Source organism: Bactrocera dorsalis, chromosome 4, assembly GCF_023373825.1.
Source record: "Bactrocera dorsalis isolate Fly_Bdor chromosome 4, ASM2337382v1, whole genome shotgun sequence".
Classification (NCBI taxonomy): domain Eukaryota; kingdom Metazoa; phylum Arthropoda; class Insecta; order Diptera; family Tephritidae; genus Bactrocera; species Bactrocera dorsalis.
In genome coordinates, this window is record NC_064306.1 from 8,067,248 (window position 1) to 8,211,426 (window position 144,179).

General features: G+C 35.6%; 2 protein-coding genes across 3 annotated transcripts; one reads left to right on the top strand and one right to left on the bottom strand.

Moving 5' to 3' along the window:
* The first annotated feature begins 21,332 nt into the window (after nt 1-21,332).
* Nucleotides 21,333-51,876, top strand: LOC105232202 (uncharacterized). Of its 2 annotated transcripts, none has more exons than XM_049454955.1 (7): nt 21,333-21,982; nt 35,786-36,093; nt 38,972-39,989; nt 42,216-43,023; nt 46,103-46,503; nt 47,403-48,466; nt 50,886-51,876. In XM_049454955.1, the coding sequence occupies exons 3-6, from the start codon at nt 39,302-39,304 to the stop codon at nt 48,218-48,220; spliced, it is 2,715 nt and encodes a 904-aa protein (XP_049310912.1). In that variant the 5' UTR covers nt 21,333-21,982; nt 35,786-36,093; nt 38,972-39,301; the 3' UTR covers nt 48,221-48,466; nt 50,886-51,876. The 2 variants fall into 2 exon arrangements, with proteins under 2 accessions (XP_049310912.1, XP_049310911.1); XM_049454954.1 differs by having other exon boundaries at nt 50,778-51,875.
* Nucleotides 51,877-59,802: 7,926 nt separating this feature from the next.
* LOC105232203 (protein terminus) lies at nt 59,803-61,090 on the bottom strand. The gene has a single exon (XM_011213832.4). It carries the CDS (start codon nt 60,996-60,998, stop codon nt 59,892-59,894), a length of 1,107 nt encoding a protein of 368 aa, XP_011212134.2. The 5' UTR covers nt 60,999-61,090; the 3' UTR covers nt 59,803-59,891.
* Nucleotides 61,091-144,179: the final 83,089 nt, after the last annotated feature.

The window sequence follows — 144,179 nt, forward strand, 5'->3', positions numbered from 1 at the left end:
ATGCAATTCTGTTCTTGTCTGCTGACTCAGACAATTCTGTTTCTGTTTCTGGATTGGAATCTAATCGGTCTTTTGTTTTTTAAAGTTAAAGGCCAAGATTGCTGGTATAATTTACAATTTTAATCATAATGTTATGTCATCACATAACTAGTCTTGCTCCTCAATACTTCGTAATTTCAATGGTTTTTCTAGTTCTATCAATCAATTTCTGTTTTTCCCAAATTTAATTTCCCGAAATTTCACGCTTTTAATTACTACTTAAAAAAAACTTATTTGTTGTGGTTTTGTGCCTGTAATTAATATTAAATTCATGCAAATTGAAGCCATTCCGCTGCCATGGCAGCAGAAATGCTAATTGTGTGCAATTAAAAGGGCAAGCGAATTAAAAAAGCTAGAGAAATAAAAAATCACCACAACAAAAACAGAAACAGATTGCTATCAAATTGTTGTTATAAACTGCTTGGCAGCACTTCAATGATTATTGCCAACACGCTAGCGCGAAGGGCGGACATTTAGACTACGCGCTTGCCTGTCTACTTGCCGTTAGTTGCAAGTGAAGTGCATTTGTCTGCCAAACATCAGGCAATTTTTGGAGAGCCCGCCAGTATTATACTGGTACATCAGAACTATGAAACGAATGCTGAAGTGCGCTGGCTTTGACTTCCAGGATATGCGCTGGTCAAATGGCCGGTGGCGCGTCTCGTTTTGAACTTGATTTAATTACGCGGAATGCATTTAGTATTTGCTGGCATGCATAATGCGTTTAAGTAATGATTTTTAAAGTGAAAATTATATGAAATTGCAGTGAAATTAACGCTTTCGGAATTTAGTTACGGCCGGAGTGTTGGAGGGGTATCAAAAAAGGCAACTTAGATTTTTTATTATATCCTGAACAGGGTATGTTAAGTTATGTAGTCACGAAGTTTGTAGCAGCTAGAAGGAAATGTCGGAGATTCTTAAAGTACATATGTATCTATAATGATCAGCGTGACAGGCTGAGCCAAGCCTATCAATATTTACGCGAACTGGTCTTTCAGTTTTTGAGATATCGAGCTGAAATTTTGTCTATGTCTATTTCTCCTCAATAAGCTGTTCATTTGTCAGAATCACTGATATCGGACCACTGCAGGCTATATCTGTCATACAAATTGATCTATCAAATTAAAGTTTCTGTATGGAAAACTTTTTTATTATTGAAGATATTTTCACGAAATTCGGAGTAGACTATTGTTAAAGACAGCGCTGTATTCTCTGAATAAATTGTTTAGATCGGACCTCTATTGCATATAGCTGCCATACAAACTGATCGCTCAAAATCAAGTCTTTATATGGAAAAGTGATTTATTTGAAAAGATATCTTCATGAAATCCGGCGTGGATTAATGTTCAATGGTACAATCTCTTAACAAACAGTTCAGATCGGACCACCACAGCATACAGTAGCTCTACAAACTGACCGATCAAAATCAAGGCAAGTTTCTTCTCATATGATTTTATATTATAAGAAACTACCCTGAGAAGAATATTTTACCTGCTTACTTAGCTTTCTTTCGTTTTTAGTTTAGTTTGACATCCGTTGTTGTTGAAATAGAAACATGCCAATTTCCTAGAACACTTATTCTTCTAGTAACCCTATCCAGTGGATCCTATCACTCCTAGAAAGCTATACAACATTTTTCATAATAAAGTTGCACTATTTTTCTCCAAACTTATTGCCATAATAATTACTCATGCTTGGTTACTACAACTGTAAATTCAGCATTAAACGAATGAAATTCAATTTGTCTCCAAAAAACCTCAAAATCTTCTACCTCAAAAGTTTCATTTCTTCCCAACCTTGTCCTTAACCACAGCCTGCAAATCATGCTCTTCACCTTGCTCTTCCGTCCAACATATCAGCACAACTTTTGCTGTGGCTCGTCTAATACTCAGACGACCTTTTGTTACGTACACACTTTGTTAGTCAACAAGTTAATCATACGCCCTGCTGACCAAAGCGACCAATGCAAATACATAATACTGAATGAGTAGAACGCATACAAATGCATACGAAATATATGGAGTGCGCTTGCGTACAAGCAATTAAAGCACAAAATCGAGTGCAAATGCAAAAACAACAAAAATACATTTTTGCATACACATATATACATATGTACATATGAAACCGAAAATTTGACGGTTAGTCGGAAAGAAATGATGAAACCTGAAAATATGAGCGCAAAACGAAAGATGCGAGCATGTAAAAATGCTACATATGTATAAGTGTGCATACAAAATGAAAAATAAGCACATATTTATGTATGTAATTGCTCAAAAAGATTATTTGACTGGCGGCAATGCCTTTTTTCGATTTAAATAAAATAAATAATTTGTACGTAGTTTTGTTGTAGAAGAGTAACTAAAGTAAATAAATAAAGCCAGAGATTAACAAAAATAAAAAATAAAGATAATAAGGAAAACTAAGTTCGGCTGGCACGGAACATCAAGTAATCACATATACTTATATACACTTATAAGGAATAGAGTCGAATGAAAGCACGGATATTTTTTTTGTGTGGTATGTGAGGCTTAATGGACGGTTTGAACAGATTTTGTCCATATTCGGTACCATTTTACTTATTTTTATTTTCAACACAGTCACTTAATTTTTTAAGCTATCTTAAATTTTAACTGATATACAGCTAAACGAAGTTATTTATATATATATTTTGATATGCGATATAAGTCGACAATACGAGATTTGACAATTAAGTAATGAGACTGATTTTATTGCCGCGCTTGTGGTTAACTTGTGACCTTGAAATTCCATTTATCTTTTTCCGGCATCCTTCCCCTCTCCATTGATATATGTACCATCGCTCTAGCTTGTTCAGTTCGTCTGTTGCGTCGAGTTGAGTAGACGTATACCGAATTTGAGGAGTTTTGTCATCTATTATACTCTATACCTTATTTATAGGTCAATATTTGAGATATATTAGGGATAAATATGTACCGATTTCGTCCATATTCGGTACAATTTTATCATATGTTAGTTTATTAATAATAATCATATGTTATTGTATCGAATATGAAGGAAATCGGTATATATTTTTCCCTAATATATCTCAAATATTGTCCTAGTATATATAAGGTATAGAGTTGAACGAAAGGACAAAACTCCTCAAATACGGTATGTGGGGATTTGGGCAGGCGTGGACGGTTTCTACTAATTTTCGGTACCGTTCCATAGTAACTCCTTTTTAACATGCTCACATAATTTGAATAAGATATCTAAAATCTTGAGAAATACTATATGTATGGTCTAAAGATGCTGGACCTGAGGTATTTGCTATTGCGAAAGCAGTGGATCCGGCCTCTAATTCACCTACACGTAATTTCAGAGTCACATCTAAGTAGCCGACCAAGCAGTAGTCAGGGTAATAACCCCGTATCGCACTCGCATATCGGCCAGCAGTGTCTTGGGAAGCAGCGTTCAAGCCACAAAGGCATCGAGGACAGTGAAATAGTGGACGAAATTGTGAAGAACGGTGTACAACTAACATACGAAAATGTGATAAACATTGGGAAACCATGTAGACATGTATTGTCTATACGACGATCTCGACAGAAGCATGATGAAGAAAATCAAAACCATGATCATGATTGGAATAATAACTGGTCATAATCATGGAATAATGTCTGGTCGCAACACAAGCCCGCAGGATGGGGCTGATAGATCGAGAAGACTGCATGAAATGTCTAGAGTAGGGCACCAGGGAAGTATTGGAATATCTCTTGTGCACTTGCCCCCCATTGGTAAGACTACGACTACGTTGTGAGCATCTGGGGTCCCCACGGTATGATATGGTACACTGGAGAAGGTATCGATAGTGAGGTCGCAGAGTCTATTAAAATTCGCGTCAAGCCCAGCCATCCTAACGGATGACTACTCCTCTTGGACCTAACAACTAAACTCAATCTGGTATCGCAAAGCGCCAAAACTGGTCTAAGCGTGGCTTATTGGCCTACCAGATTAACCAAACCTAATCTAACATATATGACGGAAATAATATACTAACTCATTTCTGGAATACTTTGTAACCGCATCTAGGTATGAAATTTGGTTCAGACTGACAGGCTTATTTATATCGTCTCATCATTTTGAGCAGTTTGATATACAGAACTCTATATCTAGCTGATTAAATAAAGTTGAAAAAGCAACAAACTTATTTTACGCTATGCAACATGTTGCATGGGTATAAAAAAAAATTATAATTAAATAAAAAATCCAACCACCCATATTTGTGCTTGCTTTCGGTAATTAAAGCATTCTACCCCACCACCAAGCCGTGGCAGTCAAAGAGCAAAAAAAAAAAAACCAAATCAAAGCGACAATGAGAAGCAAAATTTTGCATAGAAAAATAAAACAATAAGCGTAACAATCACAATTATACCCAAAGGATTTTAGTCTGCCAGCGAAGACATATAAAGCCGAGGGGACGAAGCGGCGGGCATGTGGCTTGCGGTTGCCAATTAAAATACGCAAGTATAACGGTAAAATATTACAAAATACAATAGCGTTGAGCGCCGAAGTGGCAGACGCATACAATAACAAAAACAAACACACATACGCCAGTTGCTGCCTTCGAGCGTGTGGCATTTGAAAGACAATGATGAGCTTATGAGCGAGAACGCATTGGATTTGTGGCATTCGTAGCTGCAACTGAAATTATTTTCGGTTTACGTATAGAGACAAAAACAATAATAATGCTAATAACAACAAGAACAATTGCAACAACAACAACAAGAACATTAACAACAAGAATAACAACAATAACTTTTAGTATAATAATGGCAGCACTGGCTTTGCTTGCAACAGCATATTTGCTGCGCTTCGGCTCTGGTCGAGCGGCAAGCCGGTGGTGACCCGCCACAAAGGCACTGAAGCATTCGGTAAGTTTGCATGCACTGAAAATTAACATTAAAGCTATAATAAGCTTTTGTCATTTTCTAACTTCGTTATGTGTATATTCTCCTGGCCATAATGCCAACAAATTACCACACAAACACATTCACACAAATGCGTATTTATAAATATCTAAGAGTGCTGTCAGTGGTTGAAGCATTTCTATGACTTTTGCTAGCATTGCTATAAAATTTAATTAGTGTAATTTAATTAGTTTGCTGTACAAGTAGAATTTGCGGTGGCTGGCGGTCACTTTGATTAAGCAGTGAATTAGCAAAAGTGTGAATTGATTACTTGCATTTCGAGATAATTAGTTGTAAGATATGAAGTGCGCACAAAATATAATAAATCTTTATTATTAATAATTAAAATATAATAATAATAAAATATTAGTAAGAAGAATGAAGCCATGTATAGAGGTTAACGCAAGCGAGGAAAGTTCTTTGAGCGCCATTCACTTGGGAGTGGCCAGAAACGATTATGTATTTATGGCTCAAGCAGCTTAAGACTTCCGGTCTTAGCACAAGTATTCTCTAGGTAGCCAAAAACATACGTTTGAAGGTGAGCTAAAATCAGAAGGCGAATCATACCTTCCCAGAGTTGTGCGCTGGGTTTGTCACCCGCCTCCTAAAAAATAGACCCCGAGGAAAAGAAGACAACAGCCTCAGGTGAGAAAGCCCCCCTTTTGATGACGACTACAGTAAAAGTATTAAGAATTATGATTTAAGGATATCCACCTGGAATGTCCGGTCCCTTAATTGAATAGGTATCGCTGCCCAGCTAGTTGATGGCATCGTAAGAGTAAAGGCTGACATTACCGCTGTTCAAGAAGTGCGTTGAACGGGACAAAGACTGAGGCGAGTAGGCCCTTGTGGATATTACTATAGAGGCCATATAAAGAAGCGCAAACTCGGTATGAAATTCGTTGTAGGAGAGACACTCCGTTGTCGAGAACTGGTATTCACTCCGGAGGATGAACGTCTCGCCACAATAAGCATCAAAGTGAAGTGCTGCAACACATCGCTGATTTGTGCCCACGCTTGATGGAAGAGAAGGACGATGTGACCTTAGCTGTCTTCTATGAGCGCTTGAAGCCCACAGCCTTCATGATAAAACATCCCAAAATGGCTTGAGGTTAATCAATTTCGTCAATTCATCAAGCAACCTGGCTGTCTGCCGTTCGAAAAGCTATCAACCAAGCTGATCGACAGGGGAAATGCTCTAAAACTCTACGAAAAGATGCGGCGACTAACAGCACGTTTCAAGACCGGAGCATATTCTTGTAGAACTCCGAAAAGGATCTAGTGACTGATGCCCAAAGCAAACTGAAATTATGGAGGGAACACTTCTCCAACCTGTAGATTGGCAGTGAAAGCATAACACCATGAGATGGTGAACCCAATTGAAATTTAAGCGTGCTCTGCCCAATCCGCAAGCTTCCTCAACATCGCATTTAAGGTTCAGCGATCACATTGTGTGAATGAGTAAGGCCTATCGTCAACAAGATGATTGGACCTAATCAGTGTGACTTCGGGTCGGAAAAAGCAACAACCAGACATTCATAATGCGTTAAATCTTTGAAAAGACCTGTGAAAAGAGGATCGAGACACACCACATTTTCGTCGATTTTAGCGCAGCTTTCAGTAGCACGAAAAGAGCTGCCTTTATGTCGCTATGTCTGAATTTGGTAGGACCGTAAAATTTATATCATTTTATAAACTGACGTTCAGCAATACCAAACGCTACGTCAGGATCGGCAAACATTAATAGTAGAATGTAATCAACTTGGATAAAAGCAAACAAAAAATCATTGACCCATAAAATGTAATCAAAAGGGCCATTGATGCCAATATGTAAGCAGAGTTTGTTGTCTTGTCTAAATGTAAATGTTGTTTACTTGGCTAAAGGTAAACAAATGAGTAATTGAACCCTATAAAATATAAACAAAGAGACCATTGACGCTGAAATGTAAACAAAAGCTGTTGTCTTGGCTAAGTGTGAACAAAGGTTGTTGAATTGGCTAAATGTAAGCAAACGGGTCATTGAACCCCATCAAATGAAAACAACGGGGTAAACGAAAGAATCATTGTCCTCCTTAAAAATGGGTCTTGATTTGGCTAAATATAAACAAGGGTAGTTGACTTGGCTAAAAATAAAGAAAAGGGTCAATGATCCCATTAAAAGTGAACAAAAAATATTAACAAAAAGATGAATCTCAAACGATGTTATCGGCGGTGAGTTCGGCATCTCTTATCCACTTTTTTTTGAAGAAGATGCAAGTTGCTTTTCCCGAGAACGGCGGCTGAAGAATATATGCAAATTCTAGTCTTCGTTGATTTTAGGCAGAATTAAAATAATATTGTTAGGTTTTGTCGTTTAATTCATCAAAACACTGGTATCTGCTTTAATTTGTGGTTAGTTTTAGTAACTTGCTACCGGTTCTAAGTATTAGCTATTAAAGGAGTGTAACGTTTCCATGGGCAATAGTTCATGTCGCTTTTTGTGAAGATATCTTTTCAATTCAAAACATGTCCATTCAAGACCTTGCACCCATTAAGTATGAAAGGTGATGACTAGTTCGTAGCAGAGTCTACAAAAATTTTCCGGGTATACTTCATCTCTCAGAAATGCTGAATACAAAATGAATAGTTCAGTCCATATAAAAATATTATACACGAACTTATCCCGAATTTGCCTACATAATGTTCTGCATGTCATATATTCTCCAGGTAAATGATCTTAAAAAAATGTATTTTGCTAGATTGGTTCAACTGATGAATATATTAAAAAAGTGAAGGATATGGTGCTAAAAAATCTTCAGGTAAGTGTTAGGGGCAAGGCAAGAGAGCTCGACATCTCTCGCGACTCTGTTCGAGTGGTTTTTGTGGATGTTTTGGGTATGAAAGGCGCTTTTGCTTGACTCGTTCCGTTAAAGCTGAATTTTTTAAAAACAGTATGATTGTGACAGAAAGCCAAAAACACGATAAATACCATTCTTTAACCATCGGATTCACCCGCTTTGGCTCTGTGAGATTTTTTCTTGTTCCGCAAACTGAAATTGCCGCTCCGTGAAACCCGTTTTCATTTGATTGAAGATATGAAACAAAATTCGCTGAAGAAACCGAAGGCCAACCCAAAAAGTGCATATGAAGTGTCTTGAGGTCGGGAAAAATCGTTGGCATAAGGTTATTACATCTGGTGGGGATTACTGATGACTTTGCCGGCGGCAAAATAAATATTGACGAATAATTAAATATTTTGCGTTCTATTTACAATTTCCGGGTAGTTTTTTACTCACAATCTCGATGTGAAACATATTTGGTTTGACTCAAGCGCCATCTATCAAGATTTTATCATATCGACAACACTATCTCGTTTCACCTTCAAATAAAAGGTTGTCATATTCGAAGGAAGTTGGTTGAAAAAAATAAACATTAATGTCTTTACTCCCCTTTTATGACCTTAATGCACCATATTTATTAACTATCAAGTCGAGTTCAGCCTTACACTTTTCAGAGCCGACTAAACAACCTTTCACTCTCGTTTTTTATGGGAGCAATGTATAGAAAAAAATATATATACAATGTACATTCGTACATGGGAACAACCCACAGGGTATCCCTGGTTGACATTTGTAGCCATTACAACTACAGCAATTTAATATATGCCATACAAATTGCTAGAAAATATTTCCGAATCAACACAAATCCCCTTTGGTGGCACAGCAGCAACGAAAATGTGGAGTACAAATGCAAAAAATGAGAAATAAAACAATAGCAAACACATAAAATGAAAACAAAAGGTTAACAACAGTAAGAATGCAAAACGCAATGTAATAAACAAGCGTGGTGTGTGCGGGAGGAGGTAAGAGAAGGCATTTAAATGGCACGACTGCGGCATGACGGGCGCGGCGCGCAGTTCGCGGCCCACCGCCAGCGCATTAAATGTTTGTGCGGCGAATTTGAATAGAAATGACATTTGTAAAACCGTTTTCAAATTGTCACAACGCTTAGTAGAGCGGGGCACATGTAAGCCTTAGCGCCATTGTGTGAGTGTATGTGTGTGGGAGTGAAATATACAGTATATGTATGTGTATCATACGAGTATACATAACAAGTTTACGCTGCAGCATACACACACACATGTGCACTTAACCGAGAGCGACATTTGACCCGCATACTTTTGCCGCAACCTACAGCGCTGCTTCCGTCGTCTGCACGCCGCGGCAAGTTAATGTCCTGCTGATTTTATGGCAGCGCAGAGTGACTCGGTAATCAGCGAAAGGGGCAAATCAGCATTCGGCTGAGCTGCTGCTGCTGCGTAGTTTAACGGCTTGCTGGCTCAGCCATGCTCGCTGGCGGCGCGGCGAATTGAATAAAGCAATAAAGTTAATTTAGTTACATACTTGCCGCACACGGGTTATGGGAAATAGCAGGCAAAAAATGAAAAAACACGAAAAACTTTTGTCAGTCGCTTAAAATTTGTTTGAAACAAAACTTTTTGTCCAACAGCAACCACCCGCCACTTTGGTGCGGTCTAGTTTAGTTACTCGTTTGTTGTTTTGTGGTGCTGTGCACGTTGTTGTTGTTGTTGTTGTTGTTGTTGTACTCAACGTTTTAGTTGTGTTCGATGTTGTTGTTGTATTCCGGATTTTTTGTTGTTGTTATTGTAGTTTTTATTAAATTTTGGTTGTTCTTGTTGTTGTATTTAACATTTCTGTTTATTTTTTTTCTGTTGTTGTTGTAGGTTTTGTTTTTGTTGTTGTTGTAGTTGTAGTTAGCTTCTTTGTTGGTGTTGTTGTTGCTACTACTACTGCTATTGTTGTTGTGGTATAAATTGTTTTTATTTGTTGTTGTTGTAGTTGGATGTTATGTTGCTGCTGTTGCCTTTTCTACTCTTGTTGTTGTTGTATCCTTTTTTATTTCAGTTGTTGTTGTTGTATGATTTTTTTATTTTAGTTGCTATTGTTGCATTAAACATTTCTATAGTATTTTGATTTTTGTTGTACTTGAAATTATTTTTGTAGTCCAAGTTGTTGTTGTTGTTGTTATTATTTGTCTTGTTCGCTCGCTTGCAACGCATTTTGCGGTTTAAGCCTTTATTAGGCATCCACCAGCTGATTGCCCACAAAGCAGGCAGCGTGTTAAGCAATAGTTAAATGACTAGCTGTTGTTGTATTATGTGTGGTGTGATATTTAAGTTAAACACCAAAGTTGCTCGCAAAGTCTTTTGACATAATACACTAGAGTGTGATTAAAAATTTAAGGCTTAAGAAGCAGTCGCAGTAGCGGCAGCAGCAGCACGAGCTCGTTAAGTTTCCTCGTGTAGGTGGCAATTGATTGCTGTGCATATTAAGTGGGATTTTGGGTCTTAAGGAAATGAATATTAAAATTGAATGCATTAAATTATTAGTTGAGAGAACGCTTAAGCATACAAGTTGAGATAAGAACAACATAACTCATATGTTTAGCTGTATTTGTAGGTTTTCGCCGCGCCCCAAAAACCAAAGTTATGTGACTCACAATGAACTGGAATGAAAAGGCACTACCACCTCTAAAAATATTGAAAAGTGGGTATGGCCATGCTTTCTGGTAGGATTTGTAACACATTGCTGTTGGAATATTGGAGTTAACATAGAAAAACTTAGTGGAACCGTGGCAACGAAAATGGTTTAATTCATACCATTAGATTGAGCTTTGACAGAGTACATTAAGAACCATGCCCACCATCTTTATAATGGCATTGTTCAAAACTACTTAAATCAAACCATCCGCTGAGACAACTCCATGTTTATGATGAGGGTGATATATGATATATATGAGCAAGAAATAGTAAGGCTTTAACCATAATCTACGTCATCCTCCTCAAACTAATCCCCAATGGCCCCAATACATTTGTGCCAATGTCTTTCCAATCCTCGAAACAGTTGTTAAAATCAATTTCCGGAACATCACTCAATGCAGGGAATTACGTTTAATGTCATCAATAGATTCAAACCAGTTTTCCCGAAGCGGTTGTTTGAGTTTCCTGAATAGCCTGAACCCACACGAAACTAAGTCAGGCGAATATGCTGATGGGGGCACGAAATTGGTTGAAAAATTGGCGTAAAACTCACGAAGAATCAATGCCGTATGTGACGGTGCATTATAGTGTTGCAAAGACCAAGAGTTGTCGGCCTCTTTTTACGAATAGCTTCACGCAAATGACGCATAACATTCCATATCACTCAAAAGTATTTTTTGTTGACAGTTTGGCCTGTCGGAATTAATTCTGAGTGCACCACACTCCGAAAGTTGAAGAAAACTGTTAACATAACTTTGATTTTTGACTTGCTTTGACGAGGTTTTATCGGCTTCGGGTCACTTTTGCCACGATAATCGGTCGATTGGTCGTCAGTTTCCGGATCGTCAGCATACATATATCCAAGACTCATCACCAGTAATAATTCATGACATCTTGGTAGCCGTAAAGAATTGCTTCACTGACGTTAATGCGATGCTGTTTTCGAAAGTTAGTAATTTGGGAAGAGAGAAGAGGAGAGGAGTGTGCAGTAGGTACGTGAGTATTTTCCAATGATCTGATACAATATATAGCAATATACACAGATAACCAGGCGGCTCTTCTGGCCTTGTCATCGCTCATGACAAATTGTAGCATAATCCTCAATTGCAAGAAAGCACTAAGCTCACTAAAAGACAAGCTCCACCTAGACTTGATCTGGGTTGCCGGCCACAGGAACATTTTCGGCAACGAAAAAGCAGACGAGTTGGCAAAGGCAGGAGCTTTCCTAAACGAATCCAAGGCAGAGCTAATACCAGGATCGATCAGTAGAGAGATCAATATACAATTTCAACAAGTTGCAAATGGAACAGATGGAAAAATATAACAAATAGCAATATAACTAACAGTTATGGCCAACATATGACAAGAAAATAACTAACGACTTATTAAATAGCTCCAGGAAAAGTATCTACTGAGTAACTGCTACCATAACAGGGCACTGGCCATTTGGAGAACATGCGTACAAAATGGGTATGCCGTACAACAACATCTGCCGAGGCGGCGAAATAGTAGGGAATAAGGAAACAATTTTTCACTTTCTTTATGAATGCCCCGCCCTATAACAGATCCGACACAGAACACTTGGAAAATATCAAGCACCAAACCTTGAATGGCTACCTACAAAACGCATATCGGACATTAGTAACTTCATCGAAAACTCAAAACAGTTTGAAAGAGAAGGTGAAACGTGATAGCAATATGGGAAAAGTGAAATGTGATAGCAATATGGGGAAAGATTTCTGGTTTAAGGGGTAAGTACTTAACTAAGCATTCGCTGAATTTAAACACTGAAGAGGCTTCCCATGCTCCATTGTATCGACAAAAAATTCTTCTCTGATGTGTTTAGCGTGCAATACTCGTCCATAATTTTCTGCAAAAATTATATGAATCCACCAATGCCGTTATTAGCGAAGGCTGAGTTTTTGAGTTCCTCTGTCGGAATCAATGTTCCAAGTGCCAGAAAGATGATGCAACAAACCAAACAGGGTCAGAAACTTTAATTTTTATTGTAATACGGACTTTTCGTGAATGTTTTGTATCAACAAAGTGACCTGTGACCTACCTGGACTTTTTTGGGGGACACTTAAGGCCTTGACTGATACATTAGCTACGTTGGAAGTGTACATTCAGCAAGCTGTTAACGAGATAAGTCCAAAAGTGATTATAAATTGTACTGACAAGGTTCATAATCATAATCTACGGGGACCATATGACAGATATTCAGCTTCCAGATAAAATACCATACAATTTATGAACTAATGAAGCCAATATCGTTCATTTAATTTCTTTATAATATTTTTTGTTTCAAGATTTACTGCACTAAAAACCGATCTAAAGCTCATAATCCTAAAATCCATTTTTGTTGTCAAAGCTTTTCTTTTTGGGTTCCGCCCGAGACTTATGAATAACTATATGAATATAGAAAATTTCCTGGCTTATCTCCAGTCAAATTTTGAAACTTCTTTACACACACACATCTATCATGTATGCATGTATATAGTTTAAAGTATCGCTTGTCAGAATTTTTCGAACATTCTTGTTTGTTTGGCAACAACAGCTGGTCAAGAACAAAAAAGGGCAAAAGCTGACAGTTGGTTGCAGATAAAAACAAACTCGAAAGTGTGTTGGGGATGAGCTTAAGAGAACGGGAGAGCTTAAGCGGTGTCGGACCTGGGAGAACAGCATATTAAAGTGGGTATAAATATTAAGGCAGTGTGGGATATACTTAAAACGATAGGTTTGAGCTGTGAAAGCTTGTCAAAAATGAGTGAGTAGGGAAGCAGATGTGCAACTGTCGGAGTAGAGCAAGGCAAGTGCAATTTGTTGTTTCAGCACTGTGTGCGATGCAGATGAGTACAAAGAGCCGAACGCAGGAAATCAATTGCCAGTGTTTGCAGTGGCTGTGTTTAAAATTCTCCAAGGAGAATTGTCAAATTTTTAGTGTAAACACCAACTGACAACCGAAGAGAAACAACACACCATACATATTTATGCACTAAAAAGTGCTGGCTTAACGAAGTGTGGGCAGTTTGAGCTGGTCAAGCTGCAAATACATAAAAACAAAAGACCTACGTCTAACTGGACATTAAACTGTACTAAATGTCATAAAAAGAGTTTATGGCACTTAAAGCTAGAAAAGCTAAGTAACAAGTATTTGTTTTACGCAGACTAACGAAGTGGCAAAATACCCAGTAGGAAAATTCTAAGTATATATGGTATCATACATACATATATAGGCTTGTTTTAGAAGAGGATAAGTTTAGAGCAGTTCCGTAAAATTAAAGCCTTCAAATTTATTTCAGAAGATTGCTGTCCAATGAGTTTCAGATGACGTGATAAAATACCCAGTAGGAAAATTCTAAGTATATATGGTATCAAATATAGGCTCGTTTTAGAAGCAGATGAGTTTAGAGTAGTTCCCTCAAATGGATGACAGTTGTCAACTGAATGTCGGAACATTTATTTCGGAAGATTGCTGTTAGATGAGTTTCAGTTGGCAACTGCCACATAAAGAACGCATGTCTGGCTGTCAGTTAGAAGCTGTCAAATAGATGTCAGACCGAACAAAATAATTTCAGATGATTGCCGACATATGGGTGTCAAAATCTAATTGTCTAATAGATCTGTGATGACAACTGTCAAATGAAGGTCGAATGTTAAATAGTTGTAAAATGGCAGCTATCAGTTGGAAGGTAAATGGCAACTACCTAATGGAGTTGTGATGCCAGTTGACATATGGATTTTGGGTAACAGATGTCAAACGTGTTAGGTGACACGTGATTGTCAGTTAAAACTTGTCAAATGCATGTTAGATGGCAAATGCTAAATTAATCTCAGATAGCAGCTAATAAATCGGTCCACTGAGAAACGTCAAATAGATGTTGGTTGACAGCTGACAAACAGATGACGTCACAGATGTCTAACTTGTCAGATGTCATATGGCTGTCTGGTTACATTGGCAAGTTGCAAACAGCTAGATGCATGAATTAGATAGATGAATTGTCAAAATAATCTGAGATAGCAATTGTTGGCTGAAAACTGTAAAATAGGTGTTGATTGTCAAACAGATGACAGCTGTCAGCTGGCAGGAGTGATACTAATGCCAGATAGAAGCGGTCAAATGAACTTTGGTTGGAACTTTTCCATTAAAGGTTAGATGACAAAACTGTGAAATTAATCTCAGATAGCAGCTGTTAAATCGATCGGCTGACAACTGCCAAATAGATGTTGGCTGACAGTTGTCAAACAGATGTCAAATAGACGTTAAAGAGATGACAGCTGTCAAATCCATGTATCTAATTAATCTCAGATAGTAGCTGTTAAATCGATCGGCTAACAACTGCCAAATAGATGTTGGATAGATGTTGGTTAACAGTTGTCAAAGAGATGTCAAATAGACGTCAAACAGATGATAGCTGTAAAATCCATGTATAGATGTTAGGAGTGATACTAATGCAGGTTGGAAGCGGTCAAATGGACATTGGTTGGCACTTTTCGGTTAAAGATGACAAACCTGTCAAATTTATGTCAGTAGCAGCTGTTAAATGGGTAGGACGCTGGTTTTGAATAGATTTCAGAGAACTAGATGTTGTTTTCAGCAGCAACCAATTAGCATTTAAACAAATTCTCTACTGGGAAAATACATAGTATAAACTTTATTTCGTATATATAATCTGAAAAACAAAGCCACCGAAGTGCATACACACCATATGCCATATTTCATGGTTAATATGAAACCATTTGCGGTCATTTGCGGAAACTCCAGTTGTTGCTAAAGAAATGAAAATGTTCAAACCGGGTAAATGAGAACAAAAGTGAGTGGGAGCAAGTTTTCGCAGAAGTTGCTTGCCAAATAATTTAAATGAAAAGCCAAGAGCTTGTTAAATTGCATAATAGCAACTAAAATTTAAGTGTGCATAAATCAAATAATATAAAATATATATATATGTATGTATATAAATATGATAAAATAAAAGGGGTTTGACCGCAAAAAGCAACAGAAGTAAGCTTAAGCTGTTGAGGCAAATTTGTGGTTAGCAGCGGCAAAGAAATGGTACAATAAAGGGTTTTAAGTACGGTACAAAGTTAAATGTTGGTGCTACAAAGTTGTTGTTGTGCGCTGAAGAGTTTTTTTTGTACAAATATGATATACTAATGCGAAGAAGCCAGACAATTTTGCAGTTAGTAGTTGTTGATGATTTAATTGCGAATATATTGTCTGCTAACGCTTTAAAAGAGCGCATATTTCTAGTTTTATGCCAACTAGACAGTAAAATTCCAAATTAATTTAGTTATATATTTTATTTCACAGTTTTCGTTGCACCCACCAAAGTTTCTACTCAATTATTTAGCTGCTTAACAACTTTTCACATTTTTGCGCCTGCATGTAGGCAATATTTTCTTATTTATGCGCTTATATGTAGTCTATTTTTTTAAGCATACACCTAAATGTAGGCAACAGTTTATGTTAAACTTAAATTATCTCACAAATATTCGTGCAAGTTAACGCCTAAAGCGGCTGTTGTGGTTTTGTTAAACATATTTGGAGCTAGCTTTTAATTTGACGCACTTTTTAATACTATTTTGAGCTGTTAACTTTTTTCGGGTCGCCGAAAAAAGGTTTGGCCTTAACGCCCGAAAGCATGCACGCACATATGCGCACACAATTTTTGTTAGTGTACTGTTATTTTTTTAATTACAGTTTTTCATTGCTTTTGTTTTACGCTCGATACGCAAATATTTTTGATTATGTGCGTACGCATATTTTTAATTAACACTGTTTTGACCTCAGTTACAGCTTAATTGCCTTTTAAATATGTTTTTTTGTGTACAAATGCATGTGTGGGTGGCATGCTTTTTGGTTTTAGGCTTGCAGGCAAAATGAGGCAGATATGCGGAAGCGGAAAAAATTTGTTCTCTTTGTAAAATGGTGTAAATTGGTTTAAATTGCGGTTTAATTTTAACACAATTCTTCACTTTGGGCTATTTTGTGTGTTGCTAGCAGGCACAATTAGTTTCGGGTTGGAGAATTTTTTGTTTTGTATTAGTAGCAAGCTATTCGACTTTCGTAAAAATTTATGGATTTTTATTTTTGCATCAAATGTAGATATATGGAGGGCTTTGTGACCATTAATTGGTACCTCTATGACTTTTCTATACCAGAGCTGTGGTATATAGCTTCGATGCTGTAGTTTTTATACTAAAACAGACTCCTAAAAATGTGAAAAGTATGGCCATAGCTCTGCTTCTACAAGCAAGTCTAGCAGACATTTATATAGACTTTAGAAAAAGTTTCCAAGAGAGAAGCAACCCGCACATAAGAAAATTCTTGCTTGAAATTTTAAACCTTCAAGGTTTTAGACTGCTTATGTAGCTAGTCCAAGTTGTGGTTGGTTCAGTGTTGATGACCTTTTTTGCTGAAGACAATGCTTGTGCTCTTATGGTGAGTGCTTCAATGGACAAAATGAAGTCGTTTAAATAACTGAAACTCAGATCCAATGGAGGCTTAGATGCGCCGGTGTTGACGACCATTTTTTCTGAAGACACACCTTGTTCCTTAAGGTGAGTGCTTCAATGGACGAAATGAAGTCGTTTAAAGAATTGAAACTCAGGTCCAATGGAGACTTAGATGCGCCGAGTCATAGTTGGTTATTGAAAAATACTTCGAAGACTATTATTCAGTCCTCTGCTGAAATACAAAGCTACCAATGAAATTTAAGGAGGGCTCATAGTAGAACCCAGACTCAGTTTTCAGCTATGCTTTCCCCAAAATTATCAAAATTTTTCCTATCCGGCTTCAAAATTTGAACTAGTCTGACATGTCGCCTAAAATTATGCAACAAAACTGGGTTCTGTTTATCACCATTGGAAAACCTCGCTTCGCTCTCAGATTATTATCGGAGCCATTTTATACCTTGATCTTTCTAATTTTGCTTCTTATTTATCGCACAATTCTATATCGCCTAAAGGTAGGCAACATAAAACAAATCTTTATATTAATGGCATATAGCCTGAAAGTATGCAGAATAAACATTAACCAACCGCCTGACAATATACAACTACTAACTCGATTTTAAACTCCTTTTCGTGCAGTACTCGATTATAGAGAGAAAGAGTAGATAGTACAGTAATGAGCATAATTTCGAGTAATTGAAATGCTTGTTTTTGATTTTCGCTTACAAATCTAGTATAGGTGTGGGTGTAAACGCAGATTACCTGCTAGTCTGTAGAGTCTACACTGAATTTTGCGCTAAGCCAATGCCAAATACTGAATGGTGAACCTAAATTGCTGGCTGGCGACAGGTGTGGACTTTCCAAGCTTAGCGGGAATGGCTTAAGGTGGCTAACAAATAACCGCTAAAACGCGCTCAACATAAACTGCGCGCCAAACAACTGACGAGAGCTGAAATTTCGGCATTTTCGGCGAGCGAAACTATTCACTGGTTGGCCATATGGGTTTTTGTTGGATTGCGTGGCGCAAATGATTTGCCAAATGTGCGCAAATGAACGCGTAACGCACGCATTGAACTTGGTATGCATACACCAACACACATGTATGCCCACACACACCTACGCGCTACCGTTGATAAGTCGCTGCTGGATTTTAGGCGTTGTGGTAAATCGCAAACATTTTAATTTACATTTACGCAACGCAAAAAGCTCAACGCTGCTCTGCATTCATAGCGACAGCGCGCACAGGCGTCAACAGCAACCAAAATAGTTGAAGCAACAACATGAAAATAAAACTAAAAAATGTTGTTGTCATGTCATTTGGCTTTCGAAATGAGCCTCATCACATTGCTGGCGCAAAATTGCTGTCGTTGTTGTTTTTGCTTTTTATTGCAGTTGTTGTTGCGTTTGTTTGGGTTTCGCCGCTACCTTTTTGCCGCAATTTAGCAGTGGCTACGCGCTCATGCCGCTCTAAGTATGTGTGCACAACTCACTTAAGTGAAATTGAATTTGAAATGTACGCTCTTTGGAGCACCAACAGTGCGTATACGCAACCTAAGTGCCATGTAATTTTATAAAATTTGGCAAATGCGCGCGTGAATGTGTACGCGCGCGTTTTTGGCGGCTTCACAACTATCGTACATAATATGCGGTGTACTCGTAATGAGATTGCTGGCGTTCTATGTGCGAAATTCAGATTTAGTTTGTTTGTTTCTGTTTTTGCTTTTTAATTTTTAAAGTGACCTCGTCGTTGATAAGGATTATTCGGTTCATTTGAGTTTTAAAAATGAAAGCGGAAAATTAATAAAAGTAGTAAATCAAACAAAAAGCAAGAAAAAACTTTAACTTCGATTACACTGAAGCTATACCCTTCACAGGTCCGTTCCTTATACCAAACAAGTGTTTAAAAATAAATGTTTCTTGTTTTGGATCTATCAGTTTGTATGGCAGCCATATGTTATAGTTGTCCGGTCTGAACAATTTTTTCGTAGATTATATTATTACCTTAAATAGTAATCCATGTTAAATTTCGTGAAGATACCACGTCAAATGAGAAAGTTTTCCATACAAGCATTTTATTCCGTTCATTCAGTTTGTATGGCAGCTATATGCTATAGTGAGCCGATCTGAACAATTTCTTCGGAGATTACATTGTTGCCTTAGAAAATAATCTATACCAAATTTCGTGAATATATCTTGTCAAATGCAAAAGTTTTCCATACAAGCCCTGAATTCCGATCGTTCGGTTTGTATGGCAGCTATATGCTATAGTGAGCCGATCTGAACAATTTCTTCCGATATTACATTGTTGCCTTAGAAATTAATCTATACCGAATTTAGTGAATACATCTTGTCAAATGCAAAAGTTTTCCATACAAGAACTTTTTTCCGATCGTTTGGTTTGTATGGCAGCTATATGCTATAGCGAGCCGATCTGAACAATTTCTTCCGATATTACATTATTTCTATAAGCAACAACTCATACCAAATTTCGTGAACATATCTTGTCAAATGCGAAAGTTTTCCATACAAGCATTTAATTCCGATCATACAGTTTGTATGATAGCTATATGCTATAGTTAATTTCTTCGGAGATTACATTGTTGCCTTAGAAAATAATCTATACCAAATTTCGTGAATATATCTTGTCAAATGCGAAAGTTTTCCATACAAGCCCTTGATTCCGATCGTTCGGTTTGTATGGCAGCTATATGCTATAGTAAGCCGATCTGAACAATTTCTTCGTATATTACATTATTATCTTAGAAAATAACCTGTGCCAACTTTTGTGAAGATACATTGTCAAATGTGAAAGTTTTCCATACAAGAACTTGATTCCGATCGTTCAGTTTGTATGGCAGCTATATGTTATAGTGGTCCGATATCGGCAGTTCCGACAAATGAGCAGCTTCTTGAAGAGAAAATGATGTTTGCAAAATTTCAAAACGATATCTTAAAAACTGAGGGACTAGTTCGTATATATACAAATGGACAGACAGATAGACGGACAAAATAGGTGTGAAAGACAAAAAGTGCCACAGGTCAGTGCCAGACTGAAATAGACTTTGGTGAAATGTGGTATTGCTAGTTTAGTGCTTTGAAATAGCAGTTGAATGCAGAGAAAATATACAAAACCGAAATCCAGCTCCTACTGATTAAGGCTATAGTGGCAGATATCTTCATAGATTACTACACTAGTGGCAACTTCACAGGAAACGTGCGAATTTCGAGATTATATAAAATTATTGACGAAATATTTGCAGACCTTCAGGATTCAAACGCTACACGGTTTGCTTAGTACAGTTTTGTGCTTCAGTAGTGAACTCACAACCTAAAAGTATGTTAAAAATTTACGTAGAACTCATTTGGAAGCAATAATATATTTCTGAAAGCCCAAAAAAATTATTTCAAATGTCACAAAAGTGAAAAGAAATAGAGGTGTATGCAAATTGCCAACTCAATTATATTCACCAGAGCGGGGAACGGCCTTAGTATAACATAAAGGGGTAGTTCATGGTTGAGGTAGATGCCAAGAAAGGTGAGAAATATAGAAATCAACAGTTAGAAGTATGTTAAAGTTGTAAGGCTGTAAGTGCAGAGACAAAATGAATTTGATGCACTATAGAGTCACGTTAAAACACGAGAGAAAATGTTAGAGAGAAAAAAAGAGAGATACTAACATGATACCGATTACAGCAATTGATGCAAAATACAAGCCTAAAAGTATGTTAAATCTAAAAAATGTTTATGTAACTAGGCAAAATGAATATAAAAGAGCGGATATGTAGAACAGAGTTATGTTAGAAGACGAGCAAGCTAAAAAAAGATTAGGTTAACAAGTTGATTATGAAATTCTTTTACAGAAAAAATCCGAAAAGTATGTTAACATAGTAAAATTTATATGTTAACGAGTCAAAATTAATATAAAAGAGCAAAATTTCACATTACAGCTAGCTGCAAAGAGAGCAAGCAAGTGAACGCTGATGCTTGGATATAAGAAACAGTGCACAGTGCTGCCCACATATTGGGAGTAAGAGCAACTCATGTTACATTACAGCACGAGAGTGCCTCCACTAAAGTTGAGGTGGCATAACAGAAGCCTTGCTGCCATTTGAACTCACCACACAACACTGGCGACGCCACTTAATTTCTTTCTTGAACAAAGGTAAGCGCTTAGCTGTTATTGCCAGCTCGTTAGCGGCGAGCGTAATAATCGTTAACAGCGCAACGGAAAAAATTCAGCCGTTAACATAAGCATTATTGCTAAGCTAACGGTATAGGTAGGTATATGTGTCAAACGCTACAATTTCATACACCACAAGCTGCTGCCGTAACTCACCACAGATACAGTAGTGTAGCCAATATTTGCTTTGGCCAAGCAGCCATCAGTTCGGGTCGGTCATTTAACGGTGCAAGTACGGCGCAGACCAATGGCGCCACGGTAGTGAAAGCGTATTGACGCGAAAGTGGTGGAGTAGAGTTTATATTATAAATTAATGACAGAACAGAGTGACGAACAAATATAGAAACAACAACAACAAGAAATGAGAATAATGGAAAAAGTGAGAAATATATAAACAAAAATAACGGTGAAATTTCAACAAGAATTATTTTGCACAGCTACATAAGCACATTAACATTGCGCTGCTCACGTGTATGTTTGCGTAATTAAAAATTTATGTTTCGGCGCCTTGAAATATGCTACAAACACACACATATTTGTTTTGGCAGTAGCTGGCTTTAAGGCGTGCTTTGTTTGTGTTGGTGCATGTAACTGTTTCGAAACAATTTTTTTTGCCGCTGTGTGCTCCAGCGCAACGTTGTCCCATTGCAGCAGACACCGTGGTACGTCATTGCGGCCTGCCGTTATCATTTGCTGCCGCAGCACGCTTCCCACGGGTGACGTTTGCATTTTTATTTTTAAATCTTTCGTTTTGCCTTTGTTTGCGAAAGTGCTACAGCTGGCACGGTTGCGTAAATCGGCGCTCGCCTGCATGACAATGCGAATTTTTAAGCAGCAGAAATGGTGAGTGTGAATTTTTTTTGTTGTAGAGAGTTTTAAATATTTAAAATATTTTCGAGAATTATGAATGCTTTAAATTTGTTCGAGATTGAGTTTTTTTTTATAAAATGTGTGGCACATACATATATTTGGTAATAATAAAATGTTAAAATGAAATAGTTTTAGTTAAAAAAAATTAGATAAGTTTGAAAAAATATATTTAATAATATTTGGAAAATATATAAAAATTAAATTATTTTTTTCTTTAAAAAATGCATATATTTTAATGTAAATTACAACGAATTGCAGAGTAAAAAATTATAGATACAAAACCTAAATGAAATTAAAAATTGTAATAAATATAGCAAAAAAAAATAATAAAAAAATAAATACAAATAATGCATTGTTTCTAATAATATGTGTGTTACAGATATTTTGATATTAATAAAGATATATAAAATTAAATTTTTTTGTTTGTTTTATTTTGTATTTTCTAAAATATAAAATTGTCGGATAGTAAACTAATGAAATAAAATAATAAAATTAATAAAACTAAAAAAAAAAATAAATATATATAAATTGAAGAAAATAAAAAAAAATTATATATATACTGCATTTTGGGTATGTGACTTCGCTAAAATATTGCTGATACATTATGAAATGCTCCTAATTGTAGGCAACACTTTTTTTATGCATTTTTTTCTAGTGGGTCTCCGCTTCAAGCCGCTATCTCCGCACGTTGTAGCAGTTGCCCTTTATGAACCCCGTGGTTATCTATGCGAGCAGGGAGGCCACGCAAGGGTTGACACAAGTCCTTATGGGAGCTTGTGTTCAGTGCCAGGTCCGGGCATGAATCTGGAGCTCATCGCAACCGAACCTGTACAGCCAAAGAATTATGGCGACGTGCATTGTACGAACTTGAAGACCTGCCAAGGTTTTAACGAGATAGAGGTTAAAACAGTATTAGCCTGCCAGCCATTTCGCTAAGATGTCACTCTTACTTACTGAGGTGAGAGAATACTGCCCTCACCAGCCCTTTGTCAGACTAGTCCATTATTGGTTTCCAGTATTCCATAATCAGAACCTTACTGGTCTCGATTCTGATGGGCGCTTGCCCAGGGTTTTCGCTGGCATGCACTGTTGGTGCTGCTCACTGTGTGGTTCCCTCGTCGCTTTGTTGTCTCCCTCTCGTTAGTAGGTTCTCCCTCGGTGCAACTCCGACGGGGTTGTGGAAGCTTATTTAAAGGCGGCGTCTGCTTACCTCTTCGCCGGAGTTTCATTGGGCACATGAGTCATTTTGAGCGAAGCCTCTCTCTTGCAGGTTATGGTCAGGGGTTGCGTATTACTATTCGCTACTAACCTACTTAGGATAGGCCATCCACTATCCGCCAGCTGTGACCCCGGTAGTAGCCTGAGCTCAGCCCTACCTATTTTGTTCTTTGTCTTTATTATTATTAGTCGTTTTACTTTAAAGGTTTAAAATTTAAATATCGCAAGCTGGCTAATAAAGGGTCTGAAGAGTATAAATGTCTATTTTTTCTAAAGTAAAATTGTCAAATATAAATTACATGAAAATTCGTAGTAAATAAAATAAATTAAAATAATAAAATTAATAAAACTAATAAAATAAAATAATAAAAATATAAATTCAAGGAATAAAAAATATATATATATAAATAAAAAATTTCAAATGCAAATTTGTATAAAAAAACAATAATTGCGAAGATTGAAAAAATGTTAAGTACAATTGTCATTAAAAATATATTTATCATTTAATAATATTTGTGTTATATAATATATGAGGCCTTATGTTCCACCTAGGAACTACGGGAAAATATATATACATATGTACATATAATATACCTTTATAATATTTTTCTTATATAATATAACAGTATCAACAGAAATAAAATGAAAAAAATCTTAACTTTGGTTGCACGGTAGCTATACAACCCTACACAAATACAAAAAATTCACAAGAACTTTATTATGAGCGGTCAGTTTGCTTTAGTGCTCCATTCCATTTTTTCGGAGTTAGCATAGCTGCTTTAGTCTATAAACCATGCCAAATTTGGTGAAATTACCTTGTCAAGAAACAAAGTTTTCCATACAAGCTTTTCTGACAAATGAGCAGTTTCTTGGGAAGACAAGAACGTGTGTTTCAGATTGATATATCAGAAACTGAGTGACTAATTCGCAAATATACAGACAAACGTATAAGCAGACAGACGGACATGGTTAAATCGACTAAGCTCGACAAGCTGATCATTTATATATATATATATATATTATTTGTAGGGTCTCAGCCGTTCAGGTGTTAGAAACTTCGTGGTAAACTTAACAGTATATTCTGTTGAAGCTCTTTAGGGTATAATAAATAACATAATACAAAATTATATTATATATCTTAGTTTCATAAAATAAATATTATAAAAAACATATTATTTAAAATGTTCACTTACATTACTTGCTTGAAATCGCCTGAAAATAGATAATGGCAGAAAGTAATATATTAATAATTAATTTAAATTTTCGTGAAATTATTTATTTTTAATTTACTTTCAAAAAGAAATAAAAACTATTATTAAAAAGTGTAGTACAAGTATTTCCGCTATCTAAGCTCTGACATTTTATAAATAACTTCAAAAGCGACATACTAAAAAGACATAGCATACCATTAGGCAACGACCATATTATATGTAACTACAAGATGTAGTATAACGGGGTTTTCAATAAAAGCGCTACAAAAAAATTGTTTATTCCTGTGAAAGTATGGTACATTCGATGCCTATGTGTATGGAATTCGATTTCTTTTGCATAGCCACCATGGGCATGCTTGCAGAAGTTCAGACGCTGAACACAATTTTCGACGGCTTTTAAGTATAAATCGGCCGATGCGGCCAATTGACTGGGTTATTTCATGAGATAACCCGTTAACCAAACCTGGTTTTCAATAAAGCGTTTGTGACCTTCGCTGTGTGGCTTGTGCTGTCATCCTGTTGGTACCACATGTTGTCCAAGTCCCTATCAGCCAATTCGGACCAAAAGTATTCCGTACTCAATCAGCGGTAGCGATTCCCATTCACAGTAACGTACTGGTCTTGATCACCACGGAAGAAGTAAGGCTCAATGATGCCGCCAATCCATAAACTGCACTAACACGTAATTTTTTCGGGATCCAATGGTCACTGATGCAGTACGTGTGGATTGCTGCCTGACCAATAACGCATATTTTGCTTGCTTATTGACGAAGCCATTCAGCCAGAAATGAGCCTCATCGTTGAAGATGATTTTTTGATGAAAATCCGGTAAGTTGGAGCACAGCCCATTTCAAGAACACACGACGATTCTGGTGGTCAAGCGGCCTCAGTTCTTGCGTCAGCGACTAATTTGAGTCTTCCTCAATTGATGCGCTTGCGGCAGCAGCATCAATTGTCGATCTGACAGGACGTTTATGATGACTATAAATTAGACATAGTGCTCTTAAAGTTGAGGTCACTGACTCCGAATATCAGTAATAAATTTTAATACTTTCCACTCGTTGTTGGATCGTATATCTTTCCAATGTGAAATGGCAAACCTTATTGAAGATAGATTTCAAAAAACCGCGTAATTTATACACCCTACGATGAGACTCCGAAAAATAGGGCATATAAAATGCCTTTAGATTGTGAATATTCAATTGCAATTAAAATTTTAAAAAATTATAGAAGAATTGTAGGTAGGAGTATGAACAGGTTACTGTCTAATAGGCAGACATGCCAGTAGACAAGGAACGCCATAGAACGACTATTGTTGAAGCTGTCAGAAGTTAGAAGTGTGAAAGATAATTAAACATCTGCGATTGTAGAGCTGTATAAACAGCAATTTTCGGTCGAGGGTTTGTTGACGATAACTCGGAAGTTTCGCAACTTTTCGTCCTGATGAACTTTATCGGAAGTGTGGGGTGGTTCAGACAGGAGGCAATAGAGTGAAGGGACTTTAGTCCCAGCGTCATCACAATGGGCCTCCTAAAGACTTAGCTGCGTCGTTAGACAGCCATTCTATGTATTTTCCTTTACAGAAATGACTTAAGTAACGAGTTGAGTCACTTTAGCCATGTTGTTTTGCATATACGTGTACTAGTCCATTAATTCCTGGTATGTTGTACTCAAGTTTTGCACTCGTATTACAGCTCCGGTCAACATTTTTTCTTCTCTTTAATATATAACAATGCAGAAATATACTAATTTAATTAGAAAATTCAGCACAAATTTAGTAAATACTTCATCTAGAGCTTAATAGGTTTAAACTTGCCTGCTTCAAATTCCCAAAATCTGGCAAAACTTGATATTTTGTCAATTATTTGAGCACATGAGCCGCATTGCTGACCTAAAAAACTTGTTTAAAAAATATTGTATTTTATTTTTCGATTTTTTTCGTTTTTTGTTGTCTGGTCTAGTATTACAGTTATTTCAGCGAGTTTAATTGTTGCAGAAAACAAGAAAAATAAAGAAAATTGCCACAAAAAATGGGCGCTGCAAAGTATTGTTTAAAATTATACGCTACACAACACACGAATGTGGTGGAAATTAAACGCTGTAACTGGAAACGCGCATATATACTAATGCACATATACATATATATACATACACACACATATTTACGCTCTACAAACATGTAGCACGCGTAAAAAGCTAGCTAAGCGGAAAAGTTGGCGCGAGACTAGAAATTTATTTTTATTTCTGCGGCCAACTGCAGCGCGCGTATTAATTTCTGTCAGCGCCGTGACTCAAGTTGTAATGCATACATATATGTATATATGAGTTTCCGTGTAATTGTGAGAATATAATAAAAACAACAAAAAGTAAGCGGCTGCATAAACTAGTATTGCATTTTTCTAATATTTACCGTTACATGCAAACATGTGTTTGTGTATGCGCCTAAAACTATGCTCCAGCTAAGCACTCGCATTTTACACATTTCTATTCGCCTCAAATTGAGACTTTCATACGCCGCGCGCTCGCTAACAGTCAGCTGACACACTTTTACATATACATATAAGTATGTGTGATAGTATGTGTTGTGTTAAGTAATATGGAAATGCATGTCTGTGCCGTCTGCTTCCACTTGTCTGCTATTTTGTCGCTAAACCAAGCGACCACGGCGGCTATATGCACTTGAGTGCACTCCAAAAGACGCTTGAACACTGTGGAGAATACAGATGCATGCAAACATATACATACATATATGGAGTATACACACATATACATATACAGTAAAAATGTCTGCTTAACACATACGTTCACACATACAAAGAAATTATAAACATTTCGTAGTTATACATAACATATTGATAGCCTGAACAGGGTTTACTAAGTTTCGTCCGCAGTTTGTAACACCCAGAAGTAGACCCAGGGTGATGAGCTGAGTCGGTTTAGCCCTGTATACATATATCCAAACTAGTCACTCAGTTTTTGGGCTATCGATCTGAAATTTTACACAGATCATTTTTTCGCCAAGGAGCTGCTCATTTGTCGGAGTTGCCGATTTTGGACAGCTATATCATATAGCTGCCATGCAAACTGATCGATCAAAAGCAAGTCCTTGTATAGAAAACATTTTTATTTTTTAATATATCTGCACGAAATTCGGTATAGATTATTGTCTAAGGCAACACTATAATCTCCGAAGAAATTGCTCAGATCGGATTTATATAACATATAGCTGCCATACAAACTGACCCTTCAAAATCAATTCCTTCTAAGTAAAATTTTTTTATTTGGCTTTTTATCTTCGCGAAATTCGGTATGCATTATTGTTTAAGGCAACACTATAATCTCGGAAGAAATAGCTCAGATCGGATTTCTATAACATATAACTGCCATACAAAATGATCGACTAAAAGCAAGTCCTTGTATAGAAAACTTTTTTATTTGGCAAGATATCTTCACAAAATTTGGTACACGGTGTTCTTGAAGGCAATAATATAATCTACGAAAAAATTGTTCATATCGGATTTCTATAACATATAGCTGCCATACAAAATGATCGACCAAAAGCAAGTCCTTGTATAGAAAACATTTTTATTTGTTAATATATTTTTACGAAATTCGACATGGATTATTGTCTCAGACAACCCTACAATATCTGAACAAATTCTTCAGATCGAACTACTATAACATATAGCTGCCATACAAACTAATCGAGAAAAATCTAGTTATAGATTTTTTATGTTTTATAACCTTGAGGGGTATTCTAGCTTCGCTGCAGCCGAACTTAATTTCTTTTTTTTTCATTCTACCACAAATGCATACTTATATACATTTTCATACTTTCCTTTCACACACACAAGCATTTAAATACAACTTTATGCTAAATTCACAACGCGCTTGACGCTTCACTTTGCTTGCGTCGCGCCATTTAAGTGCACTTTAAATATTATTTGTTGTTTTAGTCATGGCGCGGTCTAGAAAGCTTTGTGGTACGCTACCACTTGGCTGTTCTTTAAGTGACACACATACACACACACATATACTGTACATGGCACAACAATGTGTTAAGCTTTAGCAATTCAAAGTTGTGCCATTTCTTTCCCCACAATTTCTTGCGTCTTTTGTCTTGCTTTCCATCACTTGCCTTGATTTGTGTTGCTTTTGCGCTTTTCTTGGCATTCGCTGACACATTTAGACACGCACACACTACCATGCTTATAGGATGTATACACTTATATCTCCACACATATAGCTGTGTTTGTGTAGTACAAAGCAGCACAGCTGCGGTCTTGGTCACAATTCTTCATTGTTGTTACTATAACTCTACTTCAGTGTACATATGACTGTACTTACATATGTATATGTACCTATAACGGTATATGTATGTATATATGTACTGTAAAGTCTTTGCTCGCCGAGCATGAAATGTGATATGTGGCACAGCACGGTGCAATGACTTATGGCTGGCTGCTGCGCCGAAGATATGAGATATACACACACATATACAAATTGGCCATACACACTTACACACATGAGGGATCATGTGCGCCAAATTGTAGCAGTAGACACATAGTGTTGTATTTGAAATCCTTTGAATGTTAATGCAAGTGCTTTTTGGTGCAAGCACTCCACTTGGTATGGTTCCAATTTTAACATATTTCTTAGGTGGCAAACAGTTTTCGAAGTAAGGAAAATACTTGCAAGTAGTTTTATTGCTGTAACCTATTTTTTTTTTTTTAATTTCAAAAAAGTTACTAAATAAATATTAAAAAATTTAACAAAATTAATGAAAACATTTTAAAAATATTTTTTGTAGTGTTTTTAATTTTTTTTTTATAATTTGTGTATTAAAATTGCTTATATTTTTTTTGAAAACAGAAAATACAAAAAAATATTTAGAATATATAACGCATGTATATAATCCAATATAATGTATTTAAACTCTAATTTTTTAGCAATTATGGTTCATATTTATTTAAGAAAAAATACATATTATATTATATAGATAAAAAAAATTGCAAAAAAAATTAAAAAAAAAAATTAAAATAAAAATCTAAAGCATTTTCAAATATATATATGTGTATACACATGTATATATTATTTAATTTTTTTTAGAAATGAAATCAAAAATGAAAACAAATTTTATTTCAAAAAATAATACTTTTTAATTGAAATATAATATTTCCAATTTGAAGAAGCATATTTAAAAAGGAAGAAAATGTAAAATAAAAACCAAAAATAACATTTGCAAAATCTTTATATATAAAAATCTTCTGACCGTGTGTTTGCATTTGAACTGCTCCTAAACGGATGGGCCGATTTTGATTAAATTTTGTGTGTATGTTCCAGGAGATTCGACAATGGTTTAGATTTACAATTTGGTCCACTGGAAAATGTATTTTAAATTATTTTTTCATATTTAATCAACTGTTTTGGAATGTTTGACCGATAGATGGCGCTACTATCGCAGTATCCAATATTCAAACCTTAAATTGGCGTAAACGTGTATTAAACAAAACGATGCCAAAGTAAAAGACGACATCTGTGGATCAAGTTTTTATATTGAGGACAGAGCTCGTTCTTAAGTAATAAATTGGGTGATTCAATACATCTATGGGTAGCTATAACATTTTTTCATACCTGCTAACTATTGGAGGGGGTATCTTGACAGACAATTTAAAATTGCAAAAAGTTTGGCATAAAAAAATAGCGGCATAACTGAAGTGTTGATAAAAAAGCCTATTAAAATTTGAGATATGCAGAAATCTTTTCGAAGCATTGCACAGAGAAAGGCAACATTTAAACGAGGACGATGAAGTACATATGTGCGTACAATTTCAAACTGATTCTTCCTGAAAAATAATAAAATTACTAAATATTGGGAATGGTAGACTAGAACTGCAATCAAATACACAGTGCAATGAATTAAAACTGGCTCATTTATCATTCGATGAATAATATGCCACGGGCATCCCAAAAGACTGATGCCATAACCTCTCCAGCCGATTTTATTGTCTTTCTACGCTTGAGAACCGTTTCTTAATATACAGTCCACTAGGCTGACAATCGATTGGACTCGATAGTATTCAATAGTATTTTTACCCCAAAAACAAATTCTTTCTTAACTTAAAATTTTCATGATCTATGTATATCATTTATCATTAAGTAATTCTCTTGGTAATTTTTGTCAAAATATATTTCTTCCGAACTATAGTTTGTTTGTAGAATCAGAAAATATTAAGCAAAAAACGTTTAAAAAATCTTTGTTTGGTAATTTTTCTGCATTAACATACTTTTACCGAAAAATTATATTTTTGTATATACTCGAAATATATGGTGTGTAAGAAGTTTCTACACCTTAATGAAAAATTTGTTAAAAAATAATAATGAAATTTTTTAAAATAGGACATTTTTACTGTTTTTTCGGAAAAAAATTATTCTAAATTTTTTCTAAAAAAATGAAAATTTTATATATGCATACATACGTAAACTACACATTACAAGTTTATATTTTTATTGAATAAGGGTTCTTTAAAACTTTCCACGTTATAGAATAACTGCACTGAAATCGAAGTCAAAACTCTACTTCGCCCAAAAATATTAGATATACTACTTGCATATACTCTTCTTTGTTAACTCCATTTTAACTGACTGGCAATAAACGAGTATGAGCGTACGTCACAATCATGTAAATGTGACTCGAAAGTATACATAAATACATACAAGTAAATATGTCAAATATCAAGGCATTTCAAGCGAAATTAAGTCTCCTAAGTATTGTTATTGTCGTACTTCTGTTATCTCGATTTATCAGCTTTTGCACTTAACTGTTGACAAGTCGACGCTTAAGTCAGACAGATGTATGTAAACATCTATGTGTCTCTGTGTGAGTATATATGCGCTAACATATAAATATAGCTTTGCTCTCTATCTGTAAGTATTGTTACACCCAGACACACACAACTACATACGCAATGTAACCAACAATCCCTACAGTTGTGCTTGAAAGTGCACAAACTTTATAAGAATCAACTCACATTTCTATGTATGTGTTAGTTTATATAGACTGTTATAGAGTTTTGAAATATTCGACATTGTTGCTGCCTTTAAGTAGTTTTATTGGTAGACCCAGTAGTGTACTTTAAGGGCGACATGTGTAAAACATGCTAAACAACAACAACTATTTGCGTGTACAACAACAATGCTGATAACAAAGAAAACGCATTTTAAAGCTTGACAAAGAACAACAACAATAGAGAGTTGAGTTAGTGAATCTGCATAATGTTTAAAGTAAGAAAGGACAAAAGAAGTCCACCTTTCCCTCATAAGAAAAAAACAGAATAAAGAGAATAAAAGTATGTTCTTACAATCAAAGAATAAGTGGGATTAAAGAAAATTTATTCTAAACACGAGTAAGGAAGAGCTAAGTTCGGGATTAACTGAACAATAAAATTTGCAGATTATAATGTTTTTATAAGATTCGTTACATGAATCGAAGACTGCTAGTTTGGATCCACAGCTATATAGTATGGGTGTAGGAAAAACTCAGAAAATCTCTCTTTGAGCGTTAAAGCTAAACGCTTAGATCCGAAAGCTTCCTGTAAAATCTGCTAACCTATGCAAATTGCGCGTATGCTTTCTCCAAATCAACAATAGATCCATTATCAGTTCAAGACAATATCTACAGAGAACCGTTTTGGGTTGTTAAGTTCTCAGTTTTAACTATTTCTTGATACCCGGTGAAATATGAAGGATTTAAATTTCGCCTAAGGTTACCAAACTTTCAAATACATAGATCTCAAGCCACCACATGCAACGCGTTAAGCAATTTTCTTCCTCTGGTCTTTGTAGAGTGTGTCCAAATAAAAAGTCGGTATAATAGAAGATCATCTTGTTAACACTTCAACGTGTTGCTTTGAAGCTCGTTTAACTCGAGTTTGATTTAAGCAAGTAGAGAGGCCTGAATAATTTTGAGACTGTGAGTACCTTCTATAAACACTAACCCTTTTAGCTGATAAGGCAGACCTTATGAAATCTTCATTCTTCATACAGTTTTGGAGGAGCAGCTATACCTTTTAGTGCTGTTCGTTTGGATACTGTCTGATCACTAGAAGGCTTTACGAACTTGGAAATACCTTTGAAGTACTTGAGAGGTTCGTGAGAAGACTTTTGCTGGAACAAATAATTTCAATTTCTGAGACTGCATAAAATGAAGTTGGAATTCTTGGACCGTATTGTCTGTCTAAATTTAAACTTAGACGCGGTCGAGAAATAAATCTGTCTCTCATCGAGTGTTAGTCAGTCTCAAAGCCAAATTGGAAAGTATATTTGAAGCCACACAAGATCATCATTAAAAACGGGCCAAAAGATCAACAATGATTAAAAAAATTTGGTTCCCAAGATAGTAATGAATCGGTGACTGATTGTCTGAGCAACAACCACCAACCCATATCAAAAACCTGATAACAAAATATTATTATTATTATATCAAAGATCTGACCTGAACAAAGAAGAAACAGTTGTTTATGTAGGGTATATTCTCATGAATTTGCGTTCATAAATCTGTACCTTAGATTTTTAAGGGTTAGATCCCACTACCTTTTTCATTATTGGTACCTATTGGTTTACTAAAACACGTCAAAATAACTAGTACTATATCGCTGTAGGTATTATAAACTTAAAGCAGCAACAATAGCAAAAAAACAAGCACTTATTTACACCTCTAGCCAACTATCCAGACACAAGCGACCTGCAATCAGTTACATGGTAAACTTTTTCCACGCCTCAATAGCGTGAACTGTAGTAATTTCTGTATACAACAACAACAACAACAGCAACAACAAAAGCAACAGTAACAACAAACAAAAAACCGAAAAAAATAGCGGCAGAACTTGAAAAAGTCTTGCAAAATATATGTGCAGTAGGCAGCGCTTAGACATGGAGCACCCGAGCGTATACGTAACATTGTAACAAACAACATCTAAGTCGGATAATAGATGGTTAACTGACGGCTGAAGCAAAAATGAAAAAAAAACCGAAAAGCAAGACGAAGAGTGCATAAGTTTATTGCGCTTGCACCTCACTATATATAAATACATATATATGCATACACATTAGTGTATGTATTGTGTATGTGTTGGCTTGTATAGCAACTTCATTGCAACACGCCATGACAGCTGTGCGCCTCTAAGCGTTGATGATGCTGGGGATTTAGCTGTAACTTGGCCGGAATATGTTGAGAACAGCAACAACAACAAGTAGTTGTATTGGCCGGCAGCCGTTGAGGCGTGAGAATCCGCTCTTAACCGGGTTGTTAGGGCAACAAGTTGTTGAACTCAGCTCACTTGCTTGCTAATATATGTATGTATGCATGTATGCAGCGGCATGTGTTAGTGAGCTAAGGAGGAAGTGTTGAGTAAATATTTACGAATGTATTAGAATGTTAATGGCTTGAGAGGCAGATGAGCGAAGGTTAAGCAAATAGTTATGCGAGGTGAGCCCTCAGTGGATTGAATTTGCTAAAAAAAATTGTTTGGTGTGAACATGACTTCAAGTGAGCATGTTAATAAATAAATTAATGCTGCAAAGAATTTTGCATTATATATGGGGTTGAGCGCCTAATAGTATGCACTAATATTTAGTGATATCGCTTATTTTAGATTTTAATGTGTTGACACTGAGTCTTTAGTACATTGAACTGAGACTTAAAGTACGTACCTGACCTAAGGATAAGAACCTGCGAATCGCATAAATTAAGTTAAAGAAAAAAAGTATAGAAATGTACGGACTTTAGCAAAAAATGAAGTATAGATAAAATACGTATACCCTGAAATCTTAATGGACTTCACTTACTTAGTTATGGCGATTTCTTAAGATTCCTTTGTAGAAAGATGTTTTCAAAACTTTTAGAGACCAACCGAAGTCGAGTCCAATATACTAGATCTTCCACAGTGAACATGATACCTTAAGAAACTGTAGATGAAGTCAGGGTACTATTCACTTGGACTACCACTATAAACAGCCCTTAGTGAAGCCAGAACATAGAGTTTCAGTAAACCGAGCTATAAGTCGATGAAATGCCTTGAGGACAATACAAGTCTGCTCAGACGTCTTACATCTATTCCCACAGCTCAGCGGGACATCTAAAGGTGTGAGCTTACAGTTATTTCTGCTTTGTTCTCACAAAGTCGGGATAATCAAGAAGGAATTGTTGAGATTTTTCCACCTTGTTTTCTTCCAAACATCTTCTACAACTTGGCTCCCGTAAGATTTTCAACTATATCGCGAGCACCCGATGGACAATGTTCAGTTAGAAATTAGTTAGTTTCTAAAAATACGAAAAAGGTAAATGTACTGAAGGTAAAGAGCTCACAAGGTCTCTTGCGATCCACTTTCGGGCTAAGAATCTTACGTCAGTACCAAAGATTTTGGTTTCACAGGGCTGGTTAAGCTCCCGTAAGGTACAGCTATCTTGTAGTAGAAGACACAAAGAGCTCGCAGCTAAACTCGTTCTCAATCTATTGTTAGCGGCGCAAAAGTAACTTTTCCCGCCAAATCGTCAGCTACGTAGTTATCTGCGTTTCCGCTAGCCAGGCATCCACACTAGCCTTATCACAAAGTGATTCGATATCGTCGATGTCAAGGTAAGCCATTCCCTAACTAGCCTTGATCGCAGGGTTAGGGAGCTCAAGGTCAAGATAAAGGATCCAATATTCACAGTTTGGCGCAATAGTTTTAGAGGAATTCGGGCTTGGCTTATTTGTCTTTTCAACTCAGAAGTCGAAACTCGCTATGCCACATTCGTTTTTCGGTTTCTGATCTTCAAAGATTTGGCTGATGCGCAGTTAATTGTTAGTTTTATCAACTTCGTTTAGTCTTCTGTGAGTCCGTTCCAGTAAAATTCGCCTGTAGAGATTTTTACTACCAAATAGTAAGTCACCTCCCAATTTTAACGAGGCCTTAGTAAGTTATGCAAGTGGTCCATAATTGTATTTAGTCATTCGATGAATGGTTCCGCAGTAGGTACTAACTTCAAAGGAAGAATTAAAGCTTTAAATTAGTCTGTTCCGGGTTTTATTCTCAGCTGAAGAATACCTGAAAATGGGTAACCGGGACTTTCAGCCTTCATCTTAAATGGGCACCCTATATGACGAAGGAGGACTTTTGAGAAATTGTTATCGAATGAATATCTAAAAAAAAGACGTGCTTATTAGAAACCACTACAAAAAAGAGCAACCAAAAATTCAATTGAACATCATTTTATTAAAGATACATACATATACATATAAACATTATATTTTCAGAATTTTATTCAATCACAGACCACCTTCTTTTCTTTGCCTGCTCATTCCAGCTCGACGCATCCTCGAATAGAATGCAAAGCCACGTCAACCCACAAAAGGACAAGTCAAAATAAATAAAGCAAGCGAAACAGAGGAGAAAAAAAGGAAAGGAGCCGCGAAATTGAACTAAATTAAATATTTTCTGCAAGCTTTGAAGCACGAAGAACAAAAAAAAAACAATAAAAGAGAAAATACAAAATAAAAGCCAATTCAAAAAGAAAAGCTAATCAATATATGACAAAAAAACGCAATTTGAATGAGCAACAAAAGAAGTACGAAAAAGCATACAACAAATACAATAACGAGTGAAAATGAGGTGGTAAGTGCAAAAAGAGATTTTCGTATAAATAATTAAAATTAACGGAAGTAAAGGAATCAGGACACAGAAGTAAACAAAGTGAACATTTTAGCTGATGGATTTAATAAACATGAAGTGACACATAGGAAAAAGGGTACTAGTCGATAGGATAATCTTAAGATATATTTGTTTATACGTCAGACCTGGATCAAGTTACTTCAATTGAACTGCCAGGTAGAGCTTCAGGAACTGTTCTAACTGCAGACATGTCTATTCGGTCTTCCTGAAGTAATTCCTTTTAGCTGAACTTGCAGTTACTTGTAGCCATGTCCATTGCAGCCTTGAATATTAGACTCTCACTGCGCATTAAAGCGGATCATATATACTATATCTGACAGCCTTTGAGATTTCCTTGTTGTTAACCAAAGTGATTGTATAAAGCTGCTGTGCTAATATTTACATATTATTTTAATATTATCAGGTCTGCTACGTCTATCAATAAATTTCGAACGAGTTAAGCTTCAATCAATTACCACATTAGCCTTTCATATGTAGCAGAAATGGACCCAAGTGTCAAGAACTCCCGACCCAACCTAAAATCATAAAACATAACATTTACGGTTCAGTGAATAGCAGTGAGAACGATTAGCTAGGTGAGAGATTGCCTCTTCAGAAATGTGTAAATTTTCAGTTAAACCAAAAATATCAACGCTGAAAATTTGTAAAGTTCCCGGTGAACTTATAAGGAGTAGAAGTTGTTCCTAGATTTAATGTCTTTTACCGGATAAAATATAGTTTATTTATAATTTGAAAATGTTATTTTCCAGTTCGAAGCTGGACCTTCGGTATAGGTTCAAAATCTACCAACAACTTTTGCGATGTATCGATGATAATTTACAATGTGACCCTTTTTTCTCTGTGGTATAAATCGTATTAAATATAACTGCTGTAGTTTAAGAAAAAATCAACGATCAGGAAAATTGAGATTCCTCTCTTTTTTTCAAATCTAACTGTGATACGCATAATACCGACACTCCAACAAGAGTAATGAAGTTTTCAAAAAGCATTCCTTCCACTAATTTAGTCAATTAGCGGAATTTAGATATCGATAAACATTGCTAATTGACTCAATTAAGCAACTGCTGGATATCACAACAGGTACATAAATATTCTGGTATTTAGCTAGCTAATATGAAAAAAGAAATAATTGAGATATTCCAGCATAATAGTTCAATTGAAAAGTCACCGGCCTCATACATAGATGCCCTACTAGTATTAAATCCAAATGATTGTTTGACCTTCGAATTGACAGCAGTCGAATCATAAATGGTGAATTATGAGTGAAAACAACTTTTCTATTGTGAAAAAATGGATAAAAAGTAAAATCGAGTGATAAAATAATGGGTTCTGAAAGGAAATACTTTTGCAAGCAAAAACTTGCTTGATGACGAGTTTCCGGACACTAGCCCAGGGACATCAACCATCGAAGATTTTATGCTAAGTTTTAGACGTGGTGAAAAGAGCACCGAAGACTGTCAATGAAGTCGACGACGAAAAAACGACGAAAATGACCGTAAAGTGAAGTTCGTCGGGGTAGCGGGCATTCTAAAGATATCAACTGAACGTGAACATCATATCATTCACGAATATTTGGGTATGATGCAAAGTGCAAAGTCACGCGAGCTCACTTTTGACCAAAAAAATAAACGACGTGTTGATGAGCCAGAGCACTGTTTAGAGATTTTCAAGCGTTTTAAACACGAGTTTTTGCGTCGATATGTGGCAATGGGTGAAATATGGCTCCTTCACTTCATTCCGGAAAGTCCAATCGGCAGTCATCCAAGAAGACTGCATACGTTGAAACCAAAAAACACCAAAGTGTGAAAAACGCAACAAATCGGCTGACAGGTTACGGTTTCTGTATTTTGGGATGCGCATGGAATAACTTTTTTTTTTACTACCTTGGAAAAGGAAGAACCATCTACAGCGGTTATTACATAAAGTATTTGAAGAACAAATTGCCGGAAAACAGTCGTATTGAATTAAAAGAAAATGTTGTTTCACCAATACAATGCATCATCTCACCAGTCAGTGAAAACGTTGGTAAAAGTCACGAATTAGGCTTGGAATAGGTTTTTCATACACCCTTTTCTCCAGATCTGGTGGTTTTTTACTCTTCTCAGTTCTCTAAAGAATGCTTGCTGGGAACAACTTTTTGTCGTATGAAGAAATGATCGCCGGAACTTAGGGCCTGTTTTGAAACAAATAACAAATTTCACTGCAAAAGAAATATTATCGAAAGGTTGGAGGGTCGCTATAAGCAGTGTACCACCCTTGAATGAAACTATGTTGAAAAAAAGATTATAACGAATTTTTCCATATGTTTTTCTATGGTAGGTCGGGGACTTTTCAATTGACTTATATAGATATATTGGTATAAGTTTTATCCAGTACTAAGCGATGTGTGAAATATTTATAAGCTTTATTCGCCTTTAAAGGCATTCCATGGAAGTTCTAGGAATCCAAACAATATTCTAAAATTTTATTATGCACTGAAAAAAATTTAAATAAAGTAATGGAACTCTTTCAGCTTGGTTGGCTACAGAGTTAACTGATTTGCATAACAAAATACACGTGTTTGCTTAAATAAATAGCATCAAAATGTGGAGAAAGCGCTGAAATTGAACTAAACAATGCAAAAACAAAAGCAAACTCAAGAAGCCACAAGCAAAATGAAATGAAATGGAAACAAATAAAAAAGAAAATACAAACAAAAATCAAACAGAAAAATATTTGAAAATAAGTAAATTTTTTTTTAACTTTAAAATGGATTTTTTATTTTTAAAATATAAAAAATTTTTAAAATTGAATTTTTCTTCCAATTTATTTTTTTCAATAGCAAGCAAAGCATTCATAATAAGCATGTATTGAAGAGAACCACGCAGCATAATCGAAAAAATAATTTGATATGCCAAAAAAAGCTAGAGAAATTGGTGGCGCGCAAAATTTAGAAACGTGCCAGCGAAAATTTCAACAGAATTTGACAACAACAACCAAATCAGCGTTCGCAGAATGAAGTGAAATTTCACTAAGGCACGCGCACAACAAAAAAATTACAAAAAACAAGAACTAAACAGCAGCAATACCGCTGCGAACGAAAAGTGAAAGCAAAACACACAAAATCGACCAACATACAATACAAATAACGGGCGAAAAAATCGCAAACTCAATGAACGAGAAATTATCACTGCCAACAGCCACACCCATTGAACAGCTGCAACAACAACTGCAACAGCATACCAGCACTTGTGCGACCATTGACCAGACGGATTATCGCTACGAATCAACGCTGCCAGCAGCAGCAGCATTGGCAACGACAACAACAAATAACCCAACAACATACCAACACGACAGCAGCAACAGCAACAATAATGCCACAACGAGTGGCATTGACGTGGGCTGCGTGGAAAAAGGCGCTGGTGGAGTCACGGCAGCCGTTGTCGCAAGCAGCGAATTGTATCGCTACGCATCGGTAGCAAGTTTAGGCGGCGCTTCGACTATGCTCGCCGTCGATGCTTATATGACTGGGTCGGGTGTGGGTGTGGGTGTGGGTGTGCCCGCCCAGTCCGCGCCACTTGCAGCGTCGGCCGCGACAATTCTGAAAATTAGCCACACTGGCAGCGTGAGCGGTGGCGGCAGCAAAGGTAGCACCGTGAACAGTCCGCACAAGCAGCAGCAGTCGGGTGCACCGCAGCGCGACAACGTTTGCGGTTGCTTCGGCGGTGGTCGCGACGGTGGTGGTGCGCGTGGTGAGGATGCTGGTGGCGATAAGCAGCAATTGCCCGCGTTGACTTTTTGGCCCGCATTGTTTGCCAATTTGGGTATTTGCACGCTGCTGCTCGGCTATCTATTCATTGGTGAGTACACAGTTCGTGTTTATTACTGTTTTTGCCATCGATTTTTTTCATTGCTCATTTTTCTGCGTATTTGTGTTGTTGGCTTTTGTGCGCTGCTTTTATTTAGAAATTTTCGTTTCATAAATCAATGGATTCGGCGTGCATATCGCTTAGCAATTCTGGGTGGTAGGCAAGTGAATGACATATTGTAGGCATTTTAAAGCAGAATTTCGGCAATTCATTTAATGGGTGTACATTTTTTAGGTTTTGCGTTGAAATAAAGATAAATTTAGTACATTTCTAAGACGTAGAGGAAATAGTAGAACTGTGTTAAAAAAATATTGAAAAATAAGTAAACATTTCAGTTAAGCTTAAAAAATTAAATCAACAAAAATATAGGCAACTTTTATTTGACAGAAGCATCTGAATTTTTATTTTGTTTAAAAAAATTAAATTCCTTAGAAATTAAAATTTCGAAATAGTATCTTTAAAATACCAAAAAATCAAATTAAGTTGAAATGAAAAATCCAAGAATAAATTTTAAGGTAAGTTTTCATTATCGAATTTGTTTTCGTAAAATTTTCCATTGAAACGAAAGCAAAAAATTGAAAAAAGTTAATTTAAAAAAATTTAAAATTATCAATTTTCTTTATTTAATTTACATTACTCAATTTTTTAAATTTTTTTTTTATTTTTAAATTTACATTTTAAATTTTCCAAAAAAAAAAACAACAAATTTAGAGTTCCGAGATTGGATTTTATTTTAAATTGAAAAATGTAAATTTTTTTTGAAAATTTGTTTTACAAATATATTCGATATTTAAATAAAAAAAAACAATATTCAAACATTCAAAACTCAAAATCAAAAATAAAAAAAATTAAATTATTTAACGCTTTCAAATTGCTATAAAAGTGGCGTCTTTCCTAGAGCCATCCACTATATAAAGTCTCCACAGAACATATTGGGCTTGACTACGGTGTCGTAGAGCCAGAGGACCACTTTTGGTGAGAGAGCCCACCTTTTGCCAATGGCTCTTCCACAACCGTACAAGACAATCGATGTTTGTTTTGCTCTCTCTTCGATGCTCGCCTTTTATAAAAGCTACCTATCCACGATCTACCTATCCTAGATATTTTACTCTCTCCGCCGGGTGTCTATCCGACGGGTGTCTTCCATTTGCAACAGTGGTGCCAACGGGATCTTGTATCTTCTTGTATATAAAACCACCTCGGATTTATTTGGGTTGATGGCGAGACCTCTCTCAACTGCGCAATTTGTTACGACGCTGAGATCTCCCTGCGTCAACTCGTATACGGAGATTTTTTTCGACCATAAGCGCTACATTATCATCACCCGGTAGGCATGATGTTCAAGATTTTTAAGCAGGTCGTTAACGGTCAGGATCCATAAAAGAGGGGATAGCATTCCACTCCGTCGAGCACGTGCGTTGTACCATTCAGTTTCAATGAAGTTTGATTCAACCTCAATACCGTCCAGAGTAGTTACGACTGCTTCCGACAGGACGTAATTGAAAGCGCGCTCAATATCAAGGAAGGTCCCAACAGCGAATTTCTTAATCCTAATGGCTCCCAAAAGCCATGATACCGTAGTATGCAGGGCAGTATTCACTGACTTGCCTTCACAATACGTATGTTGCGCTCCTGAGAAATGGTGCCTCGAAATGCGTCTCCTTATGTATCAGTCCATCAATATCTCCAGAGTTTTTAGTAAGAAGGAAGAGAGGCCGATGGATGAACTCTAGTTCGTCTCCAGGCTCCAGGCACATAGATAGTTGTCAACCAGTTGAATGACACTTTAACAGCCTGCTGTAGCTGCGCTGGTACGATGGCATCCGGTCTCGTGGGCTTGGAAAGGTTTGAACGAGTTGATTGTACAAGATCAAGTGTCGTTTAGCCAGAAGGTCAACAAAGGCCGCGCAATTATCTTGCAGCATTCCGAGAGATATCTCCCCAAAAGACGTATTGCTCTGGAAGTGAGCATCAAAAAGCACCCGAAATGTATCTTCACTACTTAGGGCTCACTTCGCATTTGCATTCGAAACTCTGCGTAGTACCAAATTGTGAAAGACAATTTAATGTTTATCGTTTATTTTTTTTTTATATTTTTGTTTTTATTTATTTCTATTATTCAATTTCGCCTAATAAATGAAAGCCGAAAAACTTTTCAATTTCGATCATGCTAATTCACTAAGGCCGAAAACTCAATTACATTTCTCTTTGCCACAGGCTCATTTCTATTCCTCACCATAGAAACTTCCGGCGATGGTGGCAGCGCAGCAGGCGTTGTCAGTGATCCAAATGCTTGGTCACACGCGCAAAATGCAGACATATCGACAAAAAAACAACAACAACATAACCAGCATACACCGCAAGCCAGTTTCACTGGAACACAGTCAAAGTTATACACATCCAGTGAACCGTTATTGGATGTGGCAACCGCAACAGGCGGAGCGCGCTTGCAAGGAACTGATACTGCTGCTGCTGCTGATAGCGGCCAACCACACGAAAGCAGCATGACGAGCAGTGGCAAGTTCCACGTGAACACGCCGAATGCAATGTGGCATGCAACAGCGGCAGCGATGGTGGCGAACGGCACGGGGGCCACCACAGCAGCTGACGCTGCACACTTTGATGTGATTGCAAGAGCGGAAACGGAAACATATACTGACAGCAGGCATGCTACCAACAAGTTGCGACCAGCGCCTAACAGCATGTTGCTACAACAACCGAATGACATGGCAGCAGCTAAAGCTACATATGCAACGCTGCCTAAAGCCATGGCTGTGCAGGCGCAACGTGGCCATCGAGCTACTAATGCCATTGATGCTGTCAATGGCAATGGCATTAACGCGGCTGACGGTGATGTTGATGTGGGTTTGCGTAATGGAGATGACGATGAGGATCAGATGGCTGACATGGCGGCGGAAAACGGCGATGCATGGAGCGGGGAGAATGTGGCGTTGCAGCGTACTGTGGAGAATATTTGGGATATAACGGTTTCATTGAATATACTCTACAAGGAAAATTGGACTAAGTGAGTAATTATGTATAATGTTACTTATACGGCAACGGTATATAGCGTGCGAACAGTGAAACAGTTTACAGTGCATGCGAATAGTTTGTAGACGAAAAAGTTTGGCAGAACAAGTGCAGCTAAAGACAGATATGTGCCTAATATTAACCAAGAACCAGTGACCGATTCAAAAACTAAACAATAGTTAGGCCAACTGATGGGTTTTAAAAAATTTTGCATAAAAAAGGACATGCCAGTTCGAAGGGGTCGAAACCGAGAGCACCTGACGTTCAGGTTTTGATTGAGAATTGGACAAATTCTGAGAATATAATGAATGTCTCTTAAAAAAGGAAATCGAAATCAATACAGAAGGGGTTCAGTTAGAATAGATCTTGGTAGTCCTGTTTGGTTCCTTCAGCAGCATAATGACTTTGGGAGCACAGAAAATCGTCCGCCGACTGGGCCATCGATTTACGATACAACCCATTATAATTGGAACTTTCGTAACGAGGTCGCAAAATTACAATTTGACATAAATAGTTTTGCAAAAAATGAAGGCTTTGCAACCGAAAAGGGTCGTTGCCGGCAGTATCTGTCGTTCAGGTTTGGGATGACCCAATATCAGAGAAAACGATGGATGAATTTTGCAAAAGGTCAGTTCCGAAGGTATTCAGTTAGAATCAATCGATGTTGGTAGTCTGCTGACGAGACCGTCGATTTACTCTTCGATGCGGATTCCAATTACAGTTCGACATCGATATCGACTATTAACTGATCCGAAAGTCAATGGTATCAAGTCCACGGACGCAGTTGTCTAATGATGGTTCGATATGAAGCGTCTTAATTGACATCTAATAAGTTCATGTTTCTTTCCTTTGAGAAACTAAAGTAACAGATTTCATTTGTGGAAGTTGTTGGGCATGAGTGCCTTCAAAGTTAATAGTCTGGAGTAGCCGAACCAATTGTTTTCTTTGGTGCCAATTGGAGATTCCAAGTATGGTTTTTTGTTTTGCTAACTCTAGGTTACAGCCATAAAAACCAGTATAACTCCAGGCTTTTTTCATTTTGTATATATACTACGTGCAGTCCAATGCCATGGGTCAAGTATCTGACATGGAGCTGTGGTAACCTTTTGTAGTATTTTCCTAACTATTCGAATGTTTTTCTTTAGTACACCCCACATCTCGGCACACACATTTCTTGTAGGCACTATAAATCCCTTGCGTGTATGCTGAATTTCTTAAGTTGCCTGGAAATTAGTGCGTATTGTTTGTGTGGATGCCACATGTGGTGCAGGAACCAGAGCAGTGCAGTGATTGTCTTCCGCGAATGATATTTGATTGCGTTTGACATATGGTTGATGAATGTATATAGCATATATGTCCTACACACAAACTATATATATACCTATGGAACATTATTAGGTTTGAGGTTAGATTTGTGCATCTATTGTAACTGCAACAATGCCACAAATGACTTGCGTGCTATTTCAAGACTTCAAAACAGTAATGCAGTTAACTGTTAATAGGTTAGGGAACGTATGACAATAGCAATTCCAGAAATCATTTGGAATATTGTACTATCGTCTTCTGAGAGCTGCACGGCTTCCAACTTCTGTAATGTACACAGTTTTGAGAATAATTAGGATTGTCTATTATTACAGCCGCCAATCTGACTTTCACCAAAGTTGCAAGCTTCTTACGAAACACTCACTACATATTAGTGATAATGAGCTCTCTTCTCTGAAATTCTAAGCCTATTAGAAAGCAGTTCGCCATATTAACTTGCCTCTACTGCCATTGGTTGAGTATCAGCTAAAGGACTTGCACTTGCACATCTGGAACTCTTTTTTTGATACTAAATCCTGGTTCACATTAGCAATAAATCTGTAAAGGACTAAGGTAATATATGAGAAAGCGAGTTCATTCTATTGATACTGACCCTTTTTAATCATTAAAACGAGTAAAAGTTAACGATACACCTCAAACACAGTCCTGTTTAAGCTACTAATATTGATTTAAACTACTAATATTGATATTTTGGCTTTTGGAATTTGTGTCTCAATCTTAAGAGACTGCGTACCTGGAACTAAACTATTTTGAACTGAGCCTGCTATTCTGTATCCTAAGTCATGGTCCTTTGCGACCTTCACTGACAGCTCACACACAACCAAGTTCCTTATAGTATCTGCAAATAATATTGTGGAATCTTCTATAATCTTCGACTTTTGCTGAAAACACTGTAATCTACCCTGAATAGTCTTGCCTCTAAGACTTAGTTTCATCGCGTCAACAATTTTAGTAAAATATGAGTTAGAGGATGATATGGATTATTACCAAAAATTGTCTTTAGGCACTATCAAAAGCCTTCACGGCCTTCCAAATCTTGGACAACTTTAGCTTTAAAACCGGATTGTGAGTAGGATTAGCTCTATGTGATTTTGGTAGAACCCAGGGCTGGTGGTTGCGGTATTCTGACAGCTGAATGTGATGTGATGACATTCATCAGAAATGGCTGGCGGGCTAATGTTGCAACCGCCCCCGTCTCATTAAATCCCTGACTGACCTTAGAGTACGTTTCCCCTCCGTCGTCGTTAAGTTGGCGTGGTAGGTGTAAGTTAAGACGACTGCTTCCTTCCGTTGGTCGGCTCTGAACGTGTTACCTCATAAAGGCGTCAACCCTCTAGGGACTGAATTTATTTATTGGGCTATGCAGTTTGGATTCCTAAAAATAATCTCAAGAGGTCATCTTGTATGATGTTCGCAAATTTTGATTATAAAGAGCTGCACAAGCCTATGAGTCCGTCGTACGTGAACATTTAATACTTCCAGAAGTTTCACAATGTTCACTTGTCCATATTAAAATACTTGTAAGCTATTAAATGCACTTAACTGCCATTGTAATTCAATAAAATTCTTCGCAAAATCCGCAAGCACTTGACCCTAATTACATTTTCGTCTTATCAAATGTGATTAAATTAAATTTAATGCGATTAAACTAAATACGCTTCACTTTTATCACACCACACGCTTTACACTAACGTACTTTTCTTACAATTTCTGCACCCACCACTCTCAACGTCTCTCTTATACGCACACAGATTGGCTGCCTTGGAGATTAATAAATTTCAGGATCAATTAGTCAAAAGGCTTGTCATGGATTTGACGCTATCAACAGCTGGTGGTGGTGCTGGTATGGCGGGTGTTGTTGCAACAACTACAACAATGTTGCATGATGCACATTCTAGGCAAACGCAACAACAACAGCAGCAGCAGCAACAGCCTTTCGATTATCACAGCATGGAACCGGCTACAAGTAAACATTATGGCAATGATGCAGCTGAACAACAAAAGGTGCAACAACAACAGCAACAACGTGAACGTTATTGGCAATTACAAGCAGCCCGTCAGCGTCAATGGCAATTGCAACAGCAGCAACAACAATTCGAGTGGAATTTCGCCACATCGTTTCTATATTCACTGACAGTGGTGACGACAGTGGGTAAGTTTTGATAAAATTTGTGCCTAGATTTATCCGATCCAAAGCTTGTGCCAATAATACGGTTTTGACTTCATTTGACCTCCAGCAACTGAATTAAGTTCTCGAAATTGTTTCCTATGTTTTATTCGTTTTTAGAAAAATTTATAATTTTCAAGCAGTTTCTGCGGGTGTGCTTTCGTAAAAACATTTCCGGCAGTCACCCACTTGTAGCGGAACCGCCTCCTAGGAGTATCAAGACGTCCTTCTTCAACTATGTCGACGACAGAAAACAATACGCCGATCAGACTTCGGACGCAACTAACTTTAGACATGAACTGACCGTAATAAAAACCTTCACCGGCTCCCCTTCAGTGAATGGCGTACCTGGAGTCAAACCACCCCCTATTGCAGACGACGAGCTCGAGTTGCCGAGCAGCAACTGTAGCAGGTTCAAATCCTACTTATCCAGAATTGACCACAACATATCAAATATATATATAACGTGCAAAGGGTCCCCGCATGACACTAACCATCTATTTGAATTCCCCGCTTAACTTACTCATCCCCTCCCTAATGTGCGACCTTGACCATTCGTCTCGTTTAGTTTGATGAATATCTATTCGCAGATTTCGAAATCCCCATCATATTGAATATACCACTTCAAAGGTGAAAATGATGGGAATACTCCAAAGAACTCATAAAAGAGGAAAAACCTGTCATTCTGTTCTAGATCTAAATTTACGACGGTTTCGCATAAAATTTGGTTACACTCCTAGAATCCCAAACTAAGAACTTTAATTTGGAAAACGCTCTTACTTATATACTTATCAACCATCTGAAGCACAGCACGAGTATTCGAGAGTTTTAAAGCTGACCCATAATTAAATATGCGACATTTGTTTTTGTGTTACTCTTTCCAGGCTACGGCACTATCACACCACGCACTACACTCGGCCGTATGGTGACCATTGTATACGCCACACTCGGCATACCACTCACACTAGTCTATCTCTCGAGCATCGGCAGCATACTGGCCAAACTGGCGAGCGGTTTTTGTGAGCGTCTGCTTTGCTGCTGTTTTTGCCGGAACACCACAAATAAAAGACACACCATCTGCGGTTTTAGTCGACAACAAGTCGCCGATAAGAAATGCAATGTAAAACTACAACAACTGCAAAAGCATCATCAACAACAGCACACAGCGAGCTCCGCGCAACAGACCGCACAGCAGCCCACACAATCCGCACACCTACCCTACTGCTACGTGCGTCCACCGGCCGACGATGCGCTCAGCTATGGCGAGCACTCACCACTCTCCGCACACTCGCCAGCCACACGCAGCAATGGCGCACATACGCTGCGCTGGTCACTAGTGCTGCCAGTCGGCTTTTGCGTGCTGCTGCTGCTCGCATACGTCACGTTCGGCTCGTTGGTCATTGCGTTGCTGGAACACTGGCCCATCTTCGACGGCGTCTACTTTTGTTTCATGAGTTTGACTACAATCGGTTTTTGTGATCTGCTGCCGGGTGTAAATGTACGCCCGGCGACATCCACCTCAACGCTGGTGGTGTGGTTCTGTGCGGCGTACATACTGAGCGGTCTGACGCTCACCTCTATGTGTGTGAATATGTTGCATGACGAGTTTCTGCAGCGCATGCGTGTTGTGGTGAAATTCAAGAAAATGGCGACCGGCAGGAATACGGCGAAGGAGCGCAGCTTCTACGGCGCGCCGCCTTGACAATGCGGCGGCGATTGGGAATTCAAATTTGCCGTTGGTGGCGGCGCTACGGTTTACGCGCCGAAGCTGGCGTTGAGCCTGTGGCACGATGATGTGCTTCTACGAGTGGTGACATTTTTGCTGCGGCGTGATCTGAAGTTGCAGCGGAGTATATAAACAGCAGTAAGGAATTTCATTGGGTGAATGTATGCGTGTGTGTCGGTCGCAAGATGTGTGATTTGCCGAAATGTGATTATTTCTTAAGTGGTGAGTTTATACATGTATTTTGTATTTATTTTTCAAGTTTATAAAAGCAAGGCTTGAAAATAAATTTGAAGACAAAAATCTCTTGTCTGAGTACAATTTTAACCTTGTAACACCCTGGAACACCCTGCATTTATAACGAGGAAGAAAATAACACAAATAAGTTCACTCAGAGCTATAAGAAATCAAAGTGAGTCAGTGCTTAAGTAAGCTAAGCTATTTTTTTCTAATATATTTAGACTTCATAAATCATTTTGACATTAATCCCGAACTCAGTCCCGAATACTGACATTAATCCCGAATTTAGTCCCGAAAAATCTTAATTCAGTTCAGTTTTTTTTGTCCAATATATTTAGACTTCATAAATCATTTTGACATTAATCCCGAACTCAGTCCCGAATACTGACATTAATCCCGAATTTAGTCCCGAAAAATGTTAATTAAGTTTAGTTATTTTTTCTAATATATTTAGACTTCATAAATCATTTTGTCATTAATCCCGAACTCAGTCCCGAATACTGACATTAATCCCGAATTTAGTCCCGAAAATGTTAATTAGGTTCAGTAAATTTGTCTAGAAGATGTATTTACGCTTTATATATCATATTGACAATAATCCCGACTTCAGTCCCGAAAAAAAATATTTTTTTTCGCAGTTTTTTAACTCAGTAGTTAAATTGACATAACTGCATAACGTTACACAACTTTTTATTTTATACAATTTTGCAACTTGTACTTACTTAATACCGATAGTAAGGTTAAGGAGTGAATTTTAATACAGAAAAAATATATGTATGTATACCTGAAATTAAAAAAATTGTGGAAATTGTTCAGTTAAACTTTGGAAAGAATAATTAGCACAAAAAAAGTAATACCGAAAGCATTCCGAAAGTAATTTGTAAGTAAGATCCTTCCGCAAAACGGAGGTTTAAAAAATATGAATCTTTTTGAATTTTTTGTTGCCAATAGAAATTGCGACCTGCATCCTGCCTATAGCTTCCCAAAGGCAAAATATCAAAGATTTCGTCTCCAAAAAATTTCTGAATGATGTTTAAATATATAACTATAAACCCTAGAAATTTCGCTTTAATCACTTATTTCTTTAGCTCCCAAAAAAATCCTCAAAAAAATCGATTTTTTGAAGCCTCTAAATCAGGCTCTCCCCTTAAATTACATGCTTTAAAGTTCCTTTTAGAAACCACATGTCTAAGAAACCCTTTGTATGAAAATTATAAATAGTAGATAATATAGTTTTAATATTTTATTTTAAGATTAATATAGGGTGATTTTTTAAGAGCTTGATAACTTTTTTTTAAAAACAAACGCATAAAATTTGCAAAATCTCATCGGTTCTTTATTTGAAACGTTAGATTGGTTCATGACATTTACTTTTTGAAGATAATTTCATTTAAATGTTGACCGCGGCTGCGTCTTAGGTGGTCCATTCGGAAAGTCCAATTTTGGGCAACTTTTTCGAGCATTTCGGCCGGAATAGCCGAATTTCTTCGGAAATGTTGTCTTCCAAAGCTGGAATAGTTGCTGGCTTATTTCTGTAGACTTTAGACTTGACGTAGCCCCACAAAAAATAGTCTAAAGGCGTTAAATCGCATGATCTTGGTGGCCAACTTACGGGTCCATTTCTTGAGATGAATTGTTGTCCGAAGTTTTCGCCTCAAAATGGCCATAGAATCGCGAGCTGTGTGGCATGTAGCGCCATCTTGTTGAAACCACATGTCAACCAAGTTCAGTTCTTCCATTTTTGGCAACAAAAAGTTTGTTAGCATCGAACGATAGCGATCGCCATTCACCGTAACGTTGCGTCCAACAGCATCTTTGAAAAAATACGGTCCAATGATTCCACCAGCGTACAAACCACACCAAACAGTGCATTTTTCGGGATGCATGGGCAGTTCTTGAACGGCTTCTGGTTGCTCTTCACCCCAAATGCGGCAATTTTGCTTATTTACGTAGCCATTCAACCAGAAATGAGCCTCATCGCTGAACAAAATTTGTCGATCTTGCACATTTCGAACCGAACACTGATTTTGGTAATAAAATTCAATGATTTGCAAGCGTTGCTCGTTAGTAAGTCTATTCATGATGAAATGTCAAAGCATACTGAGCATCTTTCTCTTTGACACCATGTCTGAAATCCCACGTGATCTGTCAAATACTAATGCATGAAAATCCTAACCTCAAAAAAATCACCCGTTAGTAAATATTTCCCCGAGCAAAATTATTAACATTTTTAATCAACTCATGAAAAGTATTAAAAATTCTCTTTGTGCTATTTAACTCATTCTTCTCATTTCAGTTAGTCATACTTAAGTGCAAGTAAAAAGTTTATTTCTCCCAACTTATTTTCGCCATAAAGATTAAAGTTTTGCGATTGATTCACCATTCTATTTGATGTGACGTACAGACTGAATGCGCCTGGAGCAGACAATGAGAAGCGCAAAAATCAACGCTGTGTGTCAGCACACATCACTCTGCCTCGCGCGCACAGCAGCGCTTGTGCCCGCACGTCGCCTGCTCCCCCGCGAAGAGTGACACAATTAAATGTTGGAAATTTAAGCATCAAACGCTGACGAAACGTGACTATAACGAAAATTTAATTTCGAAGTAAATTGAGATGAGTTTAAACTTTGTCAGCCGAGCGTCGTGCAGCACGCTTTCTGCAACTTCTACTTCGCATGCAAGCACTCCTGCACTTGCTAATAATAAGAGATTGGGAGAGTGAGAAAGAGCGAGGGGTTACATTACGTGGTGCGTGTACGTGGAAACGCAGCGTTGCTCAATTTCATGAAACGTGACAACCTTGCACTGGGCCAAAAGTGCCGCCAACAATAACAAGAATTATTTTTCTTTATTGTTGCGCGGCGTTAAGTAGAGAGAGCGGGCGTAAGCAGCGCTGCGGCAGGGGTAAAGAAAATGCGCAGGCGAAAGTTGACAGTTGCCTGACAGTTGACAGTGAAAGTTAAGCTGCGGCAGCTGCCACAATTGACAACTCAGCTGACGCTGAAGCTGAGGCTCTTTACCGTTACTGCTGCTTCTGTCGCTGTGGTGGTTGCGGTTGTGGCAGAAATGTGAGGTGACATTGGCGCGGTTCCAATCTTTGCTGCTGTCAGCTGCATATTTAATTTATTTAAAGTGAGCGCCGAGCAAAATTAAAATCAATAAAAAAATATTAAAGTGCGTTGTGTAAAAATTCAAATTTTAGCGTTTAATAGTAATAATTGTATTAATATTTAATTAATTTATATTTTATTATTTTTAATTATATTACAGTGTGCCAATATTGACTATATCTATATTAAAATTAATGAAGATAAAATTAAAAATGTATGAAAAAAGTTGTGTGTGGTATGTATAATAATAATGCACGAAAGGAAATATTCGAAAATTTAATTTTCGCAAATAAAAATATTGAAATCTAAAAATATGGAAAAATGTGTTTTATTTACTCGGAGAGTAGGTTGCTCAAAATATAAAATAAAACTGGTTTTTAACTGATTTGCCTGAGCTCGAAAAATTCTCAATTTAAGCCATACGTGACCCTCATAAAGTTAGGTTATGTTAACACTAGCGAGCCTAAAACAGTTAAGCGCCAAAAAAGTAAGGTTAAGTAGGTTTGCCGAGGTTAATGCTATCCTCGGCATTTAGCCATGGAAAAAATACATCCTATTTATCTCATTGACTGCAGGCGACCGAATACATGAGATGTTATTTCGTTACCTCTATAGGTAAAGAACCTCTTAATGGGTCAGTTCCTAGAAAATATGAATTCATGATACAGAATCGTTCCTTCTTTTCACATACATGGAGAACTTTGTCAGATGTTTGCCAGGTTTCTCATCCAAATTTAAAATTTACACGAAGTATTTGCATTTATAGTTAGGACTTAGTCTATCTGTAATATCGACACGAATCGGTTTAGAATTCAAGATAGATTTTAAACCTTTCTAGGTGTTTTGTGATTCTCAAGTGGACGATTTTGACAAGAGTCCAGCAGAAGTAGTAGTGGGAACTTTAAGTACAAGGCTTTATATTCTCATTCACCTGCGCTTCAAATCCAATCAACTGGGCTACGAACCCAGCCATTTGGAATGATAACAAAAATCGTATCGACTGTTTAGTTGAGAAGTTCGAATTGAAAATCTACAACCACAACTTTCATACTTAAAATTCTACTGTACGAGGACCCTTGTACAGAAAGAAGTGGAAGTTTTAGGTGTCAGGTTTTAAAGTCGTAACGACGGGGAAGGACATAATTTTAGATATTTTTTACCCTTGATCTCGAATACATGATAGTTAAGGATCTTGGGTCAACGTTATTCCGCTGCTAACAAAACAACAATAATTACTTTATACAGAGGAATACAAATGGAGGTATATATAATATTTCTAAGAATCCAGCTATGAGAGTCGTCCACAACAGAAGGAAAAGAAGAGAGAACCAAAAGTATCGCAATGTGGCAGTAAAGAACGACGGATCCACAGAATGGGCATCTGGACCCATTCCCCTTTTGGGCGAACCAAAAGTATCGCAATGTGGCAGTAAAGAACAACGGATCCACAGAATGGGCATCTGGATTTTCAGCTGACCCAAGTATTTTTACTTTTACTTTTCCAAATTTATACTTTTACAAATTTCGTAATGGCCTTAGTCCGTACCGTTATTGGCTAGAAAGCGCTTCGCCAATCTGTAAGTTCGAACACGGGAGTTCTTTTTCAATGCCATCACAAAGGACTACCTTATTAGTCTACGTGTGATCTTTGATCAGCCATCTAACCTAACCTAGTCCGTACTGTATAGAAGACTCTGAATATGTATTTTATCATTGCTCTTGGTTTTCAAGTATAAGGGAAAAGCAGAAAGCCACACTTTGCCGTTGTTTTGCGGCGGAAAATATGAAAACATTTGCACCACAGGCTATGTGAGTCTTCTACTAAATTCTTTTTTATATTAAATCTTGTACAAAACCTTCTGTACCGAAGCAAAAAAAACATTCAATAAAAATTGTTTCGAGGCTTGGTGAAACCAAGAATCACAAACAGCCCTTGGCATGATTTCTTAAATCACTTTCCTCTTATTCATGGCATCTTCACACTTGTTGTTAACAATTTATCTTAGGAACCTTATCATCTTCAATACTGAGATTTAAGGTACTTATCTATTTGAGTGCAGTTAATTGCCCTCATTAACTATAAGGATTCATGACTATTATGATTTTCTACACCCACCTGGAAATCTGGACGCAAGTGAGGCAAACAATTACGTCTGTCTATTATTCTTTGTCTTTTCCTTCATTCTTTAAGACCTTCTTTCTGCTTTAAGACACCTAACTGAAACGCATTTATTTTGCCATTTGCATTACTGCATTCCGTAGTACTTCTTACTACCTAGCTTCTTTACGGGTACGCTTACGCTCGGCGGTAGCTTAAAATTCTCTCCGTTGCCTGCGAATATTTTGGTTGCATTCCATTGTGTTGTTCATTTGTCCGTTTGTCTGGTAAATCTCTCTCTTTGTCTGTCCATTGTTCGCGCTCAGTTGTTTGTTTGTCGTTAATGCTAATTGCATTACTGACTTGAACTTTGAAATACCACAACAATTACTTATGTAAATCCTTTTGGTGGCAGTTGCCAAGGACAATAATGCTGTAAGTGGGTAGGTATTGCGGCTAGCGGCAACTATTGTTTGTTTACGTGGGTATAGTTATGCATTGTGGCATTTTTAGTGGTACCTAAGTCTCCCCAGGGAGCATTAGTGTAGTTTTTTGGGAGTATTGTACTGAAATAATATAATATACTATTATTAGTAGTAGGATGGAGAGTAAGAGAGTAACAAGAAAAAAGAAATATAAAATGATATAGAGATAATGAGAAGAAACATAAATAACAATAGTGAGAGAGAGAAAAGGATGCAAAATTAGGTAGAAAGGTATGTAACGATACAAAGGAGAGGATATTTCGATAGTAAGATGAAGGAAAGGAAAACATAAGGTCCATAATGAGGGAGACAAAGAAATGGTACACCACATGAAGAGGCAAGAGCTGATACAGAGGAGAAGATAAAAAGGTATTTACATAAAGAGAGTGAAGGAGAAAGAGTACGATAGTGAGAGAAGTTGAGAGGGAAAGGTATTTAAATAAAGAGAGTGAAGGAGAAAGAGAACGATAGTGAGAGAAGTTGAGAGGGAAAGCGAATCGAAAACCTTCAATGCTCTCGTTGATCCGGACAACAAGAGCTACCCAGCGCAGTCGCTATTTTTTGATTTTCTGATCTATGTCAATGTCGCGGTATATTTCGTTCAGCTTATCGTTCCCTCGACTGCGGTATTCGCTGTTGCCAATGCGGAAAAGACTACATATAAATATTCCGAAAAACTTTTCTCTCGAACACTTCTAAGACCGCCTCTTCTCATGATGTTATTACAATGATAATAATGTAGGACTTATAGAGCTTGGTCTTTGTTCGTAGAGAGAGGACTTTATTTTTCAATTGCCTACACAGTCCAAAGTAGCACCTGTTGGCAAGAATGGTTTTGCGTTCGATTTCAAGGCTGATATTGTTGTTGGTATTGATGCCATTTTGGGCCCCTGTGAAGTCGATCAGCCTCAATCAGCCATCCTTTACATTTATTGGATGGCGGTGATGTCAGTATTTACTTTTATGGGGACATCAACCAGCTGGGCAGCGGCTCCTTTTCAACATAGGTCATATCATAGTTCTTATTACGTTTGCTGTGATCGTCATCAAAAATGGGGTCTTTCATTCGAGGTTGTTGTTTCATTTCTTATGGGAGTGGTTTCTACGTGGTGGAAACCCAGCGCAAATCCTCGTTAGGCGAGGAGTATAAAGTTTTCTACACATTTATATACTTAGCCCGCTCGCAGCCGCACCTATGGTGCACAGGCGTTGCAATTAGACTTCAGCGAACATTTAAATCGAATGTCGGAGTGGCCCGCTGAAGCTTTCTCTCTTTTAGTTATGAACTCTGGCTCCTCACGGGTCCGCAAATATAAGCCACAAAGTCTACTTATATACAAAAACAGAAAACTAGAAATCAGACTCGCCAGAGTTAGAAGACCGCTAACAAAAATACATAATCGCCTTTGAGATCCTTGCCAGCTCGTCTCACTTGCTAATCGAACACGAGTTTATAGCATGCTCTACATCATTTTTGAAACAAAACTCTGGTCGCAAATTCCTCAAAGGTTGCCGACAAGCCATGTGCTCTTTGCCTTCGTTTACCCATAAAACTTTCGTAATTTATTTACAATTATTTTTATTATTTTCATGCAAACACATACGCCCTTATATGCATATGTATGTATGTATGTATGTGTGTATGGAATGAGAGTCCTCGCATACGCACGTATAGTTTTCTTTTGAGTTGACATTTGAAGAAAATTTATTTGCGGTTGGTGGGGATTTATGTTTGCGTGGCAGTTGGCAAATGCTTAAGTGCTTGCTTTGGCGAACGGAAGAGCGAATGCAATGCGTTTGGCAGAACGCAAAGCATTGGAAGAGAGCGGTAAATTCAGGCAAAACTTTTCAAGTGTTATTTGTTTTACTTTTGATGGCATGGAGTCACACAAATTTAGAATATTTGATGAGCTCGGAAATGCAAGACATAAATTTCAAATTGTGGAGATATTTATAGATATAAACCAAAGCACACAAATGGGATTCACATAGAGAAATTTTATGGCAAACAAAGTCAATAAAGAAACGCTCAAGAAAACCAAAAAGATTATTCAAAAAGTGATTAAAAGCTGGATTATTTTGTCGCTTAATAATTCTTTATAGTATTAAATAATACTTGGTTGTAGGATATAATAATAGAATATTCAATAATAACATTTCACATATGTAAATGACTTTGGGAAGCTTAAGCAAAAGCTTTAAAATTTCAAAGATTTTTGTAGCTTTCACTAAAATTCTGAAATGTTATCTATGTATATCGAGAATCCAATATTTTAAACTATCATTAATATCAAAAAAGAGCTTTCACTTTGGGGTCAAAAGCTCTTAGTGCAACTCTGTAATGAACACATTTTATATATGGGAAGTTATTATGTATATATAGAGGTTATATACATGTCTATATAAAAGTGCTGTGATTAAAAGCAAACTAGAGCTTTCACTTTGGAGGCAAAAGCTTCAACCTTAATTTTTTTAGTAAGTTTTATTATATAGACTGCACTTTTGGGAAGTTCGCAAATGTTATCTGAATTTACACATTCGACAACCTATATTTATTTTTAATCACAATAAAATAGGAGCTTTCACTGTGGCGTTACAAGCTTTCACTCTAACTGCTTTATGATTAGAATTTAACTCTGGAAGATTCACAATTGTTATCTAAGATTAGACATTCGACAACGTAAAACCAAATACGAGCTTTCACTGTATCAAAAGCTCTCACTTTAAGTCTTCTATAAACATATTTTAGTTCTCCGAAAATTATATCCAAAGTTAGAATTTCGGCAACATATACTTGTCTTTAAGTAATATGAAATAATAGCTTTCACTGTGGCGTACAAAGCTTTTGCTTGACCAAAACAATTTATAGATTTCATATGCTGCAACTTAACTTTTATAATATATTAAACATTCGACAAAGTAAACTTGCTACTAATTAAAATGCAAGTGAAAGAGCTTTCACTGTGACGCCAAAGCTTTTACTTTAACATTTCACATATATTGACATTGGAAAGCTTAGGCAAAACCTTTAAATTTGCAAAGAAAATTCTGAAATGTTATCTACATATATCGAGGATCCGATATCTTAAACTATCATCAATATCAAATGAGAGCTTTCACTTTGGGGTCAAAAGCTTTAACAATGCAATACGTATACAGATTTTATACTTCACGGGTATAAAAATGTTAGCTAAATTTAAATATTCGGCAACTTCAACTTGCTTTAACTCCAAATCAAATGAGAGCTTTCACTTAACAGTCAAAAGCTTTTACTTTAAATAACTAATTGATAGCTTCTCACATAGTTTCCTTCCTCATTCTTTTGAATTATATATGGTATATCCTTCAAGCAGCTAATAAATTCTGATATAAATATTCATTAAAAATCTCAAAGCTTTTTTCTAGGTTTTTAGCTACATACTCCGAACTAATTTGCATAATTTCTGCTCAAATGAATTTGTAATTACATCCTTTTTAAGACACACCTGTTGCTATGAGATATATTTCAAACACGAACATACAACTAATTACCTTTAATAAATTTATTTTATCAAATAATAATTATATAAGAACGCGACGTTGAAGCCATGTCTTCCTGGAAGTTTTCTTAACTCAATGTGAAGAAGACTAAGCGTAATTTCTATAAATGAACGAATGAGCAAAGGCACAGTTAAAGTTCTGTGAGGTGATGTGGTGGTGGTGGTGAGTATAAGAGAAGCGGAAAGTGGTAAGTTAACCTGACAGCTGTCGCTTATGCCAGCTAATTAGCATTGTGGCCACCGCAAACATCAGCAGCACCTGGCGGCACTATCACAGTTAATCCGCGACGAAATTTCGTGTTGAACTGATTAAATTTGAATTTAATTGGCACAGAAATTGGCGGAAATTGTTAAATGACAGCAATGAAGGAATTGAGAGTGATAAATTGCCTAGTGATGGGAAGACAGTCTTGATTATTTCAAATTGAATTAAGAACAGTTATAGGAAGTAGGAAGTTGAAATAAATTAGAATAAAGTGTAAAAAAGACAATAAATAAATTAAACAGAATGGAAAAAATAACCAGAAATAATTTAAAAATAATTGAATAAAGTTAAATATCTTCAATAAAAGCTTTTGTAACGCTCTGAGCTTTAAAAGAGTTTCTGTTAAACCGTCTGAGACGAAAGTTCACTGTTTTTGGTAAAAAATCAGATCTTAAAAGTAAACATATAGCACTGAGAAGCATATATACAGCCTTAACGTATGTAAACAGTTAAACGAGCTTTTACAATGTTGAAAGCTTCAACTTTAAATAGTCATGATGTAAAGAGCTGAACAAACTATTCGGTATTATGAAATATTTTTAGTATATCAATGGAAAAATTGGAAAAAATTAACGCTCAGAGCTTTTAAAGCTTTTTTGTTTAAATGCTCAAAAACGGAAATTTTGTAACGAGTATAATTTTGGGTTTATAAGAAGAAATATATATACTTTGAAAGCTTTCAAAGCTTTTGGGTAAACTTTCACTGTACCCTGAAAAAACAGCGGACGAGTAAATTAACACAATGTTATCATATTAAAGTAAAAGACATGAAAAAAGAGCCTTGAGATCCTCAGAGCTTTCAAGGCTTTTCTAAATTTTTACATTTAAACAATAAAAAACACATATTATAAGATACACAAATCAATGACTACTAGTAGAAGCTTTTTGAGGTTTGATAACTTTCAAAGCTTTTTGGTAAAGTTTTACTGTAACCTGAAAAAAGCGGACGAGTACCATAAATTACACTAAATTGATTGTTAGCATATAAAAGTAAAAGGCTTGAATAAAGAGCTTTGAGATCCTCAGAGCTTTCATAGACTTTCTATTATGTTTAGGAAGCTTTACGTGTATTACAATATTAATACAATTTTAACATAGTAATGTAAAAGCATTGAAAAAGAGCTTTGAGATCCCCAGAGCTTTTAAAGCTTTTATTTTTTTCTCTACTTTAAGATTTTGAATGTAGAGACAGAATAATTTCTTTCTGTTTTTAGCGTGAAGATCTTATTGTCACTGGAAATGGCTTGGAAGTCTTACTGACAAATGGTCGAAGGTAGGTTTTAGAATGTTAGAGCTTTACATAATATAAAATTTATATTTAGAAAATATGTATATACAATTATTTGGAAGTTTAGTTAATATTAGAGATATATGATCTCGAATCTAGAAATATACTATAATATACTTGTAGATTTATTATTCGATTGTTAATGGAAATTGCTTGGAAGTCTTAGGTTCTCGAATATGAGAGGTCTATATGATATTTATACAGTCTGAAAATATCTCGTGTATGAATTTGGAGGTCGAAAAAGTCTTTTCGTACTTTTAAGCAAACTTCAACTTATTTTTTTATATTTATAATGACAACGACATCTATTGATAAAATACGAAAAGACTTTTTCGACTACCCAATATATTCAAATTCAAAATAGTTCAGAGATCAGAAGAATCCTCCACGAAATTTTGCTGAAAATTCAGAAGTCAAAAATAACTAACCAAAAGAGCAGATAAATGGATTGCTTAGAGAAGGTAAATCTCATAAACTACAAAAAATGCTTCGAGGGCAATGAACTAATCCTGTTAATTATTAAAATTAAATAAAAGTAGATTTCATTTTTATTTTCTCGTATATTATATTTTTTCATATAAATAAGAATCTTCCTAACAATTATAGTACTAAAGTCCCACACCTCTCATTCTATAATACCAAAAAGCGGCCAGTTGTAGTTGTCACAACGCATTTGGAAGCAGTGCTCGTAGATCTCCAGATTATCACTGTCCAGTTGAAGTACCTCAAAGCCGCGTCCACAATCCAGCGCCTTGTGTAGCTGAAATTTAGTGCGCTGTGTAAAATTCGCCTTGCATTGGACACACGTGTGCACGTGATCCTCCTCATCGGTGCGTAGAAAGCGCGTTATGTTCGAGATCTCCAAAAGCTGCTGTTGAGCGCCATCGATACTCTGCAACTGTATGTAATGCGCGCCACAGCCTATGCGATCCCAAGTTTGTTGCGCGCGCTGCACTTCACTATCGCATGCATTGCTCGCACATTTACCGAGCTGATAGGGTACCACGTACAATTCTTGCGTGCGCGCGCAAATCCGGAAGCGATATAGATTCGCATCAGCAGCAACGGACGCGCTGACCGCCTGCGCGCTAGGTGCAGCGGTGGCGTGCTTCACACGATACTGCAGCGGCAGTATGCATTTCGTGGGCGCATTTGTTGTTGATGCTGTTGTATTCAATTCGCGGCGTACATAAATCTTTATGCGCTTCACGCTGTACTCAGCAGCGCGCGTCGGATAACAAGCGTACATATAGGCTTCGATTTTTTCCAGCAGCATGAGAAATAATACATCCACAGTCTCGCTAATATCCAGGTGATGCTCTATCGCCAATTCGCTGCTGCAGAATAGAAAATCCGTTTCGTTCAAGGCGCGCACATAGAAACTCAAACGAATGTGTAGGCGCGCGGCGTCATGAAAAAGTAGGCGCAACAACTGCGGTATGGCTTGTATGCCGGCGTCCAGCAAGAATTCATTAGTGCTCCTGTTACGCTCGTTGCAAAGTATGAAATTGTTTATGCGTTGCTCCTCTATTGTTTTCAGCTGCGTGCGTTGTTCGGCACTGCAAAGCGTACGTCCCACACCAGACCAATGTTTCGAATATGCAGCGCGTACATCACATGTAGTGCTGCAAGCGTCACACTCGTACACACGTCCGGCCATGCACCAGCGATGATGGAAGGTACGCGTACTGCCCTCAATGCTGAAGGTGTAGCTAGAGCGAAAGTAGGGCATGGCAAGTGGGCAGCGTAGTGATCGATGTGGTATGACAAAGGGTTGCGCTGCAGTTAGAACGCTGACTGTTGATTGTAGTATGGTTGAGTATGGACTGAGTAGAGTGCCGACGTGTGTGCGCTTTTATACTAGCGCGTGGTAAAGTGTAGAAAGAGACAGGTAGTGTGCGGCAGGTAGCAGGGAGGTAGGTAGAGGACGGTAAACACACGTTGATTACCTAAAATGTAGGTAATCTCTTCATAAAACAACAAACGATTTGCCAAGAATTTTTTTGAATTTCTTTTAATAGGTTCACGGTCGTAGGGAGAGGTAGTTAAATAAATATTTTTCGCCGCAATAATGAATTTTGTAATCGTAATATTCAAAATAATAATAATATAACGGTATTTTCTATATTCAATATCTTTTCTATATTCAATACACAGTGAAAAATATTATATTTTTAAGTTTGAATTTGTGTGCAAAAATTTTTCATTCGAGCTTTCATTGGTGGGCAAAGCCTTTTTTTTGAATTTCATGATTAAATCGGTAAGTTATTCTTAAAAATTTCGATGCAACGGGCTTTCACGGGACGAATAAAGCGTTTCCTTGCATTTCGGTAAGTTATTCTTATAAATTTCGACGCAACGAGCTTTTACTCATTCTTAAAAATAAAAAAAAGATCTATGAAGTAATAATAGTAACTTTCACCTAAGAGAGCTTTCACTTTCTAGTGATTCCAATGAACTAAATTTTGCACATCATTTTACTAAGGACTATTTATTTAAAGTAAAAATGTATGAAATTATGACTCTCACTTTCATGAGTTTTGTATTTCAAGAGCTTTCAGGGAACAATGAACCGGTAAATATCAAGTATCACAAATCAACATAAGCCCACCTTCACAATAAAAAAAAAAAAAAACAAGATGATAATTTTTTCGATTTTTTACAGCTTTCACTACATAATAAAACAACTTTGAGCCTTTTCAGCGCTACTTAACACTAAAAAATTCCAATATTAGTGTTTGAAAATGCTTTCACTATTTTTTAGTGAGATTTTTTTGCTTATATGAATCACTTTTTGTAGATTTCACGCTAGCAGAGCTTTCACTACTTAATAATTTACATATGTACATATATAAAAAGCGTGTTGTTAGCTTGCCTCGTATCTTTGCATAATCCATACGACTTTTAATATCCAACAGAGCTTTCACCATCTTTGATGAGGTTTTACAGCTTTCAGAAAACTCGCTCTCATTTTAAAAAACTTTCAGTAATTTGGAAGAATTTTCACTAATTTTAGTGAGGATTGACTGTTTTCAGTAAACTCGCTCTCATTTCAAGGAGCTTTCACTAATTCCAAAGAGCTTTCACAAATTTCAAAGAGCTTTCACAAACAAATTTTCACAAAACATAAATAAAAGAGTATTTTTAAGGCCCTCAGTGCTTATAATCTATTTAAGGAGTTATATTTTATCCGAAGTGGTCGCGGTAAATAGTTTCGGAGAAGCGCGTATTTTGTAAGACTTTTTAACTTAGTATAATTGACTCTCAAAGCCTGAAACACCTGATTTTTCGAAACGCTTTTTCAAGAAACAGTTGAGGAAATGTTCTCCGAAACGGCTGGGCCGATTGGCTTGAAATTTGGATGCTATATTTGTCAGGTATCATAGAAGGAATACGTTTTTTACACTAATTTCGATTTAATAACGCTGAAGTGTAATTTCACAATAAAAAAACTTTTTTGGAAAGCTGCTATTTGTTCGAATACCAAAATTTTGACTAGACCTTCGGTACCTTCATTTTATGCGGTCCGCTATAGCAATAACAAGTTTTTTCTTTTGAATTTAAGTTAATTTTAAGCAGAAAAATCTTACTTATCACTAGACAGAATTTCTCGGATCTTGATCCCGTAACCGAACTCCAGAAGGAACTCAAAATAAATGATAGCTTAATAAAGTACATTAAATTCTATAAAAGCATATTTTTAAGCAGGAAACGACGGAAACCCTATAAGATAACTATCTATAAATGATCAGTATGTTGAGCTGAGTCGATTTAGCCATGTCCACCTGTTAATAAATAAGCGAACTAGTATCTAATTTTTTAAGATATCGACCTGGAAATTTGCATTTGTCCTTTTTTCACTAAGAACCTGCTCACTACTCGGAACTGCCGATAGCGGTCAGCAAACTGATCGATCTAAGTAAAGCTCTTGTCTGAAAAAAGATTTCTCCAACGAAGTGGAGGTCTTCCTAATGCTCTGCTTCCACCAGCGGGTACTGAATCGAAAACATTCAACCTTGGAGTATTCCCTTCCATCTGGATAACATGACATAGCCAGCGTCTCTTGACTCCCTGAACTACATATGTATGTCAATGTCCCCGTATATCTCATACAGCTAATTGTTCCATCGGCTGCGGTGTTCGGCCATAAATCGTAGGGTATAATGAAGTATAGATATGGGTAAGCAGCTACAGTTGGGTAAGCAATTACAGTTGTAAGGCTAAACTCAATTTCTTCTCTTACGTCCTCACTGCGAACCCTGGAACGGTGATAAACCCTTGTGTAAGTTGCGGTATTCATCCCGTGTGGAGCACGGTATCACGGCAAAACAGTGGAAGCTTCAGCAGAGCCACTCCGACATATTCGGTGTAAAGATTCACTGAAGTCTAAGTCGATGTCTAAGTCTAAATGGAGCTTCTGTTCAACCGAGGTGCGTCTGCGAGCGAAAGTCGCTATTGAAACAAGCGGGTTCGCTATACAAGTATTGTATTGTATAAATGTGTGGAAATATTTATACTCATCACCTAGCAAGGTTGTGCGCTGGGTTTGGCATCCGCCACGTAGTAACCACACCCAATGAAAGGGAAACAACAGCTTCGGCATGCATAAGTAATTATCGTAAATTTCTCAGACTCGAATTTCGACAACCACAATTATTCCACCAAATAGCCGCAAATAGATAAAGTGATTATTACACTGCGCTTAAATATGATGTTTATGGCATTTTAATTGCAAATTGCAATCAGCCGCGCGGCTTTGCCCAAAGCTATAACGGGCTAAAAGCGCTGAAGATAATAATATGACAGACTAGACAGCCAGCTTAGATGCGAAATTGGGTATATACACGTATATCTATGTACTTAGGTATTATTGGGTATTATGTCTGTATATATATATATATATTAGGGCTGCTATTGTTATGTAAGAGTTAATTTATATAATGTAATTAATCTAGCGTATGTATTGTGCAGCTTTTACGGGTTTCATGTGCTTACAATCAACATATTTTCATTAAGTATTTAATTTAATTTTGGTTCAATGATTTGACTTTGATTAATAGACAAAAATATAAATTAATAATGATGAAGCACTTAACAGGCTTTAATGTAATTGATTACTTCACTTTTGTAGAGCAATTTTAATCAAAATTTAATGCAACTATTGTAGCGCTGACAAAAAATAATTAAAAAATAAATGCAACTGAACAAGTTGCTTAGAAACTGACAAAAGCAGATGTTAGCAAATGAAATGCATTAAAGAGAACATTTTATAGTTAGAATATAGAGATTTTAGCAAAATAAGTAAGAGAGCAAAAACAACAGATTTTACATATTTACATAAGTATATATATTCTGCTATACATATATATGTATATACATACATACATATCTACACATTATTCATCTTTCACCTTCAAATCAGCAGCACTTATGTATGTATTTAATTTTCAAACAAAACCGAGTTTATTTATTTGTCTCACTTATTACAAGCATACATTGCTACACACACATGCATTTATCTACCTCTAACCGCATGTAAAATAATTTGCATTTGTATTTCTATATTTCCTACACTCATTTAGTTGTCAATCTAAGTGATACGAGCATCTAGTAATTTATACCAGTGTATTTGTTGAATAGCATAGAAGCACTTAAGAAAATACAATCATACAAGAATGCTTAATATCACTAAATACACACACAAATACATATGCACATGCATACAAATTTATATAAATTGTTACATATGCTTATATATGTGTAAATATTTATGTGTAAATGCAAAGTAAATTCTATCAATGAGCTTGTCAACTGGTGAGTGCACAAAAATAACAGTGGTGTGCTCAAATATTAGCATATGTTATATATAAATTATACAAAAACAAAACGTTGGGTGTAACGCAGCTTTAATACCCTGTGCAGATGCATTTTTTATCGCTAAAAAAATGTATAAAAAGAACTTTAGCTTAATTTTGATCGTTCAGTTTGTATGGCAGCTATATGCTATAGTGCTCCGATTTCAACAATATGCTCCAAGATTATAACGTTACTTTGGACAATAAACTGTGCCAAATTTCGTGAATATATCTTGTCAAATGCGAAAGTTTTCCATACAAGCCCTTGACTCCGACCGTTCAGTTTGTATGGCAGCTATATGCTATAGTAAGCCGATCTGAACAATTTCTTCGGAGATTACATTGTTGCTTTGAAAAATAATCTATACCAAATTTCGTGAATATATCTTGTCAAATGCGAAAGTTTTCCATACAAGCCCTTGACTCCGACCGTTCAGTTTGTATGGCAGCTATATGCTATAGTGATCCGATCTTCACAATTTTTTCAAGACTTTGATTATAGCCTTAGACAATAATACATACTGAATTTGGCGAAGATATCTCGCTAAATAAACAACTTTTCCATACAATAATTTGATTTTGATCGTTCAGTTTGTATGACAGCTATATGCTATAAAGGTCCAATATGGTCGACTCCGACGAATGAGCAGTTTCTTGGGGAGAAAAGAACGTGTGCAAAATTTCTGAAGAATATCTCAAAAAATTAGGTACGAGTTCGCGCATAAACCGTCGGCCATGGCTTAATCGACTCAGGACGCCACAGTTGTCATTTATGTACATAATTGTATGTATATACTTTATAGCGACTTCGACGTTTCCTTCTGGCTGTTAAAAAATTCGTGAAAATCCTGTTCAGGGTATAAAAATATTATCCACGTTGAAGCGAGGAGAAGATCGTCGTATACTATACAAGTGTATCAGATTGCTAACTTGGATCTTCTCCTCGGTTTTTATCGAACTATTTCGCATATAACATTGTTATAAAAAACTATTCTAAGATCTTTTTTGCATTAATACGGCTCCAATTCGTTTTGTTTCTATCCATTTTGGACAAAAATTCTGTTGTTAAATGGATCTATCCTCCCATGGGAGATTAGTTAGTATCAAAACTGTTTACTATTCGTTTGTATATACTATTATTTTTTCCATTTCTTTCACCACCTAGCCACTTTTAGCATGGGTATCATTATCACGCACGTTCTCTGATTCTGGTAATTATTTTAAACGAATCTTGAAGTACAAATAGCTCTAAAAAAGTGGATCAACGGAGTTGAAAGCAGAAGGAAGTCTACTAAAATCCGTGTAAAGTGATTGTCAGAATCAGTGAGCGTAGAAAGAAGTCTACTTTGAACTCAGTTGATACACCTTTTTAGGACTATTTTTACTTCAAGATCCGTGTAATTTGTGGTCTTTCTATGACTGTTAAAGAATACTATCCCTTCTAAGAGGTTTTTGCATTATCATACAACCAAATAATACTTCTTTAATATACGTTTAAGCGCCATCTGACTCGGCATACATAAATCTCAAAAATATTCGGAGCCTTTTTCTCAGCTGTTGTATCCCATGTCAGCTCAATTTATTTATACTCCATGTGATCTATATGATTTGGTTTTTTGAAATCCTGATGACCTTTTGAACAAATTTCTGATTTTGTATGACGAAGATGAGATGATATATGAGGAGAACAAACAGACTTTGAGTGAACAACAAGCTTCAAATATTCTTTAAAATCTTCGAACTACTAAAGAACTTTTTCGAGCAAATTTCGTAGCTTTTCTGAATAAAAGATTATCAACTTTTCAACTACAATAAATCTGATATGGTTCTCCGAGCTCGGCTGTCAACAAAATGGTACAATGGTAAGCATACAACACATCTTAGATAACACAAAAAAGTAGGGACATTGATGACATATAACATACAGATTGAATGATACCGAACTAATTTTTCGGCGCTCATTTGAGAACTCTCTCAGAGTTGATGAGGGGACTGTACGGAAAATTGCTTGAGAGTTTGCGGCGTTCGAAAATACTTGTTTGATTAAGAACTTCGGAGGCAATGTTTTGCCGAATGTTGCAAAATTCTGCTGAGATTTCAACCAAGTCTAATACTTTGCCGCTTGCGTCGATATAACATCAGTTCAAATACATTGAACGTCCTTCGGGTTCATTTGAATTATATAACGATCATCTTAGAAGGCCGAAGCAAAGTCCGTTGGTACCTCAGTTCAGCAGTAACCCTTCAAGCAAACTGCTACTATTCCTAATTCTGTAGAACTTATGCTCGTTTTGAGTAAGTTTTTGAAGATTTTGTAAACCTATGCAATTTTTATGCACGCCAGTGTTTTGTTTCGTATGCTTATGTACGAATATTTTATAAACATGCTTATCTCTGTATAGGAGGCAGCAAGTATACATAGAAACAAGTTTTCGAGCGCATCAAATGTACAGTTAATCCAAATGGTTTCAAGAGCATTTACAATCTCAAAATGCAAAGCAAAAACATACATACACAGATAAGCGAGTTTGGAATACAACAAAATTCTGTTGTGTTATTTACTTGAACTGAATATTTTAATGCAATTAAAACGCTACAAAATGTATGTGACTGCTCAGAGCAAAAAACTTTCACCATAATTTAAAATTGCATTTGGATTAGATTTGCTTCGATATTTTTTAAAGGAGAGATTAAAGCTTAAAACAACAGAAGCATGTTACGTTGTCACCGGTAACATTTTTGAAGAAATATGGACCGATGATTCGACCGGCCTACAAACCACACCAAACTGTTGTCTTTTCTGGATGAAATGGGAGCTCTTAAATCTCTTCAAGTTGCTCTCCGGCCCAAATGCGGTAACTTTGCCTTTTAACATACCCATTGAGCCAGAAATGGGGTTCATCACTGAACAAAATTTGACTCGAAAACGTGGGATCTTCTTTTAACTTTTTAAGAGCTCATGGATCAAAGCGTTGTCGTTTGGGAAGGACGGGAGGCTTTAGTTCTTGCACAAGCTGTATTTTGTTCGCTTTGTATTTAAGATCTCGACGTAAAATACGCCAAGTCGTTCCATACGTGAGTCCGAGTAGTTACGAACTGCGTCGAATCGACTCTCCACGGTCTCCGTATACACTCTTAGCTACGGCTGCTATATTTTCTTTCCAGCGTCCTGGACGAGGTCTGTTTAGACGAATATTATCGAATAATGAATGCTGGGTCTCAAGATGGGTGTTGTTTTTGCGATTAGTACGCTTAGTAACACGATTATGTTGACTATAAGTTGAGCGAAACGAAACACATTCTCTACAGAACAGTAAGTCTTTCTATGATGAAATGCCAAACAATACTAAACAAAAATAACATGACAGCTTGACACGACTCACGCGTGATCTGTCAAAAAAAGGCTATTGAAAAAGTGCCTCTACTTGGATATCCCGTTATAAAATATTAAATTTTCATAAAAAATTAAAATTTTTGTAATTTTTTTTGTTCAAGTTTTGCATACAAATTCTGATCACAAAGTGGCTTATCGCGCTGATAAGTCATAAATAAGAACGCATGTCAACTTTTTAGTTATTTGTTATTTATAAGACAGAAAAAGGTCTACCCGCACATATTTTCAAGAATATATACGAGTACATATATGTACACATCGACAGCCAATCATTCGCTCGATTCCATTAACCGCCTACTCGACATACCGTCGTCTTTACCGTCAATATTGAAATCAAAAATTGTTGATAAGGAGCCCAACATTTGTGGACGTCTGTCAACTGTCACTTGCACCCAATCACTAATATGCCCATACTCCAAACGGTCCACACACCCGTTAGATGCGCACACGCACAGTCAGTCAGTGCGTAGGTCGTTCGGCCGGTCGGTTGATGCGACGGCTGTTTCATATTGTACTATTGCTTGCTTATTGTAAATATTTGCGCCACTCGTAATTGTTGTTGCAATTTAATATTGTTTGTGTTGTCAACTTTTGACGTGCACAAACACAGCAACATCCACACGCACTCACGCACTCACATACAACATACGCACCGAGCATTTCTGTGAAGTTAAGACAGCGAAAAATTTAATCTTCTTGTCACATTTCGATATGCGATCGCTCAAAGGCGCAATAGCAAACGCCCAAAAGTATACAACAAGAAACAAAAGCGTACTCGAACACAATTGAAAGGGAAAAAGGATTTACTCAGCCGGTAGCTGGAGGCGAGCGCATAAGATTGTGAATTGGTTATGGAGTGCACGTCAGTCAATTACAGTGCTTTTATAAGCCTTCATACATGTATGTATATATGTATGTATATACCATGTGAATGTGTGTTTTTGACGACTGAAAAATTGTATATTTTTATTGAAATAACCGTTGTTGGCTGCCAAGCCGTAAGCATGGAAAGTGGCGGGCGCCAATTTCGTATGACATTTAAATTAAATATTTACGAGTTGACGGATATGCCATCAAATGCCGAGCACTTTTGGATCAAAATTCCTTTCAAAAGTGAGGTTAACCCACATGTTGCCGGAATATATTATCTAGGGTTAGCAGATGTGCTTTCTAGTTGCTTTTTATATATATTTTTTAGCAATATTTGAATTGTAAAAAAATATGAAAATAACATGAAATAAAAAAATAATACTAATTTTTGTACTAAAAGTTTTTATGTTCTAAAAAATTCTTTAGTTTTTTATATGCAATATTTGATTTATAAAATACTTTCAAATTTGCAAAAACGTAGTACTAAACTTTTTTCTACACTTTTAAATTGGCAAAAAAAAGTACTAAAAAATTCTTTAGTTCTAAAATTAATTAATTAATTTAAATTTGTAAATAAATAATATTAGCATTTTTTCTTTACCACTTTCAAAGTGGTAAAAAAGTAGTACTAAAAATTTGTTTGTTCTAAAAAATTCTATAGTTCTAAAATTGATTGCACATTTTTTCTCGCAAAGCTAAACGATTTTCAGAATTTTGCAAAAGTTTTCTATAAAAAGAAGCACTTGTAGCTAACTCAATTATTTTAGTACACTATGTAACTCTTCATACATACATACATATATCGCTTACTGCTTAAAAATTAGTGCTTTTATTGGACATTTTTAAACATTTATTTATTAATTATATTAGTACAAAATTTTTAAATTGTAAAATAAATTTTTAGTACTAAAACTTAGAAATAAAATGGAATGACTTTGGATAAAAATATATATGTATAACGTGAAATATATTATCTAGGGTTAGCAGATGTTCTTTCTAGTTGCTTTTCAAATACATAACTTCTGAATTTGACTTCTAAGAAGTTTAAAATAATTTAAAAAATAGTACTAACTTTGTACTAAACATTATTCAGTTTAAATTTTTTTAGTACTCAAATTTATTACATGTTTTTTCTAACAAAAATTATCGATATTCAAATTTGCTCTACACATTTTTTATAAATATTTTTTTAGTACTAAATATTGGCACTTTACACTTACTGAACTTTTTTAGTACACTACTTAGGTCTCAATATATTGCTTACTAATATTGAAAATTCTTTATAAAAAAAACTGTATTCAGTATTAGTAATAATATTTTAATTGTAAAGTACATTTTTAGTACTAAAATTTGTTAGATTTATTTAACATAAAATGAAAATACTTTAGATAAAAACAGTTGTTATGTGAACTCAAAAGTTTAATTAGAATAGAAAACAAATGTAGTACTAAATTGTTTACTATAATTTATTAAGAGTACTAAAATTTATAATGTACTAAATGTTCTTAAATTAATATTTAAATATTTTTCAATAATTTGCAATAATTATCAGTGCGTTTATTACCCCATGAGTATCGGAATAATTTAGCACTAAGTCCATTACTATAATATGTTAAAGAGTACTAAAATTTATTAGGTACTAAATTAAAAAAAATATTTATTTTTCAATATTTTACAATAATTTTGTACTAAGTCCATTACTAAATATGTTAAGAGTACTAAAATTTATTTTGTACCAAATTTTTATTCCTAAGATTATCGCACACATAAATAGCTTTTTTGGATATTATAGTACTAAATTATGTTCATTTATAATTTTTTAGTAATAATTTCTGTTTCATTCTAGTACTCACTTTTTATTATATTTTGTAATAAAATTGTTAACAAAGAGTTTCATTAGTTGGCCAATTTTGATTATTTATTAAGAATTATCATCATGCTAAATTTTAGTACTAAATTTCTTTATTCTAAAAATAGATTATCACTTTTGTTCCAACTTATTAAAAATATTTTAAATTAATTTGTATTGTTATTTAAATTTAATATAAAATGCGTACAAATATTTTAAATAAAGTACTAAAAATTTGTAGTACTAAAAAGTTGAAATTAAGCATAAATAAAGTATCGCACACATATGTAATTAGCTTTTTTCAACTTTTGTGAGCTAAATTATATTATTTGTCCATTTATAATTTTTAGTACTAATTTTTGTTAATTTTTAGTACCCAATTAGAATAATATTTAGTACTAAAATTGTTAACAAAGAATTATTTCACCTGCCAATTTTGCTTATTTGACGACTATTATGTAAAAATTATGCAGAAAATATATTTTTAGTACTTAAATAAAACAAAAGTGTTCTGAAACTTCAAAGCGCAATTTTTACTACAATTGAGGCATATATATTCTAATTTGTTCTTAAGACATTTTATATTGATTTTATATAACATATAATATTATATTTAATCCCTCGAAAATATCTAATATAATGCCGGAAAATACTCTCTCCTCCCTACACCTGACTAAAATAAATTAATTGGTACTTCACAACAATTGCTATGTACTTAACAATAAGATAAGGCACAAAATACCAGAAAATGCCTCAAAATTTATTTGTACTAAAAAATATGAAAACAATTTTTTTGTTTTCTTTTTGCACACGCAACAATTTCACTTGAGCCTAAAGCCGCAAAATTCAATTTTCAATACAAACATACGCGCACCTAAGTGAACAACACCCATAAGGGGAAGGCCAAAGCGACTGAGAGCTTTTGCAAAGCTCCTACGAGACACAAAAGAATTGCGTTATTACTTATTTCTCAACGCCGGCTTATCGCTCATATAAAGTAAAATGCCTTTAAGGCGAGATTACTGGCAAATTTATTGATTGCCATCAGACGTGAAAGGCAACGGCAATTTGCAGTAGGAAATAAAGTGTAGGCAAGACTAATAATTGTTATTGATATTGTGCTCACGGTTAAGAAAATCAATTACTTTTAATGCATGCACACACACACAAATCACTTCAAATGGCAATTGGCTATTAAGCTTTGCAACGAAAATTTACACAATAATTTAGTTGGTAGCACTTAGCCGTGTAGGATTGCGAACACTGCAGGAAGAGGAAGTGCTAAGAGCTTTTTTGCTTAATTATTTGTGTTATTAACTTGCGCGAAAGTGGATTGGATTTCCAGCGTATAAAGGTGAAAACATTGGGTGGAGCTTATTAGACTGTGGGACTAGGGTAGAAGAATGCCGCAAGCAAGTCTAACTGCTTTAAGTATGGTTTTGATTTTGTAGATGAAATGTTTGTCAATCCTTTAATCCGTAGAACAGATTCCGCATGTTCCAAGTAAAACTGTGTACATTAAAACGAAGAATGTCTAACACCGTTCCTCTCATCCTAAGAGTTTCATAAATTGACTTGGGAAACCGGACAAGTGGTTCAAAAACCAGCCGGTAGGGAAATCAAAACAATCCAATTTAGCGACTCTTGGTTCCCTGTAAGAGCTTACAGTGTGGACAAACCCTTCCAGCCAAAGTTCAATCAAAAGCAGGTGCGTAAAAGTCAGAGACTAGCTAAACGAGACTGGTTATGGTCCACTCCGTTTGGAGTAAATAGCGCAGAACTCCTTACCTCATTTCAAAGTACCAATGATTTTGATCACGTCAAGACGCTAGCTTCTTGGGTATTCCTTTGAAGATTTTTCAGCAGTCAGCGGGACTAGTTATGTTGGGTTTACTTCCGCAAAGAACATGTTTGGGGAAATGGAACCCGGAGCCTTCCTCAAACTAACTAGATGGGATAATTGATAGAGTAGGCAATGAAGGCGAGCAAAGAAGCTTCTTTACAGCATCCTGCGATTCAGTTCTTCGAAACTGCTTGGTCTCCCAAGCTGAATACGCCCGAAGCTTAAACAATTCCTTATTTCCTTAAGTTCTCTTATCAAATCAATAATTTAAACAACCTCTGGCTTTTAGACAGTTCGTAGAAGTAGCAAGCTTTCCGAAGCCCGACGTCTAGTCCCCCACAGACCACTCGAAGTGAGTAAAGTAATTACGTAGCAGTAACATCCACTCACGCCCAACATTCCCACATTATACAATGACAGCCATGATGGCTAACAAATAAATTACATAGTCTTACAAATGTTTATGTCACCCTTAGAGCTGCCAATCCGCCCGGTACCAGTCCACACATTGCGATATTTTCATTAGTGCGAGTAAACTGTGAATGCTGGAAATCTTTCGCTCATTTTGCATGCAAAAGTGCATAAAATTGCCATTAAATTGTAAAATTTTCATTTGCTTAACAACTAGTCTGGTCAAAGGTTACCGCCGCAGCGCACTGAGGTCATAAACCGGAGCACTCAGCAATTTACTTTGACCAGTTGCAAGCGGCGGTGGTACGAGTGAGGGTGTGAGCCACCCAGCAGGATGTCACTTTAAAGGAAATATTTATTTTATTTACTTTACTCACACCAAGCAACGCCTTGTGCCAGCTATGATTTCTTACTCACTCACTCACTCTCTCAGTTACAGGACGTTCAGCTTTACTGACTCGGCAGCAGTTTCCGCTTTTATCACACATTCATTGACACAATAATTTTCAACAAGCGCCAACTATTAAATTGCTTTATGGCTTGCCCTCACAGTTGGCTGCTTAAACTGAGCTCTATTTTATCTCGACCACACAACCCTGCCTGCTCTTAAAGTTATTGCCACTACCATTTTGTATTTTCTTGTAGCTTTACGGCCACATTGACACTAGACGTGCGAATGTCTGAGTGGAATTGTCGTAAATAGCTCGAGTTCTTCAACAAATTAAACGAAATGTTTATGATAAAGTGTGAGTTTAATGCAGTAAAGAATGGCTATGAGACTTTGTGTGTCTGGCAATGTTAGCACACAGAGCAGCTGAAGCAAGGATTTTGGCCAAATGAGTTGAGGCCTATTTGTTAGATTAATATTTGAGGGCATATTCCCCACTCAAATCGTCTAAAGGCTTTAGACTGAGCTAAAGTATGAAGTATGAAGCAAAGCGTTCAAAAATAAGAGTGAGACTAAAGTTTCACATGAGCTCAGAGCTTACAAGGCAAGTTGAGACTCATAAATCTATTTAAAAATGTGGTGATTTTGAGAAGATTAGTTGTTTGTACGCTGTCTGCACAAAAAATCTTCAAGTATCAACATCATGGAAATGTTGAACATATAATATGTCAAAATGGATCCACTGAAAGTAAGGAGTTCTGCTAAATCTTTTGTGTGCGTGATTCTAATGAACATCATTTGAGGTGGGAATAATGTAAGTGGCAAAAAATACGTAGATTCAAGGGTAAATTTACTAAAGCGAGCTGATCTCCTAACATGTCGTTCTTTATTTGTAGTCCTAATAAGTGCCACGACTCATTGAGTTTATTATATGGTGCCACTTTTTTATTTTTTGGATAACTCTCACTTTCACTTCTCTAACAGATCTCTATTTATTTCCCTATGCTTGTCATACTTCTCCTGTCTCTATACCTTTATAACTAGTTCTATCTCTGTCTTTGTCTTTAACTGTCTTCTTCCCTAGGCCTGTCATACTTTTTTGTCTTTATACCTTTATATATAGTTCTATCTCTGTCTCAGTTTTTAACTTTATCTTCTCCTTTACGCTTATCACTATGTCTACATCTTTATATCTACCGCGTTCACTAACATTTACCTCTAACTCTTCTTTAACACTTAGTTTTCTATCTATCTCTTTCCATCTCGATCTTACCTCACTAACTTTGATGCTATTGCAATCCTTGTTCTTTTCTCTATTTTACTCTCCGTCTCCTTCTTCAACTCAATCTTTATTCTTATCTTCAAGTTTTCCACCATATCTTTATCCACTCGTTTCTATCTCTACCTTCGCGACTACCCTTACTTCTGTCTTTATCTTTATCGCTATATCTCTTCTAACATCAATTTTTTCTATTTCTGTTCGTTTTTTATTTTTCCTCTTTCACAATCTCCGATTCTGTTGCTATCTTCTTTCTCTTTTTTGGCGTAGACACCTCTTACGCGGTTATAGTCGAGTTTACAACAGCGCGCCAGTCGCTCTTCCCTTGCGCTGTTTGGCGCTAATTGGATCTAGCAAGTGTAGCCAGGTCCTTCCCCATCTGGTGTTTCCAAAGGACTGGATGTCTTCCTCTTCCGCTGCTTTCTCCGTCGAGCATTGCGTCAAATACTCGCAGAGAATGGGTGTTTTCATCCATTCGGATGACGTGAACTAGCCAGGACGGGGATGATGAGTTATTTATATTTTCTTGAGTTATCCATGTCACTTATTTTTCCTCGATTGATATTTAGCAGTAATTCCATTACTTTTCTCTTCGTTCTCTCCATATCAAGATCTCTAACTACTCGATCTCGGACCGCAACAAAACGATTGCTTCTATAATTTTCGGTAACCAGACGTTGAGATACTGCTCACGTTTCGAGTTTACTATCAGCTTGTTTTAAGTGGAAAATTTCACAGCGGGAATGTAGTTTGAGCTACTGACCCATTTGGATCTTGTCGTTATACGTCCCAAGACTCCACCAGTGGAATCTGTTGGTTTAAGGGAAGACTTACGAGTTTTTCGCTAAATGTAAGTGATCAACTACACAATTTGACAGCTTGGAATCGGTGTAAGACCGAGTTCTGAAGCTAATCACAATATTGAAATTATGGACTTGATGTTATCTGCTCAGCTGTCATACTTTTGACGTCTGTGTGTGATATGACCAATCGTCCTCTCATAATCCCGTCATAATTTATAACAAATTATTCTGCTTCCTCTTCTGCTATTTCTTTCTTTTACTTCTTTTGTTTAAAATTTTCCACATATATCTAGAAGTTTTGCCCATTCTACTACAAAAACCGCAAAGGATTGGATGAATCTTTTCTCTCGTAGCTGCTGTTCTCTTATTATGCCTTAGTCCACATTTATTTGACTTCAATTATTTCAGTGGCAATTGTTCTCGAAATGTACCACATTTTCCGTATACCATATTAACAAATCATTTATCCTTTGTTGAAAACTTGCACAAGCATTTCCTCGCCGAAATCTCTCCGCACACCAAACGGAGAATTTATGAGAAAATGCATGAAATATGTGCGCCCAACAAAAGCTATAATTCATAATTATTTCATGTCAAGCATATGCCAATCGAGCAAAAGCGCGCACACAAAAGCCCAGAGAGGCACAAAAAAGAAAAAAAAAGGTGCGCGACAAGCAAGCAAGAAGACGCTGACACAGTGCATACGGTACGAAAGGATAATAATACAATAATTGTCACCGAAATTATTGCAATGAATAGACCGAATACTTCAATAAGCGAACTTTTCGAAGACTTTTGCTAACCGCACACACACATACTTGCCGGCTCTTGAACGAAAGTTTCATTGTAGACGCTGTTCAAATGAGTACTGTGCGCCTCGGCTGTTAGCGCTTAGCCAAAAATTCATTTTCTTGCATATTTGCGCTTGAATGAGGCATAAGTTTTCAATTGTGAAAAAAGAGAAACTGTGCCAATTGTTGAACTAGTTTTGCAATAATTATTCATATTTTATGTGCAAACTTTGCGGTATTTTCAATGAGGAATTATAGCGCATAGTTTTGCATATTGAGATATACAGTTAAATTGCAAACACTAGCTATGTCAGAAGAAACGGCATCGTTGAGAAAGTGAAAATATGAGAAGGATTAAGGAGAGTAAAATATAAGTTTCCTTGAATTTCCGAAGCGTAACAGGCTGGAAGGCACTGAGTCAACTAATCGAGGACTATATATCCGGTTATGAGGAATTTTACGGTATATCTTTAAATATTCTTATGGCCTTACTATCCAACAAAATTGTATTCCAAAGCGATCCAATATCACAAAGTTGGTAGCTAAGCGTAGACACCACTTACACGGTTATAGCCGGTTCCAATTGGAGATTCCAAGCGTAGAATGGTGTTCCTCCACCTGGTCTTTCCAACAGACGGGAGGTTGTCCTCTTTGTCTGCTTTCCCCGGCGGATACTGCGTCAAACACTCTCAGAGCTGAAGTGTTTTCATCCACTCGGACGACATGACATAGCCAGCCTAGCCGCTGTCTCTTAATTCGTTGAACTGTCAATGTTGTCGTATATTTCGTACAGCTCAACGTTCCATCAAGTGCGGTATTCGCTGTTGCCAATGCGCAAAGGATGTAGAATGGAGAAGGATGTATGTATGTAGGTCTTTGTTTGCCGAGAGTGGACTTTTCTTCTCAGTCACCCACTCAGTCGAAAGTAGCACTTGCGTTGGATTTCGAGGCTGACGCTTTTGATGATGTTAATGCTGGTTCTAAGTTAGACGAGATGATCTACGACTTCGAAGTTATGATTGTCAACAGTGGCGTGGCAGGCAAACCGCTTCGTTCACGCCAGTGAGGAAATTTCTTCACTTGGAAGTGGCCAGAAACAATTCCTTTACATTTGGCTCAAGCAGCTCACGACTTCCGCTCCTAGATCAAGTATCCTCTGGGTATCCAAAAAACATCCGTTGAAAGGCCAACCAAAGTGAGAAGGCGAATCATTCTTCCCGAGGTTTATGCGCTCGCTTGAGGTTTTAATACCTTCTTGGATTGCGAGCCCAAAAGTCACTGATGCTAAAAACGCCATGTACCTAATTAACCTGAGGCCGAGAGCAGTATTCGTTAAAAACTTGAAATCATCTTTTTAATGCAGCTAAGTGGCGCATCCAAGTTTAGTAACTCATAACAAAGGTCTGTTAATGTGACCAATGACCTTTGGGGAAGTCATTTACCTATCTAGAAGATTAACTGATCAGTTGTGATGTTTAAGCCTTTATCAGCATTTTCTGTGAATGAAGTAGGAAAGGAAAGTAGCCTTCAAGACTGACTGACAATACATAAACCAACAATCGAATAGAGTGTGACAACTTTTACGTATTTGAGTACTTAAATCAATGTACTCAAATACCGTTCACTGAGAAAGATTTAGTAGCCTGTACTTTGTTTTACTTGAGGCCTCTGACCAACGAATATCAGCAAGCAAAAAAGGAGTTTGTGATCATATTAGCCATGCCTAAGAGCTTATACGATTTTATACTGTGATAACCTAACTTAACAGTTCAAGATATCTCTAAGCACACAAAATACCAATATTTTAGGAATATGAATATTTATTAGAAGAGTTCAAAACCAAGTAATAATATTTGCCCCAGTCATCATGCTTGTATATATGCATAACCACGTGAAGTTTGAAATGACTTTCCATTTATGGCCAATTTGAAACTTTTACCATTCTCCACTAGCCAATATGTGCTTTCGAATAACTTTCAAAAACAATAAAATTACAGTGCAAACATATATTACATGAGCTTTCCGGCAGCTCCAGCAGCTTTTCATTGGTTTCTCCAATAACCGCGCACCAGCGATAGTTTAAGCCTGCTTACGCTTTGAACTAAACTCAAATAAACTTTAAGCAGAAGAACAACTTGCCAAAGAAGTGGTGAACTAATGTGAGGAAGACAATTACATTGAGTAAAAAGAAAAATAGAATTGTGAAGTAGGTAAAGCTGGGAAATATTTGCGTCAAGTTTTTTGATTTCGAATTGAAGCAGATGGTCGGTTGGTCAGTTAAGGGTAACTGTTGTAAGCACGCGGGTAAGTTGTAAAGCAAAGTGTGCGGATGTAGAGAGATTAATAAGGTAATAGGTGTGTGAAGAGGTGAGGTGGTAAGTATCACAGTTCAGTTAAGGTAGTTGATGGGGGAAGAGAAATAATTTCCTTAAAAGTAAAAAAAAGCATTAAAAAAAATCGAAGATTGGAGCTCAGGATTCCATTGTCACTATATTAAGATAAGTTAGTGCACAATTGACCAAAGGTCGCGGGGCATTCCTCATTTTCAAATCAAGATAAGTTAATTGTTGGGCGATCAGAAATAATTTAGGCCGTATGTACTCCCTACTGGGTCAGTGGAAGGGGTTCTCTGAATGAACAGGACCAAAATTTACAATCCTTGTCGCTCTTAATGTAATCAGGTCTAAGTAACCGCAATAGCCCCTGATTATTAACCCGCCAAAATTCTGTCAACTCGGTCCCATTTCTCTGAATGGATTTAGTCAATGATCTGCTTTATATTTTCCGTATCAAAACATATATATGACACCTAAACAAGCAATTTTTTTCATTATGTGCTGGCAATCTCATCCATAAAAGGATCCAGCTATTCTAAGAATCCTCGTAAGGTAATTTTCCGCTTGTTCAGCAATACCCTTACTCGATAGCTAAACAACTCACTACCTATCTTCATATCACTTCGATGTATCATCTCCTCCCCACTCTTCGTCGTTGGTTTGCTCTCACATTGCTCATTTCGCAGTTCATTGTGTACGCTAAAAGACTTGTGTTTGCTTGACAAGTTACTACACACGCTTACGATTTACGGCACAGAAAAAATACCTGCGATTTACGGTTCTTAGAAAAAAAAAGCGAACTAGTTGACAAATAGAGGCGGTGCAACAGCGAATTGTGTCTGCGTCAACACACCACAACAAATGCACTGTTTGTCCTGTCAGGGCAATTCACTGCTTGTCCAGCTGTTTCCTACCTCTCACCTGCTGACTGACATTTGGACGCACCAATCAACTGCTCACACTGCAGGTAATTTTGCAATCTTTCTTTGCTTCTTGTCGCTTCTTCCACCTGCCACTTGACTAGCGTTACCATTCGTCGGCACTTTGTCAGCCTGAATTACTTGCCTCCACTTTTGTTTGTTTTGTTTTTTTTTCGTATTTCGTACTTCGTTTGTTTTGCTTTTCGGATTTGAAATTTTCCTACTTTTGTGCTTCATTGACACTTGTTGTTTACTTGACTTTTATATTTATTTTCAAGACTTGTGCACCTCTCTGATGTCGCTTCAAATTTACATGATATTTGAAGACAAAAAAGTAAGTTTATTTCTACGTTCTTCTTGAAACTCCCATCAAAATATTAACTTAAATATTATTTTTATTCTTAAAAATCGTGGAATAGTTATTTTGAATTGACTGTTGCTATCGATCACGGACTGTTTTTCTCATTAAAATGGTCTGAAGAAAAGCTAATAGGTACGCTACTATTATTTAGGGTTACGTTTCCATCCCTCTTCTGAGTAAATACGATATATTTACGTTCTTATAAGTTTAAAACTTAATAAGAAAATAATATCTGACACGGACAAAGTCTTGGGCCCCATGAAATGAATTTTTTTTATAATGAAAATATAAAATTTTTCTGCGAAGAGTACTGGTTTAGGCTGCCAATGTCGAGGAGGGACCACATCACATGAGAAATGTTATAGGCTTATTAGAAAGCAACTCGGAATCGAGTCCGGGTGGTAAAGTAGTTTCATTCGGTAAATGCAAAATGGTTTAAGGTTTCGCTTAATAAGCGAATGTCCGAATACTGTTGCAACGAAGAAATCGCCAAGCTGAGGAAGCTTTGCCAAATAACAACAGCTAGACGTCGCCTGCAGCGCAACCAGAATTATGAGAACGAAGGCCGCCTCAGAGAAAGTAGACCCCTAGAGAATTGCTTACAAAATATCTATGCCGCAGCCAAAGAACCCATCGCTTACGAGGAAAGTCGTCGAAGCATTATTTCCGACATTTGACATCCAGGGAAATGAATTCGCGCGATTGATTTAGCTATCAGCGCAGTCTTTAGGGGTAAAAAAAAGAGAGAACCAAAAGCTTCACAATGTGCAAACCCCAACCAAAGGTCGGTGGACCCACAGACTAATCTCGTACATCTATTCATGGATGGATAGACAACATGAGGATCTAGATTTCCACCTAACCAAATACTGAGTGGAATGCTTTAGAAGCTATATGTTCTGAATCCATCATGACCTTAATCCGTACTGTCCGTCGTAAACAGAATGCATAAAAGACTCTGAGCACGTATTTTTTCGATGCCCTCGTTTTTCAAATGTAAGGGAAACGTTAAAAACGTTAAAAAGTTAAAAAAGTTAAAAGCGTCAGCTTTAATTATGACAAAACTAACACATAAGTATACAGTATATTATGCGTAAGTCAGTCCATATGATAGATGGGACCTAAAGTCTTTCTCTCTCCCATGAAATAATAGTTAATACCGTGGCTCCGTGGGACATATATGAGTTGAGAGTAGGTTAGGTTTAGCGGATTAAAGTTCCGTTCTTCCGCTCTTCGGCTTTCGAAGCTTTCTTTTACTATAAAAAAAAATTAAGATTGTAATATAACCTGACATAACCAGACAAACCTTAACTTAACTTATGCTCAACCAATTTACACTAAAGTAACTGAATAATAACTAACTATCCAAAACATACCATAACTAACAAAATTTGTGCTTGTAAGAGGAAATATATATTTACCTATCAATTTTTAAGAATTTTTTGGTGAGAAATAAAAAAAATTTTATTAAAAAAAAAAATAATTTTTTCTTACTATTTTTTATTATTAATTTTTTTATTATTATTTTTTATTATTAATTTTATTATTATTATTTTTTATTATAAATATTTTTTCACAGCCAAAAAATATTATTTTTCTAGTTGTTAGAATTTCAAATTTCCACAGCATGACTCGATAGATTTAATTTTTAAGACAAATATTTTCTCACTTTCATATCAAGCATGGAAATTGCAACCGAAAATGCCGACAAGTTTGACAAAAAACATTTCGGGAAAGTAAAACAGCAAGATGCCTTACCAAAAATATGCCCACATTCACCAACAAGAACATATATTTTTAACAAACATAAATAATAGATAAGTAAATAAATAAGGAATACGCTGCATGCAAGCGACAAATAGCAGTAGGCAGCATCGGCTTATTGGTGGTAGAGGCGGTGTAACCGAGCTAACGGTAATTCACATATACCGCAGATGCAAGGCAAGGCACTTTCCCAACAAAATAACAGGAATAGCAACAACAACTGCGCACATCTACCGCTTCACTATTTTTACTGTTGTTAGTTTAAGGGAAAAATTTGTTATTATTATTGTTGTTGTTGTTTGCCTGCTGCGTCGCGTTGCTTAAAATACTTCTTCCTGCACTTAAGCACTTAAGCCGATTTAGACTTTATCGGTGTACAATTTTCCTCAACTTAATAGACGGCAGGCAGCGGTAGTGGTTAGTAATAAAGCATGCGTATGTGTGTGTGCGTACGGATGTAGTTATGCGATTGTAAATATGTAAAAAATATTTCCCTTGCTATTTTTGTTGCTTGCAAATTTATATGCATACAAATTTTGTATTATTAGCTTTTGAATAAATAAATGCACTGCATGAGATTTATGGCGCTCCAAAGGGTTATTGTTGTTGTAGCTGTAGGAGATTGTAACGATAGAGAAAAGTGCGTGGAAGTTCATGTTTGTTTGTGAGGAAAATATAAATGCATAGATGAGTTATGACGCCAGACTTGGGATTTCTGGTAAATTTTTGAGAAATTTAAAATTTTTAATCGAAAAACGAATTATAAAGATTTATATATAGTTTTAAATTAAAGAATATTACATACTAAACCGAAAATTTCACTTGAAGAATTTATTAAAGAAATTTAATTTCGAAAAATTTCGAACAAAAAGACTAATATTAAAAAAAAATTATTAAAAATCTTCTAAAAAAATATATAAAAATATTAGAAAATTAAAAAGTCTAATATTAAAAAAAATGTATTCCAAAATTTTCTAAAAACTTACGAAATTTTAAAAACAAAATATTAAGAAAAAAAAATTAAAAAAAGAAAATATTTAAAAAAAAAATATTAAAAAAATACTAATATAAAAATATTAGAAAAAAACCAAAAATTAAGAACAAATTATAGTACGAAAAATATTAAAAAAATGAAATAAAAAAATTAGAAAAAATATTCATATTGTAAGAAAAATTATTAAAAATTTCAAAAATATAAAAATATTAGGAAATTAAAAAGTCTAATATTAAAAAAATTATATTACAAAATTTTCTAAAAATATAAATAAAAAAATTAGAAAAAATATATTCTAAGAAAAATTATTAAAAATTTCAAAAAAATATAAAAATATTAGGAAATTAAAAAGTCTAATATTAAAAAAAAATTATATTACAAAATTTTCTAAGGAATTTACGAAATTTTAAAATCAAAACGTTAAGAAGTCTAATATTAAAAAAATTAAAAAAAAAAACAAAAATTAAGAACAAATAATAGTACTAAAAACATTAAAAAAAATTAAATAAAAAATTAGAAAAAATCTATTGTAAAAATATTAGAAAATTAAAAAGTCTAATATTAAAAAAATTATATTACAAACTTTCTAAGAAATTTACGAAATTTTAAAATCAAAACATTAAGAAAAAAATCTAATATAAAAAAATATTAAAAATATTAGAAAAAAACAAAAATTAGGAACAAACTATAGTATTAAAAATATTTAAAAAAATAAATAAAAAATTAGAAAAAATTTCTTGTAAGAAAAATTATTAAACATTTTTAAAAAGTATAAAAATATTAGAAAAAATAAAAATTTCTAAAATTAAAAAAATAGAAAAATTAAGAAAAAAATTTAATTTTGAAAAAAGTTACTAAAAATATTATAAAAAAATGTATATTCAAAGAATAAAGTTTAAGCCTGTTGCAATGGTTGGAATTTAATTATTTGAATAATCTATTGTGAAATGAAAGCAAGCCTTTGTCTATAAAAAGTAAATTAACAATATTCTGGAGACTCAAAAAAAATGAAATTAATTATTAATAAAAATTTTTCCTTTAAAAACTATTTGTTCTTTTATGTAAGTGTAAACTGTGTGAGGCGTTCATTTAAAATTTTTCAACTTCCTACCAAAAAAAAAAAAATATTTTATAATCGAAATTTGTTTTGGAAAAAAATTTAATAAATTCCTACCAGAAAGAAATATATTTTGTAATCGAAAATTTTATTTTAAAACTCTGTACCTTGTTATTTTCATAAAAACGTTCTTATATATATGTATGTACATATATCTTGCACTACTATTTATACATACATATATGCAACTTTCAATGAAAATAACAACTAACATTGTATGCACTCACTACATTTTATTAAACCTTCAACTTTACATTGTGCTACACGAGAAAAACGAAACAAAGCAATGAAACATGAACATCTTTGTAAGTACGTCTGGGCGTATGAGTAACATTTCCGCACTTTCATTTAATAAGATTTAAGCAATTGCTAAAAGTTAACGAAACATCAATGCGCGCAACACAACCGCGCCAGCACAGCAGTGCGTATGAGTAATGTGAGGCACTAGCTCTTGTAGCGCGTGCGCCGGCAATTCTCCAAAGGCTAATATATCGTTGAAAGCGGAAATGTAAGTGACAACCAGGGAATAGCATCGACAAAACGAAACGTAATGCGCTAAATTGCTGGTACTGCAAGCAGATACACGAATATTTCTGTTGCTAAACGAATTTTTTCCAACCACTTCTTCATTGGGGGTTAGTAGTACAGCGTAAGACTTTTGAGAAATTCGCGCTAAATCGAACGGATTGATGTGGAATTTGGGGAAAATAATTTGCTGAAATGTAGCTGCGTAGATTGCGAAAGATTGGAATATGTGAAAATGGAAAATAAATGAAATATTTCACGGGTTGCTATGATTTGCGATGCACATGGGTTTTGTAGTGAAATGAAAGGAACTAGAATTTATAAAAAAAAAACTATAAGAAGTTTGAGATTTGGATAACTGTTTCAATAAAACGGAGAGAGCAATAGAAACTCGCAATGGTAGTCTCAATCGGAACCCAGTTAACCGCTGGTAGACGTAGAATGGATTAGAACTTCAGAGAATTCGAGTTCTGGAGACTAACAAGAAGCTTTGAGGTCTTTTCGAAAGCTGATACTTGTTTGAGGATACTTCGCTGGTGTTAGTTTATCTATATTTCTTCTTATTCAGCATCTGGATCGGGTCAACTGGAACTTTTAAAACATTTAATTAGTCGTCGTTTCATTGCATTTGTCCAAGTTTGGTATTTCTAAAGCAAAAAAGCGCCTAACCTATCAACAACCTTCTTCGAATATTTCCACAGCATCAGTAGAGTAGACTGAAGTCAGTCGAAAGACTTAAAATATGAAACTAAGAACGTTCTGTCTACTCATATGGATGGTATCAGCTCTACTAAAGAGGAATTTTTACCTTTGTGAACACCGGGAACTATGGAAAATTATTTAATTATACAAAATGACTCAAAAAGATGTGTAGAGCCCATAGAACCATAAAAACAAAGTAGGCGCCGAAAATCAACTTAATGGCACAGCTATAACAGATATTTCCTATGCAAACGATTAGATTTTATATATCGTGCCATAACTTCCACAATTAAGCAGCTATGAATATAAAATTTTGTCATTTTTTTACTCATCCCTTAGACAAAGTGCGTGCTGAAAATCAACAAGCTGGGCAGCTGTATGCTATTGATTACATAAAACGAATTTTCAATATTAAGAATCTGGCAGCCAAAATGTGGAATATTTTTATTACGCTGAATTTTGCTTAATTTTTTATGAAAATCGTAAAGCAAAGTTCGAAATTCCAACTTCGTATTAAAAAAAATCAGTATATCGTCACCTAAAACGCAAAACAGCGTATCATCATAATAAAACGGTCATCGAAATAAAACGATTATCAAAATAACCATTTTAAAACTTGAATATGAGTGTATGATAACCATTTTATAACTAAAACTCAAATTTTGTTTCAATATGAGTGTATGGATAAACAATATGTAACCATTTTATAACTAAAACTCAAATGTGATAATATAGTGTATAACAATTTTATAACTAAAACTTAAAATTTTTTTTAATATGAGTGTATGATAACCAATATATAACCAATATCTAACCATTTTATAACCAAAACTCAAAAATTTTTTAAATGTTAATATAATGTATAACCATTTTATAACTAAAACTTACTTTTTTTTCAATATGAGTGTATGATAACCAATATGTAACCAATATCTAACCATTTTATGACTAAAAATTAAATTTTGTTTCAAAATGAGTGCACAATAACCAATATATAACCATTTTATAACCAAAACTCAAATATTCTTTCAATGTGATAATATAATGTATAACCATTTTATAACTAAAACTTAAATTTTTTTTAATATGAGCGTATGATAACCAATATATAACCAATATCTAACCATTTTATAACCAAAACTCAAATATTCTTTCAATGTGATAATATAATGTATAACCATTTTATAACTAAAACTTACATTTTTTTCAATATGAGTGTATAATAACCAATATATAACCATTTTATGACTAAAAATTAAATTTTGTTTCAAAATGAGTGCACAATAACCAATATATAACCATTTTATAACTAAAACTTAAATTTTGTTTCAAAATGAGTGTACGATAACCAATATATAACCATATTGTAACTTGAATATAAGTGTTTGATAACCATTTTATAACCAAAACGCAAATTTTCTTTCAATATGAGTGTATGATAACCAATATATAATTATTTTATAACTTGAACATGAGTGTTTGATAACCATTTTATAACCAAAACTCAAATTTTGTTTCAATATGAGTGTATGATAACCAATATATAACCATTTTATAACTTGAACATGAGTGTTTGATAACCATTTTATAACCAAAACTCAAATTTTGTTTCAATATGAGTGTATGATAACCAATATATAACCATTTTCTAACTAAAACTTAAATTTTTTTAATATGAGTTTATGATAACCAATATATAACCATTTTATAACTTGAATATGAGTGTTTGATAACCAATATATAACCAAAACTCAAATTTTGTTTCAATATGAGTGGTTTCTATTATATCGCTTTTTTTGTACCCGCAAACTTATGAAAAATGATGTTATGTTCTTTTGCATTTTAGGTGAGATATATGTACATACATATGTTTATGTTTCCATAACAATTTAGCTGCCAAAAATTTTATTTGGCAAAACAAATTCTGCTTTGTTTATCAAATAAATAACTACATGCATAGTAACGTTAACCAGCTATGAAAACCGCCTACAAGGCCACATATGATATGCTAAACAAATTTCACTTTTGCATATTTATTTGATTTCTTTTTTAATATAATTTATAAAGCAATAAACTAGAGCCGGCAACGCTGTGTTCATGAATTTAATTAAAATACGCAAAAGTCCAAAGCAAAAATTTGCAAAAAATATTAAACTGAAAGCCTTGCTGCTACCTAAGGCGCTCAAGTGCTGCACCTACACAGGTACACACATATATACACGTTTGTTATATATACATATACCTAACATATTTATGTATATGTAGATATGCATGCATGCTAATCTCACCGGCATTTCCACAACATTTGACGCACTCACCCGCTTGCGACCTAAAGACCTGCACTACACACTGGCATTCTGTCATTCTGCTATACTGCTAGTTAAGGCCAACCCACTTCGCTTTCTGCCGGACTATAAAATCTTAATTACAGTCGGCACAAATTCGCATAGCAAATTTCAAGTCATAAATGCAAACAAGCAAAACGTTTCACCAGTGTTTTTCCGTATGCGCACACACTTTTGTGTCACGAACACACAGTTAAATACACGCATAGCAATGGAAGCAGGAAATCTGCAGCAGCAATGAACATGACTAAGCCTACAGATGAGTGTCTCATATGCAGCGCACACACACACATATTCACATATGTATGCATGCACTTGATCTCGCAACGGCAGGCAGGCAGTTCCACATAATTGCCCATTTTCGCAGCAACAATAACAACAAAGGTAGACAGCAAAACCTTCAAATGCTAGAATGCTAGGGAAAGTCAGCGGTAGAAGCAGAGCGCATATGGAGAAGGAGAGGGAAGCGGCGCAAGTTGATGTTTGAAGATCAGTTGTAGTCGAGTGTATGCTGTGAGCGAGCGTTTGTAGCAATCATTGCATTTATCATAAGTGCCCTCTGACATGGAGGACAAGGCACAACTTGGCAAACATAAACACACACACACTCATATATATATATATGCAGATAGGCTTAAAAATGCATTTCTGGCACATAGCGGCAAGCAAACACACTCATGCATGCTTGTTTGTCTATGAGCGAGTGCATTTAGTTAGTTAACATGCTTTGTCGGCTTGCTGTAAAAAGCTGTCAAAGCGCAAAAGGACAAAAGTAGCTGTGGAAATTGAGAATTTTCCCTCGTAGGCATAACATAGTAAATTTTGTTGTTGCTTACCTTTTTCGTTTTGCTGGTGTTCTTGTTGTTTGCCTGCAAGCGCGTGTAGGTTTGAGCGTTGCAACGTTTAAGGGTATGCGTTAGTACACATGTTGTCGTGTACAAACAACTGCACAGGTTCAAGGGCGTAGGCGGAATTCATTGCGCTGAAAAGCAGAAATGCAAGTTATTTAAGTAGTTTAGTTTAAGTTTAAGTAAAAACGCCATTAGAAACCATGTGCCGTACATAAATTCCAAGCAAAGGTAATGTTGCAGAAAAGTAACCGGTTACTTATAATTTAGTAACAGTTAATGCACTAGAAAATTCAGAGTAAAATATAAAACAAACCAAATTTATCAGTTAATAAAAAACCGAATAACCATTCTTAAAACCGAATACCGAATACATATTCGTTACATCACTTTTAAGTTTTGGTTACTTAAAAAGTATGAAATCTTAACAGATTGCTCAAAATATAATAAAACCGAATAACCATTACGAAATACTGACTACCTCACCAAATTAAAAGTAGTAATATTATAACTTTTACCCAAAAACTTAAAAGTTTCAATACAATAAATACGGGCTACTTTCCTAATGAACTAAATTTAAGAAATCCGAATAACCGTTACTAAAATCGAATACCGTTTTTAATTTCATTTCATCACTTTTACTTTTTTTCTGAATATATTCAAGCATTTTCTTAAAAAAAAATAAAAAAATCGAATAACCAATACGAATACCGACTACTTTCTAATATTCGTTACACTCATTTTATTTTTTTTTTTAATATTTATGCAAAGAATTTTCCTCATAAGCAAAAATAAAACGAGTAACCGTTAACAAAAACCGATTACTTTGTTGAAAACCGGGTATTCGTTGCTTTATTTTTAAATACTTAAATGGTATTAATATTAAAATTTTAAAGAAAACCGTTACCAAAGCTGACTATTTTTATACAATTAGGGGTAGGAATTAGGCATTGTGTCTTGACAGTAGTGTCTACCCGAAGTTTACAACTCTGACGTATGAAATTTGGAACAAAATTTGCATGGAGAGTACCAATGGCCATTTCAAACCAGCTCAGTATTTATTTTCTGTCTCGCTGTAACTAGTTTAACTAAGCTCAAAATTTTAGTTTTATAATTAAAGCTACTTTACTTAGACTACCAAGGAGGCTAGGGTGCCATAACCGTAGTTCGTTAGTTCCAGCGAAGCAGAGGCGTTTTTAATTCGGACTAAGCAATAAATGAGACGCAAACTGCAGCTTGAGTTTGTGATTTCCAGAATTGGAGTTTCAAGCTTTAATGGTCACCAATTGCGAATGGAACTCGACGGCCTGCGAACTCATATGTGTAATCCACAAATCCTGCACAGTCGCCTGTTTGCACGCCATCCGGCGCATTGTGAGATTATTAAATGCACCACTTTGCATATTTTACACGAAATTCTCATACGAATTTCGACTTTTGCAAAGTTTTAATCTCACCCACGCCGGTTACATAAAGTAAGCAGCTTCACAGTTGTAGTCATCGACTTCCTGCTGCTAGCGTGCGAGTATGAGCTCATATATCCTGGTAATTGTAGGTTTCGCATGTATGCAGATTGTTTTCCCTTACTTTATTTTGCTTTACTATTTCATACACACGAGTTACATATATAGTGGGCCTCCTGTTTGTTCGGCTACGTAGACAGTTAGTTGGTGTTGTCCGACCGGTAAGCTGTTGGGACAGTTGAAAACTTCATTACTGCTGTGAAAATTTATTGGTCACGCTGCATCGAAGGCGGCGGCGTTGCTCGGGTAAAGCTCTTTTGCTGGAAATTTTATTAGCTACTGCAGAGGTAGTGCTCATATGTGTGCAGCAATTGTTCATAGGAGATGGAGCGGAGCGTGTGTACGAAGGCTACTTGCAAAACTCTTTATCACGCAGACAACAGAACAGAACTTTTCCTTTTTTTCAGGAATTTTTACTTTTTTTAGTCAACATTTATCTTGGCATAAGCCAGTTGAAAATTGAAAAATAATTAAGGTAAGCCTATGAAATCGTTTACTCAAAACTTCTAGTTTTTGAAAATATGAAACAGTTTCAAAACAGTACTCCAAGCACCTACGCTCTAGTTCCAGCTTGGAATTCTGTTTTGAAACTGTTTCATGATTTTAAAAACTGAAACCGGTTGAGAATTACAGTGAATAATTCAAGCAACTTTGATATCGAAGATCTTACGATCGATCAGAAGTTCAAATTAGATATTACATAGTTTGGCCCGATCAAGGATGCATTCTTTACCAAAGTTCACTAACTGTTAATAATCTGGAGCTTTGTTATTCAAGAACATACAACGAAGCGAATTCGACTTTAAAATTTTTCCGCCAAAACGATCGCCTGTAATATGTAGCTTGTTCAGAACTGATTGCTGTTATATTAGTAATGATCTTGACCGACGTGAGACATACTTGCTGTCAGACGAAGATGCAGCTTAGTAGTCAGCCTTAATACCTAACTTTTCGACTTTGATCAAACTGTGGAGTAGGTCACTGGCATACTCTCTTTCAATACTCTCTAGGATCTTTGGTTGCGAAGAAGGGAGCGTGTTCATTTACGCCTCTCCTGTAAGCCTCTTGCATAAAGCACGGTCATAAAAGTTTATTTCAGCCGAAGACTTTTCTATATTAAGACTCTTTAAATATAACGCCTAAAAAGAGGAAATTGAGTAGTTCACAAAAGTCCATTGATTCCAGCGCATTCTCTCCTAGCAAAGAGGCCATAAAATGTCAGTTAACATTAACAAAAGGTAATCGAAGCTTTCACCATTACTTCGTATTACGCTTTCAAACTTGCTTGACTATTTTCTTGGAATTAAGCTTTCATAATAATAATCATAATGATTCAAACTTTTATGAGTATTTCGTATTAAGCTTTGATAACAATGATGGAAGCTTTCATGTGTATTTTGCATTATGCTTTCATAAAAAATTTAAGATTTTATGACTGTTTCCTTGGAATTGAGCTTTCATAATTTTTTTAAATGAAGCTTTCAACCTTGTTTGTTAACTTATCATCAAGCTGTCGTAACAATGATTGAAGCTTTCATGAGTATTTCATATTAAGCTTTCGTAAAAATAAATTGAAGCTTTTAATGCTATTTTTTTTTTTGTAACTAAGCTTTCCAATACAAAATCGAAGTTTTTAACCTTGTTTACTTATCTTTAAGCTTTCATTAGAATGATCGAATAATTAAAGTTTTTCCCTGGAATTTAGCTTTCATAATAGTATTCAAAGCTGTTAATTTAATATTTCCTTCTCATTAAGCCTTTATAAAAATGACCGAAGCTTTCATCAGTATTTCGTATTAAGCTTTCATGACAATAATTAAAGCTTTTATGCGTATTTTCTTGGAATTAAGTTTTCATAATAATTCTCAAAGATTTCAGCCTTGTTTACTTATCATTAAGCTTTAATAACAACCATCGAAGCTTTCATGAGGATTTCATATTAAGCTTTCATAACAATAATTGTAGCTGTTTCGTCAGCACTGAGCTTTCAGAATGATTATTTCCTTATCATTATGCTTTCATAACAACTTTCGATTAAAAATACTGGGCAAAATTACCAAGAGAAATTAAATAAAGTAAGAGTATAAATACTTAAATGTTTAAATTCATTAAACTTGCTCTTCAATCAGCGCGCTGCATGAACTTCCATAATGAAAAATATCAAAAGGATTTGTCTGCAATTGTTTGCGATTGCAACTGGATATCGCAAAAAAGAACGCTTTCTACGATTCTTTACAAAATTGTACGTTCCTCTTAGCAACGTGACTGCGTTGTCATATTTTCCGGTCATTTATTTCATAAGTTGCAAGCAGCTTATTTATGAATTTGTGTTGCTGACATACAGCTTACAAAACTTAGCGATGAATTTACAACATGACAGCATGAATGCGCTGAAAGCGGAAATCAGCAACAACCAACGGGCGAAATATACGTGCAGCGCGACAACATGCAGCTTATGTCACCTTGACAGCGAATGAGAACAAGTGGAAGATTGTCAAAAATATAAGAAATAAACAAATAGTTTTCAATACTCAGCTTTTGATAGCAAATGTGAAGAAATATTTTTCTAAAAAAAAATTTCTTTCAAAAAGCTGAAAAAAACCTGTGTCAAAAGGTCTTTAGTAAAATTACTTACAAGATTTTACTATTTTTTAGGAAATTATATTTATTTTTTATGCAGAAATCATGTTTTCGCTTCAACACTATGCTAAGCAGCGCGTTTCTTTCAACCATTTTCCGCTATTTAGTTTTGTAAAAAAGCCTAGCAGGCAAAGGGGCGGCTTTACAAAATGGCGGAAACCTCAGCAACCATTGAAAACTAACTTAAATCGAATGTCAGCAACGCGCTGAAATGTTTGTGAATGGCAAGCGAGAAGTTTTGAAGCGCAAAAATGTAAAGCAAAGGAAGTGAATGAATGGAAGGAAAAAGTTAAAAAGTTTTTATAAATATCCGCGTGCGTTGTTGTTGTTGAGAAAAGCCAGGAGCATTGATATTTTCTCTATTTTCTTTGTTTTCGTTTTATTATATGTATTAAAGACTTTTTTATTTAGTTTTTATATATGTATGTGATGGTGAGATATGATCATGCATCATATGACTTTTCAATAGTGGCAAAAAAAAAAACAATTTGAGTAATTACAAGACTTCAGCCTTGCTTTTGATGAAAAAAATGTGAACAGTAACTCCAAATAGTATATCACATGATATTTTCCGCATCATATGACAATACATCATGTGTTGTAACATCATATGTCAACACAAATCGACATCACTTCAGCATAACTTGTGACTATTGTGAATGATAACTAAAAAATGACATCACATGATACCATGCATCATATGACAATAAAAATCTGCTTCAAAAACTCTTTTTATTTCAGTAGAAATGTGAAAACTTTGCTCATTAGTTAATAACGGGTGATTTTTTTGAGGTTAGGATTTTCATGCATTAGTATTTGACAGATCACGTGGGATTTCAGACATGGTGTCAAAGAGAAAGATGCTCAGTATGCTTTGACATTTCATCATGAATAGACTTACTAACGAGCAACGCTTGCAAATCATTGAATTTTATTACCAAAATCAGTGTTCGGTTCGAAATGTGTTTCGCGCTTTACGTCCGATTTATGGTCTACATAATCATTTCTCATTTCTGGTTGAATGGCTACGTAAATAAGCAAAATTGCCGCATTTGGGGTGAAGAGCAACCAGAAGCCGTTCAAGAACTGCCCATTGCATCCCAAAAATGCACTGTTTGGTGTGGTTTGTACGCTGGTGGAATCATTGGACCGTATTTTTTCAAAGATGCTGTTGGACGCAACGTTACGGTGAATGGCGATCGCTATCGTTCGATGCTAACAAACTTTTTGTTGCCCAAAAATGAAGAACTGAACTTGGTTGACATGTGGTTTCAACAAGATGGCGCTACATGCCACATAGCTCGCGATTCTATGGCCATTTTGAGGGAAAACTTCGGACAACAATTCATCTCAAGAAATGGACCCGTAAGTTGGCCACCAAGATCATGCGATTTAACGCCTTTAGACTATTTTTTGTGGGGCTACGTCAAGTCTAAAGTCTACAGAAATAAGCCAGCAACTATTCCAGCTTTGGAAGACAACATTTCCGAAGAAATTCGGGCTATTCCGGCCGAAATGCTCGAAAAAGTTGCCCAAAATTGGACTTTCCGAATGGACCACCTAAGACGCAGCCGCGGTCAAAATTTAAATGAAATTATCTTCAAAAAGTAAATGTCATGAACCAATCTAACGTTTCAAATAAAGAACCGATGAGATTTTGCAAATTTTATGCGTTTTTTTTTTTTTTTAAAGTTATCAAGCTCTTAAAAAATCACCCTTTATTATAATTAAGCACTCGATCTCTCTGATATCACAACACATCGTATGACTTCATACAGGCATATGTTTCTAAGACTATTTTGCAATCATGCCAATATGGCTATATTATCACCGAAAAATTACTAAATCATTACTAAATCATCATCGCATGCCATGTGATATCACATCATATTTGCTATAATCATATGATAATACAGCGTTTTGTATAAGATTCAAAAATGGTTCGCGCAGTCCTTTATTTTTATATAAGAGTCGTATTTTTATACGTATCATGTGTCATATGATATCACCTTAACTCATATTGGCATTTTTTACAGCATATGATATCACATCAAATTCTGCATATATGAAATTGCATAGGAAATCACATTATGCATTAAAGAGATCTGTAATGAGGAATTGATATCATAATTGTGATGTATAATCACATAAGTGATATCAACAGTTTTTCAACTCTCTAAGCCCTTCATTATAATCTTGACAACCACTGATTTTTCTTAGTTACTCTAATCGCTGGTTTTTCGTTCACCTTATGATCATGTTCTTTACATAATGGTCAAGTGCCAATAGGGCAAAGGCTCGAAGTAATCAATAGCCGCCGTTCTGGCAAGTGTTGCTGAAGACCGCAATTTGTCGATTCCAAGACATTTTCAAGAATAAGGTCTATCTGAAACCACATTTAGGCTGACTTCTAGAAAAGTTTCGGGCTGGCATCCGTATAAAATTGTTCTCACTCAAGAACTCTAGTCATTGGACCACCGTAACCGTCGTGGATTTGCTTATTTTATCGAGGAACAACTTGAAAACGAAAATGTTTTGTTCTTTAAGAAAAGCAACTTCGCCGATGAGACTCTTTTTCATCTGAGTGGTGCGGTAGATAAACAGAACGATCGATTCTGGAGAGAAGAAAATCCATAAATTATTCATGACCAACTATTCACCTAAGTTGATAGTTTACTGTGATTTTTGGTATGATGGAATCGGTCCGCACTACTTTCGAAGCTTGTGTTTGTGAACAACGTTACTGTCAATTGATAACATCTGGTTCCAACAAGCAAATTGCCGCATTCGGGACGAAGAGTAACCTGAAGAGATTCGTCCGTCTACTTGATGCCTGAAAGAGCAGCTCGTGATCTCGGCGACATTTGGTTTCAAGAAGACGGCGCCATTTCCCACATATTATTTCAATCAATGGATGTATTGAGACAACACTGCGGTGAGCAGATAATTTCATGGGCCGGTCGCATAGCCACTAAGGTATGTAGTTATCGAAAATTGTACTCAACGTATGGACCATCTGAGACATAGCCACATGGCCAACATTTGAAAGAGATAATCTCCAAAAAATAAATCATTGGAAGTGTCTGTGATTTTTTTTTTTTTGTAAAATGGATCACCGTATAGTAGCTTCAGACCTAGATAATTGGCGAATCGAACAAACAAATGCAATCCAAAAGAGTGTTAAAATCAAAAGGAAAGGGAGTCAATGAAGACGAAGAACGAATCGAAGAAAAAACTGGTAGAAATGTGAAAGATTGCTATAATCAAATTAAGAGGATTAGTAATGAACTTTTCGGTATACAATTGATCACATCTTGGTGACTATAACTGTCTTCAATGCTCCAAACTTTGGTTAGTAACGAATCCAACATATAACTAGTATAATGGAAGAGATTGGTATAATCAAATAGAAAATGAAGGGTGACGTGGTATTATTAACACATTTTAGAACTAGAGGCGATTAAAATGTGGTTATAACCTATTCCCAGCCTACAGAAATTGGCCAGCCAGTTGTAGATATGAGTACGGAAATCAAGATCAAAAGCGATTTCCACATCGGTTTCATAACAGCATTTTATATTAATTTTCAGAATCTATTAATTGCTTCAATTATATATTAATTTATATGTAAATAACGAAACTAAATTTCTAATTGTTCCTTTTTTCATATTTTATTTATAAACGCTCATAAACATTAAGCTATTTTAGTTGAGTTTACTAAGTTCATCAATTCCCAGTAAAGCATCCACACGTTAACCGCAATTTATCTGCCTGCCTCAGCGCGTTTGCTGACGTGACATTCGGTCAGTGCGTAGTTATTGCTTTAGTGCTTAATTACGCGTGCAGCGTTATTAGCCCTTGCTCGTTAATTTCGTACAGAACATAAAACAAGCTCATATTAAATAAATCTTTTTTTTTACGTATCAGCCCTATTTGCCTAATAACAGGCAAGTGCGTTAGACAACAACACACTTAAACCACAACAACAGCGCTATTGTCAATGGCATTGTGATCAATTTGCTGAAAGCCCATCAACGACCCCAGCGCGTGGCTCCCTGAGCTGCTGCCGCCCTTATGTAACTGTCGGCGCCCTACCTCACATTTACCTGGCCGACCATAACGTAAAGCCTCACTGAGCGCGCAAACGAACTCAACTCAATGCCAGCCACTCGAGGCTTTGCTAAACTCGTTACGGATTCGAAAATGCAAATTTCATACGCAAATGGCGGTGGCGCTGCTGCTGTTCACCGCTAGAAACAAAAAAAACAGGCAGCTACTTGACTGCATATTGGCTTTCTCGTTGAAATACGCCCCTAAAATGTCAGATGATTTAGTTGTCAGTTGGTTGGGTGTGTGCGCGCCGGTGCTCAGTTGAGCTTAAGTTGCGTGGCCGTGCTTTGTAGCAGCCAATTTGCGGTGGCGTTGATGGCAGAAAATTGCTATAAATTCTATAATAAATGATTGCAAATACATACTACTAAGCAATACATGTGCAAAGGGTAAGTAAATTTATTTAAATTTAAACAACACATTAAAGTTTGCTTTTAGGCGTAAACGGGGGCAAGTGCACCACGTGGCTTATGTAAAGGCCAGCGAAAAGTTGGGGTGTTGAAGAAAAACGTTGCGGTTGTTAATAATGGCGACCGCGTATTTATACGGCGCATTAAAGGCGAATTATGCAGACAGATGGAGCAGGGATGTATTTAAGCTTGTTTTCTTCGATACTTTATGCTATATGGTTTAAGCAAAATACATTTTCAGTTAATAAAACATTTACTGTGTATTGAGAAGGATTTTGAAGACATTACGGCTTTCAAAATAACAGCTGATGGATAATTGGATTGTGAATCTTATAGAGCAGGGTATTTGTACCGAAATCTGTGACTTTCAGCTTTTGTGAGTACCTATAAGCTCTGAAAGCTTTTCTAGTCAAAATTTTAAGGACTTTATTGCTCCTTAGATCACAGCTGATGGACGTTTATTATACATCGAATGAATTTATAGGACTTTACGGCTCTTAAAATCAGAGCTGATGAATCTAATATTCCTGATAGGAGTTGTAACATATATAGTTGGATATTTGTAGCCAAATCTATGGCTGCCAGTACCTGAGACTACTTATAAGTTCTGGAAGCTTTTCAACCTCTAGATTTTGTAGACACTATAATTCGTATAGTCACACTGATAGATCTTACATTCATGAGAGGTTTTTTTTCTACAGCTGTATATCTGTGGACTAATCTAGTATAAGTTTTTGAAGATAATATGGCTCTCAGAGTTTTAGTTTTTGGATATATCATTCACCATAGGATTTGCGGTTCCTAGAAAGGTCCACCAGAAACGATAAGGTGAATGAGGATAACACTAAACTTTGGAAAGTTTACAACTCGCAGTCGATTGCTGTACATGAGTGGTGGAATATGTGAGTACTCTAGAGAACTCCCAGGGATCAAAAAATAAACTTTTAAAGACAGTCGTCGGGTAGTGGAACATTCTATCATTAGCTGACTTGTTAAGATCCTCATATAATGTATAGGTATTGGCTTAACCATGAAGAAGTTTGAATAGCAATTACCCGTCAGCTGGTTTGTGGAATATCGTCGGACGAAAGAATGCCCGATTATTGGAATTTAAGTGTGGTCTGCCCAATCCGCAAATAGGGAGATGCCACAATCTGCGCCAACTACCGTTGGATAAGCCTCTTCAACATCGGTTATAAGATTCTATCGGGCATATTGTGTGAATGATTAAGGCCCACCGTTAACAAACTGATTGGACCTTATCACTGTGGCTTTAGGCCTGGAAGATCAACAACTGATCAGATATTCACCATGCGCTAAGTCTTGGAAAATACCCATGAAAAGAGATTCGGTCCACACCACCTCTTCGTCGATTTCAAAGCTCCTTTTAACAACACGAAAAGGAGCTGGAGTAATATGGCTGTGTAAACTGACGTTGAGTAACACCAACAGCTCCGTCAGGATCGGGGAGGACCTCTCCAAACGAAGTTTCAGACAAGGCGAATTCCTATCGTTTGGCGTCTTCAACCTACTTCTGGAGAAAATAATTCGAGCTGCAGAGCTGAATCGAGAGGGTCCAATCTTTTATAAGAGTGTACAGTGGCTAGCGTACGCCGATGATATTGATTTCATTGGCCTCAACTTTCTCCAGATTGGATAAGGAAGCGAAGCAAATGGGCTTGGTAGTGAACGAGGACAAAACGTAATATCTCCTGTCATCAAAAAAAAACATACGGCCTAGCAAGGTATATAGTACACTGATGCCTTTTCTTTTGAAGGCCTTAAGCTAACGGTAAAAGGAACTCAGATTATAAGTCCAATTTCTTTTCTAGCAAACATCGAATTCAGTCCTACTTTAGCATTTAATGATGAATGAGTATGAGAGTCTGTTAAATACTACGGAATACTGCAGCTCAACGATGCTCTCACTGCAGACATTAAATTTACTAAAAGGATGCTGCGATTTTCTATAAATTATCTGTAAGCTTCCCTTCTCTACTTAAAGTGAAGGCAATGCGCTGACGAATCCATTGTCTCATTTAATATAATGCAGTTTATATTACTTCCCCTGAATGTTTGTATGTAAGTGCCGAGATGCCAACCGACTATTATCCTATTTAATGAAATGCAATTAACCTGTCAGGTATTTCAATTACCACTTCTCCAATTAGTCGAGCTGCCTTTTGAACGTATGGATATTTGTTCATGAGTGTCTCGGTGTCTACTAATACTAAGAGTTGTATGTAAGTCCTGAAGGGGGTAGACCTTCACGCCTTACATAAAGTTGTATTGGCACAAAAATTCCGAGCACGTTTAGCAACTTATTACACAGGTTAATAGGCTTACAACACATAAAGGCGTATAATAATCAAATATAAAAACACATTAGGGTGAGCCAAAAAGAAACTAATAACATATACATATATGCTTCCTGGAAGGTGTAGTTTTTGCTTTGCACTTGGGTTCATTTTAACTTATAAATTCGGTGAAAAAATTTGGTTCACCCTAATACGCATATGTATATGAATATATTTTGAAACTATCTGCACAGACAGTTAGGTTTTTACGCTCGTATAAGCCAGTAAGTATATGGCGAGACAAGTGACAATAGTGCGCATTAAAGCTTCAAATGAATCAGACTACTTAAACAGCAGCAACAAATTTTCTTAGGAAATACTTTAATTTGTCGCAGAATTAGAAAGGTGATGTATGGAACGTGAGGATGTAGATTCGTCGTCAACTTGGTTAAATACGTTTCACGAGAGTATATAAAAATACTTCGAAACTTAGAGAGGAGCTTTAATGCCTAGGCGAATATCTGCACAATCGGTTGTATGGGGGCTCCACGTGGTAGCAGAATTAAGACTCCGATCGGACCATGTAGCCGAAACTACTACCAATTGAACTTCCATACTGCTCTGGACTGGTGACAGGGGTTGAACCAGTTGAACTTCCATACTGCTCTCGATTGGTGAGCACGGGTTGAATCCCATACGCACATAACACGCACACACCATTCACTCAAGACGCTAACCTTAATTACCAGTTCAACGCCTTCGCCACTTAAACAATTCACGAGCAAACGACACTAACTGTACGGCATTTCGACTAGTGGAGATCACACCGCTAACATCTAAACGTTCATCAGATCTCTAATGTCCGAGTACATCGGGAATTCATAATTACATGCAACCAGTCCTCGACCCGCGGCCCACAAAAATACCCAAACCTATCAGATAGGTGCCACCGATGCAAAAATGTATTCAGAGGCCGATGTCCCGTAAACAGAAATCCCAGACTCAGACAGAATCCGAAGTCTGAGTTACCTTGAAAAAACCTAACGTCCCGAATGTACATGTAAGTCACTCCACCGTTAGGACTATTATCCCAACGGTCTTGCTACCTACATCTGACCTTACCATCTAGAAGTATTCTGCTTCCTAGATATCCCTTTCTCTCCATATCATCATCGGAAATGTAGTCATTCCGCAGAAATTACGCACTCAAGCCCCTTCTTAACCTGAATGCAACAGCACGCTGTATGACAATCAGATCAAGAGGGGGTGCACCTAACAAACCTGCATATCATCCGTTGAGACGGTGCGACATACAGGCAAACAGGCAAACATCATACAACGCTGTTTGGAGACAAGTTTTTGGCACCCCAAGACTATTGCGGCTGCTTTCCACCATGCAGCGGCTCCAGCAGAGGCCACAAACAAGCCAAGATATATGGTGCAAACAGCACAACGTCCAAGATCGTAATTATTCCGCACAAAGCGCCGTAGCCTACGGTTGCCTGCAGTCGCTCTTTCACATTTGCCAAATGTGGGGTGAAAAACATTCTTTCACCCATCAGATCTGTGAAGAAAGTCCAGCTCATTCGGACAATCGGTGGACGAACCGGCGACAATCTGTCCTTTAGCAGCTCAATGTGGAGAAGAATTTCTTTTCCGAGTAAAATTATATAATAAGAATGAACAAAATCTGTTCAGCAAGCGTTCGTGGCTACGATAATATGTATAAAGCCGACTGTGGATAGGCTTAAACAGCTCAGTTTGGAGCTCCAATTGAATCGAATAACAAAAGATAGTATTTTCGGAACTATTAAAAGAGTATGCTACCTTCATTTCAAGAAGAGACCAAGTCTTTCACATTGAAAAAAAGGACCAAAAGGAAGATGAGGGGAGAGATCAACGATTAAGGCAGATTATATCAAGTATCTCAAGAACAAATATAAAATTATATTTGTTTTTAAGAAAACTTGCTTCAAAACTGCGTCCTCGACAGAGGACCGACAGAACTCCGTTGCTGACTTGTGAGCTCTTTCTAGTTCTTCTCAATGATGCACCTCTAGCATAAAGAAGACATTGCAAACAGAAGAATATCCTTAGATACCTGATTTCAGGTGTGATTATGAAACCTAACCTTACAGTAAGTTTTAGAAAGTGCGAAGAGAAACTTGGCTTTCGGACTACTAGACCTCGGAAAGTACTTTTATCATGCTTTATAAGAATATATCTACGAACAGAGTAGGTATATATCTAATTCAGAATAGCGTCCACGAAAGAGAGCCTCTTTTCGAGCATTTTGATCTCATCAATATAAAAAAGAAGCATGTCTATAACTGAATCACCTAAGACTTGACTATCAAACCTCGTTGACAACACCAACTGGCTTGGAGACTATGATAAATCTTATAAAGTGATAAAAGAAACTTGGCTTTTGGACTGCTAGACCTCGGAAAGTACTTTTATCATGCTTTATAAGTATATACCTACGACCAAAGCCCCTACGGGTATCACTGAAATATCAACTACTTGTGGATTTTCTACCGAATTTCCGATTTATACAGGGTCTATACGGAGCATAGTTCGACTTTCCCTCATACCCACAAATAAATAACTGTTAAAAGTTATAACAATATTTCATTTACATGATTTAATGGTGTAAAAACCCAACTTTAAACATTCCCGTCAAAGCAATAAGTCTCAGATACCAAGAATGCGAGTGCGAGATTGTACGAGAGCAATGTCGAGAATGCGCATAATTGTATCATGACAAAATTGTAACGGATGCTAATCAAATTAAATTTGACAGCAAAGAGCTTTTTGTGAGAACGGTCACAAAGCAATGCCAAGCGATAAAACTGTCTGAGAAGAGATAAAAAAGCAAACGAGATAACCAAATAGAGAATGCTACAACTAACAAACATAACAACAACAAAGTCGGGAATCTAAGCAACAACGAAAACGACAGGAATCTAAACAACAATTGCATTGAAGCGCAACAAAGAGATTTTGATGTCAACGCCAAGCGCATCCTCGAGGCGACTTGTCAAACACGATATCAACCGCTGGCAGCTTTTGATGCGGCGCTCGGCATTTTAACGAGAAATGTTTTGAAAAAATTAGATAAAAAAGAGTTTGTTTTAGTCAGATACTTGCTTGCTTTGTTGGCGGCATGACTTGTTGTTTTACTTGTTGTATTGTTTTTATAGTTAATAAGCAGCGTAGCTGTTTAATGCGCGCGCTTGCGGCGTAAATGTTGGAAATGACAAGCATTTCGACTGTTTTCGCCGGAGTTGTTAATGGCTTTCGACGGCAAACAATCTTTGTTTCCGTTAATAATTTGCGAAGCTGTTTGCTTTGCTCCTTTGTTTCTTGTACTAAGGGTCAGTGACCTTAGACGTACAATAAATAATTTAGGAAATTCTCTTTGCAGACAGATATATAGATAAATTAGAGCCAAGAAAAGGTAGATAGAGGCGCTATTCCTCAAACGATGGACGGGGTAAAGTACTTGGGCCTTGACCTTGAAGCTCTCATACATCAATGAAACAGTGAAGTAAGGCATTGGTCGTCTTATACTGCTGCAGAGGAGGAATTGGGGAGCGGTGGGATCTTTCAGTGTTTGGGCTGTATGAAACCGTAGTTAAGCCAATAATATTTGAAAGGGTCATTGTCTCGTGAAGGGCGTCTTTATCAGTAGTAGCGTTTTCCGAAGTGCAGCTTCTTCTAATCAGCTTGTTAAGCAGGGCACCCTTACCCCAATTTCATTGGATTAGAAACGAGGTGGTACTGCGCTGTCTTCTTGCTTTCCAGCAACAGACCTGTGGAGCTCCGATGAGCTCGGTAAGCGCCGGTTAAAAACTAGAACTTGTGCGACTGCAAGATCTGTCTTGCCTAGAGTGAACCATAAGAGGTCTCTGAACGACTTGCTCTTAGCAAAGCTAATCTCTCGGCCAAGTGGCTTGGATTGATGTTAACCGCCTTAACAAACTTGTGTTAAGCTCAAAACGCTTCTGAGGACCTGGTAATCCATTTTTAGGAGTTTGTGGGTAACACAAGGAACCGTGGATCCTTGGATCAACCATATGAACTGTTGTTTTTGGTTTTGATTGTCTATATGAATTTTAAGTGGCATAAGGAAGGAATACCCTGGGACAAAAATATCAATCAAAATCAATCTCCTTAATTCCGTCCTTCTGCCACGCAAAATTCCTACAGACAATAAAAGATAGAAAGTTCTGGGACGGAACTATCCGTTTAACGATTTAATAGATCTCTATGAAGCCTTTCAAAACAAGTGAATCGCCGGAGCCCAAGACAATATCTACATTTCTAAGGAAAATTGCATTAAGAATATTTCCTCCGATGATTATATTTAAAAGCATAATTCTCTGAGGTAATACAACTGAATGCGATCCTTCGACGGATACCATAGAAAGATTGATTCGAGATCACTGGAGCTTGTATAACAGCACATTGAATGAATAACTTTATGAATCTATAATTTCTGAGTCTTTCTTCAGATATTTGTAGTAAGGTTTGATTAGGATGAGCAAGAAATATTATCGAAATGCATAGAATTGCTTCAAGTGATTGTCAGATTTTCCTCAGGCTGAGAACTGCTGCATATTTTGAGGTCTTAGAAAAAACAGTTGACTCCAGGACTTCGGAGGAAGTAAACCCAGGATAAATCCTATAATGCATAAATGCAATGACAATTTTATGAAGCACACGTGGCTTAATAATGGCGATACCAGCTCTTGTCTACCGTTGGATGATTTCCAAATTTGTTGCTGATAGCTTTTTTTTATCAAAAACGGCTCGGAATCTTCCCAGAATAGTTGTTAAGCCATGAGTTGGTGGTAGAATAATCGAAGCCTTCTAAAGCAACAACAAAAAAACCGATTTTACAGACTACTAAGCACACAAAACATTGAAAAGAAGGTATCATGCAACTGAAATATATAAATTGAGGTTATGTTCAAAAACGACACATGCACAGTTCCTTATTTAAAACGTTTGTTTTTGAGTTCCGAACTTAAACAGCAAAATAAGTACAACGTAGCGGTAAATTATTATTATGACTAAGCATGTGCTTGTGGCAAGCTATCCTTGCAGCACATGCATATGCGAAATTTTCAACATAATTTGGCAACTCATGTGCCGTATAAATACTCAAAATAGCTGAACTCATGCGAGTGTACCGTTATGCAAATGCCAGCAGAGCATTTTATAAATAGTATTTGCTTACCTCGACATTAAAGGTGTTAAAATGCAATTTGTTTGCATAGTTTTTGCAGTTCAAGAAGTGTCGACAAGTACTTGCCACTTGCCACTTGTGTTTATATTTATTTATATTTTCAAGCGTATTTTCTTATATTCAATTTGTTGTTGCGCTCATACAAAGCTGTTGTTGCACGGATGTGTGGAAAGCGTTTGGTTTTTGCGGAATTTTCTTATTTTATTTACTGTTATAGAAAACAATGGAATTTCCAGCAGTTCAAAGTTGCATGAAAGAGTAATGATGCAGTCGCTTCCCGGTGAGCTGCTGCGGTGGGGTTGGCAGGAGGGTGAGAAGAATTCACCAGGTATGTGAATAGAAGTTGCAACACGTGCGCTATGTGCAGGCGCAGATAATGTGGCGAGTGTTAGGAGGTGAAAAATGAATATGAACAAATTGAAATTTATACAGCGAATGGAAATGGCGAAACAGTGAAGATTTAAATTCCAGCTAATAAAAACAAATAAATACAAAAAGGGAAAGCATATAAAAAATACAATGGATTTTAGAAAATAATGTTAAAAATTATGTTAAGGAGGGTAGTGGGAGTAGCCAGAAGCGATTCTTTTACATATGGCTCAAGCAGCTCATGACCGGTTTTAGACTAAGAATGAGAGACCCCCTTTTGATTACTGCCACTGCAAAAGTTTATAGGATTACAATTTAAGGGCATGCACCTGGACTGTCTGGTCTCCTAATTTGGGAAAGTGCCGTTGAGTGTCGGTGAGTCTAAAGCTTGTTATACTTGATTCTTAATTCCGCAAAATGTTCTTCAATGCAAAAAGCGCTCTATTAAAGCTTGAAACTCAACCGTGAAAAAGTTGCAGCGAAATTTAGTTTTTAACGAGTGGGGGTAGAAAGCGAAAATATTCTGCGTACGGAATTAAAACAAAAAAAGAAATAGAAAAAAATATTTATATAATATCTACATACATAGAGACATAAATATGTCTTTTAATATAAGAGACCATGCGAAATAGTCACCAGCCGACGCCAACGCCGTTGGACGCATGAGAAATAAAACTTGAGAGCACATTTTTAATTGGAAAACTTTTATTAATTGCCGTCACTGCTTGGCTGCCTATCACTGCCACTTACGGCATAGTTATACATGGCTGTTTGCCTTATGCGCCAGTCAATATCGATGAAGCGTGGAATTTGAGAAAGATAGAAATTGTTATGAAACAAATAACGAGACGCTTTTGACATTTGCGTCTGAGAAGGGAAATCAAGAATTTTAAAAAGAAATACACAAATAAAATAAATAATTAAAAAATAAAATAAATAATTAAAAAATAAAATAAAAATGGAAAACAAATGAAAAAGTTATATACAAAAACTATTAAAAAAATGATTTAAAAAAATAGAAAATAAGAAATATTAAAAAAAATATAAAAGAAAAAAATTAAAAAAAAATTGAGAAAAATTAAAAAAATTAATAGAATAAAATTAAGAAATAATTTAAAAATTCAGAAATAATTATAGTGAAATAAAAAAATCAAAAAAATAAGTTTAGAGAATAAGAAATATCAAAAATAAATATAAAAAAATATAAAGAAAAATTTGAGAAAAATTAAAAAAAGTGGATAAAATTAAGAAATAATTACAAAACTTAGACAAATTACACAAATAAATATAAAAGAAAAAATGTGAAAGAAAAACTTGAGCAAATTAAAAAAAATTAAAAGCAAAAATTAAGAAATTATTAAAAAAATTTATAAAAATTAAACAAATAAATATAATGAAATAAAAAATAACATAATAAGTTTAGAAAATAAGAAATATAGAAAATAAATATAAATGAAAAATTTGAGAAATATTAAAAAAAAATTAAAATAAGATTAAGAATTAATTAAAAAATTTCGACAAATTACACAAATAAATATAAAAGAAAAACTTGAGAAAAAAAATAATAATAGTAAACATTAAAAAAATAATTAAGAAATAATTAAAAAAATTGGAAAAATTAAACAAACAAATATAGTGAAATAAAAAAAATAAACAAAAAAAATTTAGAAAATTAGAAATATTGAAAATAAATATAAAAAAATGGGGAAAATATTTAGAAAGACTAAAAAAAATTAAATAAAATTAGGAAATAATTAAAAAAATTATGAAAATTAAACAAATAAATAGACATTTTGACATTTGCGTCTGAGAAGGGAAATCAAGAATTTTAAAAAGAAATAAAAATAATATAAAAAAATTAAACAAAATAAATAATAAAAAAATAAAATAAAAACGGAAAACAAATTAAAAAGTTATATACAAAAACAATTAAAAAAAGGATTGAAAAAAAGAGAATATAAGGAATATTAAAAATAAATATAAAAGAAAAAAATTAAGAAAAAATTGAGAAAAATTAAAAAAATTAATAGAATAAAATTAGGAAATAATTAAAAAAATTACACAAATAAATAGAATGAAATAAAAGAGTCAAGAAAATAAATTTAGAAAACTAAAGATTAAAACAACTTAAATAATGACATAATTTAATTAAAAAAAAATTAAAGAAAAAATTTAACTAAGATAGAGAAATATTATTTTTTTTTCCTTATTTCAAAGCTAATTATTTTAATTAAGAAAAAAATTAATTTAGAACAAATAAGAAAAAATTAAAATAAAAAAGAAATCAGCACAAGAAATGTAGAAAGTTAAAAATTAAAAAAAAAATGTAAAAATAAAATTTGAAAAAATATTAAAGCATATGCAAATGCTTTTTAGAGCCTTAAACTGCATGTAAAAATATAAATAAATAAAGTCAACTAAATTTCCTTGCTAAAAGGGCAAACATATTGTTATCGATTACGAAATATAGCCTGCCATCAATATTGCCACAAAGTGTTGCATACTCTATATAGTGGGTCACAGAGAGAGTGTGTGGAACATTCACACACGTACATATGTACATATGTATGTACATATATAGTATACTATATGTTATTTTTTATTGCCCACATATCCTGCCTTTACTGAGGGCCATTTGTAATCCTAAAAACATGCCAATTTTTCAAACGGCACTCATGGATGCACACAATATGTGGCATGGTGTGGGTGGCTGAATATACGGGTGACTTTGGTGGAAGGCAAAGGGTGGCGGTGAAGATGTGAAACACAGTGTTTATGAGAAAAATATAAAGAAGCACTTTTTTTATAGAAATTTCAAAATGAAAACAAAAAATTTTTTAATTAATTAAAAGAAAAGAAATTTTCTAAATTAATTAAATGATGTTTTAAAATTCGATAAAAGAAATATAATATATTTTAAATATTTTTATATAAAAAATTTTGGTTTTGAAAAAAAAAATTAAAGGTGTCAGTATGTTTTTTTTCAAAACCAAATTTTTTTATAAAAAATATTTTTTTATAATAAACAAGTTTAACTAAAAAAGACAAAAATATAACAATAACAAAAACAGAAAACAATTTTTAAAATTTAACTAAAGAAATGTAACTAAATTTTTTTTTTAATAATTTTGTTTTAATTTAACTAAAAAAATTAAATTTAAACAATAAAAAAATGTAAATTAAGCTAAAAGAATGTTTGACCAAAAAAATAAGTTAATGTAAAAAAAAAATTGACAAAAAATTAAAAAAAAAAAATTGACAAAAAAAAATTAAATTAAGCTAAAAGAATATTTGACAAAAAAAAAGACTAATAAGGAAAAAAGATTTGACAAAAAATTTAAAAAAAATTTTACAAAAAATTTAAATTAAGCTAAAAGAATTTTTGTAAAAAAGAGACTAATAAGGAAAAAAGATTTGACAAAAAAATTAAAAAAAATTTGACAAAAAATTGACAAAATTTTTTTTTTAATTTCACGCTAAAAAAAAAAATAAAAAATACAAAACGTAACCAAAATTTTTAATATAATTTTATTTTGTTTTAATTTTACTAAACCAAAATGAAATAAAACTAATAAAAAAATTTAAATTTAATTAAAAAATATAAAAAATTTAAATTTTGACTAAAAAAATTTATTTTCAGTATTTTTTTAAATAAAAGTTAATTTTTTAGTTAATTTTTTTTTTAAGTTTAAGTTTATTTTTTAATTTAAAATTAACAAAAAAAAAACATATTTTGACTAAAAAGTATTTTTTTTTTAACTAAAAATTGAATTTTTAGTTAATTTTATTTTAAGTTTAAGTTTATTTTTTAATTTAAAATAAACTGAAAAATTTTTTGATTACAAAATTTTTTTAAAAATTTTACAAAAAAATATATTTTTAATTTAAAAACTTGCAAAAAAAAATTCTTAGTTAATTTTTATAATTATTAAAAAAAATTAGCTAAATTTAACTAAAATATAAATTTTTGCAAAGGAAAATATTTTTATTTAAAAAAATTTAGCGAATTTAAAAAATAAAAAAAAGTTTATTGTTGTTGTTTTAATTTTGATAAATTTCCAATTTACGATTTTTTAAAAAAGGCAAATTAAATTTAAAAAAATATATTTTTTATGGTAAAATATTTTTTTTTTATTAAAATTATATATTTTTTTTTTATTAAAATATTTTATAAGTAATGATATTGAGTTAATAATTTTTCTACAAAAAAAAATTAAGTTTTAAACAACAAGAAAATCAAATAAATAAATAAAATATTAAAAAAATTAAAAATTGCAAAATCTTTGAAAAAAAAAATTATTTTAAACAAAAACTTTTGAAATTAAATTATGGGACTTTTAAATAACTTCTTAAAGCTTAAATTTCAAAACTAACAATTTTCAATTCTTTCTAAAATTTTTCTAAATCTGTTACGAATTATGCACACTTCACCCCACCGTGCCGCCAGCCATCACTCTTAGTACCAACTGCCCGCAGCTCCAAAGTGCGGCGATAAAAATAAGCGTTAGGTTACAAATTAAATCAATAAATTTCGCTAGCATATCTTTTGGCGCCAAATGGCAGTTTTTGGCAGTTTTTGGCAGTTTTTGGCAGTCGAGCAGCCCATACGAAAGTGATTGGAGTGCATGAGCAATACGTTGAGGCCAATTGTGGTGGCGAGTTCAGCGCAGTTCAGCCGAGTGAGTGCCAGCGAGTTACAAAAGTCGAAAAGGTAAAACAAAGCAGGAAAATTAGAACGAACGAAAAAATAGAACAATAGAATTACTAAAACCGAGTTATATGTAAAAATCGAAGTAAAATCCACACAGTCAGTCAATAAATGCGACATGGCGCATGCAAAAAGCCATAAATGTCGAAGGAAATGGATTTTTGAGCATGCAACGGCTGTGAAAATAGTGCGCCCAAAAGTATGCAATATTTAGTGGAACTGAATTTTTAGCATTTTCAGCAACAGGCCGCTTGTCGGAAAATATTTCCTTTGTGCTAAGTGAAAATTGAAAGAGTCGAATTGCTGAAATCGCTTTACTATTTGCTGCAATCACTTTTTATAGCATAGTTTTCGGCGCACAAGCCCGTTAATAGTCGCAAATACGTATTTATGCATATGCATTAGAAGTCAGTGAAGTGTGGCACAACTGTCACAACCATATACAAGCACAACAACACTTTAACGACAGCATGAATTCGCTTTATCGTTTGCTACCGTTTACAGCTTGAGCTTTTTTTATATTATTTTTGTTTGAAATGCAGTTTGACTTTGCTGTGATTTAAATGGAATTTTTATTGGTATTGAGCAAAATTAAATTTCTGTTAACAATCAGTAGGAAAATACTAGGTAGTGGCATTTAGCGCCTTCATGTATGCAACGATTTCCATTTAATGGGCAATTAAGAATAATAAATGGCGAATCAATGAACTGTAAGTGTTTAGATTTAGAGGGAGGAAGCCAAATAGTTTTCGTAGCATGGCTCAGTAGTTTCATTGGCAGAACATTAGGGTGCGCTAATTTTGACTAGAAAATGGCGGTTAAGGAAGTTTCAAGAAAGATGCAGATTTTCGAAAATGAGACTATATAATCTATTAATTTTAGAGATATTTATATATTTAATCTTATATAACATCTTTCAGCTGAACAAATAAAAAAAATGTAGTCTACATTCAGGCGCCACAATTTCAAACACTATTACGCTTAGCTATCTTTGCTTACGACTAGTTAAATGCTTGAAAACTTAATCAAATTTCATAGCAGCAAATATTATTAGTGCAAAAGTCTGCTCCATATTCCGCCAATCACTCGCAGCAGCCACAAATTCAATCAATTCCGACCATTATCCATTCGGCAATTAAACTTCAATTATATTTTGACTTATACAAGACTTTTTCTTGTTTGATATCATTAAGATATTAATAAATCGCTTTAAAAGAAAATATAGACAGTCTCCCTTAGCGGCGAGCGGGCTAGAGGGCACGTGTTGACGACAAGCGCCAATCAAATTCTTATTAGTGTTCATTACAGAAAAATTTGTGTCACTTAGAGAAAATGTCACTCGACAATGCACAGTGTTTGCCTGAGTCCCGGTTGAAACTAAGCAGCAGACACGCACACATAAACTCATACAAGGGCACAAGCCTTTCGTATGATTATCCTTAAGGCACATAATAACTTTGTCCTCAACTCGACGCACACACACACACACCCGCACAGATTCACGCTTGTTGCTGCAGCTGACCGCCTGCGAGACACCCACTTGTCATGCGCGGCAGAAAAAAGCATAGCTAGCAAAGCAAAATTATGTATATACATATATATAACTAACATTTTTTGCTTGTGTGTGTGAGCGAACTTTCCTGGCTTTCCTACACGCTCGTTGCGTTTAATTAAAAAGTTTAAAGTAATTAAGTGTTATGGCTTCCAGGCTGTAAGCACGTAGTGTTGTTGTTGTACATGATTGTATGTATGTGTGAGTGTAGCAGTTACGTGTAGCGGTTCACTGCTAGCAGTCATATTGTCTGTCAACGCCAGTAGTTGGTCACTGCGTTTGATAAGTTGGCAGCGCAAAATATTTCTCAATATCCGTTTGGTGTTCTCTATGCTGTTGTTGTACTAGTTAACTATTGACATAAAAATGCTTTGGAAATATAACTTGAAATTTAGATACTTTAGAAAGTACGATTAGACTGTATTTGAAAGCGGAAGGACACTATTAGGCACCAGAATCGGTTAAATGACTTCTTAAGTATTGTTTCTCGCCATATCCACGAGAATTCTGTTAGCCTAACAGGACTGAACCGTCATAGTAACAGTATACCTTAAAATAATGTCAAATGGTTGTAAGATGACAGCTGTCAAATGGATGTCAGATGGAAGTCAGATTTTAGCGATCAAGTGATATCTGTCAAAACTGATTGTCAGCTGTCAAATGGATGCTAGATGTCGGCTTTTAAATGAATGTCATACAACAGCTGTCAAACAGATGTCAAATGGAAGTCATATACAGATGTCAAATGGAAGTCATATGGTAGCTGTTAAATAAATGTCAGAGGGAAACTATCAAATGAAACTCAGATGGAAGATGTCAAATGGCAACTGTCAAACGGTGGCAAGTCAGACAGCAACTGTCAAATGCAAGTCAGTAGTCAAATGTTGTCAGATTACTGCTGTCAAAAGAATGCAGGTGGCAAACCGTTACTGTCAAATGAATGTCGGATGGCAGCTGTCAAATGGATGACAAATGCAAGTCGTATGGCAGCTGTCAAACGGATGTGAAATGTATGTCAAGCAACTGCTTTCAAGTGGACGTCAATTGACAGCTGGAGCAACCAACGGATTGTACCGAATACTCTGCCTTTGATTTTAGTAACGAGGAATAAGGTGATCTATGGTCTCCGTTTAATAAATAGTCTAAACTCCAGTTTAAAATAGAAAGAGCTCCCAGATCAACGGTATCATATACATAGTAGTCGAGTTGAGGGTTTTGTAAAGCTTAGAAAGTTGTAAGATCTTCCTGATTCAGATCTAATGTCAGCTTCGTAAAGGTAGATGTGACAGGTTAAAGTACAGCGTTTCTTTCGAGATCTTATCCTAACATAAGTTTTATACGGACTTCAATAAATCACGTAGTTTTGATATCTTAGAAATGATATCTTTAACATATTGGAAAGTGACGAGATTTTGGAATCAAGTTTATGTACTAAATTTATTATCTGAGCTCTGAAGCTCAGTTGTTATAGACTCTCCGACTTTAACCACTACTTGAGAAAAAGCCCACGTAAGAAAATCGAACAATAACAACCTCTAAGCACTATAGAAATGGTGTCTAAAGCAAAAATAATTTCGAGCAAACAATATAGTAATTCATTTTTACAGATATTTTCTGTTCTGTCTGTATCACATTGGCCTATCGACGAAATGGGTACCGAGTGACAAGCTGCTAAGGATCCTAAACTGTGCCGATGTCAATTAATGGAGGTTGATAACCGTACTCAATCGCTGCCATCAATAGCTAGCTAAATCTCTCCACTGCCCGTTGGCGCTTTCAAGCTTCTGCATAACCGATTCAACAGAGGTTATAAAATAAATAGATGTGTAGAATTTCCTGTCAGTTTCAACTGTTCATTTGTTCAATATTATTGCTAAACGAGCTTAAACTTTTCATCTGTTCAATATTATTGTGAAAGGGGCAGGAAGTCAGTCAGTCAGTTATGCAAAACTTTATAATTGAATTTTGTACAGTTACAAGTCGCTGCTGGCGATACGCATTCAATATCGACTGACAAACGAAGTTATATTTAGACGCGCATATTCCTAAGCATCCATTTATAATGTCTGTATGTATTTATAAAACATATTTATATTCGAAAGCCTGAAGCGCGCATTAGTTATTAATAATTGTGTATATTTTGAAAATTATCTTTGCGTTGACAGCCAATTGACAGTTTAAGTGTTGAAAATTAAATTGATTTCCACTTAGACGGCAAATTCTTAAAATGATGCCATACATACACATATATTTATTTGTACTTTGATGTTATACAGCCGTGGGGCTTATTCTAAATTGGAAAGGTAAGCATTTTGTTGGTTATGTGTTATAGCAAAGAGGATAGAAGATGGCGTATGATAAAATTGCATCTTCGTTAAGCGAGGAGGGGTCACAGTGAATTGACAGCACGGTATTTGTGAAGAGCTGTAAAAATTGTATTATTATTCATTTCAATAAATTGTAGCAGAGAAGATGTTTCGTGCAATGATTTTGAGGTTAGCTCGATTACAGACTATTGGATGTGTTTATAGAAGCCTTTCGCGAACGAATACAACTTTGACACATCAAGCTAAAGGCGAGGTCTTTTAAATGTTTCAAAAGAGAGGCTAGTATTGCTTCGAAGTTTATTCAGAAGCTTTGGACGAAGCTTTGAGATGCTTTTTGAAGTTCAACAAAGGGCGAAGGAGTCGGGATCTTACAGCCTACACTCGATTATTAAACTAAAGATATTCATATGAGTTCTGACACAATTGGATTATCTCACCAGCCACATTAAAGTACCGCTAAGAAAGCTTTCATTTGAGGTCAAAATATACTTGGGTTCTAACGCTTTAATAAGCTCGAGCGGTGTGAGGATCTGTGAGCTTGCAGTGCTTTTAATTAAATAAATAATGAAACTAATATCAGTATGCGGTAACAAGAGGTTTCAGATGTCCAGTTTCTAGTCCTACAGTGGTTTAAAAACTTAGGGAGTTTGAAAGCTCTGAAAGCTTCAAAAAATTTGTTTACAAATATAAGGAGTGCTACGCAAAGAGTCTACTAGACTGAAGTCTAACAATTAAGACTCTGAAGAGCTAACTTAGCTTCTACCGCTTTATTAAGTTCAAGAGGTATGTAAAGCTGGGATCTTACGGAGCTTTTAATCGGATTTGTGTAAGTTTTAAGGGGATCTGTGATTGAAAAACGAAAATCCCCAACAGGCTATTTGTTGAAGGTTTCACCCGTAGTTACTTGAGTGGAGTTCAAATTTAAGTTGGGATTTTGTCAAGGTCAATAGCTTGGAGCCTTTCCTTAGGCGGCTTAAAGCTCCTGCCTCGCAAAATTTGAGAAAGACATTGTCATTTAGCAGTCGATTGCTCTATGAGTATAACTTTGATGGGTCGGGAAACACTTTTAAAGACATTACTACTGGAAAAAGTGAGGATCGTTTCATAGGTAATGGACGTTCTGCATGTCGTAGACATGTCTGCAGCAGTGAACGTCGAACGTTGGTGGATGTCGGTTCATTCTATGCAAAGCCTTTATTTTGGTCGTTTAAGGATCGTACGACTAAAAAAAGTAGCTGGGAACACCTCCGACCAAAATCATTACTACTTGCCGATCTCAAGAGGGCTAGATACCCAAAATGAAAACCTTTGGCTGGAGTGTCCCTCCACCTCCGGGTCCCACCCCGTTGTTTCCGTTGCTGCCGAGTTGACAGTCCTTGGCCGGATGTTGTTGTAGTTTAACGGTATATCTAATCCCCGTTAGGATATAATGGTCACTTGTGTTGTCGTCGACGTCATCTAACGGGAGGCCCAAGAAACGTGCTATTTCGACGGGGTCGGACCATAGGGAGGAGAGTGTTAGATGAGTAGGGTTCGTAGGGCATGCAAAGAGGTGGTCAGTATCATGCGGAGACTCGTTGCATGCAGGACATACATTGGGTATGTCAGGGTCTATTCGGGTTAAGTAGGAGTTTAACCTGCTACAGTATCCAGAACGAAGTTGCGCTAGGGTTACTCGCGTTTCTCGCGGCAGCTGGAGCTCTTCGTCTGCTATGGGTGGTGATTTGACTCCAAGTACGCCTTGACGGGAAGGGAGTTGGTGGAGGTGTTGATGGCTCCGCTGGCCTTGTCCGGATAAAAAATCCCAAAACGGGGTCCCACGCCATCGAAACTTGACGCCTTGTCACATAAACACGGTCTAGACAACTGCTATAACAACAAAAATCATTACCAAACAGATTTTTAAGCTTCGTAGTTTTATCTGCTGGGACGCGGTCTGAGTAGAAGAGGGCATAACTCCAAATTTTTTTGTGGCACACAATACAATAAAGCTTCTAAGCGCTAGTTCACTGCCAAACGCACACACATACCTCACCAGTGCTATTGTTTAGTGCACAATGACTTCATAACTCATTTCACTTCATTCGCTTTACTATCTTTTAATGATATTGCAAAACTTAACCACTACATTTACAAGTTTCAAACCACTACAAATGAATTCAATCAAAAAGTTTCAATAACTTCCTCTGGACTGACTTTTTCTTAATACCGCACACAGCCGTCGCCTGGACGCCTGCTAACTGCAGCTCAGCTGATTGTACTTTTATTGTTGGAACTACAGCAATGAGCAAAGTCTCAGCAGTCAGCGCAAACTACAAAGCGGCAGCCACAGTTTCTTGCCACTTCATAACGGCATAAACTTATATACTTAGGCAACCTTTAACCCCAAAAAAAAAGTTTAGAAGTAACTCTCGACGTTTCGCAATTAAAGCACGCGACTGCGCGCGCGGCTGGTGGCGTGTGCTGCACAAAGCTTAAACCAGGCCAAGCAAGGTACGCGCGCCGGGCGGGCGTTGCAAATGAAAATAATAATAAAAAAATTAAAACTCATAATTAAATTTGAGCAAAGTTGGCGTTTTTGTGGCATCAAAAGCGCACCAAAACAATTAAGTGGACTCCCAAGTGTATGCAAAGCAGGTGAGTTTAGAGCACCGCCGCGAACAGCGCCTTTTAACAAACACGAATGTGGCTTAAGTGCATGGATATTTCCGGTTTGGTGGGTTGGGCGGTACTTAGGCAAGTGGTTGTTTGTATATCTTTCGCATATTGTCTTAATTACAAAACTGTTGGCCTTATTTATAGATTAATGAAGTATTTGTAAATACGCAGCGCTTTGCTGCAAGTGAGAGGCAGTGTGTTGCGGCTTTTTACGTGTTGAAGTTTTGCTCTTGCATTGACTGTTGGCTTCTTTGGCAAAGTTTACTAACAACGCAAGAATTTACACACCGATTTTTTAATGAGATTGTGCGGAGATTTGAAACCTTATAAAACTCAGAACAGAGTTGATATTTATGGTGCGCTTGATAAGCCCGCAGAGTTTTATGAGGTGTAAAGGAGCGGAAAGTAATGTTTACAGATGAAAGTTCAACTTTTGAGCACAAATTTGCGGGGGACATAAATTATAAATCGGTTGAGAAGTATACAATAATTAACGCAGCTTTCTTAAAAATATAAAAAAAGAATTAGAAAACACGTTAACATCTGCGGAATTCTCGGTACTACACCGGATTCGCTCCGTTTTCGTAGACCCAGCTGTCTAGGGAATGGCATTATGCTTTATGAATATATTTGCTTTTAGTTATTGCTATTATAATTACAACAAAAACATTAAAACATCTTTAAAACTTGTTGCGCCTTGCATAACCTCCAAAAATTCACACACATCCGTCGTTGATAACTAAAGAGCAACTCAATAGGTATGTCTTGCAGCTTATTTGAAGCATTTTTATGCTTAATTAAAGAATTTCGAAGACACATGCATAACTTTCATTTAAATACCAATCGCATTGCATAGTTACATAACATAAGATAAAGAAAATCCTTTCAGCAGCTGCCAACTTAAATAAATAATTACATAAGTTACTGCATATTCCTTGCAATTAAAAATAAAATCCAACACAGTGCAAGTGCAAATAAAATAAAAACGTAATTTGAAATGAAATGCAGCAAATAACGACGCGAATAAAATAAAAAACGACAGCAACTGCAACAATATATATAAATTGCAAGCAGGCAAGTGCAGGCAGTAAAGCTGCAGAAAAGTAAATGCAAATTGTATGCAAAACACTTGAAGTATAAAGCACGTGAGGCAGCAGCGGCAAGCGGAAGTTAAGGCAATTTGTGCAAAGGTAAAGCAGGTGCGCGCGCTGCAAAAGCGAGGCAGCTCCAGAAGTTGAGCAGCGTAGCGGCGGCACGGTAAGTCGTATGATAGCAGCCGGCAAGTAAAGCCGTGCCACAGATCTCAACTAAATAAACGGCTTTTATTTTTTGCGCTTACCGTGCGCGTTATTTACATATTTATATATAAACTATATAGAGTATTGCCTGCTGATAGCGCAAGCACTTGCAACAGCTACGAACGTACCTCCATTTATATGAAATACTTTGCATTATATTGTTTAATATTTACTCACCTATTTATATGCAGAAATGCACTTTGTTTCATTTTAAGTATTTACAAAATTGTGGCAGTAATTGCTTTGGTATTTCTTATGCACGCTGCCGCTTAGAACACTTGATGCTATTTTGTGCAAATGGCGTTGTTTGCATAATACCGACTTATAAATAACATTAAGCGTGAACTTGTTGCATAGTCAGTCAATCAGTTTATAGTGGCACTGTTGTAGCGATTGAAGCTTGTGTTGCCGTTGGAACAGCGTTGAGCATGCAAAGCTGTTAACGTACTAAAAAGAAGATAATTACATAAAAGATAAGCTAGTAAGGTACTAAAAAGAAGATAAATATATAAAAAATAAGCTATTAAGGTACTAAAAAGAAGATAATTACATAAAAAAATAAGCTACAAGCGCTCTAGAATGAGGTAGTCGAATCAAAGTTAAATTAAGTACGGCAATAGTCAATATAAATTGATTGCTGAAACTATTATTGCAGCTTATACTTAATGTGCTCACTGCAAATATATTTATCCATTTACATAGCATACCTTAACACGATCCTCCTATTTCCTTTTGCAAACCGCCAGTTTATTTCAAACATTTACCATTGGCTGACAGTCAAAGTAGAAATATTGACTACCTGCCCGTACACGTAGCGCTCATTGGCGAACCGCATGTGTATTATTTGTTAAACACTGCAAAACTTAAGCCAATCATAGGTTACAGTTGAGTGACCTTGAATAGGGGACTCAATGCACTTGAAGCGTACAAGCACGATGCTTGCAGGTAATACTGATTTAGTATTACTCCACTGAATGCAAAGGCAAGTGCAACTATAGAAAGATGAAAAATATAGATAATAATATTGCTTAAACTTCTATATTTCAATTTAGAATAAATACCTTCAACAAGCGTCCGGTCGCGGTTTGCTCTACCCACAATATTAATAACAACACAAAAACCGCACTTTACTTTATTTTACACACAAATACACTTATATTATCACATTTAAATCACTAACACACATTTAATCACTAGAAATCAAAATATTTAGAACAAATTCTCTTTCCAAATTAAAATTGCAATTCGAACTTTAGCCGCTAAAAAATTTGCAATTTCGCAAACAGCTGTTAGTTGTTGTGTCAATTTCCGTTGAAGCTTCTTCTTACAGCAGCGTGATTCACAATAGTGGGTCTGAGGAGATTAATGTAAAGGTTTTTTTTCATAAAATATATGTATGTATATTGTACATAAGATTTTAAAAATAATAAAAACACAACTTAATACACTTAAAACTAAAACAAAAAAACTAACTCTAAAACTTCAAACAATTGAAAAGCATTTTAAACAAATCAAAACTTTCAAATCGAGTTGATGGAAATTTATTATACCATGTATTATATGTAATATACTCTATTAAAGACTTTACTATAAAGAAAATCAAAAAAGTTTGAAGAAGTAGTGCAAACATACCTATTACAGCACTATTTTATGATATCTTTATATATATTTTATTATATCTACAAAAATAAAGTTGAATATTTGTCTTCACCGCAAATGTGAGCACTTTGTGCATAAATTGAAAACTTTTTTTATATATTTGAAAACTTTCTCTAGGAATTTCTGTCAATATCACAAGTATTAATATTTTTCAAGAAGTGAAGTTGCTACTCTAATCGCCGAGTAAGACACATTTTCTTAACAGTCCTGCAGCGCTGTGAAGTGATCGCGCATCTGGCATCACACTCGTTAACCGCCGAAAGTTTGACAGCAGCATCTTTCAATTTTAATTTTGCAAATTCCAATTAGCTGCTGGATTCCGGAAGTGAAATTAAAATAGTTGCTATAAACAAACAAATCGTGCGTCGGTGTTAATTAAAACGTTTCTCAGTTAATTGCGGTCGGTTGCGTACATTCGTTGTAAAAAAAGTGATTACCTAAAGTATAAATGTGACAATGGGCAATGGACAACTGGTGCGTGCCGGCGGCTGCGACCACAAGCGCCCAGGACAGGTGTTGCTATTAATTAATGTTAAAAGCAATTTGTTGTAGTGTTAAGCTATTCGGTATCATATCAAAACTTAGTTAAAATGTGTGCAAAACAAATAGTGCCTAATAATAATGTTACAAATGTAATGTGCAGTTAAGCCGGGTACCTGCACGGACATGTTTTTATATGCATTACATGGCTAGTAACAGGTGCCTTCGTAAAGCACATACGTTTCGTATAGAAGTGCACTTGTATATGTGTAGTATGTTAACACATGTATATAGAGATGGTTGTAAGCATGCAGTTGCAATGTTATAAGAAGATGGAAGATGTGCAAAGAAAAAAGTGAAGTGTAATATAATTTGAGTATGTATGAAAAATATGTGAGGTGTGAAAAGTGTAAAAAAATAAAATATATGTAAATTAAATGCATAATTAAATCTAAAGTGAAATAATAAAAAAAATTAAATTTAAAGAAAGGCAAATATAAGGAAAATGTAAATGTGAAGTTAAATTAAAAGGTTTATAATATAAAGTTCTAAATGCCACTAAAATCTAATTATGCTAAGGTTAAAATGGTGAAAAATTAGGGAAAAAGTAAAATAAAAAAATAAATGTAAATTATAATAGAAAACATATATTAAAGCAATTATATATAAAATAATGAAAAAATAATATACACACATATGTACATATGTATTTATGTATAAAATAAATATATTATATAAATTTAAAATATGTAATACAAAATTGAAGAATAAAAATAATATAAATAAAAAAAATATAAAAAAATGTTATATAAAATAATAAATATAAAGTAATAAAAGTTAATAAATTATATAAGAAAAAATAATAGCAATTCTAAAAAAAGTAATAAATAAATAAATATAAATAATAAAAAAATAATAATAAAATTGGTGTATAAATATGTGTATATGTATGTATAATTTAAAAATTATATTAAATTAAATAATATAAATAATAAAAAATAATACATAATAATTTAATAAAGTATAAAGTATATAAATATAAATATAAAGTAATAAAAATTAATAAATTATATAAGAAAAAATAGTAGAAAATCAAAGAAAAGTAATAAATAAATAAATATAAATTCTAAAAATATAATAATAAAATTAGTGTATAAATTTGCGTATATGTATATTATAAAAATGATATAAAATTAAAAAAACATAAATAATAAAAAATAATTTAATAAAGTAAATAATAAATAATAGAAAGTAAAAAAAATAAAAAAATAAAATAATGAAAAGTTCTGTGAAAATATAAAAATGTTGTTTTTCATTATAAAAAAAATAAAAAGTAAAAAAATAAAGTAGAAAAGAGTAGTGTAAAAAATGTAATCAAAGTAAAAAGCTAAAAATAAAGTGGAGAAGTGTAGCGTAAAAAATGTAAGCAAAGTGTATATCCAAAATGTATTTCAAAAGTATTAACAAGGAGCTTTACAACTAAATGGGGTGAGCATAAATATTATATTTTTTTCTTTTTGATTTTGCATTTCGTAAAAAACTTTTAATGTTTATTTTCGTATATAGAATAAAAAAAACAAATCACCACATTAAATTATTTTTGGAAGCCTGTTATTTAAATGTAAGACATGTTATTAATGAATATAAATAATTATTCAAGAAAAAAATTCTTTTAATAACAAAAACGAGAATAGCAGTCATTTGTCTTCGGCGAAAGCCTTTACACTAGCCACAAATAGAAGTCTAGCAATGCAAAGACTACTCAATATCCATAAATGACATACATCCACCTGCTCTATCCCTCTATTCTATTGACTTGTTTTTCCTATCAAAGTGATTGTGTTCGCTCATTTATCCTTCCGCCATAATCTCCTCTACACTGTCGCTGACACAATCGCCGTTCATAAACTGCACAACTCAATACAACAAGCGAAGAACAAAGAAACAATAGCAGCTGGTTGATAACTGCTCATGCAAAAGCTTATAAACAAAGCCACGCAAATGAACGTGCGGAGGAAAGTGAAATTGACGCTCAACTGAGTTGGAAACGCTTTGTGTGAAATATACATATATATGTATACATATATTAAACGTGTCATAAGCAGAAAATATTTATGAGGCAACAAAATGAGCTTTAAGTAGAATCTTTAGTAAGGTTACTTAGTGATGCCGACAATGCTGCTTTTGCCATAAGGATTTAGAAGCTTGCATTCATAGCAGAGTCTGGCTTAAATTCTTAATTAAAATCTAATGTTTTCTGAAATCTGTGGATTACTTGGAACACACTGCATTGTTCAGAAGGAATCAAAGTGGAGTTGATAATTTCCTACTGTATATTCCTCCGTCTTCACTAGCGTCCAGTTTTGATCCATCCACCAAAAAGCTACCCGCACCTCTCCTCCAGCGAGTTCTTCCCTTCCATACATCCCTCGATTATAACGATGCTAAAGATAAGAAGTCCAGTCTTGAACTTACAGTCAGCCAGCTGATGTCGGCATCTATCGGTAGGTGGGTAGTCAACACTCTGAAGGAGACTGCGCTCCGGAGTAGTATAAAAGTGGAGTTGATAGATAATTTCCGACTGTATATTCCTCTACCTACCTTAACGTCTAGTTTTGATCCATACTTTAAAATGATCACCTACCTTCTCCTCCAGTGAGTCCTTTCCTTTCTTACATCCTTCCAAAGTTTGTGTGAGAAAATATATTCACGCTCGTTGCTCTGGTAATCCAAGCATTTTGGAATGAAATCAAAGTTTTCGAAAATTCTAGTGGGTCCCGCCTATCTGAAGTTATTTACGTGAAGGGTAAACGCTGGAGCTACTAATTCTCTCCCACTTCAGTGGAACGAAATCTTTCTACAGTAAATTTCACCTCTGTGCTTATTATTCAGCTTCTAAATTTAACTAAAGGTTATTTATACGAGTGCGTCACACTCCGCTCATTCGCCCCCACGCGGATTATCATATGAACGCAAAATTCGCCTTCATCTAAAATTCTTAAACTAGTTTTGCACCAATTTACTTCGTTGACTCCTCGACGCGTGCATTTATGTAATTTGTTATTTTTGTGCTGCAATTTTCTGCTCGTTGAAGAAACTCTCCCAACTGGAAATTGCTGCGGTAATTACCTTTGTTGCTTCCGTTGATATGCTGAGACAAGCGCATTTTTCCCGTTTGCTGTCACTACACACTTCCTCTAGGAGTCTTTCCGATACTTCTTTAAAATTGCCAACGACAACCGCAATGCTGTTACTGTCATATTTTTATTTTTGAGGTATGGGAACCGATATTATATATAGTCTTGCTACTATGCGTAGTAAAGCACTTTTTAATGGCTTTTCGTATTTTGTAACCTTGACGTTGCTGCAACGCAGGTCTTATCTATTTACTTTTATTCGCCTGAGATTGAGTGGTGGTTGACAGCATTTCTCATGATGAAGCCATGTCAGGTAAGCAGGATGCAACTGGCTACGAGTGGGGTTGTAGTGTCTAGGACCCTGTGAAGTGTATGTACCCTAGGGTGGAACATGCAACCCTTCTGTTTCACCGTTTCAACTCCTCGTGTTGGGGGTTCGTTTTAAAATGTCAATTTATTGACAGTAATGCTGGCGTAAATAAGTGCGGTGAATATCATTAGAGCTCGCTACCGACGCCGTGGGTAGCGTGGGTGGTTCACTCAACACTGGAGTTTTACAGAGATACATATATTTGAGGGTGATGTAGATGTGGAAGTTTACTACTTACTTACTCCTTATATAAGGAACATTTATGTAGCCATTTCGTTAGTTGGTGTCTTTCATTTCAAAATTTATGTGAAAAGGGCATTATCGTTTTAAGCAATGAAATTTAAATTTAAACTTTAAACCCCTTTAATTGAAGTTAAAATGAGTGCAGAACTGAAAATATTAACTGAATTTAAATAAAAAAACTCAATATGCTAAACAAAATTGTTTCCCTCCTCAAAGTTGCAACAGGCTACCAAATTTCTAATAACCTACTATTCTGTTCATGGAAGTGAATATATTTCCAATTAGAATTTACATACAAAATACTCACTAATTCCAATCAAAATTCCATTCACTTCATCAGTGGAATATTAAATGCAATGAAATGTGTAAAATTGTGACCGTATTCACCAAATAGTCATAGCGTACAATGCAATCAGTGGTTGAGCCAGCTACAAATAAATAAAAATAATCGATAATAATAACAAATTTTCAGCACCGATATATTTTGTAATGCATTACAATAATACAAAATTATAAATTACACTTGCATAGCAATTTACAAATTTTGTCTACTTGACATTTGCAATTTGCCAAAGCAATCAAATGACAATCAAAAATGGCAAGATCGCAGCAACTTGTGGGGCCACTGTAGACTACGCAGGAAGTACAGTCGCAGTACACAGAGAAGCCAACAGAGTAAGCAATAATGTGTTGATGCGTGCAATAGAATACCGTAACCGCAGCATTTGTATGCAAAAGCCAAACTGAAATTGCTTTAGTACGTATACTAAATGCAAGCAGTGTAGTGCACAGGGTGTTTGCGAGTTTGGAATATTAACGCAAAATAGATTACATTCACAAAAAAGGGTTATGCAAATCACAGTATGAGAATAATTTGGTAAGCGGAGGTGGAGAGCAAAGTAAAAAGTACGAAATATCATAGAACGAATATTGTAAGAAAAAAAAAAAGAAAAATAGCAAAGCTGTGGAGAAGGAAGGGAAAATTAAATTTTACTTCAATTTGGTAGAATGAGATAAAGGAAACAATGAAGTAGGAAGTGTGCCAAATATAAAATGTCCAATTAACGCCTAGAAAACTGTTTTTAGTATATAAATATATAAATGACTAGAGGACCCGCCTACCTTTTACTGTGGCTGATACATAGGTAGTACTACTAATACCATCTAACGGGTGATTTTTTTGAGGTTAGGATTTTCATGCATTAGTATTTGACAGATCACGTGGGATTTCAGACATGGTGTCAAAGAGAAAGATGCTCAGTATGCTTTGACATTTCATCATGAATAGACTTACTAACGAGCAACGCTTGCAAATCATTGAATTTTATTACCAAAATCAGTGTTCGGTTCGAAATGTGTTTCGCGCTTTACGTCCGATTTATGGTCTACATAATCGACCAAGTGAGCAAACAATTAATGCGATTGTGACCAAGTTTCGCACTCAGTTTACTTTATTGGACATTAAACCAACCACACGAATGCGTACAGTGCGTACAGAAGAGAATATTGCGTCTGTTTCTGAGAGTGTGGCTGAAGACCGTGAAATGTCGATTCGTCGCCGTTCGCAGCAATTGGGTTTGTGTTATTCGACCACATGGAAGATTTTACGCAAAGATCTTGGTGTAAAACCGTATAAAATACAGCTCGTGCAAGAACTGAAGCCGAACGATCTGCCACAACGTCGAATTTTCAGTGAATGGGCCCTAGAAAAGTTGGCAGAAAATCCGCTTTTTTATCGACAAATTTTGTTCAGCGATGAGGCTCATTTCTGGTTGAATGGCTACGTAAATAAGCAAAATTGCCGCATTTGGGGTGAAGAGCAACCAGAAGCCGTTCAAGAACTGCCCATGCATCCCGAAAAATGCACTGTTTGGTGTGGTTTGTACGCTGGTGGAATCATTGGACCGTATTTTTTCAAAGATGCTGTTGGACGCAACGTTACGGTGAATGGCGATCGCTATCGTTCGATGCTAACAAACTTTTTGTTGCCAAAAATGGAAGAACTGAACTTGGTTGACATGTGGTTTCAACAAGATGGCGCTACATGCCACACAGCTCGCGATTCTATGGCCATTTTGAGGGAAAACTTCGGACAACAATTCATCTCAAGAAATGGACCCGTAAGTTGGCCACCAAGATCATGCGATTTAACGCCTTTAGACTATTTTTTGTAGGGCTACGTCAAGTCTAAAGTCTACAGAAATAAGCCAGCAACTATTCCAGCTTTGGAAGACAACATTTCCGAAGAAATTCGGGCTATTCCGGCCGAAATGCTCGAAAAAGTTGCCCAAAATTGGACTTTCCGAATGGACCACCTAAGACGCAGCCGCGGTCAACATTTAAATGAAATTATCTTCAAAAAGTAAATGTCATGAACCAATCTAACGTTTCAAATAAAGAACCGATGAGATTTTGCAAATTTTATGCGTTTTTTTTTTAAAAAAAGTTATCAAGCTCTTAAAAAATCACCCTTTATATGATTTCTATTAGTTAGATTATAAGTATTAGTTAAGGAATAATCGCATATCGCATTTTGATGAAGCAACAAAAATGAATCATAAAGCATTTCGTGCGTTAAGAAAGAATTGGTTTTTGGGGTAAAAATACTATTGAATTTGGGCTGTGCATCAGTGAAATCAATCGAGACCAATCGATTGTCAGCCTGGTGGACTGCATATTAAGAAACGGTTCTCAAGCGTGGAAAGACAAAAAAATCGGCTGGCAAGGTTATGGCATCAGTCTTTTGGGATGCCCGCGGTATATTATTCATCGAATGATAAATGAGCATTGTGTATTTGATTGCAGTTTTATTCTACCATTCCCAATATTTAGCAATTTTACTATTTTTCAGGAAGGATCAGTTTAAAATTGTACGCATATATGTATTCATCGTTCCCGTTTAAATATTGTATTGCTCTGTGCAATGCTTCGAAAAGATTTCTGTATATCTCAAATTTTTTATCAACACTTCAGTTATGCCACTATTTTTTATGCCAGACCTTTTGCAATTGTAAATTGCCTGTCAAGATACCCCCTCCAATAGTTAGCAGGTATGAAAAAAATGTTATAGCTGCCCATAGATGTATTGAACCACCCAATTTGTTACTTAAGAACGAACTCTGACCTCAATATAAAAACTTGATCCACAGATGTCGCCTTTTACTTTGGCATCGTTTTGTTTAATACACGTTTACGCCAATTTAAGGTTTGAATATTGGATACTGCGATGGTAGCGCCATCTATCGGTCAAACATTTCAAAATTAACAATTGATTAAAAATGAAAAAACTAATTTAAAAAACATTTTCCAGTGGACCAAATTGTAAATCTAAACCATTCTCGAATCTCCTTGAACATACACACAAAATTTCATCAAAATCGGCCCATTCGTTTAGGAGCGGTTCAAATGCAAACACACGGTCAGAAGATTTATATATATAAAGATAAATTATTAGAGTGATGAATTGAGTCGATTTAGTCATATCAGTCTATCTGTCAGTCCGTTTGTTTATACATATGGGAATTAGTCTAAACTTTTTGAAATACCGCTTTGAAATTCTCTCTTTCCAAAAACTACTCATTTGTAGGTATCGCAGATATCCCAGCGGGATAATGGTTCACCGCTTACATTTTTCTTTGAAGAATGCCTCGAAGAAAATTCTATGAAGAATTCTTCGATACCAGGTAATGCATAAAAGTAAGATATGCGGAATAATGGTTCCCCGCTTACATTTTTTTTTGAAGAATGCTTCGAAGAAAATTCTATGAAGAATTCTTCGATACCAGGTAATGCATAAAAGTAAGATATGCGGAATAATGGTTCCCCGCTTACATTTTTTTTTGAAGAATGCTTCGAAGAAAATTCTATGAAGAATTCTTCGATACCAGGTAATGCATAAAAGTAAGATATGCGGAATAATGGTTCCCCGCTTACATTTTTCTTTGAAGAATACTTCGAAGAAAATTCTATGTAGAATTCTTCGATACCAGGTAATGCATAAAAGTAAGCTATACGGCTAAATTCTACTGTGTTCATATTTACAAGTCAAGTAAGTACGTGAAAAACGGCAAATACAAATTGATGGAATAAAATTTATAAGTAAATGTTTTCATTATTTCGTCAAATCATCAAGCAAAAAGTTGGTTACTCTTTGGTAAGTTTTTCCTGTTTTTAACATTGAAGGACATGCTTCAAATTTATAAACATACTCTTTCAAATTTTTTTGTAGAATGTGTGAAAGTTAAAGGCTTCACCGAATCGGAGTATATTCACCAAATTCAAAAAAGTATCAAGCTCGCCAAAGGCCGTTTCTTCAAGTCTCGTTGCTTGAAAAAAAAAAGAAAAGAGACTCAGCCACAAAAATAAAAGAAAACCATAATGGCTAAATGAGTAGTGACCAACATCTCCGCTTTGGCAGCATCCCGGTTCTTTCCGCTAGTTACCCGTCTGTATATACGAGTATGTAAGTATATTTAACGTTTTTTAAAACCTGCTGTATTCAACCTTTGATCATTTTATATATTCATACATATATAATATGTATTTAACGTTTTTAAACTATTGCAATTTGTAATAATTCAGTTCAGTTAAACACATTTTGTTATAACAATTTTTAAGTGTATTTCGCATAAAATAAAACCTTTATAACGATTGTATTGAATCTAGTGCATTTTTCTTTTTAACAAAAAGTGTGAGTGGCCTATAAGGTGAGTTTTTGTACACATAATACTTATTTTCATACGAATATGCAATTTTTCCTATTGACCTTGGCATCAAAGAATTCTTCGTGAACTATGGCATCGAAGAATTCTTCGTTAACTGTGGCATCGAAGAATTCTTCGTTAACTGTGGCATCGAAGAATTCATCGTTAACTGTGGCATCAAAGAAATCTTCGTTAACTATGGCATCGAAGAATTCTTCGTTTACTATGGCATCGAAGAATTCTTCGTTTACTTTGCCATCGAAGAATTCTTCGTCCCTATGGTAAGCGAAAGAGGTGATCTGTTACTTTTCGTAGGACATCGCCGTGTTAATTTTCATCGGTCGGGGTAAGCGATACAATCATGCTGCATCGTTTACCTTGCTCGCTTACCAATGTCTACCATATCCCGCTGGGATTGTACGTCTGGGGAGTATATTTGTCATACAAAGAGACCGATTAAAATTAAACTCTTGTATGGAAAACTTTTTTATTTCATAAGATAACTTCATGAAATGTAGCATAGATTATTGCTCAAAGCAACGCTGCAAGCTCCGTACAAATTGTTGAGATCGGACCACTATATAATATAGCTGCCATACAAATTGACTGATAAAATCACGAAACAAATTTTTTTTACCCTTTACACTAGAATAAATGCATCTGTGAATGACATTATATCTTCTTTGCGACCGAGGTTAGAGTTTTTCCCATTTAATACTGCTTCAGATTACTTTTGTTTATTCTGATTTTACTAGGCACCCTGTGTTTTTACAAATATTATTTGAATATGCCTTACGCAAACTTGTCATTTCATTAGATACTGTAATTTTCGCCAAATAACATGCTACTCTACAACGTACAATAACAAAAATAACAACAAACACTGTGTAAAATAGCTTAACAACAACAATAGGAACAACGGCAACACCACAATAGGAAATAATGATACTGATAATATTAACAATAATAACAGTAACCCACAGAAATAGATAGATAGAGAGACAAAGCTAGATATCAACATATTTGCACATGTAGGTAAGCTAGAATTTCATGCACACATGTACATACATATATATGGATATGTTGTTGCTGCGTGTGACTGCGTTTGGATGCGTATACGCTGTAGTAATAGCAGCAACGCACTCAAAGAGAAGCCATGCGCTTTTGCGTTTTTGGCAGCATATATACAGTTTTTGTTGCTCTAGCATGTTGATTGTTTCTCGTGCGCCCCCATCGCCCACCGCCCATGTGCACGTAATTGCGTTAATGTGTTTTGCTAGTTGGTGGCATTGTTGCCGCTATTGTTCTTGCTAATGTCAGTGATGAGTCGATATTTTGTTGGTTCGGCGCATACATATGCACATATTTCAATTTTGGCGTTTAAGTAAGTAAACAGAATGTACAATAGTGACAAAAAGTAACAACAATATAATTAGCGATAATTATAGATACTCCGAAAAATAAAAATAAAAAATAAAATGATGGGAATGTAAGGTAATTACGGTAAAGAAAATTAAAAAAAATTATATTAATAAAAAAAAAAAATTAACAAAAAATATTTTCCAAGTTTTTCATTTAAGTATTTAAATTTAAAGGAAATAAAATATTTACTTTCCCAAATATTGATTTTTATTACCCAAATTTTGATTTTTATTCCTATATTTTACTTCCCAGCAGTGAAATTTATACTAAAATCATTTTCAAATGAGACATACTACTATGAGCAAAAATCTATGTCGTCCCCCTCAACGTAATCCCCTTGGTCACAATACACTTGTGCCAACATTTTTTCTTTGTCTTCAATTGACTCAAAACAGTTTCAGGACGGGTCGTTTGAGTTTGCTGAATAGCAAGAAGTCCCATGGAGCTGAATCAGGTGAATACGGTGATTGCGACACCTCGATAATCGATGAAAACTGTCAACATAACCATAATTTTTGACCTGTTTTGACTCACTTTTGTTGTGATATTCGGCCAACTGATCGTCTGTTTCCGGGTTGTAAGCATAGATGTAAGACTCATCACCAGTAAAAATACATTTTCCTGGTGCTCCGAAAATTTTGTTTCATTGACTTAAAAGCGACGCTGTTTTTCGAAAAAAATTAGTGATTTTGGTACCAATTGTACTTTCTCTTTTCTAGGCCCAAATGAGTAAGATCTCTGACTATTAAATTCGATTTTCAAATACCAATTTACTTAATTTATCAACTTTTCACCCAATTTTACTAATTTTATAAATTTTTGGCACCCATTTACGCAGTTAACTCGATTTTATAAAGATATCTCACATATTGGCCGATATATTCAGCCGGAGCACAAAAATCTTTCAATTAGTTATATGTATATAGGCTAAGAGCAGTACTGACCCGATGCCTTCCATTTTAGACATATGGACATAGTATTATCAAGAAAGGATTCCATATGAACTTCATGTATGTAATATTGACCGATGTTTTCGGCAAAAGTCAGGCACAGGCACTGTGGTCCACATATGCCTTCTCTGGAGTTTTAAATAGTTTTGGTCCGATTTTGAGAACGTTTAGATTCGAGATGGAATACTTTTAAGGCATTATTTGTGCAAAGTTTTATTCCGATATATTCATTTGTACTATATTGCTGCCACACCGATTGCCCGATTTTATCTCAGTTCCTATAAAGCGTTCTTATGTGATTCGATTACGCCCATCTACGAGCTCTTCCCCCCGATTCTACTAAAAAAACACTTGTACGATGATACGTATACCAAGTTTTTTACTCAAGTTACATTTAACACAGTTGGAAAGACGGCCGGACGGCTATTCAGCTCGATATCTCAAAAACTGAGGGACTAGGTCGCGTATATACAGGCAGACAGACGATCTCCGACGATTACTTGTGGGGATACTATATGATTAGTAGAATACTATCCAAATAAGTAAATTTAACTGTAAACGTAACCTTGAATGAAATTTTCTATACACAATTACTTTATTTATTTATTTTTAGTTTCTTAACCGACTTCTGACATTTCAAAATCAAATGCAATCATTCTAAGCTACAACTTTCAAAAATCTCCCGAGCCCAAAAATTTTCTCAACAAGTTTTGAAAAGTTTTCTAAAGGCGTCAGCCATGCTGAAGAAAAGACAAGCGTTTGTCAGCAATCGACACTTATTTACCAAAGGATCCACAAAGCACTGCAAGTGTATACGTATTTGTAGTTGTAAATCGCTTGGCAACACTTGGTTTAATACGAGTAGATTTATACCTGTTGAGACTCGTCAAAGTTCGTACATTTTCGCTGTGGGCGTTTGCAAGTATTTTATTGTTATTGTTGCAATTTATAGCGCCAGTGTTACTGTTATTATTTACTCTGTGTTGCTTTTATTTTACTTTACTTTTCCTGGTGGTTGTAAGTTATGTGTGGCAATTTAAAATCAATCAAAGTTTGATCGAAAAGTTCATGGCGATAACGGTAAAATGTGTTGGCGAAAGAAATATGAGTGTAGGTAAAATAATATTGCAGTTTGAACGTTATAGAAGCAAAAATGATAAATTATTTCATAGTCTACAAAGTTGTTTTGTGTGATTGCTCTCGTTTTGGGTTATGTTTATTTGGAGTAGATATTGTTAGTTTGGTGAGGAAGAGGTGATGAGGATCTGCTACGAATGAATTCATTTTTTGAGAGTCTGAATTAAAAGTTTTTAGGCTATCTACCGGATATGAGACAATAAATACCAGCAATGCAGTTGATGATTTTGTATAAAATCTAAGAGTGCCTACAGAGTGGGCGATTAAAGTCGAGCCGCGCATAAATTCGTATCTTGCGCTTGGGTTTAAGCGTAAAATCTGCAGGAACCCTTCTCCTTCAATATAATATACAAGTATATTTTCTTACTCAGAGCTCTTAAATAATGAATTTTCCTTAATCGACTGGAATGTCTAGAGGTTATTCTAGAAGAAAGGATCTATTGAATAGTTCGAATATGAACCTACATTTATCTTCTAGGAAACTATTTTAAAGAGTCGAGCTTGGTTATGGCACTATAACGGCACTGTACCCCGAGATGTCAAATCTTTCGTAGCTGGATCTGTGCAGAATACCTCACTAGAAGATATATTTCGATCATTGGTTCGACTTCCGCGAAAGTTGCTTTCTCTACCCAATAAAGGAGTACAATCTAAATCTGAGTTACCTAACTCCTTGTATAACCTCGAATTGACAAGCAATGCTTCAGAGAAAAGTCAAGAGCTACGATAGCAAACAGATATGAAGGGATCGATGATAACTTCTCATGATGTACCCTGAAGTACTAACCTAACAATTTGCTTTGAATTTTAATAATCTTAGCATTCGAACTATGTGTAGAGGTTGTCTTTTAGCTTCCTTCATATGACTGCTCCCTGCTATTTTTCACTACAAAATTTTGGTGGTCTGAAGCCGAGAGATTGATATCTCAGAAACTGACCCCCCTTTTAAAAGAATTTTCTATGAAAGTCGAAACTGTGAATCCGCGAATACCTATTAGATATCTATTAGGGAACTCGAACCACGATTTCCTTAGAGTTCATTATCAGATGTCTATACTTGTAATAGGGTTGGAAATCAGCTTTCTGACGATTAACATCTTCGATAGGATGGATTAAGCCCGTTCTAGTGTTTTCGCAGAAATCAACAGAACTATCCTGTAGTAACAAAATTTATAGAATTATACAATTCAGTTGAAGTCAGAATCCTCACGAATGTCTTAGAAGGCTGCTCAGATAAATAACTAAGGAAATCGAAATCGCAATATTTATATTTATAGTTATATAGTCCACGAAGAATATACGTGTGTATGTTGCTGCAACAATAATTGTGCACGAAATTGCATAAAATCACTGATGCGTGCCACATTATGATGGCCTAAATATGTGGGTGTGCGCTTTCAGTGCCACAAAATAACACATTAAGTACAACAACAAACTCTAACGCATGACACGGCTATAACAAGGGTGATAACAAGATTGTTAACTATTTATATAGAATTTATACAAACATATATGTATATGAAGTCATTGATAACTGAATGGTAATTAAGTGCACATACGAAGGTTGCCTTTTATTTTTCGGGATTTGACAACCGGACAACCCTGGTGTTGCAAATGTGCAGAACTTTATTGTATAGTTTGACATATTTGCTATTTGTGTTATTTACAGTACCTTAAAATATTCATCACAGTAAATTCTGCAAAAATTTTCGCGCGTTTTTTTTTAACTTTCGTGAATTAGCTTAGCAACAGTGCATTGCTGAACTTAATTCAAGTTTTGGCAATGAAGTTCCATCCAGGACCAGTGTTTATCGATGGTACGGTGTATCCAATTGAGGTGGTAGATCGCTCCCAGACGAATTTCGTGAAGGTCGTCCAAAATCAGTTGTTGTTTCAGAAAGTATTGCTGCTGTGGGCAAACTGATATTGCAAGATTGACATGTGGCTTATGGTGAGATTGATAACTATAGACATTAGTTGGACTAGTACACATTCAGTATTGAGAAGATGTTAAAAAATACGATATCAGTGCTTCGAGAACTGTCTATGACAACATGACAAGAGATGAATCGTAAGACCTCAAATAAATATCAGTTAACAGTATGGATGTTTATAGAAGAGCTGAATACAACAAAACTCTCACACATCGACTGAAACCACTGCATTTTTGAGCACTGAAAACATGGATTTGATGATTAATTCATCGTAAAGTTCTGTCTTGGTGTCGAATGTCTAGTTTTTATTTCCGTATAAGAAAAATAAACTCAGAACGAAACATTTTCGGCACCTGAAGAGACGGTTGATGCTTTTGGAACGCATGTTTTGGAGATGCCTCGATCTGAGTGGCAAAAGTGCTTCGTCAATTGGCTCAAAAGCACGAAAAAGTATATTCTTAATGGGGAATATTTTGAAAAACATTAGAGCGGTTTTCTATGATTTATATTTATTTTTGTTCTCTAATACTGAAATGTAAAAGACAGCCTATGTATTAAATTATGATATATACTATTTATATATGTGTATATTGTATAGTTATAAGTAAATATGCTAACAATCCTAATAAGCATTAAAGTAAATTTTCTCGATTAAATTTAAGCACTTTTGTTGCAAAATCTATTCCTTAAGGAATGCAGAATTTCATTCATCAAACATTCCCAAGAAAATGTAGTATGCAAAGAGGCACAGCAGGGATTCTTAGCTAATCAAGTTATTACTGCAATTTCGTGCTGTTATTAGTAATCACAATATTTGCTACAGGCTTGTTGTAAATGACATAATGGTCTAGTAAAAAGAAATCTATTATTTTTGCATTAAGTTGAAGTCTTCATTTAGCATATTTATAATGGTTAAAGTAAAATATGTTCGATAACTTGTCGCCACTTTAAATATAAGTTCCTAATAACACTCTCATAGCCACCCTCGTATTTATTGCCAAAAAAAAAATGGAACAGTCCATTTCTACAAGCTTTTCCTGAGTCGAATTTTAAACCAGAAAAATAATTCACAGCTACGGATAGTAATCAGTTGGGTCCGGTCCATAGTATGTGGTGGATGTAAAAGAACATCCTAGCCATCTCTGTTAGGATGTTAATCAGTTGTCATCGAGTTGTGGTTCAGAGTGTGGTGTTCTGATATGTCTATAACTTCCTCGTATGCACTTCACTGCCAACAACGCTTCTTTGTCTCATTCCCATGTGCTGCCGCCTAGCGACTTGATGATTTTGTTGCGGCTCTGTACTTTGACAATAATCTCGATCGTGTAAGGAGTATAGGAGCACAGGCTGTCGAATGTCACACCTGAAATCTTAGGGTTATTGACAGTCAGAGTTTTAAAACCAAGGTCAAGATAGTACTCTTTCGTCCACATAGTGGATATGGTCGCTGTGGATACAATGGGAGAGAGTGTTGGGTTCCATGCCGCGAAAAAGCGAGAAAGGTCGGGCAGATAGCCGTTTACGTTTGCTTCAGGACTTTAGTATATTCATCAGTTTGGCCGTCTATAGAAGCCTTAAATCAGGAGAATGTAGACATAACTACTCAAGCGACCAATTCTATTCTCTGGCTAACCGTCATAAACTGTCTGCCTCATCTAAGCTCTTGAATGTTAAGCTTATCACTACATATAAAGCTTTTTTTTTGCAGTGAAGCAGCATCTCAATAATTCTAACCAATTTGCGCGCATTCATGTTGGCTTTTAAAATTTAGGTAAGGTTTAATTCTAGAAAATTGAATTTTGCTACCGCCTCAAGCTCGACAGTTCAGAAAAAATCACCTCAAAATTACACAAAAAAAAAAGGTGGAAAAATAAAATAAAAATGTGTAACAAAAGCAAATACTAATTACCGGCGCTGTTGGCATATAAACTCGACTCAAGGCACTTTATTGCTACCAAGCTTATTGGTAGATTTTTATATTTATTTTCTACCGCCTCTCTGTTACTCCTTCATATGTCGGCATTTTAATTTTTTCCAGCGCTCCATTCTTTGAACGTCCTTGTCGTATTTCCTCTAATTTAAATTACACTTTGCGTATTTTACGGCAAGTGTATTTATGAGTTGCGGCATTTTAAAATTAAATTCTACGTGCACTCACACACTTGCCAAAGTTTAATGCTTCAGAGATTCCGCAAGTTGTGGCATGTGGCCGAATCAGAGCACGAGTGCTTCTAAGCAAGGTTATGCATGAGCGTGAGCATATTGTTTCAACACACCTAACGGCTGCGTTATTCAATTAGGCCAATATATTTCCATTTTGGTAAGGGTCCACTAGGAATATACTTTCTACTTTTAAAATACGGCTCTCCTCTGGAGAAAAATACTCAGTTTCTTGTCATGGATGTCGTTTGATGTTCCAAGGTTTTGTCTAAAGAGAGATATATGAAGATCTCTTTCCATAGAGCGATATATGAAAGATCTCCCAGACTCATTCGGTAAGATCATGTTGAAAATCTGATATTGTTGCAATCGTCAACTGGTATCTCACCTGGAGACCCTAGAATGCCGTTTCGTTGTGGTACCTAAAACTCCCACATTTTGCATAAAAGATCCACAAAGATCCTCATAATGCGACAAAAATTTCTTGAGGAAATTAATATCTGTTTCTAGGCCTCAGCCTCAGTCTCGGAAAAGCTAGACAATGGAGAGGAAAGTTCTTGGATGTTTCTGCCTCACCTTTCTTTATACAACTTTGACAATTTGCGTTCGATAAGTTATCTACCCTTACTGCATGGATGTATTGTATTGGACAATGTTCAGTCTGAACTTCTACGATTGCGTTAAGATGAACCTGTCTGAGAGCAAGGAGTTCCGAGGACCTCTAATAGCTACTCTAGGTCACAATGATTTCGCTGTCGCACAGGAGTTGGTCCTCGATCAACGACTACTCACGTAAGGTCCAGTTCGTTCTCACTCCCATGTAAGCGCTGTTTAAAGGAAATATTTACCGAACGTCTAACAAGTTTTTAATTACAAAATTGTAGGAACCACGGCCCCGGAGTAATTGACTGACTTACGCGATTATGACGGGATAGCGGACTTGTAGGGTTATGGGTTGTACAAAAGATTTCAGACTTAGTTTTGAGCTGGTCTAAAGCTTGAATATACAATTTTTTAAAATTTATATAGAGCTATCTTCATTTAATACAATTTCAGCTTTCCTACCGGTCACCTCTATTTATTTTAGCCTACAATTACGTGCCGTGTTGACCACCTTAGGTGTATTTGCAGCACTTTTGCCATCTTTAAATTAAATTTAACATTCTTTTACATAAATCTGCTGCCATAATTACAAAAGATTTTGCAGATTTCTCATGCTTTATATTTTTTAGCATATTTAATTGAGCTTGGCGGCTTCGCACAATTCACCGCAAAGCCTGTTCATTTCAATTAATTAAATTCATAAAACCAAATTTAATAGCTAGAATCCGGAGACCAGTCGGTTGTGTAATAAAAAATAGCCAATGAGAATTTTTAAAACGGTCTAAGCACCTATTGCGGTCTGAGTAGAGCTTAAGACTGCTTCGTGGAACTAATTACGGTTGAGTTTATGGTTTTAGGCGATATGAGATATTTTTAAAGCCTACAAATGTGGTGGAATATAAAAATTGTTATGAGGGTCAATTGGTAGATCTAAATTGTAGGAAATTCAGTCAGATATGATCTGGCTGGGTGGCTCTCTCCGCTTGCAAAGTGAAAAGAAGAATACAGTGAAAATTTCGAAAAAAAACTAGAGAGTTTCTTTCGGATTCCTCAGATTACTTGTTTCTCTGAAACTTAGGAGTGTCAAAGAAATAGTGTCAAAAGAATAGTATGTGCTGAGTTTGGTTGAGATCGGTCAATCAGGTCCCGAAATATGTAATTTTACCTAAAAGTGCGCAGCCCATGCCTTAATTTGGACCCTGGCTCCTTTAAAACTCTGTCATGCCATTTCAGGGGTAGAATTTAATGTCTCTAGCGTATGTTATTGGTTTTATCACTCTTTTAGTGGTTCTTAACAGAACCGTTATATGGGGAGTGAGCGAGGTTAGGATCTGATTTCGTCCATTTCACACTCTGGGTGTTCTTAAAGAATTTAAGAAGTAAGGTATACCACAAGCAAGATAAAAATATGCTTAAGCTAAGCCAGGATTAAAAAGTAAGGTCCGTAAAGTGATTATGGGTTTTCTTTTTTAGGACTGAGTCCATCTTGATTTCATTGGTGAGTCACTATTAAATTCCTATTTCCAATGCGATCAAAATGAAGCCATATTTATTTTATTTGATAGTTATTATGTTCAAACTTTTAAGTTTTCTTTTTGACTTCTGCGTCATGCATACGAGAATCTATTTAAAATTCTACATATGCCAGCAGATATCTCATAGATTTTATGTACGCCAGCCAATACCATTTAAGCGGTAAGCAAACGTTGAATTTGTTGATTTTTACAATCTCTTAGCCACTTTAACTACTTTAGTTTACGAGCTTTTGGCTTTGATGGCTTGGTGTCACTATCTTGGCCTCGTGTTAAGCAGAAATTCCATAAAAATGCCACTAAATGCTTTCACGTAATCTCTACATCCATTTAAAGTTATGGCTTGCCACAAATAGTTAGCGTCTTTTATTTATACATATATGAATTAACGTTCATGGTAATGGCGCTGTGCTAACACCTTGTGGCGTATGGTTCGAATGTCACGCTCATTAAAGCAGATGGCTGTTGAACAGTGAATGAACGAATAAAGATAGAACTTGATACATATGTTTATATTAAGAAAACTTTAAATCGATATGCAAGTGTTAAAGGTTCATTGTGTAGGAAATATTTACTAATTTTAAGCAAAAAACCGAAGACCAAAAGGTCTTAGCGTCAACTTCAAACACAGTTCCTGCTTTAGTAGCCATGGATTCATTTTCTGTCTCGGATTTGTGGTAGTCGTGATCAAAACGTAATATTAAGGCTAAATTCTTATAATAAACTACTAGAGGTAACTCCTTTCTAATTTTCAGTATAGGGCCACATTCCAGGCCACAGACACAGCCTTGGTTTGACTCGCGGCCGCTACACAAAACTCACTGTAGCTTTCCATTGAATTTCCAGTGTCAACCAGAGTAGTTACCGTTCCGGTTTCACTCTGGTTCAGTCTTAAGTCATAATCTTTATCTCCGTCTCCAGCTTAGTCTCCATATCCAACTCAGTTTCAGTTTCAGTCCCATCCTCAGCTTTAACCTCATACTGAGTTTTAGTATTATTCTCATTCTTAGTATCAGAAAATTCTTAGTCTTCACCTCATTTTCAGTTAAAATCTCAAATGCATTCTCAATTTCAGTCGCTGCTTCAATTTCACCACATCTTCAGGATAAGTGACAACAGTCTCATATTTTATCTCAGTCTTAGTAGGCTCAATATTCATCTATGTCTCTGTCTCAGTCGCAGTCCCAGTTTCAGTTTCAATCTCAGTCTTAGTCTCAATCTAGACTAAGTCTCAGTCTCAGTCGTAGTCTTAGTTTCAATTTCTTTTTCAGCCTAATTCTCACCTTTAATCTCATACTGAGTTTTAGTATCATTTTCTTTCTCAGTATTTGATAATTTTTAGTCTTAAGCTCATTTTCAGTATAAATCTGAAACCCATTCTTAATTTCACTACCAGCTTCAATTTCACACTCATTTTCAGAATAAGTTTATCAGTCTCACTTTTAATCTCAGTCTTAGTAGCCTCAATCTTAGTCCATATCTCAGTTGCAGCTTTAGTCTCAGTCGCTTTAGTCTCAGTCCCAGTCCTATCCTCAACCTCTGTCCCAGCTTCATTCTAAGTTTCAGGTTCAGCCTCAGTCCAAGCGTCAGCCTTAGTCTTAGTTTCAATATCGGTCTCAGCCAATATATCTCAATCTCGCACTTAGCCTCAGTCTCCATCTCAGTCAGTCTCGCAGGCGCTGTCACAGTCTCAGTCTGAGTCCCACATTAACTATCAATCTTCAGTTTCACTCTCATTGTCATTCTCAGTCAACCAATCCATTTCCCGTTATCAATCTCAGTCTTAGTTATCAATATCAGTCAGTATCAGTCTTAACATAAGTTATAGTCGTATAAGTTTCAGTCCCAATTTCAAATTCGACATCAATTTATTCCCGATCTCAGTTATTGCTCTCGGACTCTGTATTTTTCGAAGTTAGTCATAATCTTGGATTCTCGCTGAGACTCTGGAAGGCCTTCCTGTTCCTAATTTTCAAATACCGGTCCATCTGAAGCGTATGGTTCGGTCCAAATTTCAGTTTTGAATTTCTTCACGACTTCTCTTTCGTTTCCAGTATAAATTTTATTCAGAGCCTCTTCATCACTGCTATTACTCTCTTCTTGTACCGTACAGTTTCTGTTACAATTGTTTTTTACAGATTTTTTTAAATTTCTACCTCCTGTTCCTACAGTCACCATACCATCAACACCCCCTACATATTAGCCCACAACGCGTAGGCATTAATTATTTTCGCAACTTATCACTGTCACTGTGCATAACGGTTGTTATATGATTTTCAACCCCCAGCGCACACAAGTCTTCATGCATATTTATATGAAAGCGAATTGTTTTGTAAATAGTCTTATATAGCTGTGTGAGTAAGAGCCGTTACGCGCCTGTGCCTATGTATGCACATGTGTGTGTGTGATAATGAAAAATTGCCAGTCATACATTTAAGCTCTGCAAAGCTGACAGGGCAGTAGGCAGCCACTTTCAAGTTCAACTGTGTCTACACAAACACATACATATACATGTGTGCATGTTGTTGTTATATTTCCATACTCATATGTATATGCGTAAGCGTGCATGTTAATATTTCAGCCAGCCTGCATGTCAGTCTATTTTTCTTATTAAGTTATTCATTGTTTAACGTAGACAAGTGTTTAAATACCTCACGCACACATGCATACATATTTACACAGACGTTTGACTCTCACCTCTGTATATATGTAAGAGTACACATATTTTCATGCCCACTTCAAGCGTGTATTTGCATGGCGCGTTCGTTTGCAGGCATTATTTTCTGCCGGCTCATAAATATTCTCGTATGAATAATGACTTGCATACTTTTAGGCAATTATTTCCAAGCGCACGCACACACACACACAGCACAGACTGCGTTGCTGACACAAATGTGCGCCATTGAACACCTGACATTTCGCTCGGCTAAAAAAACATTTAGCGAACTCAATTAAGTCGTTGCACCTGACGATTACTCTTAATGCACTGCTGCAGCTGTGTTGGATAAGTGGCGCCGCTGCGTATGAGTAACAATTATTTTTCTGAACGCAGGCTTTGTGTTGTAATTGCAACTTAATGGCGCAATTTCCTTTGTAGTTGCTGGAGTAGCGCCCGTTTTCGAAAGTTGCTGGTAGTCTTTCAATAGCTACTCCACCCGCATGGGGTTATAAGGGTGCGTAGATTATTCGAAGACAGGCAGCGGCATGTTGAAGATCTATAGTACTTGCCTTTATTCTTAGTATATTATGTATGAGCTTGTTGAGCCTAACATACTCGTTCCTGTAAATACTTTTTAGACAATTATTTTGCAATCAAACCCTTTGATGTTATAATTTTTGTGATGAAAACTACTAATCGAAGCTGTTCCGTTGTCGTAGTGGAAGAAATTCCTTTTTCTTAGCAAAGCGGGGGCGTTTCCTCTGCCTTGGTCAGTCGAATAGGTTAAGAAATTCGTGAGAAGTCGAGTCCTGTGTTCAAAATTCTCTCCTCCAGGTAGTCAAAGCAGTTTACATCTCGTGAACCCCAGATAACAAACCACTTACCGGCAGATAGGACCATTTTCGTCCTTTTCAAAGTAGATTCACTGGGTGAGGATCAATGTTTCGACTGGAAGAAACACTTTATTCCTAGCGAAGCGGGGACGTTTCTTCTGCCTTGGTCAGTCGAATTGGTTAAAAAATTCAACAGAAGTCGAGTCCTGTGTTCAAAATTCTCTCCTCCAGGTAGTCAAAGCAGTTTACATCTCGTGAACCCCAGATAACAAACCACTTTCCGGCAGATAGGACCATTTTCGTCCTTTTCAAAGTAGATTCCCTGGGTGAGGATCAATGTTTCGATTGAAAGAAACACTTTATTCCTAGCAAAGCGACGTTTCTTCTGCCTTGGTCAGTCGAATAGGTTCAAAAATTCAACAGAAGTCGAGTCCTGTGTCCGATTTTCTCTCCTCCAGGTGGTCAAAGCAGTTGACATCTCGTGAATCCCAGATAATGAACCAATTTCCGGCAGATAGGACTATTTTCGTTCTTTTCAAAATAGATTCACCGGGTGACGTTCAATGTTTCGACTGTTCTTTGGTCTCACGTATGCATCAGTGAATTTTTTTCCCAGGTAATCAAAGTAGTTCATAGTCACTATATCCCAGATAACCATTCATTTTCCGGCCGATAGTACCTTTTTCGTCTTCTTAGAAGTGTCTTCGCCAATTAAGATTCACTTTTTTGTCTATTCTTTGATCACTGGTATGCATCAGTGGCTCCATGATACGGCGACGGTAACAAATGAGTCCAGATACGGCTTGAGATTTCACTTCTGCGCTGTGTAGGGATCTCAGAGCTGCGCTGCGTTGCCTTTCGCTGTTGAATCGGCCCAATAATTTTAAATACTAAAGACCTTTTCCCTACTCCAGGAAGTCAAAGTAGTTCTCAGCTCGTGAATCCCAGCGAACCATTCATTTTCTGGCCGATAAGACTGTTTTCGTCTTCTTCGAAGTCAGTTCGCCAAGCAAAATTCAGTGTTTCGACGGTTCTTTGGTCTCTGGTTTGCATCAGTGACTCCATGACACGGCTACGGCAACCAATCGACCTAGAGACAGCTTGAAATTTCACTTCAGCTGCTGTGAAGTGATTTCTAGGCTATGCTTGTTGTTTGGATTTAAATGTCTCGAATCATTCATTTAATTTAAAAGTATTACACATTTTTCTTAACAAAAAGACTGAAAGATTATGACACCAGATAATTTGCTGTCAATTTGACTTATCATCATATATGAAATAGTACAGTATGACGATAATCCAAATGTACATTAAAATTCATTTGCTAATCAAATATTGTGATATATTCCCACAATATATCAATATTTTTTGCTCTTTGTTAGCATCTTTTGGTAATCTGTATACATTTGGCTTAACGCCAATTGACATGTAATCATAATTTCTCGCTGAAATCATTACATTTATTTAAATTGATGTTGTTTTGCCTCACTTGCCATAATACATTTCGACAACTAACCAAAATTATGTAAGCAAAATGTAACGTTGCTTTGCAGAATTAGTAACAACAAAAACATATTCGAATTTTAGTTCAACATGTTTTGCAATGGAAATATTCGAAAAACCACAGAAACCACCGAAATTGTGGTTATGCGGGCTTAGCATTTGCCCTGCAACAATCTGTTGGCACTTATTGGCTGGGCTTGGTGAAAAAACAAGCAATATTTGTATAACTTAGTCTACGAGAAGTTATTGTAAAATATGTAAAGTGTATCTACATTTGCAATGTGTCTGTCTGTGAGATTGAAATTGTTAAAAATTTAACACCAAACTGCCAAATTTCTCATTCGTTGTTATAATACTGAATATACATACTTATTAATATGTATAACATCGTTTCAGCTAGAGCCTGACACTTTAGTTAACCAGAAAGACAGTTGCCTTAGTATTTACAGCTACCAATAGCTTTTGGTCATTAAAGGCCAAGGCAGTATAAGCAATATTGTGAATGCCTGTTTCTTTTTCTCTAGCTCAGCCTTAGACTCAATCGCATTTTCAGGTCTCGGTCTCGGTCTCAGTATCAGTCTCAATATCTCTGCGTTTTAGTCTAAGTTTTTGTCTCACTCTCAGCTTTAGTCTTAGTTTTAATGCAGGCTTATGCTTGGTCTAACTCTTATTAGCAGTGTCTCAATCTAAATCTCATTTTCAGCATAAGTCTCATTCATCTCAGTCACGGTCTCAGTCTTAGTCTCAGTATCAGTCTCAATCTCTCTACGCCTCAGTCTATGTTTTAGTCTCATTCTCAGCCTAAGTCTCACTTTCAATCTTAATTTTAATCAGCCTTATTTTCGATTTGAATCTGGTAGTAGTGTTCCAATCCGATTTTTAGTCTTAGTCTCAATCACGATCCGAGTCACAGTCTCAATCTCAAACTCACTGTCTCTCTCAATCTCTCTGCGTCTCAGTTCAGGTTTTAGTCTCAGTCTCAGTCTCAGCCTCAGTCTCAATTTCAATCTTAGTTTTCATCTCAGCCTCATTCTCGGGTCTTATAAG

Coding starts and splice junctions, on each gene's coding strand:
- LOC105232202 (XM_049454955.1), top strand. CDS start 39,302: ATGAACGAGAAATTATCACTGCCAACAGCCACACCCATTGAACAGCTG. Junction 39,990..42,215: donor GCTCGGCTATCTATTCATTG/GTGAGTACACAG, acceptor TCTTTGCCACAG/GCTCATTTCTATTCCTCACC. Junction 43,024..46,102: donor TACAAGGAAAATTGGACTAA/GTGAGTAATTAT, acceptor ATACGCACACAG/ATTGGCTGCCTTGGAGATTA.
- LOC105232203 (XM_011213832.4), bottom strand. CDS start 60,998: ATGCCCTACTTTCGCTCTAGCTACACCTTCAGCATTGAGGGCAGTACG.